This window comes from Dermacentor variabilis, chromosome 8, assembly GCF_050947875.1.
Source record: "Dermacentor variabilis isolate Ectoservices chromosome 8, ASM5094787v1, whole genome shotgun sequence".
Lineage (NCBI taxonomy): Eukaryota > Metazoa > Arthropoda > Arachnida > Ixodida > Ixodidae > Dermacentor > Dermacentor variabilis.
In genome coordinates this window covers 158,493,072-158,637,250 of record NC_134575.1, presented here as the reverse complement: position 1 = coordinate 158,637,250, position 144,179 = coordinate 158,493,072, and the positions used below count along the sequence as shown (strand labels likewise).

Below are 144,179 nucleotides of genomic sequence, written 5' to 3'. Positions count from 1 at the left end.
TACAAGACTGTGCCCCAGGTTTGCAAATTCGTAATGTATGCAGTGCACTGATGACAATGTTTCCGTCTGAGACCACTTATATTACTGATGCGGAGCGCATTGTCATGTGAATTTCTAAAGAAAAATTTGCATGTTTGGTATTCTTTTTTTTTCTCGGAAAAAAAGACCACACTTGACCTAGGTCGTTGTAATGCTGTTATCGGTCATTTATCTGCGTACTCCACAACCTTTGCATGGACACCGTGTTGGATAAGTAAGGAAACAAACATTCATTACAATTACATATTATTTGAAAAAAACTTGAGTAGCACTAACGTAAACCTATCAACATAGAGTGGGTGATGTTCACGGAAAGCTCTCATTAATTTTTTTTATTGGCCACAGTTAGTTGTCACATCCAGTACCTAATTTAATGGTGGTTTCCAAGAAACCTGTACAGGTCTCCTTCGTAGCTTCATGCTAAAGTAGGGTGGGTGAAAACTTTTCCTGTCATGAATTTTTCTTGCCTTGCAGTCTTCCGGAGAAGTGATCTGCCATAATCGAATAGTGCTCTGTAAAGTAAAATAAGGAATACCTTTTCATCATATGCCTGTATTTCACTCATCGACCTTTACCAAGCTACTCATGTAAACACGTTTTTACTGCTCCAAAACGGGCAATTCATGCTCCAGTGTGTCAAATTTTCTGCTCCCAGAGCTGCTCCAAAACTTCTTTGACTGCTTCTATCCCTGTATGAATGGCCCATATAATGTTTAATGAAATTATCACTGGCATCCCAGAAACTTCAACATTTAACATCTGTCTGCCAAAGTGCCCCCATCTCAACATTTTGGTTCGAACTGATCACTTTATTTGCTGCAGGACTGAAGCTGCCTTGATATCTACAATACATTGGACACTACGTGCAGGATTATGAATGGATACCTGAACACTGCTTGAAGCAGCAAGCTCTACAGCATCACTTATGCTCCTTTCCATGGGTTGGCAAGAGGAACCGTGGAACGCAACTCTACAGGCACCTGTGCTCTTCACTACCTTCGGAGGAGATGCATTGGTATGCTGTACATATATTTGACTGTGGGTTCCAGCTGCATCTCTTGCATTGTCATTTGATGTGCGGGTAGAGGAGTTACCTATTGGGTGCACATGTTGGTTAACGATACAAAAAGGCAGGTGCTTCTTTGAACGCTGATGACCCTGTCCTCCACTTATTTATCTTAATTTTCTTGTTACCTTATTTTCGCTGATTATACAAAGGTCGCAGACAATTAAGCCAAGAAAAGCGTTGGTGTAATTAGCTGTGGTTGAAATTGAAATGTAGAAAATATTGAAAAAATGTAATGCAAGCAGACGAAAAGACCTTGTCTCTGGTGGTGACTGAACCCAAAACCTTTGCAGTACACACGCGATGCACTACCAATTGTGCTAACTTGGGTAAGTGAAACCTCGTTATAACGAACAGTTAAAAAGTCGGAAATTAGTTCGCTATATCCATAATTCGTAGTATAAAATTTCGTAAAATATACAAGCAAGAGGAGCAAAATTCAATCAGAGAAGGCACAGCAACTCGAACGATGCTTACTTGGGTCACGTTCATTTATTAACGCAAAAAGAACTGCGTTATCGCGGCCTGCTTCTTCGTGTTGATCGTATTCCGTATCACGCCCTGTTCCACAGTTTGCAAACACTCAACAGGGCAAACCCACTGCCCTCAATAGCACTGCAGTGGCGGCGCAGTAAATCCAACGCAGCAAGTGCTTCTTGTGAAGTCGGAATGTTCTCATCGTCTACAGGGTCAGCCTGAGCTTCGTCTGCAGGATGTTCAGAGACTTCCGCAGCGGTTGTGAAATGCAGACGATTTCTTTGGCTGTCAACTCTCGATGACGACGTGGCATCTGTGGCGCTGTCAGCGCCTGCGAGGTAGTCTTGAACGTTTGCTGCGCCGCACAACACAATTGTAGTGCAACGAAGCCTGCCGCCTGCTATTAAAGTGAGGTAGGGCTTGGCGTCGCGAAGTTCGTTATATCCGTTTTATGCCAAACCGCGTTCGCTATAGGAAGTTAAAAATACATGTGTTTGACAAAAATATTTCGGAAGAGTTCGATATATTCAATAATTCCTTATATGCGTGTTCGTTATATCGAGGTTTGACTGTATTTATGTGTGGTATACGTGGGCCTGGGAGTGTTAGCCAGCACCATTTAGAGCCATGGTGGGCAGATGTGGAAAATCTTTCTTTTGCACGATGGTGTCGCGTAACACCTGAACTGAAGAGAGCAGGCATATGGCTAATAAACCCATGCATGCTACCTAAAGGCATCAAGGCTATGAGGTTTCAGACCCTCGCATGAATGAATGAGGAGAAGGAAAGCGGGCTTCATTTTTTTTAATCACGACCATATAAAGCCAGCAGGCAATGAAGCCAAGAAAAGCATAGGGGTAACTAGCTGTGGTTGAAACTGAAATGTTGAATTGGCTCTGCGGCCATCTATCAAATTTCACCGCAATGCATTATCATAACTCAATGGGCAGCACGTTTAAGAATTATAATTAAGAAGGCTGCCAGAATTTCAACAAATGAGCAGTTAGCAAGAATGAGAGTGCACGCCCTTCTAATATTCTGCGTATTTATGGCACTTATTCGTAACTTTTCCGCTGTGTTATATCAGTGTTTTAATTCGGACCAAAACCCTGCTATAATGTAGCAAAGAGGTTCCGGTCTTGTGGCGTAAATGTGCATGTTAATAAGAGGGCAAATCGTCTTGACGTTAACTGAGAGTTGTTTAAACTTGAGCAGCCTTCCGAAGTATACTTTTTTTGAAGTTGCTGCCCATTGAGTTACACTGGTACACTGTGTCATGTGAGCTACCGCAACGAGATGGCGCTATGTACACGATCATGTAAGATGCGGAACAACGCCTCTGGGAGAGCGCACCAGACCGTGTAAGCCGAGCCGGCATGTAGCCGTGCGTGTTTTGCATACACAACCTAGTAAACAATTCCCAGTTAACACTCATGTTTTGTCAATCACGTATGCTCGTCACCGGACCACGACATGGAGGCAGCGGTGGGATACTCAACAATGCTGTGAGAAACGCACCACGCAAGTAGAAGTCTACACCTGCAGCACAGTGCGGTGAATACGAAACTTTGCTACCCATGGCTTCACCTACAGTGTCCACAGCCAAGCACGCAGCTCCGCTAAACTCGTTCGTCGTCGAACTGCCGGAAAAACTTGGTTTTCAGCGACCCGAGGAGTAGAAACGGTGGTTCACGAGAAGGGAGCGCTATAGAGCTATCTCCAGGCTAAAGAAGCAAGACGACGAGACGCAGGTGAACACACTCATATATGCCCTGGGTCGTGAAGCGGAAGACGTCCGAGCCTTGCTCAGGCTCTGTGATACTGACAAACTCGACTACAACACAGTAATGCAAGTGTTTATAAAAAATTTCCTGCCACGGATGAATGTGATATACTAGTGTGCAAAGTTCAACAGCCAGAAGCAAGATCTGCATGACACAGCCGATATGTTCATCACCGAACTCTTCAGGCTAGCTGAAGCCTCTGAGTGCAGCGCCCTGAAAGAGGAACTGATCTGTGATAGACTCGTGGTCGGTCCCACAGATACGCAGGCAAGTGAGAAGCTGCAACTTAACGCTGAGCTTACTCTGGAAGCCTCTGTCAATGCTGCTCACACCATGGCAACATTCAAACAGCAGTAAAAGGACCTAGTGGCACAGCTACAGTCACTTAAAGCTGTAGACACCATGCACAGCTTCTCCAAGAGCAAAGGAAAGTCAAATAATTCTCGAAAAAAATAGTGTGACCAAACTGCGCTGACGTGCAAGTGGTATGGTTCAACAAAACATCTATGGTTCACCATCACACACTATGTGCACAGCGAACGGCAAAACATGCAGTGCCTGCAGTAAAAAGGAACACTGCTACTGTATGCTTTTCCGCTTCCAAAAAGCAGAACAAAAGCACATACCAAGCTGTTTTGCAAAAGGTCTACTTGGACAATTAACTGACCAACAGGATCCTGGGCCATGAAAAATTAATGAGATGGTCAATAGCTTGCCAATGAAGTTCAATGTAGACATTGGCGCAAATTTAACTGCCATGCCAACAAGCCACTATGACGAACAAGTCATGGGCAACCTGAAGCAAGCAAAAGAACAGCTGCTTGGACCCGGCAGGACCAAAAAAAGCAATGGTTAGACTATTCACTGCTACCCTGTGCTAAAATGGCTGGTTGTGTCAAGAAGAAATTTATGTATTAGACAAGCTGCATGACGCACTTTTTGATGTCCTGCAATCAAATCCTTCAATGTCCTACCAAGTCTCCTAGAAGTAGCAGAGTCAGCAGGCAAGGTCAGCGACCCAGCCAACATTTAAGCCACTACCGCTACCTGGCTACAGACCTGGGCCTTCGCAAGACCGATTACAAAATGTCGCTACTCCCTGATGCCAAGCGGTGTGCTATTACGTACACGAGGCGATTAACTCTACCCATGTTGCTGAGTGTCCAATGGGAGTTGAAGAGAACGGAGAGCCTGGGTGTCATCACAAAGGTCGAAGAGACCACAGAGTGGCGTGCACCTATGGTGGTTGCGAAAAATAAAGGAGGCGAGCTTCAAATCTACAGTGACTTTGGAGTGTTCAAATAGAACATTCTGTGAGAATGAGTCTTAGTGCCAATCGTTGATGATTGCCTGGCCAAATTCACCGGAGCTACCTGGTGTAGCAAACTTGATACAAGGGCCAGATATTGGTTACTGTTTACCCAAGTCCAAGAGGTACAACACTTCCTGACGCCAATTAGCCATATTAAGTTCCTCCGATTGCCCTTCGGAATTTCCACAGCAACTGAATTTTTCCCCAGGGAAATACTAAGACTGCTAGAAGGCCTGGACGGCCAAGCATGTCTGCAAGATGACATAATAGTTTATGGCCGCACGAAGGCAGAACATGATGCTCGACTGCACAAAGTACTTCAGCACCTTCAAGAAGCTGGCATCACCCTAAACACAGGAAAGTGTGTACTACTCCAGCAGTCAAATATCGGGCCCCTTGGTTAACCCCATTCTCATTCATTACACAACGAGGGTCTCGAATCTGGCAACATTGATGCCTTCAGGTACTACGTGTGGGTTTATTGACCAGTTGCCTTCACCCAAAAAGATCACACACTCGTGATGCCTGCGACAGAAAGGATGCTCTACATCCATCGCCAAGGTTTGTCAGTGGTGGCACTGGCTAACAATCCCAGGGTTAGTTCTAGTAGTAACATAAGTACCCCAGAAAATAGATGGGAAGATGGTGCTGTGGTAGCTTGATTGCTAGAGCATCACACGCGTAATGCGAAGACGTGGAATCGTTCCCCACCTGCAGGAAGTTGTTTGTTCATCCACTTTCAGTTCCATTTATTTACAATTTCTTTATTTCAATAAGGCAGTGCTAGTAATTTCCCCTGTGTTGTCCTTGGTGTCTTTGTTTGTTGGCGTCTTATGATATGGTTAATAAATATCGGGCCCCTTGGTTAACCTGCTTTCTTCTCCTTCATTACATAACAAGCGTCTCGAATCCGGCAACATTAATGCCTTCAGTTGGCATGTGGGGCTTTATTGACCAGTTGCCTTCAGCCAAAAAGTTCACATACTTGTGACACCTGCAGCAGAAAGGATGTTCCACATTCATCCCGTGTGTGCCATATTTTTTTAAGAAATCAGGAACTATTCATATAATCTCTCTGGAAGTTCATAAAAGAGGAGGAGGGAGGAAAGATTGCAAAGAAGGGAACAGGGTCAAACAAATTGAGCTGTAGCAACCTGTGTAAACCGAAAGCAAAAAACATTCATCATCATCATCATCATCATGATTTATTTTTCCTTAAGGACCCCTGTCGAGATATTACATAAGGGGGGGGGTTACAGAAGATAAGGATAGAAACAAAGATATGGTTACAATTTCTTACAAGACTCAGCCTGTGGATTCGCATTAAAACAAACAAACAACAACAACAACAACAACATAAAAGCCGAGGCACACTGAATAGAATGCAAAAGCAAATCAGCAGAACAGTCACAATGTGAGACGGCGATCGCAAAAGAATGAAGGCACAGTACGGTCATTATAAGGTTAGAGTTTCAGGTGATCAGTAAGCAGCTGCTTGAAGATAATGGGGTTGCGCTCATTGACAACTCTATCTGGTAAATTGTTCCGCTCTATAATGGCGCTAGGCAAAAACGATTGATTAAAGGAAAGTGTTGAACCATGCAAGCGCTGGATGCTTGCATGGATACTGGATGCTGGATACACATACTTGTGAGAAATAAAAAAAATTAATAATTACGCAGTCACTCCCACTCTTTGATATTAAAAGAGCTTCTGATATCAGTTGTGCATTCGTGTTTCTACTTCTGCCAAGAATATACTTCAAGTTGGGGATGACAAGTGCATGTGTTACAGTGCTCACCTACATTGGTCTTCCTTTGTTTTTAGATACTGCAAATGTTCTCTTGCCCTTTCATCAGTGCAGCATCCAGTTTGGCTTGTGTAGAGCTTACCACAAGTAAAAGGTTATTTGGTAAACCATTCCAATGGCACAATTCATGAATGGTGTTGCTCGCCTTTTGTTAAAAGCAGCTGTATTTTTACACTCAAGAGTGGGAAAAAAGCTTGGATGGTTTCTTCGGGACCAGCAGCACAAATGGGGCCCCATATTTGTCATCAATCTTCTTCAGTGAGCGCAACTGCTGTGCTCATGAGGCAGTGCTTCTGGCTGCTTCAAACTACGTGCTATTAACTTGCTGCTTTCAGCTCCGGAAGTTTTCGCAGTAGGGATTCTGAGATTCCGATGATGAGAGTAAGGGAGGCCAGCTGCCATGAACCTGCCAACGTGAGCACGAAAGCTATTGCGCATTGTGTGAATACACATTTTTAGAGCCTATTCAAGGCACATTGGGGCAATAGCGGGCTTAACATGGATGTAGGGTGATTCATACAGTAGCTAACATTTCTTTGCTCTTACTTTTGGGTCACATAAGCGCTACTTCGATGTATATTGAAGAAAGATCGGCTCCACAAAAGGGTAATTTGTGAACCATTTAACTGTGAACTTAAATCTCGTTTAAAAAATATTCTAACACGCCTCCAGCAGCACTTAAATGTACTAAACGAGATTACTTTCAGAACGAGATTTTGAATAATGGCAATAATACCAGGCGCAATCGGCAGGTCATTAACGAATTCTTAAATAATAAATGCCGTGAGCATTTAACAAAAATAAAAACTGAGACACATACATACTGCCACCCAGCTGATATCGCGAATACCTTCAGCGAGTATTTTAGCAGTATTTTATTCTCAAACAGATCCCCCATTACCGACATTGACTCGTAATCTTCATTCTTTCTACTTGCGACCTACGAATGCAAAGGAAGTTCTTCATGTTATATCTTCGCTTAGGTCTACTGGCCCTGGCCTAGACACTGTTCACCCATCACGTATCAAGTTAGTTTCTAATGAACTGTTTCCTATCATAGCCGATATTGTTAACAAAATGTTTAAAGCAGGCATATTTCCCAGTTCTCAGAAAGTTGGTAAAATAACACCTGCTTACAAAAAAGGCAATCGTGAACTTCTGAATAACTACAGGCCTATTTGTATTCTTTCATTTTTCAGTAAAATCATTGAACGACTAGTTCATACCCGTTTATCATCCCACCTAGCAAAATTTAATCTACTATCACCTAAACAGTATGGCTTCGGCAGGGTTGCTCAACTAAGCTTGAGCTTCTAACCTTCGCCGATAAAGTCAAGAAGGCAATCGACCAAGGCTTGCTGGTTGGAAGTGTATTCATAGATTTAACAAAAGCCTGTGACACCATTAATCACAAAATTCTAATACATAAACTTGAATCTTACGGCATAACTGGCCCAGCACTTCAGCTTATTTCTAGCTACCTAACTAATCGTACTCGAGTTGTTCAGATTGACGGCAAACTCTCAGCTGCTAAGAACATATATCGAGGCGTTCCTCAGGGCTCGATCCTTGGCCCGCTGCTGTTTCTGCTATTTATCAACGACCTACCTAATGTTCTAACGACTACGGACTGTATATTATATGCAGACGGCACGGCTATTCTTACTTCTGCTAACAATGTCGACGAGCTACTGCAAAATGTTAACGTTGATCTGCATAACATAACTTCGTGGCGTCAAAAGAACATGTTGTGCATCAATCCGCTAAAAACGGTTTTTACGGTTTTTCATTCCTTCCCGACACTAATTTCGAACTCTATATCGGTGCGTCTTGAAAACAACTTAATACCAATATCTGTTAGCACTAAGTTTCTTGGCGTAGTTTTAGACAGGCATCTGAAATTCAATCTTCATGCGCAGTCACTTGTCCGTAAGATATCGTTTGGAATACGTGCCATAATCAAAACCCGCTCGTATTTTCAGCCACACATTATCCATTCCCTTTATGATGCACACATTCACAGCCATTTCTCTTACTGCATATCAGCCTGGGGAAACGCATACCTCGCTCACCTCAGCCAACTTCAACGCATGCAGAATCAGGCGATTCGCCTCATGACTTTCAGCCACTTCCTATCGAATGCAACGCCACTTTATTGCAGTTTAAACATTCATCCTCTTCATCAGCTCTTTCAGTTAAAATTAACAACCGTGATCTATAAGTTCTTTCGTAATATTGCACACATAGATGGCTTTGTTATTGAAACTTTTGTAAATACTAACACTACTAGGTTCTCTGAACTCGATAATCATCTTTTACCTAAAGTGCGCAGAAACTACAGTAAGTTCACTACCACATTTGTGGGAATAAAACTATGGAATTCTATTCCACATAGCATTAAATCATCGCCCACAGAGCATATATTCAAGAATCAGGTTTAGAAATACCTTATGCAGCAACTCTCTTTATCCCAACCACTGACTTTTGTGAATGTAATCATAATTGACTTAGCTATTATACTACATGTTATATTACTCATATTTTTATTGTACATTTGCATTGCTTGTTCACTACAGAAGTCTTCTTCGCAAGTTTTTTGTCTTACTAAACAGTTTTGAATTCTTCTTTTTTCGCGCTGTTTCTTATTTAGTCTGTAATGCCACCGTAACCAATGCTTGATCTGTATCGTCTTTTTTTAATTATTTTTTCATGTATGGGAGTCCCCCTGACAGTTTGTAACTTTGGGATTCCCTGTGTAGTGTTCATTTTGCATATAATTCTTGTAAATCTGACATCGTTGATGAATAAACTTGAAACTTGAAGTTGCTAACTTCGGCAAACATGCTTTAGGGTGAACATCAAATCTTTACCTAGGATACGCAGCATATTGTCAATGGGTTAATGAAGTTGAGTCTGACGAAGTCTTGTCCGGTTAGGAAGGGTCAAGGGAAAAACAGAACTGACACCGACCAAGGTGAAAAATTATTTTAAAACACGTGGGAGCCTTGCTTACAATGCTTTCGCCATGCGTGTCTCATGTGTAAAAATTACTCCTTTTCTGTGCCCATTAAAAACCTTTCAAATGTTATTTACTCTATTCTTATGTGTCATATTAGAGTTAGGTTGTAAAAGAATTAAGATATCAATGTATCTAAAAACACTCAGAGCCACGGCGTTGTCAAATATATAGTGATGTAACGGTCACAAAGCACAGGAGCATTGTGATTATCACATCTCAAAACCCCTACTGCAAAAGCTTAAATTCCAAACGCAATGAAATTTCACTTTGGCTATGTTGGTAATAAATGAGTAGTATATACTACGGCAGTGATCTTGGCAAAGCTGCAGGGCTGGTAACAAATTTTCTTTTTGATATTCTTTTATTACTGTATTAGCAGACGACGCATGAACCTGGTGGTTAGTGGCGATGACGAGTGTCCTCATCGCCTCCAGGTTATTATCACACTGCAAGCAGCTGCAGGTGGTCCCTTATCTCGTAGGCCACACTAAGGAGCCCTGCAATCTGATTCATGCCTCACTGCCAGTTACTGGTAATAGTGGCATTCATTTCAGTCTCGGTGTCAAGAATGCTAGAATGCTGTTTTGTATTTAGACTGCTTGAATCATTTTTTATGCAGCCCTAACTTTTGTTGTAGTTGGGCTTTAAGGGCTTTTAAACAGCGAAAGCCAGCAGTGCACACACTTAAAGCAGCTGAAGCAGCTGGAAGTACTGCCTCATGAGCACCAAGTGACGCACTCACTGCAGAAGGTTGCTGACAAACATGGGCTCTGAGTTCGGCTGTTTGATATCTCGCTGCCAAGCCTGAGGGTGGATGATCAAATTGTAGGTGTGGCAGCTGCATTTTCATGGGTGTAAAATGCAAAAACGTACGTGTGCTGTGCATTGTACGCATAGTAGAGTAACCAAGAGGGTCAACATTAATCCAGGTTCCCTCGTACTTCATGCCTCATAATCATATTGTGGTTTCGGCACATAAAACTACAGAATTTCGTTCAATTTATTTGTTGGTGCCCTTTGAATTTCGAGTTCTCCAATTTTCTTGCTTGTAAAAGCTCTGTTCTTGCTATAAATGATGAATTTGTTATTACAAAAGGCTAACCTTCAATCTAACTTCACTCATTAATTTTCTTAGTGTCCCTTTTCCGGGCATAAAAAGCATGGAACACTAATACTTTTGCATTAACTTTTATTTGACTCGTGCTCAACAGCTAGATGCCATAGAAGCTGAACTACTACTGTGGGCTCCAAGTTGATTGGTTGCCGCATAAAAGCTTTTGTTTTCTGTTAGACATAACAACACCTGAGCCTAATTTTCTGTCTTTAGATAGACTACTGAGATAGGCAAACATCACTTGCATGATAGATCAGTGATTAGTTAATTGTGTGTTCATTTTTTGCCCCCGGCCCCAAAAAGGAAGTGAACTTGTGGGATCGTTCCCCACCTGTGGCTGTTGTTTTTTCATCCACTTTCATTTCGAGCTTAAGTAAATTCCCCTATGTTGTTCTTGGTGACAGTGATTGTTGGCTTCTTATGATATCACTAATAAAAATTTGGCCCCTCGGTTAACCCTATTCTCGTTCATTACATAACGAGGGTCTCGAATCCGGTAACATGGATGCCTTCAGGTAGCATCTGTGGGTTTATTGACCGGTTGCCTTCATCCAAAAAAGATAACGTTCTTGAGATGCCTGCGGCAGAAAGGATGTTCCACGTCCGCCGCCAAGGTCCGTGAGTGGTAAAGCTGGCTAACACTCCCAGGGTTCTACAGGGAAACATAAATACCCAAGAAAGTGGATGGGTAAACGGCGCCACAGTAGCTCAATTGGTAGAGCATCGCACGCAAAATGCGAAGTTTCTGGGATCGTTCCCCACCTGTAGCAAGTTGTTTCATCGACTTCCGTTAATTTATTGTTTCGTTATTTCATTTATTAAGCTCAAGTGAATTCCCCTATGTTGTCCTTGGTGTCAGTGTTTGTTGACTTCCTATGATATGACTAGTAAAAATTGGGCCCCTCGGTTAACCCTCTTCTTGTTTATTACATAACAAGGGTCTCGAATCCGGTAACATGGATGCCATCAGCTAGCACGTGTGCTTTTATTGACTGGTAGCCTTCACCCAAAAAGATCATGTTCCTGTGACGCTTGCGGCAGAAAGGATGTTCCACACCTGCCGCCAAGGTCTGTGAGTGGTAACGCTGGCTAACACTACCAGGGTTCTACAAGGAAACATAAATACCCAAGAAAGTAGGTGGGTAAACGGCGCCGCAGTAGCTCAATTGGTAGAGCATCGCACGCAAAATGCGAAGGTTGTGGGATCATTCCCCACCTGTGGCAAGTTGTTTTTTCATCCACTTTCATTTCCATTAATTTATCGTTTCATTATTTCATTCATTAAGGTCAAGTAATTTCCTCTATGTTGTCCTTGGTGTCAGTATTTGTTGGCTTCTTATGATATGACTAATAAAAATCCGGGACCTCGGTTAACCACCTTACTTCCTGTAATAACATGTTTCATGGAGGATAACAAAAGCATGCTTGACTTTCTTCCAAAAAATATGCTTCATGTAGACTGTTTCTGCGTCCTTGTCTGTTTGCAACCTAAAAACTTGAAAAACAGTTAGTAAAAGGCAGCAGAAAATTGTAATCGAACTGCTGATATTGCAGTAATGAAAACTCTACACAAAGAATTGCTAATAAAAATATTTTGGAAATTTGAGTGGTTTTCTGAAAATAAAATTGGCATGGAAAAGGTTAATCTTGTAAGGGGCACTAGGAACAGTAGCGAAAGAAATTAGTGACCTAACACAATGTGTGTAATGAATCGAGGATAAGTGCTCCATAAAAAATTACATGTTTTTGATGAGAGATGGCGATTATTTTCCCACACATGACAATCTTTGTTTGCTAATGTGGAAAACCACAATTACTTCCCTCTCAGCTCTGTCAGGGCTCTTGGCAACTAACCTCATGTACTGGAAGATAGGGAAACACCCACGGCTCATATGTTCAGCCATGTGGCTACTGTAGTTGTTCTTCGTGCGTGTTCTGGGTTCACCCACTCCCTCATTGAAACATTGGTAATGATTACGGTTACTAACACTCATTTCCATCCAGGAGCAAAATCAGCTTGTAGTTGATGCTAGTCCTGTTGATAGGTCTCTTTCCTTGTTTTTTCATGCTATCATATTCTAAGAATAAATAATCTGGCATACTATTGCTGAAAGCTGGGAGAGTTGGTTACTGGCATTAGGAAACATAGTCACTACACTATAAGATGAAACACATGAAATGCACAGGATGAGCACTGCACGTGAACTTGTTTTAGTACATGAGTGCAATTATATGCATGCATGAAAGGCTCATATATTCAGCAAAATTTTACTATACGTGACATATAAGATACATCACTCATTCTATTTTGCGTGTACCGTCATCTTTTTCAAGTAATCAATTTTTCTATTCGAGATTTCAATAGAAGGTGTGCTATTGCATTTGTTGGTTTTTCTGGGAAGGCCCATATATATCAATGTGCACTTTTAGCTTTACATTTTCTGAGTATTTTGTGCTGTTGTATTTTGCCATGTATTGACATCTTTTGCAATCTCCTGCAAGTTTTTCAGGCCTTGCTAACACGCTAACCTGCGCAGTATGCTCAGCCTGTCTTTGAGGCACCTTTGAGTGTCTTTAATGCCTTCAGCAGCAAGTGTTATACCCCAGTCACATGAGCATGCCAAAGGTCCTTTGAAGTTAAGGAGCATTGAGCTTTCAAAGGGACATTAGTTCAAGGGATATATGGTGGTGCTACATGGTGTCCAGGTAGTCTCTGTTGAAGCTTTTAACAGAAACCGTAACGTATGCTTAGCGCTGCCATCACCTCGAAACTAATAAAAAAATATGGCCCAATGCGTCAAATAATAAATTTGTCACATTTTTTTCGGCAACGTTTATTTTCTATAATAAACAAAAACATAAAAACAAAATGCACACGTGGTAAAGGCATTACTTTACCACATACAGATGTACATATTGTAATGATGGCCACAATGTGTACCGCTTCGTACACCACACATTGGCGTCGATTGTTTGTTGCCTTTGCTTCAGCTGCCTTGTTTCGTTCGTTGTGGCTAGGCAGCGGTAGGCCACGTAAACGCGGTAAAGAACTACAAAACAAAAGTGACAAGGGAAGAAGACGCGCAGAAATAAGTCAAGGAGACTGGGATGCCTAGCAGCCACTAACCAAAGAACCAAATCGCATGTGGCACCCATGTTGTGTCAATGTTGCTGCTGACGACAGGCCGTACCGGCGTTGCTGTACCGGCGCTTTCATGATGGAGATTGCGGGTGTCCCGAAAGTGTTTAGTACTTTAGTAACAGTATTCAGTACTTATAAGCTCGTTCTGAAGAGGTAAAAATAGAACTTCCATATTTTTAGAGATTATTTTTTCTGCTGTCAGACGCCCTCTAGGCTCGAGAGTATTCCCTTGAGGTTTCAAAGGATGAACGCACACTCCTTTGACTCAAAGCTCCCTTCCAGTAGGGCTCCTTTGCTGTGCCTGTGTGACAGTGCACATTCTCCGTTGAAGTAAAGGCTCTTTTGTTCAAAGAACTTTGAAAGTGCCCGTGTAACTGGGGTATTACGTAGGATAGACAAGGATTTGTGGTAATGGCAGGCTGCGGGAGCATTGTGCGCAGATGCAGGTGGTAACAGCATCTGAATATCTCACAAAACATTCCAAAAGATGCCAAACTGTGCCAACATTTGACTGTACACATGCACTTTGCAAATATATAAGGCAAGGAAGTGCAGATTTGTATACTAGGTCTTTTCCATCCAAGAAACCAATAACTGGATTAATAAACCTTCTACTGGGGTCTTGAAAAAAGAAGTTGGTTACTTGAAGAATATGGATGTATGACATGGGTGCCTCATGAATCACATAGCTTATATGTTGTGTATTGTGAAATTTCCAGCGAATGTGTCGTTTTTATGTATGTAATTGTTTAGTTAGGTCGCTTGATATCCAGCACCCATTCTCTGCATATCATGTTGGTATTTTGTTTTGTCTTAGAAATGTAATTATGTTTCATAAAACCTTACACTGCTAAAATTAGAATTTGGGGCAGTTTGCTCTTTTCATCCACATTCTTGTTTTTGTCTTTTCTCTTACCATGTAAGCATTTTTCTGGAGCACTTCCAGTATTTCGTCATGCTCTTGCATTCACAAGCCAGATGTCTGTCTGAACAGCCCAAACCACTTGTAGCGTGCAAATCTGATGCATCCTCAATAGAACTCCGCAGTGAACGTATTGCTAAAGATATTTTTCAGGGGATGAAGCACTTCTGTAACTGCCGAGTTTCCAGCAATAAAGAAGCACATTGCTTGCATCTGTGTAATCTATATATAATATATTCTTTGTATCATCTCTTATCTGACTGTCTGTCAGCATGGTAACATCGCATATTATCTTCTTTCTTAACATTCATAGGTTCCAAATAGCTCCTATATTCTTTTTGTCCTCACATTTCCTGCAATATCCTTCACCGGAAGGACAACTAGCAGTTCACCTGATTTACCACTTTTACAGGCAACAAATTAACCATAATAGTAGTCATGCCCATTGCTTAGCTCCTAAACAATTTTGCACATCTGAAAGTTCCTTGAATTCATGCAAGCAGGTGCTGTTTATATGATGGCTGGATGCTCATGTGATTAGTTTTTAGGCCAATGTGAAAGAAAAAACCAGTACCTATGCGTTGCTTCATGATGCTGACCGGTATTTATTATTATGTTGGGGAACTAAGTGCACTCTGAAGATATGCGCACTACTGCTGGTGTTTTGTACAATCTGTGTATAATAAAACAACACATTATATTATCAAGAACACATTCATTTTATTAGTTTTTGTAATGTGTTGTCATGATTTCCTTTCATGGTCAGTGCTACAAGGCATCCTAATACCTAATTAAAGAGCTTCTGCAGATATAAAGAGTTGATTCAAAATTTCAGAAACTTTTAATCAGTGCAGCTATAGGTTTTCTAATATAAGCTCTTTCTTCACTACAAGATAGGGGTCCCTAAATTGGTTATTTGCACCTATAAACCACCCTAGCTGGATGAAAACACTTTTCAGAAATTGCTCGAAGGTCTGTTATACTTAATCAAGTCAGAATAAGAAGATACTCTTTGCAGATAAAAACATTATTGGCCGATATCACATAATGAAACATTCTGGAAAGCCTTGTGGTCATTCATAGAAACACTTGTTTTAGCTTTGTCAGTGCCGTGATGTTTCAACCTTAGCCTACAAGATAACGATGCTCACAGGATGTGAAATTTCCTCGAAGTATTCTGTGTGTGCAATCTCCAACTTAAAAGGAAGAGGTCCAGACACTGACCAAAATAGTTTAAAGTAGTTATTTACGTTTTGGCTCCCCCACGGGAGCCTTGTGAACAAGGCTCCCGTGGTGGAGCCAAAACGTAAATAACTATTTTAAACCATTTTTGGTTGGTGTCTGGACCTCGTCCTTTTAGTATGCATCATCCCCACCAGACGGGCTTTTATCATACTCTCCACTTCATCCAATCTGCAACTGTACAATGGGCTGTTTTTTCCTAAAATCTGAGGTGGCCAAGATACACTTGGCGTGGTAGCATTGAATGGCCCAGCACTGTCTAATAATTCGTGATGCTATGTTTAAATATTCATGCGGCGTCAGTTTGCAATACAATAAGTACACAATCTATTTATGTATGGTTTTTCAGAATGCTCCCTATCATGCACTGCCATCTCAACAGTACCGTGGCTTTTTGTGTGGATTCCTTTTCTTTTGAAGGCCACCACTGTTTGCACAGCATCACAGCCTGCCTGCCTTGATCTTGCGGAAGAAGAAAATACAAAATGCCTATATTCTTTAAATGCATGCATGGCTCCATCCACCACCACCTGTTGTCTGAGTGTTAGGGCTTTTTGCAGAGAAAATGTTTGTAATGACGCCTTATGTGTGCCCTGGTGGCTAAGTGTTTGCCTCTTTGCCTGTGTAAAAATTTCACACTTATGGATACTGTTAAGGGTTCCCGTGTTATATTTTCTTTCACATCCTATAGAAATTTTTGTTTCATTATAAAACTAAAAATTATAATTGAATTGCTCATTTGTGCGATATGCAATATTCAGCTGAAGGTTATCAGCAGAGGTAGAACAAGTGTTATATCAGGTGGAGAAATTTTTTTGAGAAGTAAACTTCTTCGTTAGGGTAACAACCGTTTTCCTTGGCAGTATTTATATAGTTCACTTTTCTCCACTCCATGGATATACAGCAAAATGTGTGAGTGCATAGAGAGGGTGAGGTAAGTTTAAATGCTCAACATGGGGGTTTAGTTGGGATAGCAAGGTTTGTAGAAGTAGGGGAGTTTGGCAGGTTGCGTAGACCGATTTCTATGAGTGATCTTATTGTTTGTGTCTATGTCTGTTATATATTGCGAGGCATCTTCTGAGGCCAGAAATTTTGAAAAAACTCCTTATATTTGTGGAAATTCAGTACGTGCCTCTGGGGTTACTACGAGCACTCGGGGCCACTGGGTAGATGCAGCTCTTCAATGAACGTCTTTGACACAAACTTGTGTATGTACACTGTGTGTGTGCCGCTACATATGTGCCACTCTTTATTTACCTCTTTGATGCTGACTTAGGTCATGGGGCATCACAAGAACCTACGTAGTGACATCTGTGTATGCATGTAAGTGTGAGCCGGAATTGTCTGCTTGGATTTTGTTTTCCTGACGACTAGTCCCCTTGTTCAATTACCTTCAGCCTGAGATATCACCTGTTTGTCTACTGTTATCACCTTATGCCCATTTTGCTGTGAACTTGTCATGTTCTCTAGCTGGCAGGCTTGAATTTCAGGTACTGCACGGTGCTAAGGAAATTGATTCAGAGAGGGTGGTACTACCTATGCTTCTTTTTCTTTGCAGCTGCGGGTTACATGAGATAATAAGTTGTACGTAGATGTCTATTAGAAATACCATAGGTATTCAAAGGTACTTTTGTTATGTTCTAGGTTATTGGTGCTGTCTGGCCTCCTTCGCATAATTTTTTGCAGCAGGCTCGTTTACATGCAAAAACAAATGTGGCCTGTTCTAATGCATGCAAGGACTGCCCAATAGCTCTTGATGTTTTGAGCCACTCAATTTCAGTCTTGGCTGCACTTGTGGATTTTCAACTGTACTGAAGCTTGCAAAATGCTTGAATTTCCTGTCAAACTGGTTTGCTTGTTTGTATCCAGTTTATTGAATTATTTCACTTTCATTATACTAATAGTCATTGATTGTACTATCATGCTGGCACATTTGATTCTGGAACTGCAATAAATTTCCGGACATTTTATTGCTTTGTCATTATTTTTGCACTCGTCAGACACAATCTACTAAAGACACACACAAAAAGAACTCCCTTCAACCTCGTAAAATTCCCAAAAGGCGCATAATAAACTCCCAGGCCTACCTGTTAAAGCTCTAATAAAGAGCTAAAATGCACTCCCAAAACATCTGTTTAAAACTCCCTTAGTAAAACAGCTCCCTAAAGCTGTAAAAATTCACTCCCAAACATTCTCCTATATATTCGAATAAAAAGCAAAAATTGAACTCTCAAGACTATCCATAAGAGTTCCCTTAAGCAGAGTTCCCTTAAGCAGAGCTCCCAAAATATGGGAACGGTTGCTCCCAGGTTTACACCTAAGCACTCCTACAAGGAGGTAAAATAATTTCCCAAAAGTATTGTTCAAAACTTCTTTAAGAAGACAAACGTTTCCGAAAATATGTACGTACGAACTCCCATCACTTCTCCTATAAATTCCCATAAGAAGCAAAATAAAATTCTCATGTCAAATTGTAAAAGCTCCCAAAGCTCCTCATAAGAACTTCCATAGTGCTGATGTTCAAAAGAGGAATGAAAAACTCCCAACGTTCCCCATATAGACTCCTGCAGCCACTCAGGGGTTGGTGTTCAAAGGAAAATTAAAAAACTCCCATAATTCCCCATATGGACACATGCAACCACTCAGGGGTTGGTGTTCAAAGGAGAATTTCAAAACTCCCATAATTCCCCATATAGACTCCTGCAACCACTCAGGGGTTGGTGTTCAAAGGAGAAATAAAAAACTCCCATAATTCCCCATAACACCACCAAACACAAGGGTGTGAAAAAAACTCCGTTCGAATGGAGGATATTGTCAACCCTTAAGGGCTGAATTTATGCAACGAGGCCAAAACTCCCTAAAAGGGTAAACCTGTTTACAGTGTACTATCTTCAAGCTGCCGCCTCGGGTTGTGTATAGAAGAAACAAAAATTTAAGGGACTTGTTAGTCAGAGCGAGGACACAAAAGTCAAACACGCCCAAGGAATGTCGACCATGTGGGAAACCTCGTTGCAAGGTATGCCGTCACATGGCAACAACAGACACGGCTGAGGCATCGAACTCAACCTTCGTATATAAAATTAACGAAAAACTTGACTGTGATTCCAGTAACGTCGTGTACAAAGTTCGATGCGAGGTGTGTAAGCATGAATATATCGGACAACAGAGACCCCTTTCCACCTGTGGTTCAATAATCACCGCGTGCATGTGAAAAGTCACCCGAATTTACTGTTCTCCAGGCACGTTCGACTGCCAGATCACTCCTTTGAACGCGTGAGCGCTGTGATCTTGCAGTCCATTTCCAACACACTCCTGCACGCGAGCCGAGAGAATCTTTTTTGAGCCCTAAATCTGGAACGTACGCTAAAGGAATAAATGACAGTACGGGGCGGCTGACGTGCCTTCGGGATATGCCGTAGGCGTGCATGGGAAGCGCGAATACATGTTCTTAGCTCTAAAATTGAGACGCTGGCCACTGCTTGCTCCTGCCTCCGCATGCGCCTCAAGGGGGCGAGCGAAAAAACAATAAATCCAGTTTTCTCCACCCTGCCACTCAAGTGGTCATTCTGTGTGATGTATTGCCCCTTCTTGAAATCCGCCCGAGCTGACATGCTGTCAGATATCGGTTGCAGGTTCAAGAACTGGACCACAAGAAGGCTCCATAACTGGGCTCCCTAAACCTAAGCCCAGAGGCGCACTTGTTTTGCGAATCCCACGCATATATTCTTTTTAGAACTGTATATTTTTTTTCGCACCGAAGCTGGACCACAGAGTTGCCGGAACGGGCGGTGCCTTGTATATGTGTACTGTGACAATGTGTTTCTTTCCGCAAGTTGCCGCTCTTCTGTCTTCCTTCTGGGCCCCTTCTCTATTGTGCCCCCCGCCGCCAGATTTAACTTGCCCTCTCTCCCGCTACAATGGCAGCACGTGCACTGATGCTGCGCAGCGACCGTTTTCTCCCCCCTTGCCTCCTGTAAACGGGAACCTAACTGCCGCCACTTCCCGCCCCCTTCCACTCTCCGACTTATGTCTCCCTCCTCCTGTGTGCTTTTCTTTTTCTTCTTTTTCCTTTCCTTTCTTTTTTCTCTTTTTCACTGACCTCCTTAGTCTACATACATGGGACTCCGCCTTCCTCTTGCCCTGCGTTGTTGCCAGTAAGGCAGCTGCAAATCTGCGAAAGCGCCGAGAGAAAGTCAATCACTGTCACAACTGTCCCTCTCGGTTTGGTGTATCTGAGAATGACCGGGCACCCGGTCTGGTGTCTTCACTATCAGGGCCGAACTGCGATTTTTTTGTATATCCTGATGAAGATCTGTCCACCGATCGAAACTGTTGAAATTAAATACTTGTTCCCTTTACCTTGTAGAACCGCTCAAGCTCTTTACGTTTGAACGGTAGCCTGAAGGATTCCTTTTTAACCACTGCATATATATATATATATATATATATATATATATATATATATATATATATATATGCGTCCTCCGTGCAGTAAATTTGACTAGGGGACGTGACGTTCTCCGATGATGGTGGTAATGGGCATCGTGAAAGACCGCAGGCATCTTGGTGCATCCTTCCGGACTTGTATATGACATCGAAATTATATGCTTGCAATCGGAGTATCCAGCGTCCAAGGCTTCGACACAAGTTTTTAATTGTTGACAACGTACATAGGGCATGGTGGTCGGTCACAACCACGAAATGTCGACCGCAGAGATATGGACGAAATATCTGAATGGACCAGACAACAGCCAGTCACTCTTGTTCGGTTATCCAGTACTTCTTTTCCGCGGAAGTTAGGACGCGGCTTCCTTATGTAACAACCTATTTGCAAAATTTGTGGTCGCGCTGCAGCAGTACGGCGCCAATTCCTTGACCACTAGCGTCAGTATGCAGTAATGTGGGCGCCTTATCATCAAAATGACAAAAAACATGTGGGGATGCTAGTGCACGCTTGACTTCTTGGAACGCGGCTTCACACTGATCGTTCCAATGGAAGGAACTTGAACTAGTAAGGAGGTTGTGGAGTGGCGAGGCAATGCTGGTGAAGTTCCGGATAAAACGCCGAAAGTATGAGGCGAGTCCAATGAAGCTGCGCAGTTCTTTTGGACGAAATGGGCGTGGAAAGTTGAGCACTGCGGAAATTTTGTCCGGATCGGGCTGGTTGCCGTCTTTGCTAATGAGATGACCCAAGACTTTAATCGTTGTGCTAGCGAAACGGCACTTGCGCGTGTTTAGTTTAAGTCCGGCATTCGAAAGGCATGTGAGCACTTCTTCTAAGCGTTGGAGATGGCCAGTGAAACTCGAGCAGAACACGACGATGTCGTCGAGGTAACATAGACAAGTTTTCCACTTGAGGCGGTGAAAAACAGTGTCGATCATCCTTTCAAATTTGGCGGGAGCTTTGCATAGACCGAAAGGCATTACATTAATCTCGTAAAGACCATCCGTAGCAGAAAAGGTGGTCTTTTCTTTGTCCACTTCATGCATTGGAATTTGCCAATATCCGGAGCGAAGATCAAGCCTGGAAAAATATTGTGCGCCTTGCAAAAAATCGAGGACGTCATCGATACGGGGCATCGGATATACATCCTTACGGGTGATGTTGTTTAGCGGGCGGTAGTCAACACAAAATCATACCGAACTATTCGTCTGCTCTAAAACGACGGGTGATGACCAAGAACTGGCGGAGGGACGTATGATGTTTCTTTTCAGCTTATCGGAGACGTTCTCTTCGATGATTTTGCGTTCGGCCAAAGAGACTCGGTAGGGACGACGGAGTACAATTGTCTGGCCATGGGTGTCGATACGATGGAAGGCAACATAACTTTGTCCGAGTGACGAAAAATCCATATCAAAGGAGGCCTGATGCTTCGTGAGCAATTTTAGCAACGCTTCACTCTGAGCAGCAGTAACGTAAGGACTTACCAAGGAAGCAAGGGCAGATGAAGCAGATTTGCCCTGTTGAGGAAGAGCTTGTGAGGTGGCAAGAGGAAGCAGGGAGACTGGTTGGGTATCCACATAACAGGTCACTGCCGGTCCTTGAGGTAGGAGGATTGTCTCAGTGGCCGCGTTTAACGCGATGACTAATGCAGAACTTTCTTTGAACCGCACCAGGCAGGAAGTGAAGAGAATCCCACGGGCAAGACAGCGGCCGTAAGGAGTGATGAATACGTCGCCATTGGTGATGTCCGTACAAGAGAGACTTATGATTTGTTCGTGGCCAGAAGGCAGCACAGAATCGGCAGCAGTGAGAAAACGCAGTCGTGGCTCATCGGCACTCCCGCTAAAATGAATAGTCTCGGTGATATGGACTACACGTTGACGGCAAGAAATCAAAGCGGACGCTGATGAGAGAAAGTCCCAACCTAAAATTAGTTCATGAGCGGAGGGGAATGAAATTGCGAACTTAATGCGATGACGGATACTATCAATGATGCGGCGTGATGCACATTGGGCTGATGGTCGAATGATTGCTCCATTAGCCCCAATCAGGGATGATCCAATATAAGGCGTTTTCACTTTCTGCAGGCAAAAGCACAAGTCCGCCAGCATAACAGATATAGTAGCTCCCGTGTCAATAAGAGCTAACATACGCACACCCTGAAATCGAGGGTTCGACGGAAGCCCGTCTGGTCAGGATGAAGCATTGAAGAAATAAAACGAAGAACACCGACCAACAGAAGTGCTAAAAAATGAATGAATCTAAAAGACGTCCGGCTTCGCTACGGAAGCCTTGTGAACAAGGCTTCCGTAGCGAAGCCGAGACGTCTTTTAGATTCATTCATTTTTTAGCACTTCTGTTGGTCGGTGTCCTTCGTTTTATTTCTTAAACGTACACCATCCACAGACACCAATAACATGTACGAAGGACGTTCAGGAGGACTTGGAGCACTTCGCGGCGATGCAGTTTCCCCTCCAAAAACTGCACTCGTTAGTTTTCCGGTCGCTGGACATGCAGTTGGGAGACACGTCGAAGTGGCGAAACAGAACGGGGAGCGGCGTCTCGAGGCACGTGTGTTGTGTGCGGTGTTGGAGAAGTCGGCCGGAGATGGAGATTGGCGAACGGGAGGATTATCGTCGTAAGTGCGATAGACATCAGGAGGTGGCTCATCGCATTCAAAGGCAAGGTAACCACAACGGTCGTCTTTGTGGCGGCGCCAGAAAAACCGGGAGATATGTCCTCCAAAGCCGCAGTAATATCAGACAGGGCTCGACGAACGCCACGCAGAGTAGTACAGCATATATATTGTACTGAAGAAGAATTAGCAGTAGGCACTGCTTAGAGAAAGACGTCGACTACGAGTGGTTGGAAGCTTTGTGCCTGTGTTGCCGAGGCTCTGTGTCCTCTCGCTGCGGTGCTCTGCTATCTGAGTGTTTTAGCAATCGGACTAGAACGCCTCTTGACATTTGGTGGAAGTGCTGGGCCCTTCCCAAACCTGGAACTCCTCAGCCGGACGCTCCCTACCGTTTCTGCCATGCCTCAGGACGCCGCGCAGGCCGATCCTCCCCTGGCATCGCTTGTCGTCTGCTCCGGCGCTCTACGCCAACGAGATCCTCCGGTCTTCAGTGGCAACGACGACCATGACGTGGAGGATTGGCTGTCGCCATACGATCACGTGAGTGCGCATAACGAATGGGATGACAATCTAAACTGACGAACGTCATCTTCTATCTTTCTGGAGTCGCAAATCTCTGGTTCCGGAATCACGAATCCAACCTCTCCACCTGGACTGCATTTACCCATTCTTTCAAAGAAGTCTTCGGTCGCCCTGCTGTGCGCAAGATTCGCGCAGAACAACGTTTGCGTAGTCGCGCTCCGCAAAAGGGTGAAAACTTCACAAGCTACATTGAGAACGTAGTTGACCTTTGCCACCGCATTAATCCCGCCGTGCCCGACTCTGAAAAGATCAAGAATGTCATGAAGGGCATAGAGGATGACGCCTTCCAAATTCTCTTGGAGATTGACGATGTCATTCCACTGTGCCAGAGCTACGATGAGCTCAGAAAACAACTCCTTACTACGCGCCGAGCTGCCGCGCCCGACGACAAGATTTCGGCTTTAACTGATACTTCCAGTGCTGCTCCCGCCCAGTCTTCGTTCCTCGACCAAATCAAGGAATTCGTTCGCGAAGAAGACGCACGCCAAGTGCCACTGTTGCCTGCTACCCATTCATCTGAATCCTCTTTGTCGCCGGAACTCCGACGCGTCATACACGAACAAGTCAGCGACGCACTACCTCTCGCTAATGAGCCAGCTTCAGCGCCGGTTCTGCTCACATACGCTGCCGTCGTCGCCAGGCCGAGACCACCGCCTGAAGTTGCGCACTACACCCCCACAAGCGGCTTATACGCCTTGCCTTCTCCAGCTGCGAACTACTTCCCCAGAAGCGGCTTCTGCGCGCCTCCGCAGCGCCTACGCCCAGCTCAAAACAGTGCGCCGCTACCTAGGCCCCCTGTTGATAAACCGTGGCGTACCCACGACAACCGGCCGATCTGCTTCGCGTGTGGCTTTGCTGGCGACGTGGCACGGTTCTGCCACCGGCGGGGTTGGTATCCTCCCGATACTGCGAGATGTGAAGGGAATGCTCCTGACTCCCAGTTGCGCTATTCGCCACCAGTTCCACACTTCGCTCCTTCATCTCCAGTTCCCGAAAGCTTCAACAGTCGTCAGTCTCCATCTCCCCATCGACGCTCCCTGTCCCCTATTGTCCGCCGCCCTCCGGCTGTGGAGGAAAACTAAAAGGCGCAGTTCCGGAGGCAAGAACTGCGACCTCTTCGAACTGCTCAAGCCCTCGTTGATTCCCAACGAACGTAATTGAAGTTTTTGCCGAAGGTGTCGCAGTTCACGCACTTGTCGACATGGGTGCCGCAGTGTCCGTCATTGCCGACCAGCTTCGCCGTACGCTCCGAAAAGTCGCCATGCCGTTTTCTGCCATTTCGCTAGGCAAAGCAAGCGCTGATCCTATTGAGCCCTTAGGAACATGTACCGTCCGTGTCGCCATACAAGACAGTTTATACCACATTGAATTTGTTGTTCTTCCCCGCAGCTCTCACACCATCATTCTTTGATGGGACTTCCTCTCATCTCATCACGCCATTATTGATTGTGCCCGTGCAGAACTTGCGCTGACTCCATTCTGCGGCAGTCTTTCTGAAGATTTGCCTCCACATTCTGCTCGAGTGTTCGTTTCCACCACCACTGATATCCCTCCTTTCTCTTCCACCCTTGTACCCGTTTCCCGTGCTGCTTTTTACGATTACACAGATCTTTTGACGCCATCTCAACTTGCTGCATGCCGTCATCCCTTCTTGCTTCCCTTTGCCCTCGTTCCCTTTGGCCAGGGCACCAGTGCACTTTACGTTTCGAATCCGTTTTCGTGTCCATCAAGCTTACATCATGGCGAGTGCCTCGGTTTTGCTGATGAATTCGACATGAGCTCTGTATACAATGTACCTGATGACTCGACTCCCCTTCACGTTGAGGCCATGGCTCTCCCTGTCTCTGCGCCTGCGCCTGCATGTGACCGAACGTTTGCTCCATTTATTGATCGTAACCTCACTCCGAGTCAGCGCACGCAGATCGTTGACCTCCTTAACCAATTTCGAACTTCTTTCGACCTCCAGAAACAATGTTTAGGACGTACCTCCACAGTCGTTCATCACATCGACACCGGCAGCCACGCACCGCTACGCCAACGTCCATACCGTGTGTCCACGACGGAGCATAGCGTCATCGATGAGCACGTAGGAGACATGCTTCGACGCGGCGTGATAAAGCCATCACACAGTCCCTGGGCTTTCACGGTAGTGCTGGTCAAAAAGAAAGATGGGGCTATTCGTTTTTCTGTGGACTATCGGCGTCTAAATAAGATAACCTGGGAAGATGTCTACCCTCTTCCCCGTATCGACGACGCACTGGAATGCCTCCAAGGCGCTGAATTCTATTCGTCCTTAGACTTACGATTCGGTTATTGGCAGGTTCCCGTCGCTGACGTAGACCGCCCGAAAACAGCATTTGTTACGCCTGATGGCGAATGTGAATTTACATTTATGCCCTTTGGCCCCTGTAATGCGCCTGCACCATTTGAAAGAATGATGGATAACATCCTCCGGGGCCTCAAATGGAACACATGCCTTTGTTTTCTCGCTGACATTGTCATCTTTTCCCCAGACTATTCTTCTCACCTGTTCCGCCTCAAACGCGTGCTCACTTGCCTTGCCGATGCTGGACCCCAGCTCAACTTAAAGAACTGTCGCTTCGCCGCCCGGCAGCTAGTCATCCTTGGCCAAGTTGTTTCGAAGGATGGTGGGCTCCCAGATGCAACCAAACTTCAAGCCGTTGCTGAATTCCCACGACCAAAGACCCCAATAGAACTCCGCAGCTTCATCGGATTATGCTCCTATTTTCGTCGTTTCATCCGCAACTTCGCCACCATAATCGCGCCTTTGACGCAGCTTCTCGCGGGTAACCACGACCTCTTGGCCTGGCCGCCAGTTTGCGATGCCGCATTCACGACGCTGCGCCGTCTTCTAACCTCACCCCCCAAAGTCCGACATTTTGACCCAAGCACACCTACAGGAATACACACGGATGCCAGTGGCGTCGGTGTTGGCGCTGTTCTTGCACAAGGAAAGACTGGCTTCGATGAATACGTTGTTGCCTTCGCTAGCCGCGCACTCACAAAAGCGGAAGCAAACAATTCCGTTACAGAAAAAGAATGCCTAGCTATCATTTGAGCCATAACTAAATTTCGTCCTTACCTCTACGGCCGCCCGTTCGACGTCATCACGGACCACCATGCACTCTGCTGGCAGTCGTCCTTGAAAGATCCCTCAGGCCGCCTCGCTCGATGGGCGTTTCGCCTCCAAGAGTATGATATTCGAGTGCTGTACCGCTCTGGCCGTAAACACTCGGGCGCGGATGCCTTGTCTCGCTCCCCAGTGTCAGACCAGCCCAATCCCCAGAAAGTACAAATATGCGAGTCCTCCCTCACCGCCACGGATATGCTTTCGGAGCAGCAGAATTGGATTGTTGCTATGCTGGCTTTTCTGTCAGACCCATAAGGGCCCTCTACTGGACGTGCGTTGCGTCGCCAAGCACACCACTTCGCTGTTCGTGACGGGCTCCAATACCGCCGTAACTACCTCTCGGAGGGGCGCAAATGGTTACTCATGGTTCCTCGGCATCTACGTTCGGATATATGTGCTGCGTTTCACGACGACCCGCAATGCGCACATGCAGGAGTACTCAAAACAAACACGTGCCTGCGAATTCCTTATTACTGGCGCGGGATGTGCCGATTCGTCCGCCAATATGTCCTCTCCTGCCTCGCTTGCCAACGCCGCAAGAATAACCCTCGTGCCTTACTGCAACCATTGCCTTGTCCAGGACGGGCCTTTGACAGGGTCGGAGTTAATCTTTATGGGCCCCTTCCGAGTACTTCAGATGGCAACCGCTGGGTGATAGTGGCGGTTGACCATCTCATACGCTACGCCGAAACTTCGCCTCTGCAACAACGCATCTGCGCGGGATGTTGCCTGGTTCCTTCCGCGTAACATCATACTTTGCCATGGAGCCCCGAAAGAGTTGCTGAGCGACAGAGTCAGCGTCTTTCCGTCTGATGTTATAGAAGCCCTGCTCAAGGAATGCAACCTAATTCACCGTACCTCTATTGTACCACCCGCAAACCAATGGCATGACTGAGCGCTTTAACCGCACTCTTGGCGATATATTAGCCATGTAACTGGAACTAACTGTTTCCTTCGTTCACGCTGAAGCAGTAGCGCTTCGCCTGAGCACTCCTGAGCTGTCAGTTGCCATTTTTGCAGTTTATCGCCCTCCGCGCTTCAATACACGGTTGTTTCTTTCGGAGCTAGATACCGCTTTATCATCACTTTCACTAGATGAACATGTGTGCCTGATAGGCGATATAAATATAGACACACTCTGTCCTACGAAGGCACTTGTCAGTGATTATCTTGACACTATATCGAAATGGGGCTGAGAAACAACAATCCGTTGTGCCACACGCGAAGAATTTTTGGCGGATAGCCTTACGGTTTCATGTATCGACCACATAAATGTGCGGTCATGTAATCTAGTTATTAATTCCACAGTAGTTCAAACAAAACTAGCTGATCACTATATCGTATGTACTTCTTTAACACAGCCATCTGCCACTATTGCTTCTAGCGCGTCCAAGACAGAAATTTCAATAACTGATCCAAGGTTATTTGATAGACTAGTCAAACAATATGATTGGCACATATTTCTATCAACCGTGCCCCCGTCGGAAACTTGTGAAAAATTTGTTGCCCTTTTTGATGACTTCAGGAGAGAATCCACTCGAATTATAACGGTTAAACAGCGCAGCGCTAATGATGGTTGGATGTCAGCAGAAATTCTTGCTGCTATAAAGGAAAAAGATATGCTTTGGAGTCTGTGTCGCCGAGCCCCTAACTGCAAGACACTTCGGTTAAAATTTAAACTTTGCAGAAATAGGGTTAATGCAGCTATTCGCCTTGCAAAACGCAATCACTTTCGCAACAAGTTTACGAATGCCCGGTTTGATAGCCGTAAAACCTGGTCCCTAATAAATGACCTCAGAGGTGTAGGTAAAAAGCTACGCAATGATAACTACTTCCTTTCCCACTTTTCATCTGATAGCCAGAGCATAGCTAATGATTTCAACGATTTCTTTTCTAGAATATCGGGTTTTTCTAGACCACACCCGGATACATGTACATTAAAAGCAAGTAACCTGCAATCGGCTTATCTACCGTTGCTGACTGATTGTGATCTGAAAACAATTCTTTGTAGTTTTAAACTCAACAAGTCCGTAGGTGCCGATGGCATCTCTGTCATAGAGCTTCGAAGAAACTACAGCTACATCAAGGACGTTTTGATTGCAATAATTTATCACATCTTTCCATGCGGCGTTATTCCAATCAGACTGAAAACGGCAATCATTATACCACTCCATAAGAAAGGATCTCGAGGCAAAGTTGAAAACTACCGCCCCATATCAGTTCTACCTTGCATAGCACAAATTTTAGAGAAACACATGCTGTTCACTATGAATAGCTTCCTTGATACTAACAACATGTTATCACCGCAGCAATACGGCTTTATAAAAGGCAAAGGCACTCAGGCACTTTTGGATGATTTTTCTGATTTCCTTAACCTCTGTTTCGAAACTAACCAGGTAGCGTGCGCATTGTTTCTTGACGTAAGCAAGGCATTTGACAGTGTCTGCCATGACTTGTTGTTAACAAAGCTTTCTATGATGGGATTCCGTGGTTTGTTTCTGTCACTTCTTGATAATTTTCTCCGGGACCGGTTTCAGTACGTTTCAGTTCAAAATTTTCACAGCAGCCTTTCTCCAATCAAAGCCGGTGTTCCACAAGGTTCTGTATTAAGCCCTCTCCTATTTAACATTTACGTTAAGGACCTGTCTAAGGCAGTCCCCATTACGATATTTCAGTATGCAGACGATACAGTGTTAGTGTCTCATGCAAGTAAATATTCTGATGCAGATTCTCATCTACAAGAAGCAGCAACGAAGGCAATGGACTGGTTCGCCACAAATTTAATCGACATTAACGTATTAAAAACACAACTTGTCTGCTTTCGCAGTCTATTAAAGAGAGTACACTTGACTAGGGAAGTAACATTACATAATTCACATTGTAATTCATGTTCTTGCGCCCCTATCAACTACACATCATCCATAAAATATGTCCGTTTGCGTTTTGACAACGATCTGTCATGGAAATCGCATGTTTCTTATGTCTGTCAGAGGATTCGCTCAGTGCTTTGCTTACTTTATAAAATCCGTCACCTCATGCCCATATCAGTCAGGAAAACCACCGCGCATGCGTTGTGGTACAGTGTTGTCCGATACGGAATTACTGCCTATGGACATTGTGCTCTTCGTTATCAAAAAAGAATGAACGCACTAATGCGCTCCCTTTTAAAAGTTATAGGATATGACTTGTGTCTTGAAGGCAACTCCGACATTTTTAAGGCATTATCAATGCCAGATTATTCATCGGTTCTGCTGCACACAATAGCCCTGAGACATTTCTGGGACAGTCGTTATAAAGTACCATATGTAACTCCCCGTAGCCTTAGACCAAAATGGAGTTATCAAATACCTCGTTGTGCAACAAAATACCGCAAGAGAATGCGCGAATACTATGTTCCTGCGTTGTTTAATTATTTACCCCGTAACGTGCTGCAGTCAACATCAAAATACAAGCTCAAGAAAGCACTAAAGCGTGCGGATTTAAGCGGCTATAACATGTAAAGAAATAAACCTCGCCCACCTCCTCCTGCATTGCGCCCACAGAGTGGCTTTGGTACTGGCATTGGCTGGCACAGAGAAGAAAAATATGATCAGAAAGTTTGTTCCCGCACAGCTTTTACTGAAACATTTGTGGTTTTTGACTCATTTTATTATTTATAATCATCTACTTATTTTGTGCCACGCAAAGTAATTATGAGGCATGTTGCTACTTGTCTTTGTTGCCAGATGTCTTTTCAAACCTATATATGTGCATATACGTACACCTGTTATAAATGAGTACAATGTGAGTATCAGTGTATGTATATATATTTATCCCTTTCCTGTATCTCTACTTCTTTCTTTCTCTTTTCTTCTTCTCTTTATTTTTCGATATTGTGACAGTTTGTACGCTGCCTGTCACGCTCTGCCAGTCAAGCCCAATGTGGCTTTGGCAGGCCTGATGAATGTATTTGGTTTTATAGAAGTAATAAAAGAGTTTATTATTATTATTATTATTATTATTATTATCTGACGAAACTAATTGGGACCGAATTCTACCCTCCGTGACTTACGCTTATAATACTGCCACACAGACCACTACAGGATTTTCCCCGTTCTTTCTTCTTTACGGACGCGAGCCTTCCTGCACAATGGATAGCATCCTTCCGTATCGCCCTGACCCAACAGAGGCTACTACCCTGTCCGAGGCAGCTGCACACGCGGAAGAGTGCCGAAAGCTCGCCCGCACATTTATTTCGGAAGATCAGCAGCGACAGAAGCACCTTCGGGATATTCCTTCTTCTCCGGCACCCTATGCCCCTGACTCACTAGTCTGGCTTTGGGTTCCCGCTAATAGTCCTGGACTTTCACCCAAGCTTCTGTCCAAGTACCAGGGTCCCTACCGTGTCATCTGTCAAACGACTCCTGTAAACTATTTGGTAGAACCCTTGAGCTGCCTTCTGATAAGCGCTGCCGAGGGCGCGAAATCGTGCACGTTCAGCTGCTCAAGCCGTACTTTGACCCACCTGTGCTATCTTGCCCGTAGGTCGCCGAGACGCCTCCTCTTCCCCGGGGAGGCAATTGTACTGAAGAAGAATGAGCAGTAGGCACTGCTTAGAGACAGACGACGACGACGAGTGGTTGGAAGCTTTGTGCCTGTGTTGCCGAGGCTCTGTGTCCTCTCGCTGCGGTGCTCTGCTATCTAAGCGTTTTAGGAATCGAACAATAACGCCTCTTGACAATATATATATATATATATATATATATATATATATATATATATATATATATATATATATATATATATATACATACATATACATATATATGTATATATATATGGCCGCCTACGCGGGAAGCGGTAGAGCGGGCCACCTTCGTCTTTGCAGTCCATACAGAATAGGCTGCTGCCGCCGCCGCCGCCGCTGCTGCAGCCGCTGTCGCTACCGACGCCGCTTTTACTGCCGCTGCCACCACTCCTCCCTCCGTTGCTGCCGCCGCTGCTGCTGGCGCTGCCGAAACCAACGCCGCTGCTACTGCCGCTACTGCCTCTGCTGCCGCCGCTGCTGCCGCCGCCACCGCCGCTGCCACCGCTTATGCTGCCGCTGATGCCACTGCTGCCGCTGCAGCCGCTGCTGCTGCCGCTGCCACCGCCGCTGCTGCTGCCGTCGCTGCTGCTACTGCTGCCGCTGCTGCTGCCACCGCCGCCGCCGCTGCTGCCGCCGCCACCGCCGCCGCTGCTGATGCCGCTGCCGCTGCTGCTGCTGCCGCCGCCACCGCCACAGCCGCCGCTGCCTCCACTGCTGCCGCTGCTGCCGCCGCTGATGCTGCCGCTGCCGCCGCCAGCTCCGCTGCTGCTGCCGCTACTGCCGCTACCGACGCCGCTGCTGCCGCTAGTGCCGTCAAGGTCGATTCAAATAGGTCGCGAAGCTTCGGGCGAAAAGCGGTTCAGTACAGATTGTCACCGACATCAGCATGGGGGGTTATGGGAGCAGCGATTGAAGCGCTACTAGGTTTGGAGGGAACAAACATTGAGAAAGAAAAACGCGTTCTTTAATTCAAACGAGACACAGTTAGATTCATTCAACGAAAATAAAGCTCCTAGTCAATTTTATATATTCGTGACGAGTTAAGAAAATACAAGTTTAATTTTATTATTAATAATAAATGCATCTCTTTTCAGCGCCCATCGCTACAGGGGGCATTGACGCCACTATCACTCGCAATGCAATGCACGTCTTGAAATGGGCAGAAAGGCGAATTCGTATCACCTGTTGAAATACGCCCCCCTCACAGTTTCTGCTTTCTTGCTTGTCGAAGTTTGTCTGAATTTGGTGACGCGGGTAGCTTCATTGCTTCTTAATCTGTTCAGTCAAAAGTAGTGAGTTACGACCGCCAGATAATTGTGTAGTTGTTTTCGTGCGGCTGCGCTGGCCGACGGGCTTGGCATCCAGCAATAGGATCAGCACTCTACACCTAAAGCTTTCGTCGGCCTCCAAAGAAAGTATGTTCTGTGCAGGGATGCGATTTCGACAACCGTACGGCTGGCCTTTTCCTGCATCGCTTTCCACGCTGAAAGCTTGAAACGCCCATCAAGTCGAATGGCGGGGCATTTGAATATATAGCTCCAAAGGAAGAACAACAAAACAAATTTCGCGCCTTCGAAAACAAAATGACGTCACTTCTGCTTTTAACGGACATGGCGTCACATTATTTTTTCTTCCGCCGGAAGTGTTCCCACCACATACAGATGGCGCTAAGCCCCATGGACCGCCGATGGACCGCCATGTTTTGAACGTATGGGCTCCTATGGAAGCTTCGCTACCAGGTATATTTACCTTGGTGCCGTTGCCACCACCGTTGCCTCCGCTGCTGCCGCCGGTGATGCTGCCGCCGCTGCTACTGCCGCTGTTGCCACCGCCGCTGCTGCTGCTGCTGCCACCACCGCCGCTGCTGCTTACTTAAGTGTATTTTATTTTCGACCATCACGTCATACATGATGATGCAGGGGGACCGAAGTAAAAGCTGTCTTTCAACAGCTTGACAGAGCAACGGCCCCCCTTAATTGGCAGTAGCATACAAAGTCAGAAAAAAGAAAATACACAAAAAGAAGCACTGCCCACGGCGGTCAAATTACACTACAGAGCAATATATAAACATATTACATAAAGGCTGCATCTGGTACATAAATTAAAAAAAAAGAAGGCTTTTAATGGTTTACACAATGCAATGACATGGCAAAGGCACTTTAACAGAAAAAACAGAAATAACACCGAGTAACACCATACTTCTGTAAAACGATTTGGCTTTAGTTGCATAAAGAAATAACAAGAAAAGGTTTAGGAAAGAACGTAAGCCAAGAGTGTCTGAAATGTGGCATATTGAAGTGTTATATCCTGTCTCAATAGGTCATTAAGAAGTTGTGGAAGCCGGTGTTCTAACGTTTGTAGCCCATATGTTGTTCGAAATGTTTTAATTTCCCACATATCCTTATTTCTTGTGTTGTAGCTTTGTTCACGCCTTTTCAGGCCTGAAAGAGCTTGAATAGCTGCTGCTGCCACCACCGCCGCCACTGCTACTGCCGCTACTGCCGCTGCCGCTGCTGCTGTTGCTACCACCGCCGCCGCCGCCGCCGCCGTGGCCTCCGCGGCCGCCGCTGATGCTGCCGCTGACGTTGCCGCCGCCGCCGCTGTTGCTGCCGCCGCTGCTGCTGCTGCTGCTGCTGCAGCCGCTGCAGCCGCCGCTGCTGCTGCCGCTGCCGCCACTGCTGCTGCCGCTACTGCCGCGGCCGCCGTTGATGCTGCCGCCGCCGCCGCTGCTGCTGCTGCCGTTGCTGTCGCTGCCGCCGCTGCTGTTGCTGCCGCCTCTGTTGCTACCGCTACTGGCGGTACCGCTGCTGCGGCTGCTGCCGCAGCCGTCGTCGCCGCCGACGACGACCTGAAGGTCAACGAAGCAATAATAAAAATGACAGAGCTCCATGTTTTCTTGAACATCGCAATCTGTGTGCAAGCCGCCAGAAACTTTGAGCTGGCTTCGTTGTTTATTTTGTGGCGTATGCGCTCTTCGCATGTGCCCTCGAAGTATCTGGAATAAATATGAGATAGGCAAGTGACAAATGCAATGAAAGACAGCCATGGAGAAAATAATTGTGACAACCAACCTCTAATCCCAGGTTGATTCCTCTTCGCCTACTAAGCCTGGCTTGTAATTTCAGCCCCTACCACAATTAAAGCTTATCATACAAACAGATTGCACGACGCACACACTATCATTTATCCAAACCTTTGCATTCATGCTACGATATTCCTCACGGCAACGGAAATACGTTTAGTCGTAATGGTATACGAGGTCTGTTAGAAAAATATCCGTCCTTTTTTTGCGAAGACCTCATGGATGTGAAACAAGCGCGCTTGCATCAGCCGACCTTGAACCCTCTTGTCCATGCAAAAATTTTTTGCCGCCTCCAGCTGGCATTCGTCACTATGACGCAGCGTTTGAGTTAGGTAGTTGGCAGTGCTCTCGTCCATTTTTTATTCAAAGGAAAATGGCGGAGTGACTGGAGCAGCGCTACAGCATCAAATTTCGCCAGAAACTTGGCGACAGCCAAGTGCAAAGCATTCGGAAGATTCAGATGCCTTTCGGTAACAATGCTTTAGCGGCACACAAATTAAACAGTGGTACAACTTGTTTAAAGACGGACGCGCATCGGTGGAGAGCGAGCCACGCTGCGATCAGCATTCAACATGCCGAAATTACCGGGTCATTACCGAAGTGAACGTTGTGGTGATGCAGGACCGTCGTGTCACTATCCTAGAAATTGTGAAAGAGGTGGTCATGAGCAGTTCTTCTGCAGATTCCATTATGTCCGAAGGTTTGGCCATGAAGAGAGTTGTGGCGAAATTTGTGCCGAAGCTGGTCATGGTGGAGCAAAATAACTTCGTGGTCAAGTCTCACAGTGCATGCTGGATTCCACAAACAGTTACCCCGACTTCATGCACCCTATAAACACTGGTAAGGAGTCTTGGGTCTACGGGTAAGACCCGGAAACTAAATACCAGTCGTCACAGTGAATGTATTCCACGTCACCAAGACAAAATAAAGCCCGCCAAGTGCGCAGCAACGTCAAAAGAGATGCTGACTGCTTTCTTTGACTGCCGCGGTGTGGTACACTACGAGTACGCACCACAGGGTCAAACAATCACCAATCAGTACTACACGGATGTCCTCCGACGCCTACGTGATGCTGTGTGCCGCAAGAGACCGGAGTTGTGGTCAATAGGAAATTGGCGCATCCATCACGACAACGCTCCTGCACATTCCTCCCACTTGATTCAGACTGTTTTGGCGAAAGCCCAGACTTCTGTAGTTCAACAGGCTCCTTACTCTACTGATATGGCCACTTGCGACTTCTGTCTGTTTCCCAAAATGAAGAAGCCATTGATAGGAGCGTGATTTCAGACAAGAGAGCACATTATGGCTGCAATGACAACTGAGCTAAACTCCATTATGGAAGAGGCTTTCTCGTAATTCTGCCAACGATGACAGCTCCGCAGCGAAAAGTGTGTGAAGTCCCAAGGAGACTACTTTGAGGGTGATTAGGTTTCCAACGCTCCAGTTATGCCAGTTTGCGTTTCTTCGGCGAAAGGTGGGATACTTTTCCAACAAACCTCGTACATGCATGAACAGCTTTCCAGGCATGATCAGTGATGGAACAACTAAAACGTTGTTCTTATATATGCAAGAAATAGTGTCGTCATGGTAACTTATCAGCTTGGCACTGCAAAATCTCAATAAAAAAGTTATACTTTCAGTCTAACACGATGCAGAAATGAAAGCCGGCATGTTGTGTTACTGATGGAGAAGTCAAAATCAGGTGCAATGCAATGAAAATCCCAAAATTGCTACAGTCCAGTAAATCGGCATGGTGTTCATTTTCTTGAGTAATATCGTTTACACGCAATGCTGTCTGTACAATAAGGGTAAAAGACCTCGAGCACCTTAACACATGTGACTCTAACTTGTACATAAAACCTGAAAATATACTGCCTAGCCTCGCATGCTTCCTTCAGAGCATCATTACCCACTTCACACAAAATGACAGGGCATAACAGACGAAACAATACCAGGGAATGTTACCTTGGTAGTGTTACATTCGCCAGTCTTGGCGACAAGGAAGTTTTTCAGAAAAGAAGTTCAAAACTGCCAACTGTCTCACACATTCCACAGCAGTGCTAGGTTATAAAAGGCGAGGCAAATATACAAGCTGAAATCTCCAGATGGCAATACATAGACGTAATCCGTATTAGTTCAATAATTTATTAATTCCTCAAACACCCCCTTCAGAGTATTAAATATGGGGAGGGCCTCTGTTCAATTAAGACAAAAATGTCTTCTATAGTGGCCTTGAAATGGTACACAATTCGATCGCCGAGATCATTCCAGTCCCTGTGAGTCTGAATGGAGGACTTCGGGTAAAAAGAAGTACGTGCGGGCGGCAGACACAATTGTCTTCTGATTGTGGATGCACATTGGCATAGTAATTATGTACCGGAGAAATTGCAGAGATAAAGAGGAACAAGTTGAAATAAAAAAAAACTTGGAAGATTTGTGCCTTATTTCAAAGTCGTGGAAAGTTAGTCTATAAAGACATGCTACTGGAGGAAAAAGGCTCGTTATAAATCAATGCCCCTGCACTGGACTGCAGGGCTTTTGAGGGCACGAAACTGAACATAAAGCTTTCATTTTCTATCGTACTTTTTTCAAATATGCTCGTAGATTTACAGAAAGTGGTGCGAGTATCAACGAACGAGGCACCTAAACAACCTAAATGCGTCTAAAGGAACCTAAAATCACGAGAACGAGCCCCCAAAAAACTCTGCTTATCTAGCAAGGAAACTGTCGGTCCTTCTGTCCCCGGTATACAAACTTACAAGAACTACAACGACCCTGACGTATTTGCGCTACAGGAAACCAATACCTATAACATTCGACTTCAAGCATACACGCTCATGCACAAACCCAATGCGCAGCCGTACTACCCAAGAAAATTCTCACAACGCAAGCACACGAAATAGAAGTCATCCCCTTTCTGTGTGGTGCGATCTCCACACCTAGTGAAGATCGTACCAGAGACAAACGCAGCAAAGCCTCTTCACCGCCAGTATATACAGCCCTCCTCGTAATCAACTTCCGGAATTCGACCACTTTGTAAACTGAGGAAGCGCTCTATACTCCATGAAGTTGTCATAATGGGACACTTCAACGCCCGAGGTAATGCATGGGATTATCCAACGACCAGCAAGAAGGGAGCCGTAGTGCACGATACTGCCCAACAACACAGTTTGATCCTCTAGAACGACCCGCTACCGGCCACGAGAGTCGAAAACAGTGGGAAACAAATCGGGTCCTTACCTTCGCAGCGAACATCCACTGGGACGAGTATAGTCGACTCATGGAGACGCCAGGAAGTGATCCCCACTTTATGCAACTTGTCATTGCGCACAACTGGAAACCGACCAATTATGGAGTTGCCAAAATCATCATCATCATCATCATCAGCCTGGTTACGCCCACTGCAGGGCAAAGGCCTCTCCCATACTTCTCCAACAACCCCGGTCATGTACTAATTGTGGCCATGCCGTCCCTGCAAACTTCTTAATCTCATCCGCCCACCTGACTTTCTGCCGCCCCCTGCTACGCTTCCCTTCCCTTGGGATCCAGTCCGTAACCCTTAATGACCATCGGTTATCTTCCCTCCTCATTACATGTCCTGCCCATGCCCATTTCTTTTTCTTGATTTCAACTAAGATGTCATTAACTCGCGTTTGTTCCCTCACCCAATCTGCTCTTTTCTTATCCCTTAACGTTACACCTATCATTCTTCTTTCCATAGCTCGTTGTGTCGTCCTCAATTTGAGTAGAGCCCTTTTCGTAAGCCTCCAGGTTTCTGCCCCGTAGGTGAGTACTGGTAAGACACAGCTATTATATACTTTTCTCTTGAGGGATAACGGCAACCTGCTGTTCATGATTTGGGAATGCCTGCCAAACGCACTCCAGCCCATTCTTATTCTTCTGATTATTTCCGTCTCATGATCCGGATCCGCCGTCACTACCTGCCCTAAGTAGATGTATTCCCTTACGACTTCCAGTGCCTCGCTGCCTATTGTAAATTGCTGTTCCCTCCCGAGACTGTTAAGCAATACTTTAGTTTTCTGCATATTAATCTTTAGACCCACTCTTCTGCTTTGCCTCTCCAGGTCAGTGAGCATGCATTGCAATTGGTCCCCTGAGTTACTAAGCAAGGCAATATCATCAGCGAATCGCAAGTTACTAAGGTATTCTCCATTAACTTTTATCCCCAATTCTTCCCAATCCAGGTCTCTGAATACCTCCTGTAAACACGCTGTGAATAGCATTGGAGATATCGTATCTCCCTGCCTGACGCCTTTCTTTATCGGGATTTTGTTGCTTGCTTTATGGAGGACTACGGTGGCTGTGGAGCCGCTATAGATATCTTCCAGTATTTTTACATATGGCTCATCTACACCCTGATTCCGTAATGCCTCCATGACTGCTGAGGTTTCGACTGAATCAAACGCTTTCTCGTAATCAATGCAAGCTATATATAAGGGTTGGTTATATTCTGCACATTTCTCTATCACTTGATTGATAGTGTGAATATGGTCTATTGTTGAGTAGCCTTTACGGAATCCTGCCTGGTCCTTTGGTTGACAGAAGTCTAAGGTGTTCCTGATTCTATTTGCAATTACCTTAGTAAATACTTTGTAGGCAACGGACAGTAAGCTGATCGGTCTATAATTTTTCAAGTCTTTGGCGTCCCCTTTCTTATGGATTAGGATTATGTTAGCGTTCTTCCAAGATTCCGGTACGCTCGAGGTCATGAGGCATTGCGTATACAGGGTGGCCAGTTTCTCTAGAACAATCTGTCCACCATCCTTCAACAAATCTGCTGTTACCTGATCCTCCCCAGCTGCCTTCCCCCTTTGCATATCTCCTAAGGCTTTCTTTACTTCTTCCGCTGTTACCTTCGGGATTTCGAATTCCTCTAGACTATTTTGTCTTCCATTATCGTCGTGCGTGCCACTGGTACTGTATAAATCTCTATAGAACTCCTCAGCCACTTGAACTATCTCATCCATATTAGTAATGATATTGCCGGCTTTGTCTCTTAACGCATACATCTGATTCTTGCCAATTCCTAGTTTCTTCTTCACTGTTTTTAGGCTTCCTCCGCTCTTGAGAGCATGTTCAATTCTATCCATATTATACTTCCTTATGTCAGCTGTCTTACGCTTGTTGATTAACTTCGAAAGTTCAGCCAGTTCTATTCTAGCTGTAGGGTTAGATGCTTTCATACATTGGCCTTTCTTGATCAGATCTTTCGTCTCCTGCGATAGTTTGCTGGTATCCTGCCTAACGGAGTTACCACCGACTTCCATTGCACACTCCTTAATGATGCCCATAAGATTGTCGTTCATTGCTTCAACACTAAGGTCCTCTTCCTGAGTCAAAGCTGAATACCTGTTCTGTAACTTGATCTGGAATTCCTCTATTTTCCCTCTTACCGCTAACTCATTGATCGGCTTCTTATGTACCAGTTTCTTCCGTTCCCTCCTCAGGTCTAGGCTAATTCGAGTTCTTACCATCCTGTGGTCACTGCAGCGCACCTTGCCGAGCACGTCCACATCTTGTATGATGCCAGGGTTAGCGCAGAGTATGAAGTCTATTTCATTCCTAGTCTCGCCGTTCGGGCTCCTCCACGTCCACTTTCGGCTATCCCGCTTGCGGAAGAAGGTATTCATTATCCTCATATTATTCTGTTCCGCAAACTCTACTAATAACTCTCCCCTGCTATTCCTAGTGCCTATGCCATATTCCCCCACTGCCTTGTCTCCAGCCTGCTTCTTGCCTACCTTGGCATTAAAGTCGCCCATTAGTTGCCAAAATAACAGACTGGAAACCCTTCAGAGACAACCTCAGCAACAGCACAACAATGGACGCCATCCAATATTGGTTCAGGAGCTTTCTCATCACCGCAGGAATCCACACAAAGAGCACCCAATGAAGCACCAACACTCTTGCAGTCGACCCGCATCTCCTTCATCTCTGGCAGGCCAAAAGAAGCCTCCTGAAGAGATGGAAGAGACAAAAGCTGAAAAGAAAACTTAAGCACCTTATTTTTCTCCCCATCATACAGGCCCATGATTACGTGAAGCGAGTTAGCGGACAAAATTCGCACACTTTTTGTGCCAGCATACAAGGGAAACTCAGCACCAAGAAAAATTTGCATCTTTTACGCGCTATCTTAGCTACTGAAAGCACCAAGCGCAGCAGAGGCAAGATCTGTGCAGGCTAATCGGCAATCACCCTGGATCAGAACACGATCTCCTTCGTAAGCTTCAGCTAAAATTTAGCAGCGAGAAGCCCACTTCGTCAGCGAGCGGAAAGATTTACGACGGCACACCGAACCCAGATCTCGATCGACCATTCGCTCAGCAATACCTCCACCGAGCCTTAACCAAACTCAATAGAAACACTAGCAATGCCAGGATAACTAATAAGCTCCTACGCCATCTCCCGCAATACGGCACCACAACACTGCTACAGTACTACGACTGCTGGGAAAAGGGGGACCTACCAGTAGCCTGGAAGCATTTGGAGCTGACCATGATCGCCAAACCCAGCGAACCCCTTCGCATCAAAAACCTCAGTCTCATATCCCTCATATCCTCCTGCGTGGGCAAACGCCTCGAGCACATGGCGCACGACCGGACAACGCCATGCCTCGAGGAGAACGGACACTTGCCGCACACCATGTTCGGATTCCGACAGCATCTGTCCACGCAGGACGAACTCTTGCTCCTCAAAGAAGACTCACTTTACCACCTTCATCACAAGCGCAAATCATCAATCCTGGCAATCGACGAAAATACATATTCGACAACATGAGGCAAGAAGCCATCCCCCCAAACTCGAAGATACAGGCTGATGAGCCCTGATCTATAACTACACAGCAGATTTTTGAAACAGCCAGTAGTCGTCTGCAAGCGCAGCAGCGACAAATTTCGTCTACCGAGAAAACAAACGCCACAAGGATGGTGTTTCACCCGTTCTTTTTAATACCGCCGTGATCAAGCTGCCAAAAGAACTCAGCGCCATCCCAAAACTAACTCATGCTTTTTACGCCGACGGTATCACGTTCTAGAGCAAAACACCTACTGCTGCACAACAAAAAAAGCAATCTAAAAGATACCGTTGATACTATGGAGAGATACCCCCGGGACTGCGGTCTCCGATGCGCTCCCGAAAAGTCAGAGCTTCTCGTCCTGAGAGTACGGACAAGACGAAGATCACTCAGCTATATCGAACCCAATTCTAGCGTCTCCCTCAGCCGAACCAAAATCCCTACAGCCGATTCCCTTAGCGTATTCTGACTTCAGATCCACAAGACAGGATCAGGGGACACACACTTCCGCGTCTCCAACGCACACTGTCACAATTTACGCACCTCTTCAACAGGATAACAAACCAAAGAAGCGGACCCAAGGAACAGAACAGTAAGCATAGTTCAAGCACTCCTAACTAGCCATATCACCTACGAAACTCCCTATGTCATTCTTAAGCAGGCTGAAATCAAGGAATTCAGTGTTGCCAATCAAAAGGCAACCAAAGCAGCCTTTACCCTCGTACCCATGGAATTAACGGAAAATCTCCTCAAGCTCGGCGTCCACAACACGTGGGACCAGATTCTCGAGGGTCATAATATCAGCCAGCTAGGGTGGCTCAAGCTCACACCCTCCAGATGCGCAGTCTTACACTACCTCAACTAGAGTGACAGCTACATGGCAGGCACAGACTATGAAGCACGAATCCCTCGCACGAATCCCTCGCGCAATGTATCAGCGTTGCAAGTATATCGCGCCATATGCACCCAACTTATCATAAGGGGCGTTGGCCAAGCCGAATCCGCGCACTCACCAAGAAATACGCAAGATACCCTGATATGAGGTACACCGATGCTGCCCGGTATATTCAGCGAAACACCTTTGCACTAAGCGTCCCGGATCACCAAGGTAAAGAAGTCGCAGCTGTCACCACCTGACCAAGAGCCGCCGAGACTGCAATGACAACTTTCCCTCTGGCGATGACGCCCTGGCATCAACAACTTGCCTTGAAGGAGCACTAATCCTAACAGACTCCCAAGCGGTAACTGGCAACTATTAAAAAGGACTCGGATCCCCTTTTCCCCGGGGCAAAGGATCCGGGGATAAAGATACCCTTTTGCGGGGAAAAGGACCTGGGGAAAAGGGCCCCCTTTTCCCTGGACACAGCTAAGCCGCGAACGGTTAGACGCGGGAGGGTCCAACGCTCGAGTTGTCGGGTACGTCGTGTCGCAACAGGCCAAACGCTTGCTCACGCAAACGCCCATGCGGCGAAGAAGTATGGGCCCGCCAAACAGTAGCCTCCCGACCTTATAGAGTTCGGTGAGGGCCGGGCACCCTTCCCATGACCTTCGGTCACACTGGCTGCTGCCCGGCATGTCGACCTACGGAGCCACGTCCCAGGGCTGGGTCGCTAGCCAGAGCTATACTTCCTGTACCCATTTACGTTGGGTAACGTTGGACCGAAGTCCTACCATCGAGCGTGACTGCCCACCCTACTACTGTCACCTCATCGGTCGTGTTGTGGGCAACCCACGTACTCGAGTTGGCGGGGGCGATAACTCCCCGAATGCTCCCCGCGAAAGGCACCTCTGCCGGGCGCAGTAGCGTGCTAGAGATGGGTGATTCCCTTGTACACCAGACCTCTGGCTAGGAAGCGATCTCTCCCCACATTTATAAAGCGGATGGGTTGACCGCCGGCCCTTTCCCAAAAGAACCTTCCGTATCAGTGACAGGAGGCCTGAGTCCTGATAACAAGAAACCCCCGATTGTCACCTTACGGTAGTACTCCTAATCTCAAAGGCTTGGTTTCGCTTCGTCGCCCTCTTAGCCACTTTGCAGTGTTGCCCGAGGCGCCCACTTGGAGGGGGGGGCGAGGTTAGGCAGAGGCAACGCTCTCTTCCTCTTGATCACAGGTTTGGACTACACTAGAGCCTTTTCAATAGTTCTCCTGCTTATCATAAGGAGCGTCGTCCAAGCCGAATCCGCGCACACAGCAAGAAATACACGAGATGCCCTGATACGAGGTACACCGATGCTGCCCGGTAAATTAGGCGAAACGCCTTTGCCCTAAGCGTCCCGGATCACCAAGGTAATGAACTCGCTGCAGTCACCATCTGAGCAAGAGCCGCCGAGACTTTCCCTCGGGCAATGACGCTCTGGCAATTCAAGGAGCAGTAATCCTAACAGACTCCCCAGCGGCAGCTCGCAACTATTAAAAAAGACGCCATATTAGGAACTGCACTCAAAATACTTGCAAATCACATCGCGCGCGCGCAGCTCCCCGACACCCACATCTACCTGGTTCAAGGCCACTGGGGCATTCCTAATGGCAGATCCTTTAGGGCAATTGAAAAAACACAAACGTCACAAAGACACAGGGCAGCGCTGTCCTGTGTCTCTGTGACGTCCTTGTCTTCTTGAACTGCGCTGAAGGCTTTGTGATTATGAGGAAACTGTACCAACTAGCCCAAGATTCAGCCTTTTTGAACTCAATTAGGGCATGATAGCAAAGGAGGCACATAACATCATCGATCCCACATCAGCACGGCCACCAACGTTAGTGACATTCCCATAAAGTGTCCCGAGTTTCTGCAACACTACCCCCTCAGCAGAAGAACGTAACCTTCAGCACACAAGAATCTGAGCAAAGAGGAAGAAGTAATTCTGCACCACCTACAGACAAACATCTACATACACGGAATAATCATGAATTCACTGCGACGTCCCTGACCTCCTCCAACTCATGGTGCAAGATTACACACTGCGTTGCATATCCGCAGGCCCCACCTCACAAGCTCCGCAAGACAACTACAAAGAAGGCCGCACCACAGAAGCATAAGAAGAGCACCTCAACTCAACGCAGATCCATACCACCACTGAAATGTGGGAGGCCAAGCTTTCCTCTGATGACTTGGACGACGAACGCAGTCTCGTCGCCCCGGCCAAGGAGGCAGCCAAACTCCTGGAATAAGGAATCATCCAACCTAGGGTAAACCGCGTACTGTCTCGTAAATAAAGTTTAGTGCTCTCTCTATCTCGGTCGTACTTTTGTCAAATATCCTCGCAGATTTGCAAAAAGTGGTATGAGTATCAAGGAACGAGGCAAGTAATGAAGAACACAGATAGCTTCCCTGCTTATTTTACTAGCCTGCATACCTGGATTCCGCCTCTGTCAGGATGAAACCTCTTTACGCAGCCCCATGCAAAATGAAAATAATGTGGGACCGACGGTGGGATCGAGTCTCGACCGTCGAGCGCAGCAGCTAGGTGTACTAACCATTTGGACACAATCTGCTTTTTCTTTATTTCCTCGCTTGACACAGAGACAAAGCTCAAAAGAACAGAATAACACGATCATAGTACGCGGAACCATCAGCTGTTTGCTGACTCCAAGTAATAAGTATTTCGGCAGGTGCAATAACATTTCCCATCTTGGAGTCCACTCTGGTACATATTTTTCTTTGCCTGAATATGTCTGCACTTTCTGCACTTCGATAAAATGGGACACAGATTAGCAAAAATATTGGCAAAGTGGTCTAACATCGTTATCAGCATTGTGTACAACAGTCCGAGATCACCATTTACTGTGGAGACCCAAGAGCATAACCGGATCAAAAGAAACACCATGGTCGTTTCCGACCGTGAGATAACGGATTCCATGTATGAACAAACTCTTTTTCCAAATTCTCTGTAAGATGTGCCATAAAACACCCCACCCCAGCAATCTAAAAACACATGCTCAATTGTTTCTAGTTTTTTGGATAATAAACAATGAGTACCGCAAAGAACAAATAAACCCATATCTTCCAACCATGTTTTAACGGGTACGGTTCCTGTTTGCAGCTTAAAGATAGGTGTGAACCCCTGGGACAATGAGAATTTTTTTCAAAGTACGTTTTTCTTTGCCTGCAAAGTATAATTCACGGTACAATGCCACACGAAATAACAAACACACCGACAACGTCTTTGTACAGTTTTTTGTGCGACGCTTCGGTCAATTATTGCAAAGAAAAAAGCACCGATAAGAAGTGGAAAGATGGCACCGTTTCTTTTAGATATCTCCGTACTAGTAATAACTGACGCACCGAAGACACAACAAATTTTTGTAGCACTTTACCCAGCCTCAGTGCAACCATAGTTCTGAGGAAGCTCGTTTTTTTTTATACCGAACTCCAAATAAAGCCTGCCAACACTTTGCATTTTTGTACATTTAGCCTGCTGCAATGCTAAACCTACATTACATAAATTAGCTTGCTTAGAAAAAGTAAGTTTCAAGACTTGGCGCGAGCGAAAATCGACTTATCCCAACTTATCCACATTTGTGCATTTTCGCTTAACACAGTTTTTCCAATAAGGCTCGTTCTCGCTATAGTACTGCAGGGCACTCCTTAGCATTTTCTTTGTGTGTTGCCATTTAATGTTCACAAACATCCTTGGTGCGCCATTTCATTCCACATGCTAAAACCCAAGTCTTAGTGCAGCGCGCTATCACTTGCTTCACAAAAACTTTTTACAGAATTTAGAGTTAGCATTACACGTTCGTGATCAACACAGAAAACTGCATTGTCATCAGCGTAAGGAAGACGGCTTACCGTGGCATTATGTAAGTGAAATGCTCGTATCGCGTATTTCCCAATTACCCTTAGGCAAAACGTTGAATATATATATATATATATATATATATATATATATATATATATATATATATATATATATATATATATTGTCACAGCCTAGTTGGAGATGGGAAAGCCGGTGTCGAGGACGTGTACAAGCACTTTACCCGAGCAGTCAACGTGACGTCGTTGTCGTCTCGTTGTCGACTCACGCACGTCTTCAACGTCATTTTCATCGCCTGGCACATACCCGCCGCGACCATATAGGATGTGGCATTTGCCCCTGCTTTGGAAAAAAAAGGCATCGTCCCTATGCACTAACCTACGAAGGCTGTGCATAGACGGTGCAAAGTTGAGGTCATGAGGAAAAATATGGCTTCATACAAACCGCGTGCAAAACCTCGGGCAGATGCCGCCGGCGTTTGGAGCAGTTCTGGCTGTCGGGAAGAACTTCATAATTCACATCGCTGATGCGGCGCAGAACTATATACGGGCCGAAGTATCTTCGCAGGAGTTTCTCAGACAGCCTCCGCCGACGAATCGGAGTCCAGACCCACAGCTGGTCACCGACGTTGTATGTGACGGGTCTGTGCCGAAGATTGTAGTGTCGGGCATCGTATTCCTGTTGTTCTTGGATTCGGAAACGCGCAAGCTGCCTGGCTTCCTCTACGCGTTGCGTAAAGTCCTCGGCACCAGTCTCGTCGTCACCGCACTCATGTGGCAGCATTGCGTCCAACATTGTTGTCAATTCGCGTCCGTAAACAAGGTTGAAAGGCGTCACGCGTGTTGTCTCTTGGCGAGCCACGTTATACGAAAATGTAACATATGGTAAAATCTCGTCGCAGTCCTTGTGGTCCACGTCGGTGTACATACTCATCATGTCTGCCAGTCTTATTCAAGCGTTGTGTCAACCCTTTGGTTTGGGGATGATAAGGCGCGGCCTTTCGGTGAGTGGTACCACTTAGTCGCAAAACGGTGTCCAGAAGCGGTGTCCAGTGTTACAATAGAAACTTTACTGTGCTACAACGGTGAGCGTAAAGTGTTTCTAATGATTCATGATCTGCGGCGACAGCCAACGCTTGGCAATTACTGCCGCGGGCAACAGCGGTTGTGTTGTGGTAAGCCAAAGAAATAAAGGCGGTCGAGTATTGCAACAGAGCATAGTAAAAAGCCATTCAAAATAATCGGAGGTGATATGCTGAATGACTCGAAAGAGCGCGAATGAAAGCCAACAGTCCATCAGTTCGCTTCGTTCTACTTGACAAAGGTGCTTTTTATTCTCCGCAGGTTCGCTGTGGTCAAAAAAAGTTTAAGAACCTGAAGGACACATTCGCGAAGATTCGAAACCAAATACGAACAAGCATGAAGTGCGGAGCCGGTGCTACAGACATTGCCACTATCAAGTGGAAACACTTTCTGCCCATTCAAGCCGTAACGGAGCCAATTTCAGAAGAGCTAATGTGAGTGGAGCAATTTTCCAAAATCTACACGAGCATTTGTAGCCTTGCTTGTTATATGTTATCCACGCAAAAACCCAGGAGGGAACAAAACCTACACTCTCAAGTTAGCAACCTTTCAGAGTGCTCTCCTTCTGTGTAAATATATTTCTTGCAGGCTCTATTCAAGCCTTGACTTCCTTCCTGAAGAGTAAGTTCCTGAACAATGTTCTTTCTATCATGTACAGGTTGCGACTCCTGCCAGTCATGACTATATCTAAAATGAATTTATTACAGGGTTATTGCCCAAACTTAAGCCGTCAAATAATTATAGGTTTATTCATTTAATAACTGTTGCGCACTGGAAACAGAAATCTCCAGGACCAAGCTGCGCTGCCGGGAACTTCTGGCTCCTCAGTTCCGTCAAGCAGCCCAGCAACACCAGCAGTTGCTGCAAGTGAAAGGTAAACAACTTTTAATATAGGCATACAAGACTGCAATCACTGAAATGCCTTGTAATCTGTACAAACATGTCATTTACACACTCATTTTTACAGCCAACCAACAGAAGATGACTTAGACTCTGACACAGATAGGTAGGTAGAACACTGCGACTCAACCTTGTTCACTTCTCATGTAGCACACGCTACCCTCTAACCGCTTGCTACAGTGCCTCTGGAGTGAATGCATTTCGCTGCTGAGAGAGGTTTAATTTCTTCGAAGGGCTCCAAGGCGGAAAAAAGCACGGCGGTGACCAACGAAGCAACACAGGTAAATCAACAATGATTACATAATACACAACTACTAAATATGTTTCAACTTGCAGCCCATTGAAAGCCCCTCAGCATGCTGCTGTAACTGCTGCCTGTATGGAGCACCTTCAGGCGGTGCGGACTGAGAAGCAGCAGAAGCAACAACCGCAGCGGGAGCCACAAGATGTCGTGTGCCATACGTGCATGGCACTTGCAGCACAGCTGGGAATGGTTGGCCCGAGAGACCAGTCAGATGCGATATTCGAATTTCAAACATTGATGTACCACCGGCTCCAAGGAGCCATGAATGAAGAATGTTCTCAATAATTTTTTATATGCTTACTTCATCCACACACTTTTTTTCTACTTTGCTTCACCAGTGTAACACTAAACTTTTTACTTCTGTTCATCTGTTATGCATCTTGTTTCTTTTTTTCCTTACTTGATTTAGACTGTATCGTCCAGTGTTTCATGCTTTTTATCTGTAATCATGTATTCAAATGTTACTTATTTTGAGCTGAAATTCTCCCTTCTTGTATTGCGTTTACAAACGCACTGTAAAGAATAATATCCCCTTCGCACAATGCTCAGGGGCCTGTAATGTATCTTTAATAAACAAACATTTTGGATGGCATTTCTTCCTTTGGCATTTCTTGCTTGGCCCATTTTTAGATTTACTGATATATGGAATATGTCAGGAAATATGGTTTGTGCAGTACTGAAAGGGGGTGGTATTCACCTGCAACTACCAATGAAAACTATTCAAATTTTTACAACCAGCATTGTTAGAAAGCCAGCTGTTATGGTGTTAACTGCTGAAACCTTTTTCATGATCTGTGATTGCATGTGCCTTTTTGTCTGTCACAAGTGCTGCCAAATATATAGGCGCAGACACAAGTAAACAGAGCATGCTTTTCCGTTCTAATTTGCAATAAGGCCTTTCCTATTGACATGAAGAAACACTGTTTACCCACGAGGAAGAGCACTAATGTCTACCAGCAGCCTGCACATACCGCAGATGCCACTTTCAATTACTGAACACGTGAAAAATATTAGAAAGCAAAAGCGTGCTCCATTTGCTATTGTCTCCATCTATTGTCTCCATATTGTTCCAACATGTGGCAATTAACATCACTTAAACTACTAATCATAAAATCAAGCTATTTGCGGGAATAGTAACTAAGCAGCAGTCCCAGTTTTGTTCGCAGATATTTCCACAACATGATTACCTACCTCGTTGGGTGATAACCTATGGCACAGGAGTCAGTCCACCATTCTCGTCGCTTCTTGCCTCCATATTCCATCGGTTTGACGTCTCTGCCAATCTTCATAATCAGTAGTTCCTGGTGGGCAGTAAACTGCACGAGAGGAAGCTCTTGTTGTCATCAGAAAATTGTGCAAGTATACACACGCTCATGTAATGCCTCTGACGTTTTCATCTTTGGCTTTAAATGGCCGGCGCAGGATGCGCCACATTTGAGCCAGGATCCCAAAGGCATTTTCGACAATTCGTCGAGTCCTGCTCAGTCTATAGTTGAAAATTCTTTTTTCTTGTAGATGTGAAAACTGTCTTGGTGCTCCCTGAACATGTGGTTGCTGAGCTTGCCCGTCAACACAGTTTCCAAACAAAGGGGGTGGACCTGCAGAAGGAGCGCCGCTTCAGTTTCCTTATAAAGTTGTCTAAATTCGCAAGTATAAATGATCACCAAGTTCTAGCACACTACATGTTTACCGCAACAAGTGTGCTACAGATAATCACTACCTATCAGAAATAACTGCCATGGTAACATTTAGAGTAGTTTAGGTCAATGGAGGAAAGGATCTTTCCATGCTTGTATACAATCCCTCATTTGCATAAGTTGGCAGCATTGGCTGATGACAGATATATTGCGAGACCCTTAAAAGTGTGTAAAATCACTCCTCGAGGTCTAGCTAATTACTAGTACTGTAATGGCCAAGAAATGACGAAGGTAATGGTATTACTTACTCTTCCTTGCATACGGCCTCATGAGGTAGGTTTTCAGAGGAAACGCTTCGTATCCTACAAAGAAGTAGGGCGTGCTGCCAATGTCGGCCAAAAGAGAGTCTTCAGGAATCCCTTGCAGGCTTTGGTCAACTCTCTTGAAGAATGGGCTCCGGCCAAAATTACCCCCAACTTATTCGCTGCCATTGTGGCCTACTCCTGCAAACAAGAATCTAAGAGTGGAAGGGAAACAAATGTTGTTATATTTATATGATCTGGTTCAAGGAAACATAGGCACATTTAACTTGCTATGGCTGCCATGTCACTCATATAAAAACTAATCATGACAGTTCGACTGTTGCATACATCAACAGGCAGCTCAAACACCAACTAAAAGGTACAACTACAACCTTCCTCCTACGTTGAGGGGTTTAATAGGTGACAGAGCTAGAAAGGCTCTAGTCAGAATCTGAGAAGGTCTAGCCGTGCCTTACAGTGGTTAGTAAAAAGCAAAACGCGATTTTCAACTTTACTCGAAAGGTGTTTTTGTAAAATATGGTTGCATGAAGTATATCTCTATGTTTTCATTATAAGTTCTTAAGAAAGCATCTCTTACTGGCTGCTTTCTGAAATTAACACTACAGATGACTTCCTAGAGGCCGTATATGATTCTTATGCATCTACAACATGCCATCGTTCTCTCTGGGATTGATGAGACCCACAACTACACATAAAAAAGCTGGCAATTACCAAGAAAAGAAAATCAGCCAGGCACAGCATATACAACAGCTCCACGCACTTGTAGGTAAAGCAACTGTACTTGCATACCTGCAGTGTGCATCACTGATCGCAAGCATCAACTTGCTGAAAGCATTCTTATAATTTCTCTCCACACTGCCTGAATTGTTCGGGCACTCAATATTGACATGCTTTCCATCTATTGCGCCTAGGCAGTGTGGCATGTTCCAGATGCGTTCAAACTCCTCGGAGACCTGAGTTTAAGACAGAAAAAAAAACGCAATTGATATGTTAAGCACAAGCCGCGAAGATAATCTCGAGTGGGGGATGTGTAACATGTTCCATGTAGAATAGCAGTCCTAGAAGTCGTAGTAGTGATTTGTATCCTCGGCAATGACACCGAGATTATTTATTCTGACAATTATGCTTTTATGCAGAATTTTTTGTACTAGTCGATTTAGTTTCAAGGACAGTGGTCATGAAGTTGAGTGCCTGACTTACATTTTATCGATACTGTCAGTGGTTTTCGCTCTATGCAGTATGTGCAAGGAAATGAGATCAAAGAACTTACCCTCAACCATTCATCCGGAGATGATGGTGTTATAACGTATATAGAGCCAAGCACTTCCCAAATGGCCAGGCACACCTCTGAAACAAGGTTGCACGTTGTGGACCTGCCAGCCTTGTCCTATCTAATAATAGCGCTCGTACTGTGCTCCTGTTTGTCCCTGTGTCATTTTTTGCGCTATGTATCCCAATCTGTATCTATCCCACCAACACGCCCAAGCTTCTTCCATGCTAAAGAAATCAAAGGCAGACGACCGCAGGGTATCGCCAAGAGCCAGCAATCTGAAAAGAGGGAAAGAGAAGGGAGAAACAAATTATGCTACACTCGCTATGTAAGTCTTCATGTGTACTGTGGTTATAAAGCGATGGATCCAATCGCCTCCAGTTCCAGCAGTTGTTTTCACTTGTTAAAATGATAACACCAACCGTAATCCACATGAAGTTCAAGAACCAACTCATCAGGCGCCGAAATAATGAAAGGAAATGTGTTTTAAATTCCTCGCATTCTTTCAAGTTATGCTGTATCCGTTACGAGCTTCACAGTATCCCTGATATGACCAGTAGTCTGTTTTCGGAGCAAAACAAAAAGCAAAGCAATATTACAGCATATGTACAACAGGGCGTGTACAACAGCAAAAATATGTTCTCATCACCTAATAACTAGCGCCAGGCGGTGGTCTGGAGGTATAGCGTTGCGAAACCGCGTGTCTTTTTGTTGTGATGCGGGGGCCAAGGAGCTCCATCACTGTGTCACCGGAAGTGAGAAGAAAGCACATACAACGCCCTTGTGTCCCCTATGATGAGTGTTTCAACGCCAAACGTGTACCGTGAAATGCTTCTCTCGTTTAAACCGCTTCATTAAAGGCACTTAATTTGCGCAGAAATGGCATACAACAGTCTTGCGTTTTCAATACTACGTATGGGTGATGTACTTGCCTGATTCCATCAATTACTTGGAAATCGGCCCCTCTGCAGCATCGGCAACCTATAACAGTCAACTTACGCAAAGCTCATGCCGGTAGTGCCATTTGGTGCCTATACATATTGCAGCTTCAAGAGTAAATCGTTCCAGAATAGACAAAAGAAGCGTTCCTCCATCACTCCGCGCAAGAGATAGCGTAACTACTTTTCTTCGGCCATCTCAGGGTCTGTTCTGCCGAAAAGGCGGGTCATATCTTCTGCAAACATGGCAAAGCTCTTGTTTGCTTTTTGACTACGGGATTCGAGCAGGCGCTGCGCGTTGTCTCTTCTGTCGCTACTACTAGTGCATGTGTCTAGCAGCTGGGTGGGGAAGGCATCCCATGTGGTCAAACTTCTCTCCTGGTTCACAAACCACGTCCACGCACTGTCTTGAAGCGCAAAATAGACATTATCCAGCTTTTGCTGGGAGCCCCAGTCAATATAACTGGCAACACGCTCAAATTGTTCCAGCCAATCTTGGACATATTCAAAATCATCACCATGAAACGTTTCTGGTATTTTAAGATTCTGTAGCGTCACCTGCGATGAAGTTGCAGTAGCTATGGCGGAAGTAGGTAGACGCGTTCCTGTAGGGTCCTGCAAAGGGTTGAACTCGGGCGTCAGGCCAAGCAGGCGGCGACTGTACCGATGAACAGGAGTTTCGACCAACGCAGGTGATTCCGCGTTTGATGTATGGCTTCGCGAAGGGGTGCCGAGCATAAGGCAATGCTAACTCGCACCTCTACCAGTGTCACAGCCTATCAGGAGACGGGAAAGCCGGTGTCGAGGACGCGTAAAAGCACTTTATCCGAGCAGCCAACGTGACGTCGTTGTCGTCTCTGTTTTTCTACTCACGCGCTTCTTCGAAGTCGTTTTCATCGCCTGGCACATACTCGCGGCGACCATATAGGATGTGGCACTATGTATATAAAAAAGAAGCGATGATAACAGGCACCCTTGTCTGACTTAGCGCTGTACAGGCATGTACCCACCTACTGATTTGTCCATTATCAACCTCGTCGTACATCCGGTGGAAGCCATCCACACACATGCGCTGATCACATTACCTACATTCACATATTTAAGCATAGATAGAAGCAGATTGTGTGGCACGCGGCCGAATGCCTTCTCAAGTCAACTTGCAGCATGGCGACACTGAGTTGCATTGTGTCACAGGATTCAAGGATTTTTAGGTTTTTAGCGCACGAAAAGGACCGAAAGACAGAGGACGACGCTGACACACCGGTAACTCCTAACAATTGTTTTTTTTTATTCAACTAACCGGTACACATAAATATAGGGAACAGACAGCAGCGCACGCATGCACATATGTACTGGTTTTGAACAAATGAGATGGCAACGGGACATGTGCTAAAAAATCTTAAGATGATATCGAAGATGAGAAAGGCTACCCTGCATAGGTGAAAAAAAAATATTTGTAACTGCAAGATTAAAATGCTATCTCCATCATGCCACCCTCTGTGTCACGCTTAAAAATCGAATTCTTTTTAAAAAAATGGGTTTTACGCGCCAAAACCACTTTCTGGTTATGAGGCACGCCGTAGTGGAGGACTCCGGAAATTTGGACCACCTGGAGTTCTTTAACGTGCACCTAAATCTAAGTACACGGGTTTTTTTGCATTTCGCCCCCATCGAAATGCGGCCGCCGTTGCCGGAATTCTTTTTTGGAAGATCGATTGAAGGCGAGTTAACACAAGCGTTGCCCAAACTAGCGATATTCGCGGCTTCGATAATCTGACGTGTCTTTGCGTTGGGCTTCTTCCTATCACACTGCACTGATTATAACTGGGACAACACCAATCCTATCTGCAGTGAAAAGCCAGATGCCCCAGTTCGCACATTATTTACGTGTTCACGCAACCTATCATTTACGCACCTTCCTGTTTGGCCGATGTATTTTTTGCCACAGGACAGGGGTGGTGCGTATGCGACATTGTTCTCACAAAGAACATAGCCTTCCATGTGATTTTTCCGGCAACCGTGCTTCTCAGAACCACAGTAGGTGGCCTTGCACAAGTTGGACAGCCTAATTGGTGCCTAAAAGATGAAGCTTACATTTGCGTTATTGCCAATCTTCAGTCTGTGTGAGATATCGTGGATGTACGGTATTATTGCTCGTTTCTGTTTCCGTCACGCAATTTCCAGCGAAGTAAACTGCTCATCCTGTCGCCCGCGTTTTAAGATCTTAACCCATTAGGGACCGGTTTCTTTTTTTTTTTTTCTTGCTATCTTGAAATAAATCTAATATATTAACTTACCTTTGTACTAATAATTCACATGCAAAAAATTATTACTCTTGCCTAATTAGTTCTTGAAATATTGCCCGTGACCATATGGTCACACTGGGCCCTTACGCTACAGCAAAATACGCGAAGGGAAAAACATTTATTTCAAGCCATGAAACATCACAGAAAACCTGCATAGCGAATAGTCGAGCACTTATTTAGTCTGACATGGTTCAGATCATGGAATACACATGCCGTCGTCATACTTTGTGCATTGTGTGTGCACTGCACTTTTGCAATTATCTCAGGCACACCTCCACCTCTTGCCATTACGTATTGGTGCAACAAATTGGGCCACTTGGTCATACCGCATACCAGTCAGGACATCACCAGTCTTTGGGATTCTGCATTGACCAGGTCCTCTATGCTTATTCTCCCATCGCATCAGGTAGCTTTGTGCAATTTGCCTGCGGAATTCCAACAGCGTGACGTTGAACCCTGTGCTACGAATTAGCGCTCAAGCGTTGCTGGCAGATACATCACAAAGTTAAGTGAAAATCGGCCACCACTTCTTTTTGCCAGGGATTACAATCTTATGGGAGCCTACATTTGCATTCATCTGGTCTGTACCTACCATAAAACTTGTACTGAGCAACAGTGTTTTTTGAGGGCCACCTTGATTTGCTTCTTCTGAACACGCGAGTACCTGTCAGCAGATGACATTGGCTCTACGCCGTGAATGGTGCTTACGATCGTTACTACAGAATTGTCCATCCAGCGGACTACAATTATCCCATTGTCACTCAGCACGAGCTCTTCGCTTCCGCGTGGTTGGCGCTTGACGAATTGTGGTCGAGTGATAGGGCACTCTTTGGGAACACGGTTCTGCTTCACTGTGCCCGTGTCTTTGTAGCTCTGTGCCTTGAGATGCCTGAGTAGCGGCATGTCTGTGAATAAATTATCAAAATAGAAAAATAAAGGAAGGTCGTGCGTCTCTGCTGCGAGTTCATCCACCATTTGAAGAAGTGGCACCGCTGCTTTTCCGAAGTCCTTTTCATATTTTTCAGATGTTCCGGGATCCCCTGCTTGCCTTGATACACTTTGAAGTTTACAAGGTATCCGTTCTTGGCATTTAGGCACCATACTCTATACCCGAAGCGGATAGGCTTTCCGCGTATAAGCTGTTTACAGCCATGACGACCATAATACTCAATCATACTTTCGTCATAGCTCAGGTGACGCACAGGTTGAAAGTGCTCCTGAAACCTCGCTTTCAATAGTGCCGTCGATGGACGCAACTTTGCCAACCTGTCACTAAGAGTTAGGCTTGCATTTCGCACAGTGCAGGAATCGCATTATCTGTACGAAGCGATTTCTTCACATAGCATTGTACGCCATCATGTTGCGCATATCCAAGCCGCTGTCCCAATGGCACTTTTTCTCTGGCAAGCGGTTTTAGGCGGACAAAACAAGCACTCCAAGAAAACCTCATTTTTCTTTCGTAACCTCTGGATCGGGCATATTAAAAATAACGCATACTGTATTGTTGGTTCGACTAGCAGCTCCACGACGGCTTCGTCAAAAAAGATTTCGAACATTTCAACAGGTGAAAAGTCCCTGTAAGCAGCAAAGTATGGCAGGGAAATAAGCCAAGGCTTTTCTGGAGATCACCGTTCGTCCACTTACAAGCAGTGGATAATTTCGCAGGAATGGCCGCACCAAATACAGCAGAAGAAACCTCTAATGTTCTGTCACCTAGCCCGCTGGGGTCGCCATCGTCCGAGTCGGATCCACCAATGCAGCGTCCATCAGAGAAAACAGTTTCAGCGCCGGCTCATAGCTGCCGCCCGATTAGATTGTCAATGAGCCCGCCTGAGTGTTCCTCGGCCGACTCTTCACCAGAATAGGTGCTAGCCTCTCGAATGTCGATATAAATCACTTACGCGTCGTCATCGTCTTCTTCGAGTATCTTCGCTATTTATTCCAAAATCAACCTATACAGACAATAATATAAGAAATAACTACTGCGGGAACGTGCCAGCAGGCGTGTAAGAGATGAGAATGCAGTTTAAGAAAGAAATAAAAAGTTAGGTAGCCTAAAGGCCCAGCGTGACCATATGGCAACGCGCAAGATAACATGCTCATTCATCGATAAATCAAACATTAATCTTTCACAAATGCTCATCGAAGGTCACATACTGAAAGAGCAATATGTAGGTAAGGATATCCGACTATTGCTCAAACAAGTAGTGAAAAAAAAACACATCACCCCTTGAAGGGATAAATGGCGACGCTACTCGCACATCAACACTTATTACCCGCGCTTGCGAGGGGCTCCCACAAAACGACTTACACCTGCTGCCACTTGATATCCATAAAGGGAACTCTCATCTGTCTAACGGCATGTCGAAGGCGATTTTGGTGCCGTTTTGCTAATCTTAATTAAATCAAATCCACCGTGCAGACTAACGCGACCATATGGTCACGCTGGTCTTTAATGGTTTAAGGAGACCTTCGGCCACAGCTGGGATGATATACTGCGCAAAACTAGCCTGTTGCAGGCGAGCCTCTTGCGCCAGGAAATTGGACAAACACTTCTGAGTACATGAGCGGCAAAGCGCATTCATTAGGGTTGACTTTGCGATGCCCCGCCTAACCGCTCTCGGATGATGTTTTGTGAGGGACACCAGATGTGCTGGGCATATGAACTGAGGGTGGACAAGCCGCTACGGTCATTTTCTTCAGGCCACTCTGAGTGGCCCTGCTAAACGCATACTTGCTGGTAAGCTTCATAGTTCTTTTTTTCCGCTGTGAATCAATGTTTTTCCTGTACAGATATCTCAACACAGTCCTTACACATTTACTTTCTTCCTTATTCCCCAGTCGTTCTTTATTATCAATTTTACTGTGAGCTTCCCTCCCTTCAAAACTAGTGCAGTCCATATTGACACGTGTACTTGTGTTTATCGGGCGACACGTTTAACGGCCTAAAGGCCCAACCACACGCGGTGAATCGTGTGCGCCTGGCTACGCGTCAGGCGTCTGCGAGGCCGTACGCGCCTGTCCTACCCGTCTAGGGAGGGCAGACGCGCAGGAATTGCGCGCGTCAAGGAAATCTTGAGCTTGGGCGTCATTTTGAGCGTATGCGACGGACATGGCAGCGTCTGCGCCGATGTCACGTGGGCCGCATGTACGCTTCCGGCGGTTCGAAAAGGTTGTTGAAGTTTCAGAATCGTGCGGAGACACCGGGAGTCGCTGCTGGTTTCGTGTCGATAGAGCACAGAGGCTATGGAGGTGATCAACAACGAAGCGCTGATCGCCTGCGTTTAGTCTCGACCTGCGCTTTGGTAGCAGGCGAAACACAACCGCCACTAGAACAAGCACATGACGAGGTGGTCGTGGATCGTCATGCCCAACGCTGCTGAACAGGTGAGTGCTCGGAATTTCATACGGGCGTCATACCGGAGCAGTTTCAATCGTGATCGAGCCCGATCGGGGTCGGATTTTGTGATCAGGATTGCCTGTACCGCGCAATCTGCGTAGAACCGATCGTGTTCGAGAAATTTGATCGCGCTCGATCGCGATCTAAAGCCTAGCTGTGTGGCACTCGTATAAGCTGCCTCTCTCATCAGCCGACTCGCAGATGTCAAAAACGCGTTTCATCTGGGCATATGAAGTTATCACAGCGCTACAGAAGTGAGGAAGTCCCTGGGGAATACATTTCAGCGCCTGGGAAGACGTTTCAGAAAGAAAAAAGCCGCACCGTGCCAGTCGACATTCACGGCGACGTCACATGGCTATTTTTCGACCAGATGATGTTTCTGCCCTGCACGATGAAGTGTAGACCGTAAGTGATCTTGAAGTTTCCATCTTAGCCGGCGTGTTAAAAATGAAACAAGTAATTCTAGTGCTTTCCCTTTACCACGGTGACCGGCGATGCCGTATGTTTTGTATTATAGCTGGCAATGCACCGCACTTATGGGAATCGACTCAAAATTTTGCTAGCACAAGTAAGTCAACGCACAGTATGCATTATATTCAGCTTTGTCTACTTGGCGATAAAATATTTGTGCTGCATCGCTGCTCCGATTATCGCATATTTCCTTAAATGTGATCCGGTAAGGGGACATACAAGCGGTACAAGGATAGAATAAAAGCACTTCTTGTTGAGCTTGTTATTAGCTGTTCATTATAAAATATGAAGACGCCAAATAAACAGACACACACAAGTCCCGTTCTCTTCTCTTGTGTGTGTCTGTTTATTTGGCGTCTTCATATTTTATAAAGTACAAGGATAGCTTTGTATGTTTATTTATTTAGGTACCCACAAAGCCAGTCTGGCTTTGCAGTGGGGTGCAGAGAAAGCAGAAATGCAGGTACAAAATAACAAGTAAAATAGCACATAAAAACCTAACAATAAAGAATAAGACAGAAGTACAGAGCATATCACATACAAATTAGCAGGATGAATAAAAAGAAAAGGGCTTGCATGATGCACACACAAAAACAAAACAGAAAAGATGCAAGTAGTTTTTTTATTCTGTGCACTGATCCTAGAAGGCAGCGTGCAAGTCAGTGGCCAGTATTTAACCGAGTATTGCATGTTTCTATATTCACGTGTGTCTTGGGCACTGCAATGCACAGCTTTAATTTTGCATTTTGTTGCGTGCCAGCAGTGTGCAAATCGGTGCTTCATCACAGACCCTCAAATATTACCTAGCTTGCTTAGGGATTCATTCAGTGTCATCATGCCGTATGAATAAATGCACCATAGTACTGACGACATTGTCAGCTGTGTAACTGATAATTCTTCTTTTTGTGTCTGCTCAGCAGTGTCCTTACCTAATTATCAGCCTGCGGTTATTCGGCAGATCTCAGGTGCTGTGGTTACTAGTTTAAGCGAAGTTTTCACGATGTTTGTGTAGAACGTTGATCCTGCTTAGCAAAATTCTCAAGGAAAGACTACATGATCCAGTTAAACACATTCGCACTGCGCAAAAAATGATTACTGAAATTTCACATGCCAAAACCACGATCTAGTTACATTATTTTATTTGGTATTTGCGTTACGTCCGGTAGTGGTCGCTCGTACAAGACAGTAGCCAGTAGTCAGCTGGAATGACAATGGTTCAACGACTACATTAATATCAGTATGATGCATTCAGTAAGAGCTATTTGGCAAGACAGTAGGAGCAGCGGTGGAAAAGTCCAGAGAAGAGGCAAAAAACCTTCTGAAAGGACTTGCTCGCTAAGATCAGCTTTGCTGGGCCAAAACACCCTTTACAAGGCAGATGGCAAGAAGACAAACATTACTATACGTACTTTCCTAAATACAAACAACAAATGCACTGACTACTACGTACACAGCTTCACACTGTGTTTAGACGTACATTCAGGTAAGAAAAACAGTTTGGAATGAGATGAAGTTTACAAACAAGTGAAAGGAAAACAAAGTTACAGGTCAAGAATGTTTCAAGCAGAAAAACTAGAACAGGAGAGAGCCTTATGCTAAAGCAAGACCTAGCAATTCTACTACTCTATGTTTAGAAAGTGCAAGCATAGGTCTTTCAACATGAAATTTATTAAGTGACTAAGTGTAGTGGAATGCTTGCTGCTAAGTATTTCAAAACTGAAACATTCCAAATATCATGCACTGTTCTGAGTAGAAGTAATCACTAGGCATTAGGCAGGCAGATCTCATAAGAACTGCTTGAATGCATCACAAGTAAAAACAGAAAAAGATACTGAAGTAACCACGTACTCCCAAGAAGATAAACCGAGCAAAGAACGTTTATTACGGGTATCGCGGGATATATACCACACAGCAAGAAAGAGGGGAAGGTACAAATACAAAGTAAGGGAAGAAAGTGATTACAGCAGGTTAGCCCAGCTTCATAGACACGTGCGTTGCCATGACGATACAACAGTCTCCTCTTCTCTTAGGGAGAGAACCTGTCAGGCGGACGTCTCGAACCGGTTGAACTTCGTAGTTCCAGGGTTGTGGTCTCATCCATCGTATTCGCACTAGCGGTCTTGTCGACAGCTCTGTCGCCTCTGGCTGAGAGACGCGGCTGCACTTGCTCCGAGTCCTGCACCACCACACGCGGTCGCACTTAATCCAAGTGTCGTCGCATTAGTTCACCCTCCTGTCGCTAGGCAGTCACCATACGAGACCCCTCTGTTGTTTGGACACGTGCTTGAGTCCATGGGTCTCCGAGGCAACCGTAGTTTGCACCCAAATTGGTTTATCCTTCTGCAAGAAAACATTGGCAAAAGGGTAACTGTAACGCTCTGTTTCTGACGGCAACAAGTTATATTATCGGGAGCGTAGCTCACGCCCCATCAGCAGCATAGCCGACGTTTTTCCGCCCGACCGCGGCGTTCGTCGGTAGTTGTGCAAGATCCTGGCCAGCCGCGTTTTCATTGATCCTTGCCTGTTTTTCTGCAGACTGTTTTACGGTACGCACCGCTCGTTTCGCCAACCCATTCGATTGAGGATGATATGGTGCAGTGCGCATGTGCTTGATTCCATTCACCGTAGTGAAAGTCTAGAATTTCCGGCTTGCAAACTGCGGCCCATTATCGTCGAAATCCCGTAGCCAGCCTTCCTGCATCCACTTCCGCACCACAAGTAACTCCTCATCTTAGGCCGTATAGCGGGCCAGTTGTTTGGCTGACAACACTCTACTGTCCAAACAGGCGGTGACAAGTACGTACTCCCAGTCATCAGCGCCGTCCTGGTGTCCGGACACTTCCTCGGAAGGCGATGCCCGTGGCAGGCAGCTGAGTGCATCAGCCGGACCATTCGCCTTGCCGTCCTTGAACTTGACGATGTAGGAGTAGGTGCTCAACTGGAGGGCACAACGCTGTACGCGGGCGGCCGCCATGGCTGGAACTGGCTTATCTGGATTGAAAATACTGACTAATGGCTTGTGATCAGTCGGAAGTGTGAATTTCCTACCCAACAAATATGCCCGGAATTTCGCCACTCCAAACACAAATGCCAGGGCTTCCTTTTCAAGCTGCAAATACTACCGCTCTGCGTCTGTGAGTATGCGGGAGCGGAAGCCAATGTGTTGCCTGATCCCCTCAGCTGAGCCGTGAGAAAGGACGGCTCCAATGCCGACTGATGAAGCGTCACATTCCAGTACCAACGGTTGGTCTGGGTCGTAATGGGCAAGAAATTCTGTTTTACTTATCAGTGCTTTGACCTCTTGGAACGCCTGCTGCTCGGCAATGCCCCACTTCCACTCCGTCCTGACGCGCAATTATTCCTACAGAGGTGCAAGGATCGTGGCTGCCTGCGGTAGAAACTTTTGGTAATAGGTGACCAGACCAAAAATGACCTTAACACGGGCACTCCCGTGGGTGTGCCGACATCCAGAATAGGCTCAAGATTTTCCCTTTTGGCATGCACTCCCTTATCGTTGATTTTGTAACCCGAAAAATCAACCTCATTCTCACGAAATGTTGACTTCTCCCAATTCAGCAGCACCCCGAACCCGCGGAACCTTCCCAGAACTCGGGGTACGGTGGCGGCGTCAACCGGCTTATCTGCAATGATTACGTCGTCCAAATAGACTTGTACTTCGGGCAGTCCTTGCAAAATTGTTTTCATGCGTTGCTGAAATAGCGCTGGCGCAGAGGCTATTGCGAACGGAAGCCGTGTGAAGCAAAAAAAGGCCCCGTCGTGAGCAGTTGTGATTCTTCGTCTAACGCAATTTGACTGTAGGTGTTCCAGAGATCGATAGTTGTAAAAACTTCCCCGCCGTTTAACGTCGCCAAGATGTCCTCTATGCGCGGGAGAGGATACTGGATCGTATGGCAGGCTTGGTTGACAGTAGTTCGAAATGGCCGCATAAGCGATTGTTTCTGTTACGCTTTACCGCCACTACCACGGGTGCCGCCCACTCCGAGTGTGCGACCGGGGCAAGAATTCCATTTTCAGCCAACCGATCAATTTCGGCGTCCACTTTTGAGCAGAACGCTTTCAGCACCGGCCGTGCCTTACAGAACCGAGGAACAGCATCATCCCGCAATGGCAAACGGGCGGGTGGTCCCTTTATGAGCCCTAACTCGGGTCGAAACACGTCGGAAAATTCTAATAAGACTTGAACGCCACTGCCAACTTCACGAATGGCTGCACTCTCATCTTCCTGCGTTGCGCTGAGCAGCGGCTCCCCAAGAAGGTCCAGCGCTGTGATGACGTCGTGACCACACAGGTTCGGCCCGGAACTACTTAGCACCGCTAATTTGGTCTTCGAACCCAAGGAAACGTCCAGCTGTAACTGGCCACGCACCGGCAGTGGTTTAAGGAAGCATGACAGCTTGAGCGGCGATTCTTGCAGTTTCGGCTAGGCATCTGGATCCTGTACGTAGGTGGGCCAAGTGATCATAGAAACCGGCGACCCTGTGTCCAGCTGCAACTAGATCGCTATTCTATTCCAAAGTAGAGTGCACATTATCGCCTTTACGGTGTGAATGTTTCCAACGAAATTTTCTACCGTTTCAACGAGGAACAAAGCTTCTGATTCCGGATAGTTGCAGTTTCCTGCTGACGGATGCACGGCATTAATTTGCTGGTGTGGCCACGTGAACGGTTCCCTCGTTCTGCTGTCTGCTTGTCCGGGACACATCTTGCGAACGTGACAGCGCTGGTGGCACCGGTAGCACTTCGACGAACAGAACCGGCACGTTCTGGGGTCGTGCCCTGTTTTTCTACACCTGAAGCATGGTGGCCGACGTTCACGTCATGCATACACGTTTCTTAACATGTGTACGCCTTCGTCCTCAGGCGCAGTCTTCAATGTCTTCACATTTTCTTCCGCCATTTCCACTGGTAAGGTGATTTCCTCTGCTTCTCTTCTTGTTAAGGATGCCTTCGAAAGCAGTTGACGACGTACCGAGTTGTCTTGCAAACCACAAGCTATACGGTCCCGGAGCATCCTCTCAAGCGAATACCGAAGTTGCAGGTATCCGCCAATTGCCAAATGGCTACAAGAAAATCTTTGACTCGCTCTCCTGGCATCTGGTTGCGTGAGGAAAATTTGTAGGATTGGTCTATTTCATTGGGGCTGGGCGAAAAATGCTTCTGCAGTATGTCGAGGGCTTCATTGTACGACAGCTCATTCACCTTTGTTGGCGCGTAGCGTCCACTAACAAGGGCCACCGTGTGAGTGCTCAGCCCTGCTACTAGCCATGCTCGCTTCTTCTTTTCTTCCGTGATGTCGTTGCCTTCGAAGAAAGCTTCTAGCCGCACTAGATATGCCGGCCAGTGATCGGTAGCTTCCTCGAACTCCGGTGGGCTTGCGCATCCGACCATGGCTACCGGGGTGTTGCTGGTGGGGCGGCAGGCTTATCCCATCCTCGTCGCCACTGAAGTAACCACGTACTCCCAAGAAGATCAACCGAGCAAAGAACGGTTATTACGAGTATCGCGTGCAATATATAGCGCACAGCAAGAGAGAGGGGAAGGTACAAATAGAGAGTAAGGTAAGAAAGTGATTACAGCAGGTGCGCCCAGCTTCGTAGGCACGTGCGGTGCCATGACGATACTACACCAACAAGGGGGGTATGGTAGCGCGATTCAAAGACGGGACAAAAGAAGACACAAAGGGACACACACTTCTTTTGTCTTTCGTCTTCTTTTGCCCCGTCTTTGAATCGCGCTACCATACCCCCCTTGAAGATGCATTACCAACAAGCCCACATTGGAACCCTCGTGAACGATACAACAGATACAAAAGCTACACTAAGCGCATGCAGAAAATGTAAATCCTGGTTGTGTAGGCAAGCCACTTTTGTTCCTACAAAACTGACTCAGAGCTTCAGTGTTCTCTCATAAAATTACACACTAAAACAAATGTGGACGGATTTGAGTCTTCATATATTTTTGCATCCAGATTGGCCCATTATTTGCACATTGACAATATGGTGCAAACCTTATTACGCTCACATGCAGTATATCCGCCAACCTTCCACCAGTGCCCTCATCGAGTGAGGAGGAAAGTGCTGCAGGCATCTTAATAAAAAATATGCCAGTTTTCCGATCTGGCAACACTTGAAGTGCGATCACCGTCAAGTGAAGAGTCACAAGCGCCAGCATAGACTCTGTCTTCGGCGTGGCTTGAGTCTTTGGAGTCTCAGGGCATTTTGGAATCTCTTGAATCACCGATGTTTCAAGAAGTTCAGGTTCCTGAGTATTCTGAGGCACACCACAGCAGGCCGCAGTGACAAGCATCTCTGGCTTCAGCAGGCAGTCGTAGGCTCGATATGTTGGGAAGCATTGCTTCTGAAGCAACGTCAAGAGGGAAGAAAAGGAAGAAGAAAGATGAGGGTCAGCTAATATTAGAGGAATTAGGCAATGTTTCAAGTGCAAGTGCAATCAAAAGATGCAAACCACAGGACGACCTCAAACTTTTGCCGTCTCTCTGCTCAAACACAGGAGAGGTGTCAGTGAGGATAAGCATCTCGATATAAAAATTAAATTGATGGAAGTAGGAAAGTAATTCAAAGATTAATGCTTTTTAATGTATACTTTTTATAATAAAGTCAAGAGACAATGAAACAAAAGGAAATCATTGATGTATTTAATTTATATCGAAATGCAAAAATAAGGAGGAAAATGAAAGTATATGACAAGGTAACTTCCCATTTATGGGAGACGAACCCACAACCTTTCAATTATGCTTGCATTGCTTTACCAGTAGAGCTGCAGCAATGGCTATCGCTCTGCAAACTTTCTTGAGCCTGTACGTGCACGTACTAGATCTCACCCTGGTAGTGAGATCTAGTACGTGCACTGGTAGTGTGATCTAGTACGTGTAAATCTGAAATTAAAGGTGGAATAGCCTCTAGCTCAATTGGTTTTGGTTTTAGCTCCCACCAGTGGCAAATTATATTTTGTCCACTTTCATTTCCCTTCTCTTTTTGATGTTGACATTACAAATAAAACGACAGTTATTTTCCTTTATGCTTCATATACGTTTCCTTCTCTGTTGTTGTCTTGTCAAAGCCCCTCAGCTCTTCTTTTTTGTTTATTTTACATTGTGTTGTATCCATATTTTTGTGCGGTATTATTCAAGAATTTCGTAGAGTTGATATCTGTGGGCCTGGTTGGCTGGCCATTGCTGCTGTAGAGATGTGTGAACATGTTTTAGCAACACACCTACGATAAAGAAGCACTGACTTGCAACTAAGCGTTTGTTGTTGAAAGACAGATGTTTATCGCTTTCATCTGTGTTTACTCATTCAGCCTGTCTTGCAGCGATGAACCTTTTCGAGTTCACCACCTGTGCATGTAGTTCGTGCATGCATCTAGAGATGCCTGTACATGCCTGTAAATAACAAGAAATGTAATGGACCTTCAACCAGACCCCATTGAAAATTTCGGTTTTATAATGCAAATTGTAAAGCCTGTCGGGGCGTTCTAGCAGCGCAATTATTCTTCAAATTGTTTATTATTATTAGAAGAGGTAGCAGGAAGGGAAAAGTCTTGCCACCACATAGCCATGAGGCGAGGTTCACTGCCAACATAGACAACCTCTACCTCTCCTACAACTATCATACACAAGCCACACTGCTTGCATTTTTTTGTGTGTTCCGTGGCTCAGTTCTAGAGTTGGTTTTGCATGTTCTGCATTGGATGTTTGGCCAAAGTCTTTGTGCGTAATCAGTGACATTGAAGGCAGTGTGTAAATGAGACATTTATACATATGACCCTGCTTCTCTGGCAGGAAGCAGGGCTACCTGACGGGAGCTGTGAACAGCATGTGAGCTTTAAAAAAATTCTTAAGCAGAAAAAAATGTAAGGAATTTCTGCGGCTGTCGTGCTGTTCTGCAGTTGTTTAATACTTTGGAGGCACGATCGCCACCATATGACTTACACACCACTGCAGAGTCTAGCCGCCTCATTCCCCACACAGTAAGCCAAGGCAACATCTTTTATGTCTTGCCGGGATGCCAAGTAGCTTGAATGCAAGTTGAAAAAAAATTTGTGTGCATGTGTCAATTGTTTGAATACTAATTATGATGACAAGATTTTTCTCGACAATGATCTCCATGGCTGTGGGGGCCCTTTTCGGGTGACATACGATCAAAATTCATTTGTGTAGGTTAGCTACCACCTCTGTTTAATACTACATGTGCGAGCATACCTCATTGCATGTTTTACAGGTTGCGCAAGGTCAAAAGCACTGAGGTAGCTTTTGTGCGATGCCATTCGATGGCAGTTTTTTTTTAAGTTAGCCGTAACTGCTTCACTGGTGATGCAGTAAGTGAAAACTTCCAGTCTCTGCGATCATGCAATCATTTTTTTCTTGTATTTCTTGTCACGCGCCTTGTCAGTACCATCATTACTATTTCTCATTTTGTGTGAGCATTCCGTGTCCCATTTTTTATTTGTTTATGAGTTAATAAATGTTTAGTTGTGTATAATTCTGTATTCTTTAAAAAGAGAGAAATAAAGATGAATATTATCATATTACTATTATTATTATGCATTAGTAAATTTTATGCGCGCTCATTGTTAGTCATTTCCTTCTTTCTTTTGTTTTGCCTCAATGTTTTGTGACCCCTTCCTGATTTGGCTGCCAAAAGGCGCCAGGCAGTAATATGTAAATGAAATAAAATAAATGATACAATAAATGACAAAGAAACGGTGTTCTGTATGCCTTCTCAACGACTAGATGACGCTTCGCTCGGCGACTGAAAGCTATAATATTTTGGCTTGCATTGTCATTTCGGTTCGGAGTACGGTGACACACGTTGATGTCCTCCTCGCTTAGCGATACGCCAATCGTATCGGCAATTTTGCTGACTACGTTCACAAGATTTTCATTCTTTGACAACGGGATTCCCTTGATTTCTATGTTTCTATTTCTGGAGCACTGGTCCTGAGTCACGATTTGCAATGTTGTTTCATGAGCTTGTTTTGCAGAGCGTCAAGCTCACATTTTAGTGGCTCCTAAATGGCCTTCATATCTGCATTTTCTTACCTTGTGTTTTCACTCTTTCTTAAGGCTTTCCTATTCCGTGCTGACAAATTCCAAGCAGTTCTTTAACTGTCTTATTTCTTTCCGAAATTCACGTTTCAGATGAACCATCTCTCGTCTGAGGTCAGCGACGTCGCCTCCCATCACCGTAGTTGATCAGCGCCAGAGCTCGAGATATATTTAAAACGGCAAATGAGAGCATCAAAAGGCAAATGGCAAATGGCAGCAGAGGCAGCAAGAAGACTAGTAAAAAAAGAAAGGAAAAGAAAAGAAAGAATTGTTTCATGAAACCTGTGAACGTAAGTGGATTCTCAGCCACTGCTCTGCCCGCCGCCTCTGCTGCCAAGTGTCCGAAAAGGCGATTGGAGCGTAGTTTTATCGGGTCCAGCAGGTGACGTCAGCCACACGTGGTCCCGAAAGTAGGCTGTGCGTATTTCGCTGCAGTAGGCGGTGCAGATGCACTCAGCCAGCCACAGTGCGGTTCCTGAACGCTTTCCACAGTCCGCGGCTACCGGTCTACAGATGGCTTCAAGGGTCACCCAATTCTGTGAACGTAAGAAGATTCTTAACCACTGGTCTGCCCACCGCCTCTGCTGCCAAGTGTCAATAAGAGACATATAAATAGGAATCAACGCTGCTTGTGCACGAGTGACCCGCCGTTTATGGCGAAGCTCAATCCGAGGGCCAGAAAGCACAGGTTTCTCCGCAAAATATGAAACGTCCTTGAAAGCGAGCGGACGGAACAGGTTGAAGCTGTAAACAACTGGATCTCGTATATTCCTGGAAAGACGTAGGTCAGAAGATCAGGTTTGCGTCCGTTGACTGCCTATACTGCTGAACGTTTTGCCCGCCGTGTGTGGTCTAGCTCAATACGAGGAGTGAAAAGCAGAGGATTTTCAGCAGAATATGGAATGTCCTCCACAGGGAGCGGACAAAGCAGTTTGAAGAAGAAGGCGGCTGGATCTTGTAGAATCCTGGAAAGGCATAAGTCAGATGAAAAGGTTTGCGTCCCTCAGCCACCGCTGCTGAGACATGAGTGACCCACCATGTACAGCCTAGCTCACTCCGCGAGGCGGAAAGCACAGGGTTATTAGCAAAATATGGAACGTCCTTCACAAGGAGCACACAACGCAGCATGACGCTGAAGGTAGCTTGATCTCGAAGGATCCCTGAAAGACCTAAGTTCCAAGATAAGGTGTACGTTCGTCAACCACAGCTGCTTGCGGATGTTTGACCCGTCGTTTATGGCGTAGCCCAATCTGAGGGGCGGAAAGCACTCAGTTTTCAGCAGAATATAGAATGTCCATCACAGCGAGCGGACAAAACAGGTTGAAGCTCTATGCAGCTGGGCCTCGTAGAAACCTGGAAAGACACAAGTCAGAAGCTAAGGTTTGCGTTAAACCACCACTGATGGTCCACGAGTGACCTGCCATATACAGCCTAGCTCAATCGGAGGGACGCAAAGCACATGGTTCTCAGCAAAATATCGAAAGTCCATCACAGCGAGTGGACAAAACACGTTGAAGCTGTAAGCAACTCCTATATGCCTGGAAATATGTAAGTCAAAAGATAATGTTTGCGTCCGTCAACAGCCTCTACTGTGGGACGTGTGACCCGCCCTGTATGGCCTAGCTCAATAGGAGGGGTGAAAAGCAGATGATCTTTAGCAGATTATGGAATGTCCTCCACAGGGAGCTGACAAAGTAGGTTGAAGGTGAAGGCAGCTGGATGTTGTAGAATTTTGGAATGACATAAATCTGAAGATAAGGTTGGAGTCTGTCAATCAACGCTGCTTTAGCACGAGTGACCCGCCGTTTATGGCGTAGCTCAGTCCGAGGATAGAAAAGCACAAGGTTCTCAGCAGAATATGGAACGTCCTTGAAAGCGAGCGAACAAAACACGTTGAAGCTGTAAGGAGCATGATCTTCTATATTCCTCGAAAGACGGAAGTCAGAAGTTAAGGCTTGCGCGCGGTAACAATCTCTACAGCGGCACGTTTGAACCGCGGTGTAGGGTCTAACTCAATGCGAGTTGCGAAAAGCAGAGGATTCTCAGCCGAATATGTGATGTCCTTCAAAGAGAGTGGACAAAGCGGGTTGAAGTAAAAGGTGGCTGGATCTTGTAGAATCCTGGAAAGACGTAATTCAGAAAATAAGGTTTGCGTCCCTCAACCACCGCTGCTGGCACACGAGTGACCGGCCATGTATAGCCTAGCCCAATCCGAGAGGCGGAAATCACTCAGTCTTTAGAACATATGGAATGTCCATCACAGCGAGCGAACAAAAGAGGATAATGCTGAATGCAGCTTGGTCCCGTAAGAATCCTGGGAAGACATAAGTCAGAAAACAAAGTTTGTCTCCATCAACTACTGCTGCTGGCACACGTGGGACGCGCCGTGTATATCCTAGCTCAATCCGTGGAGCAGAAAGCACTGGGTTCTAAGCAATATATGGACCGTCCTTCATAGGGAGGAAACAAAGCAGAATGAAGATGAAGGCAGATGGACCTCGTAGAATCGTAGAAAAACAAAAGTCAGAAACTAATGTTTGTGAACGTGAACCACCGCTGCTGGTACTAGTTTGACCCGCCATGAATAGCTTAGCTCAATCCGAGGAGCGGAAAGCACAGGGTTCTCAGCAAAATATTGAATGTCCATCGCAGCGACCGGACAAAGCACTTTGAAGCTATAACCAACACGATCTTCTATATTCATGGACGGACGTAGAATCGTAGAATCGTAGACGGGTCTCGTAGAATCCTAGAAAGACATCAGACAGAAAACAAGGTTTGCATCCGTGAACACTGCTGCTAGCACACGTGGGACGCACCGTGTATAGCCTACCTATATCCGAGGGGGGAACAGAAAGCACAGGGTTCTCAGCAATATATGGAAAGTACTTTATAGGTAGCCGACAAAGCAGAACGAAGCCGAAGGCAAATGGACCTGGTAGAATCCTGAAAAACATAGATCAGTATAGGAAGCCGAAAGCAGCATGGTGCTCGTAGAATCCTAGAAATACGAAAGCCAGAAACTAAGGTTCGCATCCGTCAACCACCGCTCCCTGTACTTGTTTGACCAGCCAAATATAGCCTGGCTCAATCCTAGGGGCGGAAAGCACAGGGTTCTCAGCAAAAGATTGAATGTCAATCACAGCGAGCGGACATAACACGCTGAAGTTAGAAGCAACTGGATCTCCTTTATTCCTAGAAATACGTAAGTCAGAATATAAGGTTTGCGTCCGTCAACAACCTATGCAACTGGACGGCCTAGCTCAATGCGAGGGGCGAAAAGCAGAGGATTTGCAGAATATGGAATGTCCTTCACCGGGAGCGGACAAAGCAGGTTGAAGGAGAAGGCAGCCGGATCTTGTAGAATCCGGCAAAGACATAAATAAGAAGTTAGGCATGCGCCCGTCAAACGTGGCTGCTCGCCCACGTGCGAACCGCCGTGTATAGCGTAGCTCAATCCGAGGGCTGGACAAGATATGAAACGTCCTTCACAGGGAGCGGACAAAACAGGTTGAAGGAGAAGGTAGCTGGATCTTGTAGAATACTGCTAAAACAAAAAACAGAAGATAAGATATGCACCCGTCAATCACCGCTGCTCGCACACGTATGACCCGCCGTGTAAAGCCTAGCTCCATCCGAGGGGCGGAAAACGCAGGGTTCTCAGCAGAATAGGGAACGTCCTTCACAGGGTGCTGAGAAAGCCGGATGAAAGTGTGACCAACTTCATCTCGTAGAATCGCGGAATTCCATAAGTCAGAAGATAATGTTTGACTCCGAAAACCACCGCGACTGGAAAACGTGTGACTCGCCATATGTAGCGTAGCACAATCCGAGATGCGGAAAGCACAGGGTTCTCATCAGAATATGGAACGTCATCCACATGTACCAGACAAAGCAATATGAAGCTGAAGGCAGCTGGCTCTCGAAGAATCCTAGAGATTAAGAAGATAACGTTTGGGTCCGTCAACTGCATCTACTGCGGGCCGTGTGACACGCCGTGTGTGGCCTAGCTCAATACGAGGGGCGAAAAGCAGAGGATTTTCTGCAGCAACAAAGAGGTGAAGCGTGCAGACAGGACACAAAAGAAGAGAAGTGTACAACACGACCCCCGTGTGTTATCCACTTCTCTTCTCTACTCTTCTCTACTCGGCATTCGTGTTGTCACCTTCTCTACTTTTGTGTCCTGTCTGGACGCCTCACGTCTTTTTGCATTATGAATCCTTACCAACTATCTCAGCTTTATGTTGTTCTAATTTTATGAAGAATTTGGAATGTCCTTCAGAAGGAGCGGACAAAGCAGGTAGAAGGTGAAGGCTGCTGGATCTTGTAGAATTCTGGAATGACATAAATCAGAAAATAACGTTTTAGTTCGTCAATATACGCTGCTTGCGCACGAGTGACCCACCATTTATAGCGCAGCTCAGTCCGAGAGGCGGAAAGCACAGGGTTGTCAGCAAAATATAGGATGTCCTTCACAGGGAGCTGTCAAAGCAGGATGAAGATGAAACCAGCTGGATCTCGTAGCATCGTGGAATGACATAAATCAGAAGATAATTTGGGAGTCCGCCAACCACCGCTGCTGTCAAACGTGTGACCCGCCATATATAGCCTAGCTCACCCCGAGATGCGTTAAGCACAGGGTTCTCGGCAGAATATAGAACTTCCTTCCCTGGGAGCAAACAAATCAGGATGAAGCTGAACTCAGCTGGCTCTCGTAGAATCCTGGATAGTCTGAAGGTAACTTTTGCTTCCTCCGTCTGCCTAGCTCAGTAGGAGGGGCGAAAAGCAGAGGATTTTCTGCAGAATATGGAATGTCCTTCAGAAAAAGCGGACAGAGCAGGTTGAAGGTGAAGGCAGCTGGACCTTGCAGAAGTGTGGCATGACATAAATCAGAAGGTAAGGATTGACTCCGTCAATCAACGCTGCTTGCGCACTAGTGACCCGCCGTTTATGGCGTAGCTCAAGACGAGGAGCGAAAAGCAGATGATTTTCAGCAGAATATGGAATGTCCTTCACAGGGAGCGGACAAAGTAGGTTGAAGTCGAAGGCAGTTGCATTTTGTAGAATCCTGGAAATACATAAATCAGAAGATGAGGTATGCACCCGTCAACCACCGCTGCTGGCACACGTGTGACCCGCCTTGTATAGCCTAGCTCAATCCGAGGGGCGAAAAGCAGGTGATTTTCACCAGAATATCGAATGTCCTTCACAGGAAGCGGACAAAGTCTGGTTGAAGGTGAAGGCATCTGGATCTTGAAGGATCCTGGAAATACATAAATCAGAAGATAAGGTATGCGCCCGTCAACCACCGCTGATGGCACACCTGTGACCCGCCGTTTAAGGCCTAGCTCTATACGAGGGGCGAAAAGCAGAGGATTTTCAGCAGAATATGGAATGAAGGATGAAGCTAGAGGCAGCTGGATCTCGTAGAGCACAGGAAAGGCGTAAGTCAGAAGATAAGGTTTCATGTTGAGCAGCCTGTACTGCGGCACGTGTGACCCACCGTGTATGGCCTACCTCATTACGAGGGGCGAAAGCGGAGGATTTTCAGCGGAATACTGAATGGCCTGCACAGGGAGCCGACAAAGCAGGTTGAACGTGAAGGCACCTGCTTCTTGTAGAATCCTGGAATTACATAAATCAGAAGTTAAGGTTTGAGTCCCTGAATTAACACTGCCTGCCCACGAGTGACCCGCCATGTATAGCCTAGCTCACTCCGAGAAACGGAAAACACATGGTTCTCAGCAGAATATGGAACGTCCTTCACAGGGAGCAGACAAAGCAGGATGAAGCTGAAGGCAGCTGGATCTCGTAGAATCCTGGAAAGACGTATGTCAGAAGTTAAGGTTTTTGTGCGTTAACCACCACAGCTGGCACACGTGTGACCCTTCATGTATAGCCTAGCTGACTCCGAAAGGCGCAAAGCACAGGGTTTGCAGCAGAAAATGGAACGCTGAAGGCAGCTGGTTCTCGTGGAATGTTGGAAGGATGTAAGTAAAAAGATAAGGTTTGCATCCGCCAACACCCTCTAATACGGGACGTTTGACTCGCCGTGTATGGCCATGCTCACTACGAGGGGCACGAGGGGCGGAAAGCAGCGGATTTTCAGAAAAATCGGGCCCTTCGGTTAATCCCCTTTCTTCTCGTTTACTACATAACGAGGGCCTCGAATCCAGCAACATTAATGCCTTCAGGTAGCATATGTGTCTTTATTGACCAGTTGCCTTTACCCAAAAAGATCACGTTCAGGTGACGCCTGCGGCAAAAAAGGACGTTCCACGTCCGCCGCAAACGTCTGTGAGTGGTGGCGCTGGCTAACGCTCCCAGGTTTCTACTAGGACACATAAATACCCAAGCAAACTGGATGGGAAAACGACGCCGCGGTAGCTCAATTGAAAGAGCATCGCACGCGAAATGCGAAGGTTGTGGGTTCGGGTCCCACCTGCGGCAAGTTGTTTTTTCATCCACTTTAATTCCCATCAATTTATCGTTTCTTTATTGCATTTATTAAGCACAAGAAATTTCCCCTATGTTGTTCTTCATGTCAGTGTTTGTTGGCTTCTTATTATATGAATAATAAAAATCGGGTCCCTCGGTTAACCCCCTTTCTTCTCTTGGAGTGTATGGCGTAAGTCTATACGAGGGTCTCAAGCGAATAGTTCTCCGCAGAATTAGGAATGTCCATCACAGGTAGCCGACAAAGCAAAACGATGCTGATGAAAGCTGCATCTCGTAGAATCCTAGAAAGACGAAAGTCAGGAACTAAAGTTTGCGTTCGTCAACCTCCGCTTCTGGTGCTCCTGTGACCCGTCATGTATAGCCTAGCTCAATCCGAGGGGCGGGAAACACTGGGTTCTCAAAAAAAATTTTTATTTCCATCAGAGCGAGCGGACAAAACATGTTGAGGCTGTAAGCAAATGGATCTCCAATATTCCTGGAAAGAAGTAACTCAGAAGATAATGTGTGGGTCCGTCAACCACTGCTGCTGGTACACGTGTGACCCGCCGTGTACAACCTAGCTCAATTCGACGGGCGGAAAGCACAGGGTTCTCAGCAAAGTATGGAACGTCTTTCAAATGAAGCAGACAAAACAGGTTGAAGCTGAAGGCAGCTGGATCTCGTAGAATCTTGGAAAGACGTAAGTCTGAAGATAAGGTTTGCGTCTGTCAACAGCGTCTACTGCGGGACGTGTGACCCACTGTGTAAGGCCTAGCTCACTACGAGGGGCGAAAAGGAGAGTATTTTCGGCAGAATATGGAATGTACTTCACAGAGAGCGGACAACGCAGGTTATATTACAACGCAGCTGGATATTGTGTATCCTGCACAGCCAAATCAGAAGATAAGGTATTCGCCCATCAAACAGCACTGCTCGCAGACGTGTGACCCGCCGTGTAAAGCCTAGCTCACTCAGAGAGGCTCAAAGCACAGGGTTCTCAGCAGAATATGGAATGTCCTTCACAGGGAGCAGACAAACAGGATGAAGCTGAAGGCAGCTGGATCTCATGTAAACCTGGAAAGTCACAATATATGGTTTGCATCCGTCAACAGCCTATGCTGCGGGACGTGTGACCCGCCGTGTATGGCCTAGCTCACTACGAGGGGCGAAAAGGAGAAGATTTGCAGCCGGATAAGGAGTATCCTTCACATAAAGCGGACATGGCAGGTTGAAGGTGAAGGCAGTTGGATCTTGTAGAATCCAGGAAAGATGTAATTCAGAAGATAAGGTGTGCGTCCGTCAATCAACGCTGCTCACGCACGAGTGGCCCGCCATGTATAGCCTAGCTCAATACGAGGGTCGGAAAGCACAGGTTTCTCAGCAGAAATTCTACCGTCCTTCACAGGGATCAGAAAAAGCAGGATGAACCTGAAGGAAGCAGGATCTCGTAGAATCCTGCAAAAAACGTATATCAGGAATTAAGGTTTGCGTCCGTCAACCACTTCTGCTGGCAGACGTGTGACCCGCCGTGTATAGCCTAGCTCAATCCAAGGGGCGAAAAGCAGATGATTTTCAGCAGAATATGGAATGTCCTTCGTATAGAGCGGACACGGCAGATTGAAGGTGAAGGCAGCTGGATCTTGTAGAATCCAGGAAAGACGCAATTCAGAAGATAAGGTAAACGTCCGTCAAACACCGCTGCTGGGTCACGTCTGACACGCCATGTATAGCGTAGCTCACTCCGAGAAGCGGAAAGCAAAGTGTTCTCAGCAGAATATGGAAGGTCATTCACAGGGAGCGTGCAAACTAGGTTGAAGCGGAAGGCAGCTGGATATCGTATAATTCTCGATTGACAAATGTAAGAAACAAAGGTTGGCGTCCGTCAACCACAGCTGCTTGCGGATGTCTGACCCGATGTTTTTGGCGTAGCTCAATCCGAAGGGCGAAAAGCAGAGGGTTCTGAGCAATATATGGAACGTCCTTCATAGGGAGCAGACAAAGCAGAATGGAAATGAGGGCAGCTGGATCTGGTAGGCTCCTGTAAAGATGACGCTCAGAAGGTAAGCTTAGTCTCCCTCTACCACCGCTGCTGGCACACGTGCGATGCGACGTGTATTGCCTAGCTCAATCCGACAGGCGGAACACACAGGGTCCTTAGCACAATATGGGACGTCCTTCATAGGGAGCAGACAAAGCAGGATGAAGCTGCAGGCAGCTAGATCTCCTAGAATCCTGTAAAGACGTGAGACAGAAGATAAGCTTTGCGTCCATCAACTCCCGCTGCTGGTACTCGCGTCACCCGCCATGTATGGCCTAGCTCAATTGGGGTTCTCAGCAAAATATGGAATGTCCCTCACAGGGAGCGTACAAAACAGATTGAAGCTGAAAGCAGCTGGATCTCGTAGAATCCTGGATAGACATTAGTCAGAAACTAAGGTATGCGTCCGTAAACCAACGCAGCTGGCACAGGTGTCACGAGAAGTCTACGGCGTAACTCAATCCGAGGGGCGGAAAGCACATACTTTTTAGCAAGGTATGGAAGGTCCATCGCAGGCAGCGGAGAAAGCAGGTTGAAGCATAAGGCAGACGGATCTCCTGGAACCCTGGAAAGACGTGAGCCAGAAGATGAGGTTGCGTTCGTGAACAACCGTTGCTGCCGCGCGTGGTATTCGCCGTTTATGACATAGCTCTATCCAAGCGGCGGAAAACAAATGTTTTCAGCAAAATAAGGAATGTCCGTCGCAGGGAGCGGACGAAGAAGTTTGAAGCATATGGCAGCTGGATCAAGTAGAACCCTGCAATGACGCAAGTCAGAAGGCATTGTTTGCATCATTCAACCACTTCTGTTGGCGCACGTGTGCTCGCCGTGTATGGCGAAGCTCCATCCGAGAGGCGGAAAGTGCAGCGTTTTCAGCGGAACGTGAAATGCCCGCTGCAGGGAGCAGACGAAGCATTAGGCAGCTGGATCTCATAGAACCCTGGAAAGACGTAAGTCAGAAGCTAATATTTTTGTCCGCCAACCACCACTGCTGGCGCGTAAGTGGCTCGGCGTGTATGCGTAGCTCAATGCGAGGCCTTAAGCGCGAGGTTTTCAGCGGATAATGGAAAGTCTTTCACAGGGATCGGACAAAGCAGGTTGAAGCATAAGGCAGCTGGATATCGTAAAACCCTGGAGAGACTTCAGTCAGAAGGTAATGTTTGCGTCCTTCAACCACCGTTGCTGGCGCATGTGTGCCTCGCCGTGTATGGCGAGTTTGAATCCGTGGGGCCGAAAGCGCAGCGTTTTCAGCAGAACATGGAATGTCTGGTGAAGGGAGCAGACAAAGCATAAGGCAGCTGGATCACGTAGATCCCTGGAAAGACGTCAGTAAGAAGATAATGTTTGCATCCGTCAACCATCGGTGCTGGCGCACGTGCGAGTCGCCGTGTAAGGCGTAGCTAAATCCGACGGGCGGAAAACACAGTGTTTTCAGTAGAATATGGAATGTCCTTCGCAGGGAGCGGACAAAGCAGGTTGAAGCCTAACGCGAGTGGATCTCGTAGAACCCTGTAAAGACATTTGTCAGAAGATATGCTTTGCTTCCGTCATGCGCCTCTGCTGCCGCACATGTGACCCGTCGTGTATGCCGCAGCTCTATCCGAGGGGCTGAAAGCACAGGCAGTTCAGCAGATTATGGAGCGTCACTCGAAGGGAGCGGAGAAAGGTTGAAGCATAAGGCAGCTAAATCTCGTAGAAGACTGGAAAGACCTAAGTTAGCAGATCAGGTTTGCATCCCTCAACTGGCGCTTCTGTTGCACATCTATCTCGCCGTGTAGAGCATATCTAAGTATGAGGGGCTGAAAACACAAGGTTTTCAGCAGATAATCTAATGTCCTTCACATGGATCGGACAAAGCAGGTTGAAGGATAAGGCAGCTGGACAGACGTAAGACAGAAGATGATGTTGCGTCCGTGAACCACAGTTGCTGGCACACGTGTTACTCGACGTGTATGGCATAGCTCTATCCGAGCGGCGCAAAACAAAGTTTTTCAGTAAAATAACGGTTGTCCGTCGCAGGGAGCGGCCAAAGCAGGTTGAAGCATAAGGCATCTGGATCTGGTTGAACCCTGGAAAGACGCAAGTCAGAAGATAATGTTTGCATCCCTCAACCACTGGTTCTGGCGCTCGCATGCCTCGCCGTGTATGGCAAAGCTCAATTCGGGAGGGGGAAAGTGCAGCGTTTTCAGCAGATAGTGGAATGGCCGGTGCAGGGAGCAATCAAAGCATTAAGCAGCTGGATTCTGTAGAACCTTGGAAAGGCGTAATACCGAAGATAAGGTTTTCGTGCGTCAACCGCCTCTGTTTCCGCACGTGTGACCCGACTTGTATGCGTAGTTTAATCTGAGGGCTGCAACCAGAAGGCTTTCAGCAGATAAAGGAATGTCCTTCACAGGGATCGGAGAAAGCAGGTAGAAGCATCACGCAGCTGGATCCCATAGAACCCTGGAATTACGTATGTCAGAAGACAATGTTTGCGTTCGTCAAACACCGCTGCTGGCGCATGTGTGACTCTCCGCGTATGCGTAGCTCAATCCGAACGGCGCAAAGCACATTGTTTTCAGCGAAATATGGAGTGTCCGTCGTAGAGGGCGGACAAAACAGGTTGAAGCATAAGGCAGCCTGATCTCGCAGAACCCTCCAAAGACATATGTCAGAGGATAGTGTTTGCGTCTGTCAGCCACTGCTGCTTGCGCACGTGTGACTCGTCGTACATGGCGTAGCACAATCGGAGAGGCTGAAAGCACAGTATTTTCCGCATATTGTCCTTCACAGAGCGCGGACACAGCAGGCTGAAACATTAGGCAGCTGAATTACGCGGAATCCTGCAAAGAAGCGAGTATGAAGGTAATGTTTGCGTCCTTCAACCGCGACAGCTTGCACAAGTGCGAGGCGCCGTGTTTGGCGTAGCCCAATCCGAGGGGCGGAAACCGAGGGTTTTCAGCAGAACATGGAATCTCCGTCACAGGCAGCGGACAAAGCTTTTGCAGCATAAGGCAGGTGCATCTCGTAGAACCCTGGAAAGGCATGAGTCTGAACATATGGTTTCCGTCCGTCAATCGCCTGTGCTGCCGCAGATGTGACCCGCCTTGTATGGCGTAGCTCAATCCGAGGGGTGGAAATCACATGCAATTCAGCAGATTTAGGATCGTAACCTGAAGGGAGCGGACAAAGGCGGTTGAAGCCTAAGGCAGGTAAATAACGTAGAACACTGGAAAGACGTAAGTGAGAAAAGTTTTGCACCTGTCAACCGCATCTTCTGCCGCACGTGTGGATCACCGTGTAGGTCGTAGCTCAATCTGAGTGGCTGAAAACACAAGGTTTTCAGCAGATAGTGGAAGGTCCTTCAGAGGGAGGGGACAAAGAAGGTTGAAGCATATGGCAGCTGGATGTCCTAGAACCCCGGAAAGACAGAGGTCAGAAGATGAGGTTGCGTCCGTGAACGTCCACTGCTGGCGCACGTGCGACTCGCCGCGTATGGCGTAGCTAAATCCGATGGGCGGGAAGCACAGGGTTTTCTGCAGAATATGGAATGTCCTTCGCAGGGAGCGGACAAAGCAGGCTTAAGCATTAGGCAGCTGGATTTCTTAGAACTCTGGAAAGACGTAACTCAAAAGATGATGTTTTAACCTCTGTTGCTGGCGCACGCATGAGTTGCCGTGTATGGCATATGCTAGTCCGAGGGGCGGAAAGCTCAGAGTTTTCAGCAGTATATGCGATGTCCATCACGGGGAGCGGACAAAGTAGTTCGAAGCATAAGGCAGGTGGATCTGGTAGAGCACTGGAAAGACATATGTCAGAAGATAAGGTTTTTTTTTCTCTCCACCACCTCTGCTGCCACATGTGTGCCCCGCCGTGTATGGCGTAGCCGGATGGGAGATGCGGAAAGCACGGGGTTTTCAGCAGGATATGGAATGTCCGTCATAGAAGCGTAAAAAAGCAGGTTGTTTCACATAGAATATATCGAGGCTATCAATAGCGCCAAAGATATATACTTCTCCGGACTACTGATTCTATCGAGACAAATCCAAAAGCATTTTGGAGCTACCTAAGAAACACGCGGAAGGAGATTAGATGTATACCAAGTATTTTTCACAACGGAATTCAGATATGTGAAAGCAACGCTAAAGCGGACTGTTTCAACAACTACTTTAAATCAGTATTTATAAAAAAACGAAACATAGAAATACTTTTCCCAACACTACATACAGTGTGCCAAACGTAATGCCTCCAATTACTATCACATTGGAGGGTATCAGGATCTGTCTCCAGTAATGAATCCTGAGCAATAAGGACCCAATGCAATCTCTCCGAGGTTACTCACAGCCTGTTCTTTCATTATATCTCAATAGTTAAAAATAATATTCTGCAAAACCTTCGAAAGTAGCGTGCTACCTAAAGAATGGAAAAAGGCCCATATAGTTCCAAAGTTTAAAAGTGGTTCTAAGTCCTCTGTATCAAACTATAGGCCAATTTCACTTTGTTCCATATGTTGTAAAGTCTTTGAGCACATTCTTTACAGCAATATGATAAGGCACTTAGAAGGAAAAAATTTTTTCTTTCCAAATCAGCACGGGTTTCGCAAACACGTGAGCCGTACCACTCGGCTGATAGAACTATTTCATGAGCTTGCAGATACTGCTGAAAAAAGAATGCGGACAGATGCAGTTTTTCTCGATTATCGCAAAGTCTTTGACTCAGTATCAAACGACCTGGTAATACACAAAATGAGCACTCTTAATTTGGATGCGAAATTCATGAAGGTTATTGAAGATTACCTGAACGACACAATACAATGCGTAGTTATAGGAGGCAAAAATTCCTGTTTTGTCCAAGTCACTTCTAGATTGCTGCGAGACTTGGTGCTGGGGCCGCTGTTGTTTTTAATTTACATCAATGACATCGCTTCAAACATTTCCTCACAAATTAGGCTTTTCGCAGATGACTGCGTTGTTTACAGATCCATTCGCAATCAACATGACATAGACGCACTCCAGCAGGACCTCAACAGCATAGACTCCTGGTGTCAAAGCTGGGAACTTAGCCTGAATACTGATAAATGTTACCAGGTGGCATTCACTAGATCTAAAATCACTAATGAACCTACTTACAAACTTGGAGATTCCATACTCAGAAAGGTTAGCGAGATTAAATACTTAAGTGTTCATCTAACTGCTGATCTGTCCTTTACAAGCCATATTGATATGACCGTCACCAAAGCCGCGAAAATGCTTACGCTACTTATACAAACCCTTAGGACTGCCCCTCAGATTCTTAAAACAATAACATAAACGTCGCTGGCAAGGCCCCAATTAGAATATGCCACCGCCTTGTGGGATCACCACCAGCGGTACCTGATTGATAAGTTAGAAGGCATACAAAACCGCGCTGCCAGGTTATATCAAGGCAGTACTCAGAACACGCAAGCATATCAGCATTAAAGAAACACATCGGACTAGAGCCGCTACAGGTAAGACGCCAGAAAGAACGACTGAAAGTTCTGCACGCCATATACACTGACGTGACCAGCATTGACAAGCTAAAATACCTTAAGGCACCGCACTATATATCAAAGAGAGAAGATCCCAGATTCAATATACGTGAAATTTCCGGCAAAATGAACTATATAAACTTTTCTTTTTTTTCGCCGCTGTATTTCTGCATGGAATAAGTAGCCAGTTGAAGTTTCGAGTGGTCCTCGGGATGCATTTTTATGACTAATCAATGATTTGTAATTCCAATCTTCTTCCAAACCAACAACTTCAGGCTGAATGAACTTTTTTTGTACTGTTATTATTGTACTTTCTTCATGCACTTTCCTTTATCATGATGCATTGCTCCTTTCGTCATCCCTCCCTTTTGTTTGATTATAGTCTCGTGCTAGTCACTTCATGTTGTACTCACTCCCTTGCTATAATGCTTCGGCGCTGCAGGGTGTACTGTAAACAAATAAAAATAAACGAAGCATAAATCAGCTGGATCTCAAGAAACCTGGAAAGACGTAAGGCAGAAGATGAGGTAGAGGCCGTTAACCACCGTTCCTGGCGCACGTGTGCCTCGCCGTGTGTGGCGTAGCTCAATCCCAGGGGCAGAAAACAAGGTTTTCAGCAGAATATGGAATGAGCGTCGCAATGGGAGCAGACAAAGCAGGTTGAAGGCAGCTGGATCTCGTCGAACCCTGGAAGGAATAAGTCATAAGATAATGTTTGCCTCCGTCAACCGCCTCTGCTGCCACATGTGTGACCCGCCGTGTATGCGTAGGTCAATGCAACGCCTGCAACTTGAAGGTTTTCAGCAGGTAAAGGAATGTCCGTCCCAGAGAGCGGACAAAGCAGGTTGAACTATAAGGCAGCTGGATCTCGTAGAATCCTGTAAAGACGTAAGTCAGAAGATAAGGTTTGCGTAAATCAACGGCCTCTGCTGCCGCACGTGTGGCCCCACTGTATGTGTAGACTATCCGAGCGCTGTAAGCAGAAGGTTTTCAGCAGATAAAGGAATGTCCTCCACACGGATAGGAAAAAGCAGGTAGAAGCATTAGGCAGCTGAATCTCGTAGAACTCAGGAAAGACGTAAGTCAGAAGATAATATCGACGTCCGTTAACCACCTCTGCTGCCGCACGTGCGACCAGCCATGTATGCGCAGCTCCATCCGAGGGGTGGAAAGCACAGGGTTTTCAGTAGAATGTGGAATGTCCGTCGGAGGGAGCGGACAAAGCAGGCTGATGCATAAGGCAGCTGGATCGCGTAGAATCCTGGTAAGACGTAAGTCAGTATTTGACGTTGGCGTCCGTCAGCCACCTCTGCTGCCGCACGTGTGACCCGCCGTTTATGGCGTAGCTCACTCCGAAAGGCGGAACGCACAGAGCTGCCATGATTCGCGTTCGCATTTTTATGCGGCGGCAGGACCTCTCCTTGGGTGATCCTTCCCCTTGATTTGGCGATGATCTGGTTACCAAGAGTTTTTGTCAGTCCCGTTTCCTTTGTCTTTACGTGGGCTCTTGTGCATCGCCCTGGGCTGCTTTAGCACATGCTCTTATGCAACACACTGTGATAGCCTCCTCGGGTATTGAAGGATACTGCCTCAGCGAGTCACCTTGTGTTGTATGAACGCCACTGGCAGAAGTTTGCACGCATGCCTCCTACAAACGTTGCAACCCCCGAGTTGTATTGTTCTGCGGCATTGTCGTCCACGTCGTGTATTAGGCTGAATGAGTTGTCGTCCACTTCATTTATAGCTTCGAGCATTTCCTCATACACGCCCATGGTCTGCAGCTTAGGAACTTGGTTCACTTCATTTTTGGGCCGGGACAGAGCTAGGCCGAGCAGTTCTGGTGCTCGCCGAACACATGGCTTGATCCCTTTCTTACGACGGCCTCAAGTTGTCTAATTTTTTGATGCACAGAACAGTCCTGCGAACTGTCATATTTTAATCCAGAGTAGACGCCACTGCGGAGCCGCACTGCTGCGTGAAGTACGAGCACCTTTTGGTCAGATGACAGCCTTTCTGGTCTTTTTCGCTCGGCAATATCTCGGATGCAACCTGAGTGGTTCCGCAGGACGTGATTGCGGCATTCTACCTTCCGCACAATGTGGTGGCCATAAGGCGCTGCTTCTAATACACTTCTACGTGATAGAGCCTCTGTCGGCTATCAGCCTAGTGTATTTTAGGCAGTGTATATCCAGGCTGCGCCGAAAACCTTCGACAATTATGTCGCGTTCTATGCTTGTTGAGCTACCGCGCCCATTTCGGTAGCAAGTGTTGTCCCTCGGTCCTCCAATGACCATTTCCCTTGCGCAAAACGTAGAAAATTAATTTCGCCCGCCTACAAAAAGGACCTTCTTCGTTCAGAATCCGATGATGGCAGCCAGGCCAAGAAAGGAAGGGTAGTGACACTAAACCAATTTATATTGTGTCAAAAACGAATGATCCTTTAAATTTGTACATGTTAGACTGAGAGTGTAAAAAATGAAAATAAATATAAATAAAAAAATATATGCCTTATTATGGGGAACCGCTTGCATGCACGAGGTCTTCGTAGTATCCTCGACGATAGGGGCACCACCGATTATGATCATGCCAGTTTCTGGCGGCTGCAGTTCCTATCGAATTACAACCCGAAAATAAAAGCAACATTTGTTCACGATGAACTTGTGCAATAAGTGGAAACTGTGCTAAGCGAAATCAAAACATATTCATTCCGTTTCAATCCTTCACGGGGAGACGTGAAATTATGCACGAATTCGTGGCATGTTACACTGCTACAACTAATGTGCATTCCCTAGATGTTAAAATGCATTTACATCAATGCTGTTTTTGTTAGACAAAAGGAAAATGCGATGCGACACGAAAATAAACAGCACAAAAATGGCATCTGAAGTCTGTCTAGAGAAATGTCCTTTTAATAGCGATAAAACGTCAATCGAGCTACCTCGTTCTAGGAATGTGCACGTTTTTCCTTTTTTCATCATGTATGCACTAGTAGATCTTGCAAGTGAAAACAACTATGCGAAAATTTTGCGCTGTATGCGTGCACTCACCTACGCACGTTCTACGTGACTTGTGTTTTTACGAAGAAGCACGTAGTGAACGCAGTGCTCCGCAAGTACACGTGCCGACTGATGACGATGACAAGCACATCTAGGGCATTCTACCAATGACAAGCAGCTTGTGTACGAAGAAAAAAAAATTGACTATATCAACCACTCATTGATGGCGAACATAGCGTGCTCTGCAGTGAGGCGGAGTGTAAAAACAACTGAGAAAACCATGTACACTGTGCCAAACACCACGTTGCGATTGCCTTTGAATAAACCGAAGTTACGTGGACATTTATACATTCTTTTTTACTTGTTCCACTTATAACTTATTTCAAGGTTGGTACTATGCACCTTCATGGTCATATTCACCAGCGCAGTCAGTGCGAGAATGGCAGAAACCCTTATACGTAACTTTCTTCATATTCATGTTCCAAACAGTACACCTAACAACTTTCACTAACATTTACCCTTTGTAATTACAATTACATTACTGTTCACGCATTCTTTTCCTGCATTACAAGGACATAACACGTCATTCTATGGAATTAGCTATCTCACTGACTGATGAAGTGCGTCATATGCTTGAACACGTAGCACCATATACATTCTCAACCATTCTGTAATGGTCGTGCACATTGGAGGTTTCACTAAATTATTCCCCTCATCCTGTATATCTGTTTAGAGTGAAATCTTTCTGTACAGGAACACTGACATCAGAGTACAATAATACGATGAGATCTGGCCGCGTTTAGGAGGGATAAATATCAATTCACAAATGGTAACCACCGTGGTCGCTTAGAGGCGGCCGCATTTCGCCGAGGGTGAGATGTAATAAAGGCCCGTGCATTGCGCACTGACTTTACATTAAAGAGCAGGAGGCGGTCAGGACTATGCTACAGAGCACCTCATAGTGAGATCCAGGTTTTGTCACGTGAAATCCCCGACATTTAAGCAAATTTATACGCAGAAAAGGTGTACAGATTAGCAGTCGCTACCGAGTTTAGGGAGACTCATGGAAAACGGTCACAGTGCAAACAACAATGCAAAATTGACAACATGATTTGAGAGAATAAAAATTCTTGCTCATAGGAACCCGCTCCGCAGAACTGTTCGTGCAAAATGCACGGGACAATTCTAAGTGACCCGACAAGGGTACTTTTGCGATGCCATTGTTGCCTTATTTTACAACCGAATCAAACGTTGTGGGAAGCAAAATAAACCCGAACTTTGAGAACGCTGCGCTCGTACATAATGAGGAACAACGGGAATAATGTACCAAGACTGAGGTTACTGGGCGTCCATTACAGTTTTCATTCATGGACTTCACACAAACAATGGCAAAAGCGACATATGCATGTACAAACTACTTTTACGACGCTATTAGACATGCGTATACCGGCTAAGAGTATCTTTTACCGCCGCACAAGGTATTTATGTGCATGTCTTCCTTGTTGGTGAAACAGCCAATTTATATCCCTTTAATGTGTTCCATATCTTCTTCTGTTCGGCATTGCACGTGCACATGGGACGGTATACCTAAAAATTAAAGCCTTGCATACAATGAAAAAAGTCATCATCATCATCATCATCATCAGCCTGGTTACGCCCACAGCAGGGCAAAGGCCTCTCCCATACTTCTCCAACAACCCCGGTCATGTACTAATTGTGGCCATGCCATGCCTGCACACTTCTTAATCCCATCCGCCCACCTAACTTTCTCCCGCCCCCTGCTACGCTTCCTTTCCCTTGGGATCCAGTCCGTAACCCTTAATGACCATCGGTTATCTTCCCTCCTCATTACATGTCCTGCCCATGCCCATTTCTTTTTCTTGATTTCAACTAAGATGTCATTAACTCGCGTTTGTTCCCTCACCCAATCTGCTCTTTTGTTATCCCTTAACCTTACACCAATCATTCTTCTTTCCATAGCTCGTTGCGTCGTCCTCAATTTGAGTAGAACCCTTTTCTTAAGCCTCCAGGTTTCTGCCCCGTAGGTGAGTACTGGTAAGACACAGCTATTATATACTTTTCTCTTGAGGGATAATGGCAACCTGCTGTTCATCATCTGAGAATGCCTGCCAAACGCACCCCAGCCTGTTCTTATTCTTCTGATTATTTGCGTCTCATGATCCGGATCCGCCGTCACTACCTGCCCTAAGTAGATGTATTCCCTTACGACTTCCAGTGCCTCGTTGCCTATTGTAAATTGCTGTTCTCTTCCGAGACTGTTAAGCATTACTTTAGTTTTCTGCAGATTAAATTTTAGACCCAGTCTTCTGCTTTGCCTCTCCAGGTCAGTGAGCATGCATTGCAATTGGTCCCCTGAGTTACTAAGCAAGGCAATATCATCAGCGAATCGCAAGTTACTAAGGTATTCTCCATTAACTTTTATCCCCAATTCTTCCCAATCCAGCTCTCTGAATACCTCCTGTAAACACGCTGTGAATAGCATTGGAGATATCGTATCTCCCTGCCTGACGCATTTCTTTATTGGGATTTTGTTGCTTGCTTTATGGAGGACTACGGTGGCTGTGGAGCCGCTATAGATATCGTTCAGTATATTTACATACGGCTTGTCTACACCCTGATTCCGTAATGCCTCTATGACTGCTGAGGTATCGACAGAATCAAACGCTTTCTCGTAATCAATGAAAGCTATATATAAGGGTTGGTTATATTCTGCACATTTCTATATCACCTGATTGATAGTGTGAATATGATCTATTGTTGAGTAGCCTTTACGGAATCCTGCCTGGTCCTTTGCTTGACAGAAATCTAAGGTGTTCCTGATTCTATTTGCGATTACCTTAGTAAATACTTTGTAGGCAACTGACAGTAAGCTGATCGGTCTATAATTTTTCAAGTCTTTGGCGTCCCCTTTCTTATGGATTAGGAGTATGTTAGCGTTCTTCCAAGATTCCGGTACGCTCGAGGTCATGAGGCATTGCGTATACAGGGTGGCCAGTTTCTCTAGAACAATCTGTCCACCATCTTTCAACAAATCTGTTGTTACCTGATCCTCCCCAGCTGCCTTCCCCCTTTGCATATCTCCCAATGCTTTCTTTACTTCTTCCGGCGTTACCTTTGGGATTTCGAATTCCTCTGGACTAATTTCTCTTCCATTATCGTCGTGGGTGCCACTGGTACTGTATAAATCTCTATAGAGCTCCTCAGCCACATGAACTATCTCATCCATATTAGTAATGATATTGCCGGCTTTGTCCCTTAACGCCTACATCTGATTCTTGCCAATTCCTAGTTTCTTCTTCACTGTTTTTAGGCTTCCTCCGTTCCTGAGAGCATGTTCAATTCTATCCATATTATACTTCCTTTTGTCAGCTGTATTACGCTTGTTGATTAAGTTCGAAAGTTCTGCTAGTTCTGCCAGTGCTATTCTAGCTGTAGGATTAGACGCTTTCATAAATTGACGTTTCTTGATCAGATGTTTCGTGTCCTGCGATAGTTTGCTGGTATCCTGCCTCACGGAGTTACCACCGACTTCCATTGCACACTCCTTAATGATGCCCACAAGATTGTCGTTCATTGCTTCAACAATAACGTCCTCTTCCGGAGTTAAAGCCGAATACCTGTTCTGTAGCTTGATCTGGAATTCCTCTATTTTCCCTCTTACCGCTAACTCATTAATCGGCTTCTTATGTACCAGTTTCTTCCCTTCCCTCCTCAGGTCTAGGCTAATTCGAGTTCTTACCATCCTGTGGTCACTGCAGCGCACCTTGCCGAGCACGTCCACATCTTGTATGACGCCAGGGTTAGCGCAGAGTATGAGGTCTATTTCATTTCTAGTCTCGCCGTTCGGGCTCCTCCAGGTCCACTTTCGGCTATCCCGCTTGCGGAAGAAAGTATTCATTATCCTCATATTATTCTGTTCCGCAAACTCTACTAATAACTCTCCCCTGCTATTCCTAGTGCCTATGCCATATTCCCCCACTGCCTTGTCTCCAGCCTGCTTCTTGCCTACCTTGGCATTAAAGTCGCCCATTAGTATAGTGTATATAGTTTTCACTCTACCCATCGCCGATTCCACGTCTTCATAGAAGCTTTCGGCTTCCTGGTCATCATGACTGGATGTAGGGGCGTAGACCTGTACAATCTTCATTTTGTTCCTCTTATTAAGTTTCACACCAAGACCTGCCACCATCTCGTTAATGCTTTAGAATTCCTGTGTGTTACCAGCTATATTCTTAATAATCAGGAATCCAACTCCTAGTTCTCTTCTCTCCGCTAAGCCCCGGTAGCACAGGACGTGCCCGCTTTTTAGCACTGTACAGGGTTCTTTTGGCCTCCTAAGTTCACTGAGCGCTATTACATCCCATTTACTGCCGTCTAATTCCTCCAATATAGCTGCTAGACTCGCCTCACTAGATAACGTTCTAGCGTTAAACGTTGCGAGGTTCATATTCGAATGGCGGCGTGTTCGGAGCCAGTGATTCTTAGCACCCTCTGCTGCGTCGCAGGTCTGACCGCCGCCGTGGTCAGTTGCTTCGCATCTGCTGGTGACTGAGGGCCGGAGTTTGATTGTTGTGTTCATATAGGAGGTTGTGGCCAAGTACTGCACCAGGGTGGCCAATCCTGCTCTGGTGAGGGAGTGCGTTGCCGGTTCTGGTCACCGGGATCAGGCCACACTCCAGGCCTGTTTGTGAAATTTTATCAACACGCGGATTTTTTTTTAATCCGGTGGAAAATTGCCGGCACCGGGATCGAACCACGGACCTCTTGCATGCGAGGCGGGTGTTCTACCTCTACGCCACCGTTGCCTGTGATAGAAAAAGTGATCTCCCTTATAACGTCGTAAATCTGTGGACGCGCATGCGTGGTTCAATGGATTTTTGTATGTGCTTCCAGTACTGCATTGTTTTACCTTTTTTAATTCTATGACTAACAAATTCATGCTGGGAATTCTCATGCTTTTTTTTTCACTTTGTTATCAAGATTTGTCGAACAGCACGATCGCACAACGCTGCTTTACTGCAGTGCAATGTCGGAGCTTTTTGTGTGTAGTCAGTATTAGTAAAGATGGAAAAGCTCCTAATCTGCACACGTCACCAAGTACACTGACGTTCAAGTGGTTTTCATTCTTTCGACGTCCCTACTTAGAGCTGAGAATAAATAGCGCGAATAAATGAAGGACACAAGTAAACAAATACCACAGACAAGAGCTGACAGCCAACTGAAACTTTATTTGAAATTCACCAGCAATTAATATCTTTTTCAGCATAGGCATGCCTACAGCAGTCGCAAAAACATCTGTAATTCAGCAAAATCATAATCTTTCATCCAAAAGTGCTATTTCTTTTCCCGACAAGGCAAGAGAAGGAGCGCTTATACATTTATCTGCTTCCTTTCTAATGTGATAAGCCTCTATTATTTCCCTTTCCCTCTTACATTTTTCTATCCCTAATAATTTAATTGTTTTTAAATATGGGAGTGCAATGACACTTGTTACAATGTCCTACTAAACGACTCCCATAACCATTCTTTAGGTTACTGCTGCACGAACGAGCTCTTCCATTGAAACACTCTCCCGTTTGACCTATACAAGTTTTGCCACAGCTGAGCGGTGTCTGATAGGTAACGTTGCGCGTGCACTCAGAGAAACGGGATTCATGATTTGTGGTGCACAGGGGCCTTTCGTGCTTTTTCATACGATTACATATCGAGCCCAGCTTACACGGGGCACTGAAAAGCTAATTAATATTATGTCTATTGGAAACTTTCTTTGGATTGCGTGACAACTTGTGTAAGTATGGCACCACGTGCGCTTGTCTCTTGTCTGCATTCTTTTCTTTTTGTGAAGTTTCTAAACTTCTGTTCTCTTTCTGCAATATGGCTTCGTATACTGAAGTGATCACAGAACTGGGAAAGCCTGCGTTCTGTAATCGCGCTCTCTGATTTAAGCAACTTTGATCGCAATCATGCTCACACGACTTACTAAATGCTGCCTTAATGCACATGCCTCTCTTATTCAATTTAGAGCGTGCGCTGTCGTAGCGCAGCAAGGTTTTCTAAGATCTGGGATGATATCCCCAGCATACATACTCGTCCAAAGAAAAACAGAGGTTAATATCTAGAAACTGAATATGGTTAATTGACAATTCATACGTGAACTTAAGTCCTCCCGATGAGTTAATCAACAAGTCTAAAATTTATTCGACCGGTTCATGAAAATACATGCAGGTATCTTCCCTCATAACAATTAAGTAGTCGTCAGCATATCTAAACACTCGCGTTACAGGCACGTCCACCAACTTAGCAGAAATTACATTGTCAACAGAGAATAAAAACATGTCACATAAAATGGGGCTATGGCTGGTCGTATACAGATGCCAGTGCGTTGGATGTAGAATTGGCCATCATAATTAACAGCAGCTGAATGAAGATAAATATCTAAAAGCGTTAAAAATTGCCGCTGTCGACACCTATTAAATTCTGAAAATAACTTCTCCAAAATCTTCTATCCTATAGCACACAACGCACATCAAACCATCTCGCGGTACAGAATAATATGAGTCCTCTACATCTATTGAAAATGCGGTTAACGCAGGGTACCTTGTCTTCATTTATCGCCAAGATAACTTCTGGAGAGCTTCTTACCAGAAAAGGGTTATTTATCTGAAACTTCTTCAGATGGCCTTGCAAACATTTCTTAGACGACGTTGCCATGGTGTCTTCTCGTACACAATAACCCTAAAAGCTATTCAGGATTGTGGGTTTTACAAGTGAAGAAAACATCAAGGAACTCCTTCTCCCCTTTGTTCACAAGCTGCCGTAACAAGTACCGGTGCAAGTCTTTGAGTAGCTTCAGGGCGGCCTTCGTTTGCTTTTTCCAGTCGAAAGAAACAGCTTTGAAATTCTTCATAATTGTTTGCTTGGATTTTTTGATTGATAAGGTTTTTAGGCAAAACAACGAAACCGCCTTCTTTATCTGCCTTTATTACATCATGCGCATCATTCTTTAGCTTCGTTACTACTTTCTTTGTGAGAGGCACACCTGATTTCTCGCACGGTGCGTGCTTTAGGACACCGTCCACAGCTTCACTGACAACTTGTTCACAGTCTTGATCCTCAGCTCTGTCTCCTATGCTTCTACCCATGTCTAGGAGCTGTGGAGCAGTAACCTTTGGCTCAAAACTGCATTTCGGGCCTTTTTCTATGGTCCTCCTAAGTTGATCTGGAATTGTAGCCTCCCCAAGCGCATCCCTTAAGTATGCGAAGCCTACTTGCAGAAAGAGAAAAGAAGTTCCGAAACTTCCCAAAAAGAAAAGGAAGACAAAAGACAACCGCACGTCGTGCCATACTTACACAAGTTGTCACACATTCTTAAGAAAGTGTCCAATAGACATATTATTAATTTGGTTTTCCGTGCCCCTTGTAAGCTGTCCTCAATATGTAATCGTATGAAAAAGCACGAAAGGCCCCTGTGCACCACAAATCATGAATGCCGTTTCACTGAGTGCACGCGCAACGTTGCCTGTCAGACACCGCTCAGCTGTGGAAAAACTTGTATAGGTCAAACGGGACAGTGTTTCAATGAAAGAGCTCGTCAGCACAGCAGTAACTTAAAAAATGGCTATGGGAGGCATTTAGGAGGACATTGTAACAAGTGTCACTGCACTCCCATATTTGAAAAAAATAAACTAAATTCAAAGGGAAAGAAAAAGGTAAAAGGGAAAGGGAATAAAAGAGGCTTATCACTTCAGAAAGGAAGGAGATAAATGTGTAAGAGCTCCCTCTCTTGATTTGTCGGGAAAATAAATGGCATTTTTGGATGAAAGATTCTGACGTTGCTGATTTGCAGATGTTTTTGCGACTGGTGTAGGCATGCCTATGCGGAAAAAGTTTAAATGGCTGGTAATTTTCTAGTAAACTTTTAGTTGGAAGTCAGTGTTTGTTCGTGGTATTTGTTTACTTGTGTCCTTGTTTTTTTCGCACTGTTTAACCTCAGTTCTAAGAAAAGCGCATCGCAAAAATGAAAAGCACTTGAACGTCAGTATACTTGGTGACGCATGTAAATTAGTGACTACACACAAAAAAACTCCGGCATCGAACTGCAGTAAGGCAACGTTGTGTGATCGTGCTGTTCGCCAAATTTTTTAGCAAGAAGAAAACAAAAGCAAGAGAATTACCTGAATCTATTTGTTAGTCATAGAATTAATAGATGTAATAAAATGTAGTACCGGAAGCACATACAAGAATTCATTTAGCCGCGCATCTGCGTCCACAGGTAATACGACGTTATAAGGGAGATCTGTTTTTCTATTATGTGCAAGCCATTAATTTTTAGGTATAGCATCCCATGTGCACGTGCAAAACCGAACATAATTAGGTATGTAATACATTAAAGGGATATAAATTGTGTGTTTCACCAACATAGAAGCCATGCAAAGAAATACCTTGTACTGCGGAAAAAAATGTTCTTAGCCTGCATACGCATGTGTAATAGCATCGTAAAATTAGTTTGCTCAAGAAAATGTCGCTTTTGCCAGTGTTTGTGTGACGTCCATGTATAAAAACTGTAGTGCACGCCCAGTAACCTCACTCTTGGTACATTATTCTCGTCGTTTCCCATTACGTACGACCGCAGCGTTCTCAAAGTTCGTGTTTATTTCGCTCCCCACAACGTTTGGTTTGGTTGTAAAATAAGGCAACAATGACATTTGCAATGACATTTTCAGATGTTTTTCCGACTGGTTTGCGCATGCCTATGCCGAAAAAGTTTAAATGGCTGGTAAATTTCAAAGAAACTTGCAGTTGGCAGTCAGAGCTTGTCTGCGGTATTTGTTTACTAGTGTTCGTGTTTTATTCGCGCTGTTTAACTTCAGTTATAAATATGAAGTAACTAGCCCTCATCAAGATCCTACTAACGCTTTACTTACATTGTTCCAAGGTCATCAAGAGTGGCATGACCTAAATTTCCCGTCGTCTCGTCATAGATGATCTTTTGCGACTACCACAGTTCCTTGCGCTCACAACAGAACAAACTTTTGAATGTGTCGCCGAAAAGTTCGCATCAATTGCACGTTCAATATTGTTCATTAGGATTACATTGCTGTCACGAAAATTTTATCTAGAAAATGTTCACAATGACTGCGATATGTGCATTATAAGAACTTTGATCCAAAAAAGACTCGGAATGCGAAACAAGCGCGCAAAAAAGACGCTCAACTGCTGACGCCTTCACAGGAAGTGAGAATAGCAGAAACACATTTCACACGCTTCATTTCACCGTCATTTGATAGTTCGTCTTTCTGTACGTTTGATTTATTTCTTACGGTTTTCCCGCTGGAGGTTCGTATGTTGCACTTAACGCACAACCTTCTAGCCCGTCTTTCACTGCAAACTACTTTAGAACACCTTAATTTCCCTTTAGCAAATCAATTACACTTACTCGTTGTGATGGTACAAAGTCGGTTCCAGGCACAGACTAAATTTAGACAACATATTGAAAAGTTCGCTCGTAGAGATGTAACCTAAATTAATTCTTTTACGGCTTTCATACCAGCATTGCACGCCTACATTCATGTTTTTACGAAGCCAAAATTCTCAGCTTGACTAAGATGTCGTGTGGCATTATTATTATTATTGTAAGGAGGTTTATTGGACGAGTCCAACAAACGGGCGGTAGCTGGGAACAGTAGGGAGGGAGAACAAGATGGTGGTGTTTGAGCGCCGATCTCGTACCCTCCGCTCCTGATGATCATCGGGGTGCCATTCTCTTCGTCTCTTCATTACAATCGCCCCTGTCGAGAAAGGTAGAATCATCCTAGCGATCTAACAGGTGGGGACAAGAGGGTCGAAGTACAGCTTGAGGTGGTCTACGTGAACAACATCATGTCCACCTCGACGACGGTCACCGTGCAGGGTAAGAGGTTCAATGACGTAGTTTACGGGGGAACTACGCTCGAAGACGCGGTAGAGACCATGATAATTTGGGAGTAATTTTCACGACAAGCAAGGGGCGCAGGGTGGTGCAAGTAGCCAGAGCAGTGCTCTAGGAGCAAGTGCTGCCGCAGGAGAGTGGCCATCATCGCGGGCGTTTTAACGCGACAGCGTTAAGGAGCTCGTGTCGCACAAAAGGCGGTGTCGTCGGCGTTGGCCGTGAGCGATAAGTCCCGGCAGGCACTTCATGAATAAAAAGCAACTTTCAAGATGGGCTGGGTGAGAATCGAACCAGGGTCTCCGGAGTGTGAGACAGAGACGCGACCACTCAGCCACGAGTTCGGTGCTTCAAAGCGGTATAAAAGCGCCGCTAGTGAATGCTGTGTTGCCTTAGAAACGAGCTGTTTCTAAGGCTCAGGCGCGCGCCGCTTGCTCAGGCGCACGTTTCGTTGCCGCGCCGAACGCTGTGTTGCTCGACGCTCACCGCGTCCGATGCGGGGCGCCTAGCAAGTGATCGCTGCGCCGTAGCCCATTGTCTTACACCCCTTGGCGGGTCGACGGGAACGCTGTCGCGTTCCACTCTTGAAGGCGATGCTTAAGCGTCCTCCAATTTTTTTCTAGCGATGTTGGTCGGCTGTAGTAAAACTTGGCTAGTTGTCGGCAATGATCAGCGTAGCACGCGGCTTCTGACACGGGCGTGCACTCTGAGGCATCTGGTGCGTACGGCAGCAGCGCGTCGATAGTGTGCGTCGGCTGGCGACCGTACAGAAGGAAGCAGGGGGAAAACCCGGTTGTCACTTGCGCAGCGGTGTTATACACGTATGTCGCAAATGGAAGAACCAGGTTTCAGTTTCATTGATCAGACGCAACATGTGTTGCAAGCATGTCGCCCAGCGTCCGATTAAACCGCTCAGTGAGACTGTTCGTCTGAGGGTGGTAGGCAGTACACGTCCGATGTACAATGTTTCACTGGTGGAGAAGTGCTTGAACTACGTCGGCGAGAAATATGCGGCCACGGACACTGAGGATTTCGCGAGGAGGACCTTGTCGAAGCACAAAACGGTTGAGAATGAAAGACGCGACGTGCTGTACTGTCGCCGAGGGGAGAGCAGCGGTTTCGGCGTATCGTGTAAGGTGGTCGGCAACAATGATAACCCATCAGTTTCCCGCCGTGGTCAAAGGTAAAGGTCCATAAAGGTCAATTCCAACACGGTCGAATGGGCGGTCTGGGCATGAAAGGGGCTGTAATGAACCTGCGGCAGAATGCGGTGGTTTTTTCCGTCGCTGACACTCGTGGCAGCGGCGAATGAACTTGCGGACAAAGCGAAACATTCCGCGCCAGTAGTACCTTTTCCGTAAGCGTTCGTGGGTCTTGAAGACACCACCGTGAGCACTCTGCGGGTCGGAGTGAAAGGACGCGCAGATTGTAGAGCGCAGCGTTCGGGGGATAACTAGGAGCCCCTTCCGACCATCTGGCGAGTAGTTGCGCCGGTACAAGAGGCTATCACGGATGCTGAAGTGCAAAGCTTGGCGTCGCAGTGTTGAGTGGTCGAAAGGGTGGGTGCCATGGATAAAACGTCAAGAGGCGAAGTGATCCAGGGATCATGGTGCAGTGCAGAGGAGACGGTGACGACGTCAAGAGCTGACAATGGGTGGCCTATAGTGGATATGGACGCAGTTTATGTTGATAGTGGTGACCACGACAGTGCATCACCGCGGCATGCTTTCGTCCGGAACGATATATAACGTGGATGTCAAACTCCCGAAGCCGAACAGCCCAGCGGGCAAGGCGACCTGACGGATCCTTCAACGAAGACAACCAACGTAATTCTTGATGGTCCGTAACTACATCAAACGTGTGGCCATATAAGTAAGGGCGGAACTTGACAAGTGTCTAGACTATTGCCAAGCATTCTTTCTCGGTGACGCTATAGTTTGACTCAGTCTTGGTGAGCGTTCTCCTGGCGTATGCGATGACAAACTCTGCGAACCCAGGCTTTCGCTGTGCGAGAACAGCACCGAGGCCGACACCGCTATCGTCTGTGTGCACCTCAGTTGCGGCCGTATGATCGTAGTGGGCAGTATAGGTGGTGACGTCAGGAGACGGCGAAGGGTGGAGAAGGTTTGGTCAGACTCAGAAGACCATGACGAGAGGTTGCAGGCGCTGCTTAAAAGTTGGGTGAAAAGCGGAAATATAGAGGCGAAGTTGAGCAGAAACCGACGAAAGTAGGAGCACAACCCTCTGAAGCATCGTAACTGCTTTAGAGTAGTCGGTTTGGGGAAGTTGGTCACTGCACGTAGTTTAGCCGGGTCTGGAAGCACACCATCCTTTGATACGACGTGACCGAGAATTGTAAGCTTTCGCGTAGCAAAGCGGCACTTTTTGAGATTTAGTTGCCGCTGAGCGGTCTTCAGACACGTCAAGACATGGTTGGGGCGTTCGAGATGGTTTGCGAACTCTGATGTAAAGACAACAATGTCGTCGAGATAGCACAGACGCATGTGCCATTTCAAACCCCGCAGAACCGAGTCCATCATGCGCTCGAAGGTGGCAGGCGCATTGCAGGGGCCGAAGGGCATGACACTGAATTCATATAGACCGTCAGGCGTGAGGAAGGCTGTCTTTGAACAGTCGGACTTTGCTAAAGGCACCTGCCAATACCTGGAACGCAAATCTAACGACGAAAAAAACTCGCACCTTGTAGGCAATCAAGGGCATCGTAAATTCTGGTAAAGCGTACACGTCTTTTCGAGTGACCTTGTTTAGGCGCTGGTAATCCACGCAGAAGCGAATCGATAAATATTTTTAACGCAAACCACAGGGGATGCCCATGGACATTGTGAAGGGCGAATAACGTCGCGTTTAAGCATATCGTCAACCTGGTCCGTAATAACTTGACGTTCCGCGGTGGAGACACGATAAGGGCGTTGTCACACTGGCGAGTTGGAGCCGGTGTCGATGTAGGGAACAATGGTAGAAGTTCGTCCAAGTCCACGTTGGGCCACATCGAAAGAGTCGCGGAACTGGTAGAGCAGCTGGGGAAGAGCAGAGCGTTGAAATGGTGACAGTCCGTCTGCGATCGACGAATCGAATAGGTCGGCAGCTGGTGCATAAGAAGGATTAAGAGCACTGATGACGTCGAGGTCGCGTCTAGCTGAATCTTGCTGCACGGAAAAAATTTGGCCGATATCGATGGGTTGCACGCTTCCAAGGGATTCACCTTTAAACAGTTTGATGGGATACGGAAGAGGATTTGTGAGACAGAGAGTGCTTGTTCCATTCGAAATAGAGAGGGTGAAATATGGCAGAAGAAGTGGCTTCCGACTTAGGAAGAGGCGTGATGGTTCAAAGAATCCAGCTTCGTCACTTATGCTGTTGCAGAACACGGGGAGCAAAACAGCTGCTGTCGGCGGAATTTCTGTGTCTTCTGTTACGGCTAGTTTGTGTGCGGCTTGGTGAGTGGACTTGTAGGACTGGTCACACAATGAGAAGAGCTCAAGTTCAGATCTGGCACAATCAATAACAGCGTGATTATACGATAGAAAGTCCTAGCCAAGTATGGTGTCGTTCGAGCAGGATGAAAGGACGATAAACTCAACAATGTAGTGCTCTTTAGCGATAATAAGTCGAGCAGTGCAGGCAGCTATAGGCAGAACAGCGTCTCCATTCGCTGTACCTAAGGGCATCATCTCAAGAGGCGCAGTCACCTTCCGAAGCTTGCGGCAAAGTGTGGCGTCTATAACAGAAACCGCATCACCGGTATCGACAAGAGCATATGCACCGGTGCCTTCTACAAAAACTTCGACAATATTCGAGGGCAGAGGACGAGGACTTGAGTATCATTTATCACTAGCTCCCAAAGTTAGTGAAGCGCAGTTCTTGCCTCACTAACTGTGGGAGCTAGTTGCGCTCATTTTCAGGGACTGGTCGACGACGTATGGACGACAAGGAGCGGCGACGGGGTGAAGGTGAGCGACGAAAAGTGAGTTGCGGATAGTCACTTGAAGACGTGTTTGTTTGGGGACACGGACTTTCATAGCGAGAGCGGGGACGATCCATGTAGCTCAGTGAACAGGCGTGTGAGTATCCTGGCGCGCGACGGCGGCAGAATCGGGCGATATGACCAGGGCCACCCCATGCAAAACAGATCGGCCGGTTGTCGCTTGTTCGCCAGGGATTTGCAGTGATGGGAGCAGTCCATGTCATGCACGGCTGAATCGGGGCTGCAGCATACGACACACCATGGGGTGGTGAGGGCTGTTGAAGCTGCTGCCGCTTTACTACCCCAGCGTAACTAAGAGGCGCGGCGACAAGTTGCTGCTGAATGGGCATCGGCATGGCCTCGGAAATCTGCTCTTGAATGACGTGTCGAAGCACGGGCGCCAACGGGATTGGTCGCTACAGTTGCTGCTGCTGTAGGAGCTCCTGACACTGAACAAACTGCAGGAGAGACAACTGACGGGCCACCTCCTTACGCATAAGTTCTTTTATTTGTGCGAGGAGCTATGACTGGTCAGGCATTATGTCCAGTGCAGCCAGCGCTTGATTGTACGTCTGAGATGAACGTGGGGTTAGAGCCCGCTGCCTTCTTTCTCAATTCCTCATAGCTGTGGCACAGAGTTACGACTTCAGACACAGTGCCAGGAGACTTCGCAAGAAGCATTTGAAAGGCATCGTCATGGGCGCCCTTCATAATATGCTGCATTTTGGCACTTTCGCTCATTGAGGCATCGGCGCGCCTACAGAGATCGACTATGTCCTCAATATAGGCGATAAAAGTTTCATTTGGTTTCTGTGCCCATGTGCGCAGCAGTTGCTCGGCACGTAACTTCCACAGGGCAGGGCGACCGAAAACGGCAGATATTGCCTCCTTGAAAGAGCACCAGTTCTCGAATTCCGATTCGTGGTTCGTATACCACAGTTTCGCGACGACAGCCAGGTAAAAGTTCGCGGTGGTCAACTTAGCAGCGTCATCCTAGTTGTTGGGTACACTAACTTTTTCGTAGGCCGACAGCCAGTCCTCGACGTCCTGGTCCTCCGTAACCGAAAATATCGGGGGGTCTAGCTGGTGAACTGGGCCGGAGCAAACGTTTGCTGGGAGAGATGGCGGCGTTTGGGCAGCGTGAGCTGCATGGTCGATTGCAACGTGCGGGATCGGAATTCCAGGGTGCCGGCCATGTGCGTACCCCGCACCTCCACCATATGTAAGGAGGTTTATTGGACGAGTCCAACTAACTGGCTGTAGCTCGGAACAGTACGTAGGGAGAACAAGATGGGGGTGTTCGAGTGCCGATCTCGTGCCCTCCGCTCTTGGTGATCATCGGGAAGCCATTCTCTTCCTTTCTTTTTTACATTATTATTATTAGTTATGGAAACATACAAGCACACAAAGGAAACAGGGATGGAACAAGCTCACAAGGGACACCGAGATGGCCCAATGCCTGCCTACTCTTTTGGGAGAAGGCATCACCACATGTTTTACACTCGCAAGTAATTTTTGCTGTTCAAGCAGGTGTAAATGGACTGCTTTCTTTATGGTACGCTCTACCTCTTCCAAGCTTTCCAATACTTTACGACAGATATCTGAGAAAATCTGTTAGATATTTTCTGGTTTAGAATCTTAAAGGCAGTAAGTTGTCTTTCAATAGAACAAACATATCCCTCTCTTACTATTGTGAATTCAGTACTCAGTTTTGCGAAACTTGAAAAAGAAAGCGCTTTGTTCAGATGGCGCTACTGCTGTTTGCCTAATACACGTGCAAGAGATATTGTCCGCGCCATCAATGGTACGGCAAGTGGTACATAGCCGTAGAAATTCACGCCTAAAGGCGCCTGACCAATTCATATTGTCACGAAAAGACAATTAAAGATGTACCCAGCGTCGGCGAGACGGACAGTTGTCCAAGATGGCGTACGGAAAACTCAAGCCGGCGTCTTCAGCCTCTGCTTCTTCTTCAGCGCCCACCTCTTGCCGAGCGTGCGTTCCAGTCACTTCTTTTTTCAGCGCTGGCGCATGACACCTAGCGGCAATATGTACTTTTTCGTGAAAGCTATTGCGAAATCATGCCCGTGTGCTTTTTTGTACAGTGTCTGGCCGCAACACAGTAAATGAGCGACACGGTTGTAATGGTATGGTAGGTGAAGCGCAAACAAAAACACGGACTCAGCTAGGAAACAGTCAGGTCATACAGATACATCTGTATGTAGAGTCGGCGTCACATATGCGTAGATCTCGGTAACGGCAGCCTGCCGGAGACAAGCAGCGACGCCTAAAGCTAGTTGCTTGGGCCGACGTACAACGGTGGCTGCGGGGCATGTTTGGCCCTAGCAACTACCGTTAGGCGTCGCTCGGTGGCGTCTGAGTGCCCCGGAGGCCGCCATTCCCGCGGTCCACTCAAGGGTGACGCCTGCTGTACTCATTGTGCTAAAATATTCTGTTAGCGCTTAACATGGCATAGAATGTCGCCTTATTTACATTACCTCGGATAAGGGCCCTACTTCGGTGGTAATAGTTATTACGTTATTTATAAATTTCCCTTTGCCGGTTACTATTTAAATTTACCTACATGTTGCGACCGACGTAGATTACTTGTATTGTGAGGTCGAAGAAATTTATTTTCTCAAACAATGTAATCCCTCCAGAAATGGGAGTGCAGGTTATTTCGCTAGTGAACCATTCGTCTCAGCATGACATAATGTTACCTGAGAGTACTATAAAAACACGGCCAACGATACACACTTGTTCTGCGACAGGGATAGGCTCAATTATTTCATTTTTAGGTCTTTTTACGTGCATTTTTACTGTGATTGTATTACACAATATCTTTTTCCATAGTTTGCTACATGATGAAATACCCACAAAGTCTATTGGGCCTCTTTTATGCACTGGAAGGTTTAGTTTTTTTTTTATTAGGAATAAATTGACGTCTCAACACACAGTTATGCAAAAAAGATGTGTAGCGTGCAGACCTGGACACAAGAGTAGAGAAGTGGACAGCACGAACGCCGGCGTTCGTGTTGTCCATTTCTCTACTCTTGTGTCCTGTCTGCACGCTACACCTCTTTCTTGCATAATAGTGTGTTAAGATATCAATTTATAGAATAAAAGAAAATGAACAATAACCTCCGTTTTCGATCACGTTACCTAACCATTACCTACATTCCTTGATTACCTGTTATTTGTACAACACAATTACAGAAATTCCTTCACAGCGCGCCACATCAATGACGTATGGTGATGACTACTGATGCTAAGGCTGCGTTGTTCACTGCTGAAATACTTGTCTCATAAGATGTCCGACTGCGGAAGCGTAACATTCAGTAACTTGTGTTTCTATCATTCACTAAAACTCACCCTCGCATGCTTCAGAGGGAAGACGGAGCATATTCATACAAAAAATACTAACGCGTTACTAGCTAGAACTTGCGGTGCCTCAGTGGATGTAGCGTTATAGCCTTGAACGCGATATCAGGATCTATCTGCGGCAGTTGCCGTGCACTCCAATGACGAAGGATGCGCACACACCCAAGTACTTGATTTGAGGTTAACGGAAAGTACGACAGGTTATGCTACATCATTCCATCCTTCTTCTGGGACGTATATAAAAGCCCAGCTTTTATTTGGCACGTATAACAGCGGGGAAATGAGAGATGCCACTCATGCCCCACTCATGATATAAGACATACAGAATCGTACGCCATACGTCATATGAATTACAAACACTACAAGCCCGAGAAAAAACCGCAATTATTAAATACAAGTAAATCGATTAGTCTTGCAAAATCCAATGCTATACTTCGACCGAGCTGGCCTCAGTGCACTGATTGGATTAAAATGGACCTTTCCAGAATGAAAAGCGACTGGGTGGAATAGGCATTGATATTTACTTCAAGCTGTAGTGAACATATTTCTTCTCATTTATAATGCCGTGAAATGTAAGCGTCATGCCTCATGAGACGGCAGCACCTTGATGCACTCACTAAAAACAATTTGAAAGCGTCCAGTAGTTCAAAATGAGTTTGTGCATATACTTATCCTTCTATTAATATGTATGCGTGACTAAAATTACTTGATGTGCTATACCTCAAATGTCCCTTAACATCACCGGCTGACTTGTGATGCAAAGAAAGCTTGTTGGTCTCCACACGACCCGATCAACCGGTACACAATGAACAAAATAATTTCCAAATATCTACACTTTATATTGATGTGTAGTGGGGAAGAGAGTGAGGCACCATGGATAGGAGACGACCGAGTCCTGCAGCCCGGCGATGGCGAGCTAGCGACAAGTGCTCTTTTGCCAAGACTGGTGTTAAAAAATAATGGAGTTTTACGTGCGAAAACGACTCTCTGATTATGAGGCACGACGTAGTGGGGGACTCCGGAAATTTTGACCACCTGAGGTTCTTTAACGTGCACCTAAATCTAAGTACACGGACGATTTCGCATTTCACCCCATCGACAAGACTGGTGTTCTGCAGCCCTGCTAGTAAATAAACCCCCTTACAGGTGTATGATTGCTCTAAAACAATGAAAACGGAATATTACACCTATATGCTATCCTAATTAAACGATAAGCAAGACAGAATGCAATGCTGGGAACATTACAAAGGAGCTCTACGTCCTATCTCGTTGATTCTCGTGCGCGAGAACGAGCGAATATCCCAATCTTATCGCAATCATGTATTACTCTACCAGAGTATAAAATGACATGAGCACAACATGCACTTCTGTGCGAGTTCATCGTATAACATAGCGTGCAAACATTTTTTCACCTGCAGTAGCATCGAGGGGTACTTTCGTTTCTGCGCAGCACTATCGCCACTATCGCCTATGATCGCCTAAAAAAATCTTTTAACGTGTGGTGCGGCCGCTTATTTAATTATGTATGAATGTAGTATGTATGTATGTATGTATGTATGTATGTATGTATGTATGTATGTATGTATGCATGTATGTATGTATGTATGTATGTATGTGGCACGAATGTATAAACAGAGCAGCCTTTGTTTTGTAAGACACCATCCCACATACATAACGTGATTGTCCGCTGGTGCTACAGAAATATGTCACATGAACCCACAAAAACGTACATAGATAGAAAACGAAGTTACGCCAGAGTGCTGTGTAAGAGTTGCACTTTAATTTGCCAACAGTTTTGATACCCCCAATGCTTTAGTTTCCAACTATTGCGATATCCATCGGATGGGCAAGTGCGGCCGCTGTGTTCTACTAAAGCCAGGGTTGGACACTCCGTATACAACCCATTGGCCGTTTTCGAGCAGACGCTCTTTCGACGCTAGCGCCAAGGTTCCCTTCAGTTACGGCCCTAACCAATGGGCGACGCATTAAGCAAAATGGCGGCGCACATGAATGTTTACGCTGTCATGGCAACAGCAACAGCAGCCGCGCGGCACCTCCTCTCCCAAACGTTTTTCTTTCCTTTTTGTTTTTATTATGACGACCCGCTCCACTCCCTTTCTCCCTTTCCCCCTTGCCGCGCGCGCCGCTCACTTTTTTTTTGTTTTTACCCGTAAGCGGCGCGTTTCTTCTTTTTTATAGCGCGCTTGTTACCGCGCGCTACGCCGCGCATTGGCATTGCTTGCGAGCTGGCGCGTGGTGCGCCGTGGGCTATGCGTTGGCACGCACGCAGTCTTGCCCATACTTATATTATACCAGCATGTGCCGGGGCATAAAAAAAATTCCACTTTCAACACAACAGATGTTTAGTCTCGCTTTATTGACTTTGTTTCCGAAAAGAGATTTTTCTTACAACATGGTGTGATACACGCTCAAAAAATGAGCAAAAGTGAGAGGTGCATGACATATACAAGAGTACTAAAGACAAGAGTTCACAGATGGTGAAATAACAAAAGAAAGTGCTAGAAAACGCGAAGGCCATTTCATGTACACACATATAAAACAAGATTTTTATATAACGTCCTCAAGACCTAAATGTAGACGAGCTCCTGATATGTGCACTAAGATATTGCACAAAATTGGACGACGTGTATGACATAGTCATGACAACTATAAAAAGGGAAAACTCACTAGTAATGGCAAAAACAATGACACGCAAAATACCTGAAAGATAGAATAAAATTCTAACATTGTTTGATTGAGAGCCATACCAAAAGAAAGCTTACTTATAAATCTGCACGAAAGTATATGAAATGCTTGACATGCTCATTACTGCTGAACAAATTGAAAAAAAAAACATGGCAGAAAAAAATAACATTGTACTAAAAACTGAAACACACATTATCACATTATTTTGCACTTGGCCACAACTTGAGTAACGGTGGCACGGGGAAGAGAAGATAGTCGGCTTTTGCAGCAGCACACAGAAAAGCCTTTCTGCATTCGCAGAAAGGCTTATTCCTCAATCAAAGACCAGGTAAAACAGGCCAACACGACTTTTCTTTCTACCCGAATGCAATGCTTAGCAATAAAATTACGTCACTTAAGGCACTAAGTCGAACCTACTGGGCTCTCCCTTGTATAATAAACACGCACGGCAAAAATCTGCATGTAGGACACTTGCAATGCTCATGCTTTCCAGAGGAAAAAAAAGCGTATCATGCCTACACATGAAGGTTGTTCGCGCGGTTTTCCCATCGGGGGTTACTGAGATAGTACACAAACACTAACAGTAATTTTTCAGCTGTTAGTCGGTTTGTAGAACGTGATACACAGAAAAAGCACTGAGGGCGGTATGGAAAGCTGGGCAAGTTACTGAAGTTGCAGAATGAGACTTGGCACAGAAAAACACAAGTCACAGACCAGGTGAAAATGAGGAGGAACATCTATTTGTCAGCTTTCTCTACCGGGAAGAGGCAAGTGTAGCACAATCAAGGCGCAACGACGTCCGGAGCCTCATGGAGTACACAAATGGACAGGGCTGTATTCGTGTACATGCGCCTTCTGATGTCCTTGGGTCTGAGCGCTCACCTGTTGTCTTTAGGCACCCGGAACAACCTTGCAGGACTTGTTTTTCAGGTATTTGTGCACCACTGCACGATGCACGAGCGGTACGAGTCGTGAAACGGGTGAAACATCGCGGAGCACGAGCACACAGCTACCGAGGACCACAGAACTGACGAAACTAGCCACGTCGGTCAACGCACAGCAGCGCACGCATCTCGATGACAGTAGATAACAAAAATAAAGCGTTACGTAGCGGACTAAGCAGCAGCCGGGCCGGCGGGGATGGCACGGCGGCGCGGTCGCGTAGACAGTCGAAGGAGAGGGAGTTGAGAGGGTATTACGAGAGAGGGCGTAGAGAGAGGAGTCGAGCGGGAGGAAGGGCTTGGCCACCTGGATCGGCGCGCGTGCGCGCGACGATCTACGAGGCCGTGCAAGAGAAACGGATTTTTGCGTCGTCTATTACAGAGATGGCGCCACATTACTGTGCCACCGGAACCGGGGAGTGTCCCCCCCTCTGCTAAAGCGGCGTAACTAAACACGCCCACCGAAGCATCCCCCAGCCAGCCTTACATTGCTGCCCCGTTAGCGCTTCGCGCCGGTGAGTAGAGAGAGCGCTACTGTGCACATTGTTATTGCTGTTGTTGCTGCCTCAAAACATGGCTCGTATTCATTGTGTGTCTTAATTATTTTTCCTTTTGATTCTTATTCTATATTCTTGAGCCTTTTTATTGCTATTAGGCTTTTACTTTCTATTCGTCTGTAGTACCCTTTCTGATTACCACGCCTTCTCTGTTCCGTGTTTATTACCAACCGCGGTCGTGGTGTGGTGTCTTTCGCATTGCGGTGATAATCACGAGGCTGGGAGATCAAATCCAGGCTGTCGCAGGTTCACTTCGCTAGGAGCGAAATGCAAAAACGGGCTTGTCCTATGCGTTCGGGTTTTGTACGTGGTTTTGCTACGTCGAAACTGACCACTTAAATTTTCTAACCTTTGTCACCGGCTCTTTGTTGCGCGTGAACGCTTACTCTAACTCATTTTAGAGGGTGTGGAGGGTTTTCTATTGTGTACACTTGTTACCAGGGTGGGCTTGAAGCACAGAGACCAATATGTCCTGATGAAGAAAGAGACGCTAGCAGAATTGTTGGTAAATTATAGCGTAACTTTTACACAATGCACAATTGTCATTGTACCTTCGCGGTATTAACCACAGCCTGAACTATCGCGAACACTTATTGACACTGTACCTACACAGACGCATATGTATTGTCACGTGGTAGTGACGGTGAAGAAATCAAATCGGTGAATGGTGAAACTAGCGTTTTATTGGGCGACTTCTGCCCACAAAAGCAAGTTACACTCAAAGGAGAGCAATGGTGGCGAACTCGATCGGCGGTCGTCGAAACCTGATCAGCGGGTCAAGAGCGTCAGCTTTTATACATCAGTCGCCGAATGCTGCAGAGTAATTGCTGGGACCCGCGTGTCTTCCACAAAGTTCTGCATTATTCGCGCCGCGCATACATGCAATCAGATTACACAAGCTTCGGTCACAGGCAGCGGATGAAACCATCGATAACATTCCAGAAACTTCCTATACATGCAGGTGCGTCCTGCGCTGTGCGATAACATTTGTTAGGCGGTGAAACGTGGTCGCGCGATAAAGATAAAGAAGTACACGGGTCATTACCCCCCTCTTAAAAAAGCGTCGTCCCGATGCTACAAATATAAGAGAGCGAAACACAAAAGGACACTTATTAAATAAAAGTAACAAAACAACGAAAAGAAACAAACTCCTAAGGTCAGTTAAAGTCCCAAAGTTCATTAGCGCTGGTAGTACGGCTGAAGTCGCACAACGTGGACTATTTCATGTCGTGAGCTGCGCCGCTGTGATAGCGAAATGCAGTCTGGCACGACCGCATAGTCCAGTGCACCGACACGTTGGATCATCCTTTACGGTCCGAAATAGCGACGCAATAGTTTATCACTAAGACTTCATCGTCGTATAGGAGTCGAAACTCAAACACGGTCGCCGGGCTGGTACTCGACGAAACGTCGTTGGAGGTTGTAGTGTCGGCTGTCACTACGCTCCTGGTTCGTGATCCGTAGGCGGTCGAGCTGTCGGGCTTCTTCAGGGCACTGTAGATAGGTGGTGACATCAAGATTCTCTTCGTCGGTGACGTGTGGCAGGATGGAATCGAGAGTCGTCATCGGGTTCCTGCCGTAAACCAGTTTAAACGGGGCGATCTGAGTTGTTTCTTGCACTGCCGTGTTGTAAGCGAAGGTTCCGTACGGCAGGACAACATCCCACGTCTTGTGCTCGACGTCAACGTACGTTGCTAACATGTCGGCGATGGTCTTGTTCAGGCATTCCGTCAGATCATTCGTCTGCGGCTGGTAGGCAGCTGTACTCCTGTGGTTTGTCTGGCTGTACTGCAGAATGGCTTGCGCGAGCTCTGCTGTAAAGCCCGTTCTCCTGTCGGCGATGAGGACATCTGGGGTACCATGTCGCAGCAAAATGCTCTCGACGAAAAATTTTACCAATTCGGCTGCGCTACCTTTCCGCAGAGGTTTAGTTTCAGCGAAGTGGGTCAGGTTGTCCGTCGCCACGACGATCCATTTATTTCCGGATGTTGACGTCGGAAATGGTGCAACCAAGCACATCCCGATCTGGAGAAGAGGTCGGCAAGGAGGCTTGATTGACTCTAGTAATCCCGCTGGTCTTGTCGGTGGTGTCCTGCGTCGCTGACATTCTCGGCATGTATTGACGTACGGGCGACGTCGGCCGTTAGGCGCGGCCAGTAATACCTTTATTGTATACTCAATAGCGTCCAGGAGAAACCGAGATGCCCAGCGGTCGGATCGTCATGTTGGGCGTGCAGCACTTCTGGACGACGCACCGACGGAACAACAACAAGGTAGTTGGCGCGGACTGGTGAGAAGTTTATCTTCACAAGTAGGTTGTTTTGAAGCGTGAACGAATACAATCCGCGCTTAAACGGCCTAGGGACAACGTCGGTATTCCTTTCTAAATAATCGACGAGGCCTTTTAGCTCGGGGTCTGCTCGTTGTTCAACGAAGTCTTCCGCGCTTATTATTCCAAGGAAGGCGTCGTCAACCTCGTTCTCTTGCGGCGGCGGGTCAGTGAGGGCGCGTCATAGGCAATCCCCATCAGAATGTTTCCTTCCAGACTTGTATATTAGAGTGATGTCGTAGTGGCGCGACTATTCTTCTATGCAAACGATAAGGAAGATAGGGACATTCACGGACTTCATCTAGGGGGTCAGGGGGATTCGGCGAGGACAAAGAAGGCGTGTCTCTGGCCTGTTTTGTATTCGAACAAGTTCTCCTGTGGTTCTTGAACGTCTCCATGTCTACTGTCAGCGTTGTACTGCGACACTGGGGGAGGTGCGGGGTACTGACCGCGCCTGATGCTCGGGAGACCTTCCGGGAGTCGTTCCTCTAGCCCGGACGCGTTATCACCAGTTACGACACCAGTGCACCGCTTTAGTCGTCGACTGCGAGGCTTTGCCCCGGAGTTCTCCCTTCTTCAACCACCTCTCTCCAGGAGCTCCACACATCTCGCAATGGCCGAAACCAGCCCACCGCAAGCACACGAAAACAGCCGGTTTTCCAGTCCACAGCAAGTAACCGTTCTGCATCCCCTGGTTCCCGATCACTATCGTGGTGCAGTCTTCGAAGACATTGAAGACTGGCTTGACAACTATGAACGCGTCGCACAGATTAATCAGTGGACTGAGCAGCAAAAGCTCTCCCAAGTCTATTTCGCCCTTGACGACAGTGGCCGTACTCGGTACGACAACCGCGAAGCTAGCCAAACAACATGGAATGACTTTCGTCAGAAAATCACGGATACTTTTGCGAGTGCCGACCTACGCGACCGTGCCCAGCATATGATGGAGCTAAGGGTACAACAACCTAATGAGTCGGTCACAATGTTCGCCGAGGACATCGCCCGCCTCTTTCGTAGAGCGGACATGAACATGACTGAAGAAAGAAAGTCGCGCTACCTCATGCGAGGTGTAAAAGAGCAGTTATTCGCGGGACTTGTGCGGAATCGACCAGCCACCGTCGCTGACTTTATCAAAGACGCTACGGCTATTGAGCGGGCCCTTCATCAAAGATGCAGACAGTACGATCGACTGTCCACCAGCACCACAATCAATGCCGCCGCAGTGACTGGCGAGTATCAGAACCCCTTGCGGGAATCGATTAGAGAACTCGCCAGAGAACTTAAAAAAATTCTGATACCGACAGTGGATAGACCCGTAGCGTCAATCGCTGGAGTGCTGCGTGGCGAAATCAGGCAGGCGTTACCGGCAGCCGATCTTCCAAATCACCAGCGTCCCATGACCTACGCAGCCACTGTCCGATGTCCACCACCCGTTACAACCACATTGCCGTACCACCAGCCTCTAACAGTTGCTCCTTGGTCGCCGCCGGAAGAGGAAGCTTCGAGGCGCGCACCCGTTATGCCGCTGCAGTCCCACCAGCAGCCGTCGTTCGCCGCGCCTTGGTGAACGTCGCAAAACGACGCTACGGGACGGCCGCAATTTCGGCGCCTTAGTTGTGTAGATCGAGTACATGGTACACCATGCAGAACTGCAATACGGTGTCCTGAATATTTGACTGCGCGTGTTAAAAAAAATGGCGGCGGTTTAACTCAGTTATGCCTAGGTGCGCGTTGTGAGAGGTGCGGTTAATCTTATTGTTTAGCTTGATTCTCTCTACGGTTACACCTTTATTGTTTAGCTACGTACGTCTGAGTGTTTAGGTTTGGTTGTTACCTCTCATTAAGTTATGGTTTCAATAAAGACTAGACATTTTTAAAGTGTGACGCATTTATTTTCGAAGTCTTCATCTTGTTGTCTCTCAGTTGTCACAAAAACGGCCCATGGTCGATGAAGTAGCAAGCAGCCGGGTCAATGGCTCCGACACAGTACTTTGAGGCCGAGGTTTGTCTCTGGTAAATCAGGTCTATCGTTGTTCCCCATTGTGTAGTCTGCATGTTAGGGTCACTGGCCAAATCCAGGTTGAACTTATCTTTAAATGGAACGTTAAGTGAGTTAGGGGTCCACTTAAAGTCTCCTGCCGTGACACACACTTCCTCAGCAGTGCCACGCTTGGAGCCAGCCGAATCACATGGTCCGTCGCACGGCGAGCCCTCACATCCACCAACAGCGTTGTATCGGCGGCTAGGCGCGCCACTCTCCGAGCTGCGTCACTCTGCCGTCTCTGTTCGATACGCCAAGCACGTTGTTCTTCTGTGCCCGCGGCTCGTTGCCTCCTCCTGGTTCCATTCCGTTGTTGATCCCCGGGCCTGGGAGGAGATGCTGAACTACAGGTTTTCCCGCTCAATTTAATCCAAGCGCCAGTGAATTTAATCCGAACGCCCGTCGATTTAATCCAAGCGCCAGTTAACTTAATCCAAGTGCCAGTGATTATATTCCGAGCCCCACTCCACTTAATCCAAGCACCACAGAGTTTAATGCAAACGCCAGCTTAAATAATCCAAACGCCAGTGAATTTATTACAAGCATAGCGGAACTTAAGAACCTTTCAATTTCAAGACATCTGAAAATTTGCGAACATATTAGGAGTTAATACCTTGAAAATGATATAGTGAGGTGGGAGACCAGTAGCTTTCCTGCAACGTGACTAACGACTACTTTTGGAGGTTCTTATTTTATACTTATATTATTTTATATCTTATTTTTTATATTCTATTTTTACATTTTATGAGAGCGATACACATATGACAATTCTCGAAATTAATTGACAAGAAGCGTCAGCATGAGCTCGTTGAGTTAATGACATACCTGCGATTTGGTCATAGCTATTAAACGGAACGCTACAGAGTGATTCAATGATAATCAGTAACCCTCGCTGGGAGGCTTCGGTCGTTAGCGACTACGATTCACTATTCTACTGCGATATCCGCAGCATCCAACCAAGCACCTTGTCATCAATACCACTAAAACACTCATGAATAAAACTTTATTGCATAATACAGCAAACTGATATGGTCGAGTCACTAGTGAGCACAAATGAATTGCAATGTGCAGTTGAGAGTTCTGGGTGTTTTGTACAAGATAACGTCATATATATCAAATGAAATGCGATGAAACGAGTGACTCATTATGCCTACTATAAGCTCTTATGTTTAAGTCAATGATGATTATTATTCACCTACTTTACTGTCACTGAGACAGCTTTCACTCGTGAGTACCGTCAATAGTATCAATGAAGCTGTAGCTAGAGAGCACTTTTGTGTTACTACTGCTAACTGATACCGCCGAATTTTTAGTGATCCCTAGTGAGGTGTTCACTGTGATGTTCTCCAACGTTCATGCAGAATAGCGTCATAGATATAAACTGAAATGTCATTCAGGCGGCGATTCAATATCTATAATTTAATAACTATAGGAGATACAGAGCTTGAGTCACTAATGATGAATGATCACTTTGTGTAGTGCGATGATCACAGCCATCGTTCATGCACGTCATCAAAGGTATAAATAAAAGTGTCAATAAATCAGAATGTCAGTCAGTCAACATTGCGAATTGACATCAAAGAGCCATTATTAATCACTAGCGATAAGTTCTGTTTGGTGCTCTTGTAATATTATGCAGCCTAGCGTCATGCATGTCAAATGAAAACTCTTTGAAACCAGGATTGAATTATGATCACTTACGATCAGTGAGCATTTGTTCTGCTACCGTTGCTAACTGATGGTGAAGGCTAGTGACAACTAGCTTCACCAGTGACAAGCTCAGCTCTTTTTTTCTTACTTTATTAAAGCATAAAATCATGGTTATCAAATTAAAATTCAGTTAAATGGCAAATCAAGTTTATTAACTAGGAAGTGCTAGAAATTTGTCACTAGTATTCACGAGTCACTTTGGTATGAACGCGACAGCCATCAACCTTGCACGTAGTCATTGATATCTAACAAAATGTCTATAAAGTAGCATTTCTTCTGCTACCATTGCTACCTGATAGTACACTAAAAAAAGGTACACCCTTTGGGGTGTATATCTCCCACACAACATTATTTGTCATATGCCTTGCTTGCGTTTTCATTCTTGAAAACGCCGCGCCCGCTACTTTCCTGACGGGAATGCTATGTCATGCTGATAACGCGCATGTCGTTCGTTACTGGAAAGTACCGGGCTCGCCGCGTTAAAGAAAGGAAATGCGGACGAGACAGACGACGATTATTTTTGTGTGACAAAAGGGTGTAATTTTGCTTAAAAGTGTACACTCTTAAAAAGTTTGCACCCTTTGGGGTGTATAGTTGTCCCGCAACAATAATCGTCATCTTCCCTGCTTTCGTTTCCTTTCTTAAAACTCGGCGCTCGCTACTTTCCTGTCGAGAATGCTGGCATCATCATCATCATCAGCCTGGCTACGTCCACTGCAGGGCAAAGGCCTCTCCCATACTTCTCCAACTACCCCGGTCATGTTCTAATTGTGACCATGTTTTCCCTGCAAACTTCTTAATTTCATCTGCCCACCGAACTTTCTGCCGCCCCTGCTACGCTTCCCTTCCCTTGGAATCCAGTCTGTAACCCTTAATGACCATCGGTTTTCTTCCCTCCTCATTACATGTCCTACCCACGTCAATTTCTTTTTCTTGATTTCAACTAAGATATCATTACCTCGCGCTTGGTGCCTCACTCAATCTGCTGTTTTCTTATCCCTTAACGTTACGCCTGTTATTATTCTTTCCATTGCGTCGTCCTCAATTGAAGTAGAACCTATCTCGTAAACCTCTAGGTTTCTGCCCCATACGTGAATACTGGTAAGACACAGCTGTTATACACTTTTCTCTTGAGGAATAATGACAACCTGCTGTTCATGATCTGAGAATGCCTGCCAAACGCCCCCAGCCCATTCCTATTCTTCTGATTATTTCAGTCTTATGATCCGAATCAGCACTCACTACCTGTCCTCAGTAGATGTACTCCCTTACCACTTCGAGTGCCTCCTGTGTCACACTGATAACGCGAAAGCCCTTCGTGACTGACAGGTACCGGGCTCGCAGCGTTAAAGGAAGAAAATGCCGGCAAGACAGATGGCGATTATTGTCGTGGGACGATAAGCCCGAGATGGCTGTATATTTTTTAAGAGTGGAAAGAGTGATTAGTTATCACTAGTGATAAGCTAAGTTCAGCGTTCTCTTACAGTTACGGATTGTAGTGTTATGGATGTCGGATGATGATTCGAACGATGATGCAATATTTCTAATTTGGGGATGCTAGCACTCTAGGGCAGCTTGCACAAAAGTGTAGTTGTGTCTGTCGTAGGCAGCACACGCTACGCGCAGGATGTGCTGAATGGACCCTCCTGCGGTCTCAACCAACAGTGCCCGGCAATGATGTTACTTGGAAATGCCCGGTAATGCCGGAAAAAGCCGGTCGCGCCGTTCGGCAAGAAAAGCCTTCACTCACCCTTGAACTTTGAAAAAAAAACTTCTACGATTGGATTGAAGAATGGGCTATAGAGTGGAACACTTCACTGAGTGCTCATCGGTGGGCACGACAACCTCGTCAGCACGGCGATGCGCTCGCGCGTTGCACAACAAGAACACAGCTTCAGCGCCAGGTTCCTTGTGATGAATCCTCTTGGACAGATCATCGAGAAAATCGTTAAATACAGGCGAGTGGATGATGTCTACTAAAGTCCAATGCAGAACGCCATTTGCAGAGATGCAAGGCAAAACATAGGTATTCGCGCCCCTTTGTGCTCGTTGCAAGACGAATTAGCGGACCCCTCGTTTCGCTCAACCAAAACTTCTTGCGCACCTTGACGTTCAAATTCCTTTCCTCAATGTAGTACCGCATGACTGGTACCCTCGTTTTGAAGTCATTGACCGAACTTGTGGAGCTCTTCCTTGACATCAGGATCGTTACGCTCAACCAGCCTCTGAGTAACTAACCGTAGTGTATAACCTTGGCCATTAAGAAGCCTATGGATGGTCGATTTGCTGATTTGGGTATGGGAAACTTCACTGTCAAAAATATCCTGATTTTCGCAAGCGTGAAGGATGGATTCTTTTCTAGAATTCTACGCAGGGTGTCCACGACATCGCGGCCAAACTTATTTGACAAGCCACAACGTTCTTTGGCTGTTTCGCAATCTGGTTGCGGTGATTGAGCGCACAATTTTTACATTTATTCCCAGTGTTTGAACCCATTGCTTCAAGTCACCACCACGTCGGTACGCATCGATTATGCGGGATTCTGATTCGGCATCGCATTATGATTGAGCGTTGTTCTGTGCGTATTACGAATGCACGGCCGGACTTTTCTTTCAAGAGTGAAGCTGGCCTTCCTTACTTTTATTGCTTTCTCTTTCACTGACCCCCCCGCGGACTCTGAGCTGTGCGCGAGAGAAAGGACCCGCTCCCTCCGTTCGGTTCCTGGAAGCGACTAAGTGACGGCGCTGCGAGGTGTCGGGTGATGTTTCCCTGGCCTGGGGGACGGCGACGGGGGTGGAAAGCGCGGTTGGAAAAGCGCGGGACGGGCAGACCCGCTCCACCGGCCCTGGAAACAGGACCCCTTTCTGAAGGCTAAAACTGAACGTTTTGTGTATTTTTGACTTTCTTTTTTGACCTTCTTAGTGTAATTGAAGTTTGTTTTATGTCTTCAACTGCGTTGGACCCATTATCTAGCTGGACAGCGGACACTTTTATTCCGTCAAGTGCGATGCGCGAGGCCTGTATAGTAAAAAAGTGAAGTCGACTGCCATCAGCCGCAACTCGACATCCGCCGCAGTGGAATACGTCACAAGGCAAGACCTCCGGTTGGACCACGACAATCGCCTAGTGCAAGGACATGGCAGCGCCAAGAAGTTGAGCAACTGACGGCACACAGCGCAACGACAAGGTGGGCTTGTTTCAAATTTCGTCGCTCAGATTAACAGGCTTCACCACATACGACCACTTTGAATGAGATGCGTCGTGAAGCACGCACAGCAAAATGGATCAGGATAAGCTCACGCCTGAAACGTCTCAAGTTATGACGGCAGAGCATGAAGCTTCCACGGCAAACATTCGATCCCAAGGCGCAACTACGTTTTTCATGAAAGCTAAAGAAACCTAGAAAACGAGCCGCGAAGAGAACTGCCGGAGAATAGACGCGGCCTCACCGCGGCTATTAGACGCGCTAAGGAATAGACGCGGCTATTACCAAAGTGTCATGTGCGAAAGAGGAAGAGGTTTACAGCGCCGCAACGCAGGTTTGCGCAAGCTATGAGCGCTACGAGCGCGTCGGCGCCAGATACGCTACCTTCCGAGCCAAAGCGAGCACATCTGAAACCCAGCAGGAATTAGAGCTTCAGAAAACAATCGACCCAGATAGTCATGTGACTGTAAGCGAAAAATTACGTGAGGCTACAGAACCAGATCGCGACCGCTTACAAGAGATATCGCCCCGGCTCTCTGTACCGGCCCATTCAAGCATTTCTTCGAAGTCACGGTGATCGGGCTTGTCAACAATTAGCCTAGCCGTCGCGCAAGCTGAAGCCGTCCGGGCCAGAGCAGAGTTTGGTCGCAGAGAGGCCGCGATGCGTATTGAGATGGCAAGGATTGAGGCTGAATTGGATATTTTGCTTTTTAAGGCTATTAGCGCAGCTCAGGACGAGCAAAAAAGGAAAGAGGTAGGCAGCATCAAAAAGAAGCGGCAGCTGCAAATGCACAAGTGAATGCGCTCGAGACAGCCGTGGAGCAGGATCGGGCGGAGCACATGCGCACGCTCCCTTCCGTGGACCGAACGCAGCAGACTAGGAGCTATATCAATGAACAGCAAGCCCTACGCAACTCTGCGCTCGTGTTTACTGAGGAGGCTGTTACCAACTCTGGCGGCGACGTAAGCAATGCTCACAAGTCGCCGGGGGCCAACACAGCTGAGAATAATTCGGTGTGTCTGCGAGCTGATGAACGGCCACCTGACTACCGTGCTGCTCCTAACAAACTAAGTTATAAGCATGCTGGAGCTGCGAGTCGTCCTATGGACTTATGAGTTGATCCGCAGCCGCTTGTGTATGCCCGGCACACAACAGTTCAAACTCAGAGTTTGCCGGTGTCCTTACATTACTGTGCCGCAAAGACCTTGTTACAAGCGGTATTATCAAGTTTGATGATCAACTAGAGAACTTTCGTGCTTGGAAGTCATAGTTCAAAGGTGACGTCAAAAATCTAGGTCTTTCTGCCCAGGAAGAGCTCGACCTTCTGATCAAAGGGCTTCACCCTGAATCGTCGCATCATGCCCGGAGGGTGAAATCAGTGCACGTTGATCTCTTTTCAATGCGCTTGAACATCGTGTGGAAACGGCTAGACGACGTCTACGGGCGCCCTCAGGCATTCGCGGATGCATTACTGAAGCGGCTGGAAAACTTCCCGAAGATATCTTACCGGGAAAATACCAGACTCCAAAAACTTGGCGACCTCCTGCTAGAAGCCGAGGCTGTGAAAGCTGACCCGTATCTTGCCGGTCTCGGCTATTTGGACAGCGCAAGAGGGGTGAACAAAATTGTCTCGAAGTTGACATCTCGCCTTCAAGAAAATTGGATGTCGGTGGGGTAAAAATAAAAGAAAGATCACGACGCTGTATTTGCACACTTTTCGTTCTTCTGCAAATTTGTTAGAGATCAGGCGAGCATGGAGGAACGACCCGGGTTTCGTCTTGCACCCACAAAATGCCTCGTCCGAATTCATTCAAAGGATGGAAGACAATACTATTAACACAACGCGGCAAAGATCATCTGTGTCAGCGACAAAAACAGAAGTGGATCCTGCTTCCACCAATATTAATTAAGATGCCTCTACTAACGAGCAGCAACAAGAATCGAAGGAATTCAAGAGGTGGTGCCTACATGATAAAAAACCTCACCCTTTGGAAATGTGTCGCGCCTTCCATGAAAAAAGCTTAGAAGAGCGGCCATCTTTCTTAAAGAAGCAAGGGATCTGCCTGCAATGCTGCTCATCTAAGAATCACATACAGTGGCAATGGCAGGCACTTGTGATATGCCTCATATGCGATTGCGCCGACCACGCCACAGAACTTCACCCATCATCTCCAACCTCAGAGTGGTCAAGGGCTAGTGGGTCTGATAACAATACCACAGATAACTCAGAAAGAAGAGACATCAAGGCGCACTGAAGTGGTAAACGCTGGCAACGGCACAAAGTCGTGTGCTAAAATCTGCCTCGTAGAGCTGACTCGTGAGACTCAGCCTGAGAAGACAGTCAGAGCGTACGCTATTCTTGACGAGCAGAGTGATCGCTCGCTGTTTAGGTCAGAACTGCACAACGATTTCAAAGTTAAGGGAACGCCTACGCAATACATGCTCCACACTTGTTGCGGCAGTATTGAAGTGGTTGGAAGAGTCGCTCATGGCTTTTTCGTGCAGAGCGTGTCAGGCGAAGTCAAGTTCCCTCTTCCGCCTCTCCTCGAATGCAAGACTATTCCAGAAAACAGAGATGAAATTCCAACAGCTGACACTTGGGTCTCTCACCCGTGCTCTTGGGACAAACGAACGACAACACAGTAGTGCAAACAATCACAAGGGCATTTATTGCACCTTTCATAAATCAATGCCTGCTAGCCGAGTTGCTATCCACAAAACATGCCGATGAGCGCGCGACAAATCTAGAAGTCCGACTCACCGCGATCGGAAAACGAGCGAATATGTTCGCCCCATGCTGGATCCCAACGCCTGGTCGTTCGCGTGTTCGGTCACTCCAACGGTCGTGCCTTCGAAGGCGGCCACGCGAGGCGGTCTCGCAGAAGCATGGGCCGCCGCGCGCGCGGGGGACGTCCACGCCGTGCGCCGACCCGCCGGGAAAGAGCCAGCCCGTTCTCCGCTGCTCCCCCAAGTAACCCTGCCGTGAGGTGGCGTTAGCAGCGCAACACTCGTGCCATCTCTCGCACTGCGCCCCAACCACATCGACCGCCGCGGGCATCACGCAGGCCACGCGGCGAAGCCGGATTACAGGAGACGCGCCATGCGGGAAAAACATATCAGGGGACGCGCGAGAGTCGTGCATCCCCACATCCCCCCAACCTTAAATCACTACATAATCCGGCGAGACATGTGACACGGTCTAACATCAAACTGTGCTTCGCGAACAAGGTAGAACATTAAACAGTGGCCGCGCCGAGGAAATGTCCACGCTGTCCATAGCATGCGAGCCGACATTGTCCTTGGGTGCACCGCTGGCGTCCGCCGGTCACAGCGGCAGCTTTGCAGACTCGACGGTACGATGCGAGGTCAGGACTCCGGAGACGACGACGCAGTAGTCGGTACGAACAAGCGTCGCTCGCGCCGACGCGCCCTGCTGGGAAGAGCCGCCGTAGCTGTCGGTGACCGCCGGCTCTTCTGTCCGCCGCCGAGGGTTGTGAGCTGGATGCAGGAGGCCGCCGAAGTCGCTGCGCCGAACTGGCCACAGCATCACCATCGCCCGGGGTGACTCGATCGCAGTCCGGGGCAGCAGCGCAGACGATGTGCAGGTGACAGCAAGCCAGGGGTGACTCCAATCACGCTGCGTACACTCAACACACTCGGCAAACACTAAAGTAGTGCAAGGGAGAGGAATTATGCATGCGCATCGCCCACGTGGTACGATGTTCAACTCGGCTAGCAAAATAACAGGCAGCTACTCAGATGTTAAGTTCACGTGAACGAAGCTCGCTTTCTTGAGTCGAACGAGTAATTTCAATTCGTGCGAGGCTAAATAGAATGAGGGAAGCAAATTGCAACACCTCAGCGCCACGGTCCACCAGGTTGTGTCCCTCCACGTGCGACAGGCAGCTTCGTAAAGCCTTAGGCCTGAAGCGTCGCTACCCTGACAACAATCGGCATCCAAAAACAACACCCAAAATGAGCGCAAAACAGGCAGCCGCGAGGAGACGTCAGCTCTGTGAGGTGGTCCTACTCCGCTCGGTGCACACATCATCCGAGTTGACGGCGCCCACCGTCCTAGACGGTGTCGGACCGCCCGGTGCCAGGCCGCAATACCAGTCAGCCCGTAGTGGCACCCGTGGCCCGCGGCCACCCGGCTCCCAGAGCCGCGACTTCATCCGAGTCAAAGAGATAGAAGAAGCTATTTACATAAGAAATTCGGACCACCCACGAGGCTTCCGTACTCACTCGCTTCAGGCTTGCCACTGCTCCGCGGGCGCTCAGCCTCGCTCTCCCAGGATGCAGACCACGTGGCTCTCGTACTGACGAATGTCATTAAAAAGAACACTTGCGAAAAGGCTTAGCATGTTGACATGATCAAACACACTACAGCCACCATCACCTCGCTCAAGAAAGCACGCCGCCGACGCTAGCAATCAAAATTCGCGCTAGGCCTACGCTTCGGTTCAAACAAAGGTTTCGAACGAAGCAAACTGTTAAAACTATCGTCCGAAGCCCCAAGAGGTTCACGTTGGGCAGCCAGATGTGGGGTCTCTCACCCGTGCTCTTGGGACAAAGGAACGACAACACAGTAGTGCAAACAATCACAAGGGCATTTATTGCACCTTTCATAAATCAATGCCTGCTAGCCGAGTTGCTATCCACAAAACGTGCCGATGGGCGCGCGACAAATCTAGAAGTCCGACTCACCGCGACCGGAAAACGAGCGAATATGTTCGCCCCATGCTGGATCCCAACGCCTGGTCGTTCGCGTGTTCGGTCACGCCAACGGTCGTGCGTTCGAAGGCGGCCACGCGAGGCGGTCTCGCAGAAGCATGGGCTGCCGCGCGCGCGCGGGACGTCCACGCCGTGCGCCGACCCGCCGGGAAAGAGACAGCCCGTTCTCCCCTGCGCCCCCAAGTAACCCTGCCGTGAGGTGGCGTTAGCAACGCAGCACTCGCGCCATCTCTCGCACTGCGCCCCAACCACATCGATCGCCGCGGGCATCACGCAGGCCACGCGGCGAAGCCGGATTACCGGAGACGCGCCATGCGGGAAAAACATATCAGGGGACGCGCGAGAGTCGCGCATCCCCACACACAGCACGGCACTACCCTCACTCGAAGTTTGTAGCAAATCACATTCCTCCTCTTGAGGAGGCTGGAATACTGCTCCTCCTTGGCCGAGACATCCTAAGAGCTCACAAGGTTCGTCAGACAATGGACCCCACGGCGCGCCGTATGCTCAGAAGCTCGACCTCATGATCATTGTCGCGAACTTTGCGTTGGTCGTACGCGGAAAACGGGCAGTTTCAATGTGCTCGAGATCCATGTGCTGGTCAGTGGACGACCATCTCTTTCTGAGCCATGCTCAAGGCATTTCTTTGTAAGGCAGGCGCCGATTCTCTACGCTGCGGAGAAGGTCCCAAAAGATTTCCAATTGGCAACAACATTGGATGACACTCTGGCCCCGAATCTTCTCGAAACAATTGAACTTGACAACCAGCGTGCTCTCTCCATTGAAAACACGACATCCCTCATTATAATGAATAGTGAATTCACCCAAGACAAATTAAACAATTAGGTTGCCATCTCCCGTTTCGCACACGGGGAAGTCGGTTTACGAACAACAGAGAACAAGCACAGTCTCGTCTGCTCTCGTTATGGCGTACCCTGCGAAAAAATCCAGAAACAACGGTCGTGAACTTTATGAACGAGCTTTTCAGCAAGGGTAATGCAGAGGCAGCTCCACCACTTCAAGTGGACAAAGAATGCTGGTATCTGCCCAGATTCGGCGTTCACCACCCCAGAAGTCTGGTCAAATCTGAGTCGCATTCGACTTCGGGGATCAGCATGAAGGGGTATCTCTGAACAGCGCTCTCCTGACCGCCCCTGACCTGACGAACAACCTTGTGGGGATTTCGAGACGCTTCCGGCAAGAACCACTGGCGGTAACAGCGGACGTCCAGCAAATGTTCTACATTTTCATGTCTCGCGAGGGCCATCAGAACTACCGGAGGTTCCTCTGGTTTACGGGCAATGATATTATTACGATATTATCCTCGAGATGCTCAAGAGGCGAGCCGCCGCGAGAACGACGAAGTGGGTCTGTGCCCTTGGCGAGCGAGTGTCGGCCTGACTCTCTGGCTCCAGTGTAAATAGCCTGTAATTAGCTTCTTTCGTCTGTGTCTTTCCCCGCATAACACTCTGATGGAGGTTAGCGGTCCCCGTCCTCGCCACGGAACTCAGAAGCGGTCGGTACATCGAGCTTGTCACCATGGGTACCGGTGAAGAGCCAGCCTCGCTTCAGCTTCAGTCGCTCCAGTCGTCACGGCTGCCCAACATCACGATCCTGGTGTGTTCTCTGGCCTGGAGGGACAGGTTTCTGAAGAATGGACCATGCTTTATGAACATGCCTGCGCTAATACCAGGTGGGAGCCAACCATTAGGCTCGCCAATGTCATCTTTTATCTCGGCGGCACCCCACGCGTGTGGCACTAAACGCATGACGACGAGATTAGGACAGTTTCAAAGTAAAGCTCCTGGTACTGCTCGGCGACCCCATTGTACGAAAGGTTGCCGCGAGAAAGGCTCATGCGTCTCGTGTTCAGACACCTGCAGAGCCATACGTTTCAGATATACTCGACGTCTTGGCTCTATGCCGCAAAGCTTATGATGCTATGTCTGAAGCTGATAAAGTGGCGCATGTGCTAAAAGGCATCACCGACGACGCTTTCAATTTGCTTGTTTTCGGCAACTTCTCAACTATCGACGCCATCATAAAAGAATATCGTCGCGCTAAACAAGCGAAGAACCACCGTATCTCACACCACGTCACGCGGCTACCCAAAACTGCTGCGACGTCGACATGTTAGGGTCGCCCGCGTTAGGCTACCACCTGTGATGACCAAACCCTTATTGTTCGCCGTGAACTCGAGGTTGCCTGTTCGCCATCTTTCGCAGCGACGCCTCCCGATCCACCAGTAACCACGATTGCGATGATTCAGGCCGTCGTCAGAAAGGAATTTGTGAAGATTGGTCTGAACTCCGTGTGTTCCACTTCTCCACCTAGTGTTCCCCACCTCTCTAGCGGCCCTCCTCTACCCCGGCAGTCTTTTTCTGCCACATCTTGCCGAAACCCTTCCGAATGGCGTACTCCTGATGACAGGCCGATCTGCTTCCACTGCTGTCGCATAGGCCACGTCGCTCGTCACTGCCGCAAACAATGGTCACCACGTCCTCGGACATGCGCTGCCGCTCATTCCCTCACCTTTGGACCTTCTGTTCTCTATACTACCCGCCATGAACCCGCTGCCACTGATGCTCCTGCTCCGAACCTTCGCTACAGCCACTCGCACTCACCTCCACGTCATCAGTCTAGTTTGCCCTAAGCCCATCGCTTCTCTTCGCCGCCTATCGCCTCCCGGATCCAGCCGGAAAACTAGGCACTGCAGCTTCTGGAGGTGAAGCTGCGTTGTCGACCCTGCCCTCAAATCCTCTGCTCACGTTAGCTACGAACCAAAACCTTCTTGACGTTGACGTGGACGGCTATCCTGTCACGGCATGCATTGATACAGGAGCACATATTTCTAATATGAGTGCTGCATTCCGACGACGGCTGAACAAACTCCTCACCCCAGCGTCAGCACGCCTCGTCCGCGTTGCGGATGGCGGTACTGTGCCTATCATCGGAATGTGTACGGTACGCGTGAGCATCGCCGGCCGTCACACTGCTGTGCTCTTCACCGTGATTTCTCATTGACCCCACGACCTAATTCACGGCCTCGATTTCCTCTCCGCGCATTCTGCTCTTATTGACTGCTCTGCCACTACCCTTCGCCTTGAGTTACCGATTCTCGCAGTACCTTCTGACGCACTCCAGTGCCGCTTATGTTCCACCGGCTTTCTTCTCCTGCCGCCAAAGTCAATAGCCTATATTGAACTGTTGTCTTCCCCACCAGTTCCTGACAGCGAGTACCTCGTCACCCCTCTGCCCAACATTCAACTACAATTTCACGTTACCGTGCCTCAAAGTATACTTACTATTACTGCGAACCGCCCTCGCATTCCTGTGTTTAACATTGGATTGGCAAAGCAAATTCTAAAGCAAGGTAATTTGCCTTGCCATCGTTGATTGTCTCTGCGAACATCCCGTGGCAGCGTTATCGATCGATGGTTCTTGCGAGCTCATCAGGCCCCCCTTCGCCGCCTCGGGTGCCGATACCAACATAAGAAAATGCTTGCGATGGACATGTCCTATGCGCAGACTGAAGACCTTTGATAAGTATTATCGTCCTACCGAGATATTTTCCACTTCGACGATCGCCCTTTATGCCAGACGCTCACGGTCAAGCATCGGATTCTACTGGCGATGTTACACCTATTCGCTGACGACCATATCGAGTTTCTGCGTCGGAACGCCGAGTAATTCCAAGTGAAGTGAACAGAATGCTAGATAAAAACATCATTGAGCCTTCCTCGAGCGTCTGGGCATAACCTGTGGTGTTGGTTAAGAATGACAGCACGTGGCGTTTCTGCGTAGACTACCGTCATCTGAACAACTTTACCAAGAAAGGTATCTACCCGCTCCCACGTATAGACGACGCCCTTGAATGCCAGCCCGGTTCCAGCTACTTCTCTTCTATTGATCTTCGTTCTGGATACTGGCAGATTACTGTTGACGATCGGACAATGAAAAAGAACGCGTTCATCACACCTGATGGCCTCTACCAATTTAATCTAATGGCGTTTGGATTATGAAACGCCCTTGCTCCAAGGTTTCAAGTGGTCCACGTGCCTCTGCTACCTCGACGACGTCATCGTCTTCTCGCCAGCGTTCGACACTCATCTTGAGCGTCTAACAACTATACTTGAAATATTTCGAAAGGCGAAGCTGCAACTTAACTCGTCCAAATGTCGCTTTGGCCACCCCCAAACTACTCTTCTGGGCCAACTCGTTGACGCTTCTGGAGTACAGCCTGATCCCGACAAAACTTGCGCTGTCCGAGACTTTCTGGTTCCGAAGACAGCCGCAGACGTTCGACTTTTTGTGGGGCTAAGCTCGTACTTTCGTCGTTTTGTTCAAGATTTTGCGGAAATTGCTAGGCCCCTCGCTAATCTTTTGAATAAAGGCGTCAAATTATCGTCATATCCAGCTTTTCGGGACAAGTACCTACTAGCGCCCCAAGCGGCCCCTGCACGAAGCTAGCGCGTTTTCAATGGAACGAGCGGGTTTTTCGCGAATAACAAAAGCTGCAGGCCGATTATTGAAAAAGGCAGGTGACACACATGTTCTGGAAGACAATCCACACGAGCCAAATGCAGTGATCACTCTATGGCACGTAAGAATCTTGTTCCCACAGCGGTTAAAGTTTTAGCAATGGAAGCCTATGGAAACGACGAAATTTTGTGCTCCATTTTTGAGGCAAGAACGATGACTGTAATAAAACTATCCCGTCTATCGTAATACGCAGTGCAGCGTATGTAGTCCGGAGACTCAGCTTTCGATTGATGCCTATCTCGACTCTCCACATATGGCGTAAGACTGTTCCCGAAAGCGATTTTTGTAACACTGTCGGGAAAATTCACGTGGTATGTATAAAAACATGAGCGTGCCACCTGCCGAATCCTCGGTAATTGTGGCCGATTGGTAGATTAGCGAGCACCTTTCGTACCGCATCACGGTGGGCGCGGTTCGAATCCCGCATCGCAGTCTTTCTTTTAACCGCATAGGACCTAGTTTTGTAGTCTCTCACTAGATGGCAGAATCACAAAACTCAAGATTTGCTTTCGGTTCTGGTTTACCAGTGGTGCTCTTGAAATATTATGCTTTCTATTTTTCCTTCATAAAACGTAGCAGTATCGTGTTCATTGGTTAAGTCATCGCTTCTATGAAGATTTGATTCATTGGACATCATAACTAGAAGCTTGCGCATGGCTTTGTGTTATGTAAAAAAACTTTCGTGCTTTGTAGCGTGGAACCTGGGAGAACAAAATAGCCATTCTTATTGCGTTCTTCTGGAAGGTCCGTTTTCTTCGACTTTCGGCTGTCCTTAATGGCACACACTCCGAGCGAGACACGTCCACCTGTGCCATAATGTCACCCGGTGGCCAGTGCCATTCCTATGCAACATTCGTGTGGAACAAAGGGTCTGCTAGGCTGAGTCGCTACCCGAACGTTAATTATTTCGAAAGATTCATCCAAATAAGAAATGCACCAACTTGGAGAAGATGTGCAGCTTCTGGATTAATAGCTACTGTTAATGTGTTCCCTACAGCCAAGTGGTATCAATCCGTAGGTGTGGCGGTAAAAAACCATTTGAATAAATGTCCCGTGCTCTGTCTGCCCCGATCGCTCTACAGAGAAGCTAGCTTGGCTAGCCCTCAGCATTTAGGATCAACATATGGTGTCCTTCGTTCGGTGCATTTGCTTTTAATGCGCAGCATTCTTTGGCGAGTACCCCAGCAGTTTGGTAGCAAAATCGTGCAAAGTCGTGTCTGTAACGCCAAAAGCATGACGCATTTCCCATATACATATATAGGTCTTCATAAAAAGGGTAGGGGTGGCCAACTTGAAATGGAAAGTGGCATCAGCATAAATTTGGGCGTGATACAGACATGGGTCAAGCTGAATTTGGTAGTGATATGGAAGTGGCCCTACCTAAATTTGGAGTGAAATGGTAGTGAGTCAAGCTGAATTTGACGCTGATATGGGGGTGGCCCAACCTAAATTTGAGGTGATATAGGGGTGGGTAAGCCTAAGTTTGGGGGAATATGGGGGGTGGGCAAGCCTGGATTTCGGCATGATATGGGGGTGGGAGAACCTAAATTTGAGGCTGATATGGGGGGTGGGCCACCCTAACAATGGGCGTGATATGGGGCTGCGCCAAGCTGAATCGGGGGGCGGGGTAGGGGGGGCTAACCTAAATTTGGGAGTGATTTGCGGTGGGCCATCCTAAATTTGAGGTGATAGAGGGGTGGGCCAGGCTATGTTTGGGGCTGATATGGGGGTGGGTCAACCTCGATTTGCAGGTGGTATTGGAGTGGGCCAATGTAAATTTGGTGGTGTTGTGGAGGCGGGCCAATCTGTATTTGGGGGTGATATGGGGTTGGTCCTACCTAAATGTGGGGGCAATCTCGGGGTCGGCCAATCTGAACTTGGGGGCGATATGGGGGTGGGCCAACCTAAATTCAGGGGTGCGTCAACTGGAAATTTGGGGGACGATTTAAGGAATTTCGTGGGTGGACCAACTTGAAAATTAGGGGTGGCCGAAATGAAATTGGTGATTGGGCCAACTCCAAGTTTAAGGCTGGGCGAAAAGAAAATCGGGCGTGGCCGACTTTAAATTTGGGGGTGGGCCCATGTAAATTTGAGGGTGTGCCAACTTGAAATTTGGGCGTGGGCCAATTTAATGTTTGGGGGTGGGCCAATTGAAATTTGAGGGCCTGTTTACGAATAGTTAGATATCATCAGTGGTGTTTCTGCATCTTTTTCGTCATCGCAAAGTACGTATAATAATAAGTGTTACATAATAAGTGTTACTCCTCAAGGTGAGCTACCACTCGAGCCTTCCCAGCCCACTGGGCTAATAATGTCCCATAAGTACTCTCATCATGACAACTGCGACGTTCAATGTGGAAATCACAAGAACAAATCGCAGACCGAGCTTACCATTTTCACACCAATGTCATCGCTAACACTACTTGCTCGTGCTAGAGGCAACACAAGCTTACAACCTTCATAATTCAACTTTTACTCCCACGCTAGTCGACAAGCCCTGAGTGCACAATTTCGCCAATCATTGGATAGAACCTTGCTGGATGTTTTACTGTCATGTTGCGTCGTTTTTCACGAAGGCCGTCTCCCGAAAGGAGAATATATTTTTTGAGACTGACAAGGCAAGCTAGTATATAACTCATACGAAGCAAGTGTATAAACGGTTATAGTGATTTTTCAAAAATGAATATAAGTAAATAAGATTTGAGATGGTATTGTTTCAACCGGGCATGACAACGAGTTTTTCCCGCCTGTCACAGTGCTTTGACCAAAAACCTAATCATTTCGCTCAAACGTGTTGCCCCAATACTACATGTGCTAAATGTACAAAAGTGCGGTGCGTGGTCAGAGCTTCAAAGCCAGTCTATTTTGTGTACGGTTGTTGATATTGTAGTAATGTGGAGTTTTCTTCTTTATAAGAGCACAAAAAGAAAAATATAACAGATGGTAGCTAAGCGCAAATTACATTGGAAAATCTGAATCCAGCAATTATTTTTAATTTGAGGGTTGGTCTTCTCCGCCGGTAGATCACTGTCCGATCACTTCAAAGAATTTTGTTTGTGTGCAACTGCAGAAAAACGAAGCTACTACGATTTCATTGCCAGAACCTTTATGCCCTCCACACACACAAGTAGGACACCAGATAATTGGCGATATCAGTTTAAAAACTGGCATTCTTTTGCTAATTTCAGTGTGGCGTGGTGCCTGCGGACAGAGTATTTTATTAGTATCAGTCCACTGTTAGCAGTGAGAAGCCGTTCGGTCTACCATTCCCATGAGGGCATACTAGCCATTGTAGCGCTTTACTGTAGGACGAGTTAAGTGCAAAAACTTGGTGTGCCTTGTCCTTTACGCAGGTCGTCCATCGATTCTGTTATGGTGACGATCAACGGTGTGTCCGTCAGGCCTCCTCCTCATTTTTAGCTTCACCATCGCGAAAGTGGACAGAGAAAGGAAGCTTTCTTCACAATCAGCCCCAGCGGGATTCCACCACTCCTAACTGCTGCAATTTGCATTCAGTGGCTGGGCAAGCTAACCACATCCTTAGTTTCACAATGACTAGAGTGCGCAGAAAAAGTAGAGCTTTGGTCGCTATCACTACCACGAACTCATGTCAATGCAGATATAAGTACGTGCAGGGGCTGGGTATGCCAACTTCTCTGCTACCACCTGCTTCCACCACCTTAGATTTTCCAGGCATACCTGCTTCTTGTTTTCATTGCAGACGCATGCAGGATAAACGCGGATAACTAAAAAATCTCAGTGCCCTTCCACTCTGTGAAGAAACATGATTTGCAAAGCTGTGTATGTGGGCCCCTTAATGGCGAACTGCACCTCCACCGTATGTTAGCCCCGCATTGCACTGTAGTGGGGATCGGCCCACGTATGGGGAGTGCTTAACACCTGCTTCATCTCCGCCGCGGGTCTCCCCGGCATGGCGTTACATTCGGGATGAGCCCACGTATAGGGAGCGCTAAACGCATGCTTCACCACCACTGCGGGTCGGGCCGGTATTAAGCTATCTTCGGGATTTGGCTCTACACGCGGACGCGATAGTGGGGAAAGTAGCCCTTAAGAGGAAGCTTTAGCTGTGGTGGTCCTATCTAAATAAATGTAAAAGAAGAATTTCTTTTTCACAACAGCCACTGCATATATTTGACAAGGGTTGTTGCATTTAAAACAAAAACTTCAAATCTAGTGTCTGTTGGTTTCGAATTCTTGATTTAGGTCATCATTTGTTTATTCAAAAATGTCAAAAATCGCAAATTTTAAGAAAACGAAACCATCAAGTTTACAACTCTCTTTCGGCAATGAAAATTAATATCAAAATTATGTACATTGCACAGCACATCTAAAGCATACAAAATGGATATATTAGGCATGAATCTAAAAAAATTTAGTAATATGGAAATACAGCTTTTCCACAACCCTTGTTCACAACGTAACGACTTCACGTAAGATATAAATCGGCATATTGGATTTGTCCGCTTTGAATTGTCTAATGGATGCTGTTTACAGAACAGCGATCTCAGTTCTTGATATGGAGTTAATAATTTGTAAACTTCGTGCTTGTGTACTTTGCGCACTTTCGAATTTTTGAATATCTTTTGCCTAAATTCAGGCCGTAAATAGAAATTCCGCTTCCGATAGTCACTAGAATTTACCTTTCTCTCCCGAATCCAACAAATTTCATTAAAATCGGTCCAGGGGTTATCTAAGAAAAGCGTTTCGGCGTTTTACATCTATTTGAATAGGCCGAGTCGGAGCTTCCTGTTCACAATTCGCTGTAAAAAAAAGAATAAAAGAATAAAAGAAAAAAAAAAAACGCTGCAGCGATCAATATCGCCGCCTCAGATTTCGTCATGATGGCACCGTCGCTATCGGCACGGCTCCATGAGCAGCTACCATGCTGTTCACTTTCGTTATCTTCCTTACCTTGGCGGTCGCTCATTGTCTTGATGCCGGCGGCGCGCTTAATCTGCACCATCATTCCGTCCTGCATCGCTTCTGCGACCAAGCAAGCTTTCGCCGGCACACGTAGACTGCCGCATTGACACCAAAACTTTAAACTGCTGGCCTTCGAGAAAACAGCCCGAATAAAAATGGAACGCGACTATAACGCCACGGGGAACATGTTCGCGGGGCCATACTTTTGATCACAGCATGACAGAAGGCTAGATGTGGTCAAGTTGACTTTACAGGTTTGGAAGGTATGACTGACGGTCTAGTTGCTTCATTATCACATAAAGAACAGCGCTTGAAGTTGTTAGCACAGTTTATGTGTGGGTTCCTCCTTTATGTCTCGTCGTGAACTGCTGTTCTTTCTGTGGCTTTACATATGTTCCTTTTCTGCGTCAGTTACGCCTTCCAAGAGTGTTTACTTGGAAAATTTTTCTTCGCGTGGCTTTCACAGAAGCATGTTTAGTCGAAAGTCTTTCACTTGGCTGCATAATCTCGAGGACGGGCTCCAAATTGCTCATTTTCTTTAGCCACGTAAGAACCATTACTGAAAATTTAATTAACGTAGCTTTGTTAATTACGCAAACAACTTCTCAACTTACTCCGCATCTGGAGATTACCAATCTGTACACTCGAATGATAAAATGATGTTAACATTGTTTGTATCGTTTCAATAGTTTTGTTTCGTGCAGTTAAAAGCAGCCGGCATATTGATGGTGCTGTAGACTTCTTATAAAGTAAGTATGAAATCTTGGACAGGTTATCTTGGCACAAATCAACTTCATGAGCTTAAGCACATGTGCGCAACCTTGCACGACTGCCTTTATATCCGATTCTCATGCATTATACAAGAAGCACCTCAGCGCTACGGTACATCCCACAAGGTGTGCGAGAACATTGTGCGCTCCCGATTAGGTTTCTGAGCGTTGGTGGCATGAGGCTCTGTTTTCTGGCATCATAATGAATAAAAACTGCTGCCTGGAGGAAATCATTGGGTACATTTTCAGTACTTTGTAACATATGGATCAGCACGGATATGTACGTTAGAACGAAAAGTACTGAAATATTAAGATGAGGATTTCGCTGGATGTATTTTAGCGGTCTAATGATAAGATCTAAAGAAAAAATACTGTGATTTTGTGCCAATTAATGCTGACATGAAATATGAGCTCTGACACAGTACCCGTGGTGGAACTGGCCCCGGGACTACTGGGCTACATTGGACCACGATACGCTGGTTTGATAAATACCAGTAATTGGAAAGTGGTTCGCGCTTGAATCTCCTGTATGTCGGTACCGCTGTGCAGTGTTGGAGGCCCTTCTTAAACCACAAGCACTATTTTTCAGCTGATATTGAAAGCAACTGTATTCTTTTCTTTTTTTGTTGGGGGGGGGGGCTTTCTTTAGCGTCTTACCACAGTTCCATACTTATCAGTTAGCTCAAGATGCGCCTGCATGTGTTTCTAATATCCAGTATGTTGTCACGGATTCAATAGCGAAAGAGCGTTATCTTATCAGACTGCACGCGTGAAGCGAATACTGGCGTACATTCTCCATCACATTTGAGGACCCGAGATCGCGCTGCAATGTACGAGCATTTCAATCTGACGAACTGGCGCCTTGATCCGTAGATCGGAATCAGAGTAAGCACTTTGCGCGCAGCCATCGTTGCGCTTTGAGCGCTTTTTTTTCCAGCGCAAGCTGACTTTATAATGAGTTATATTCGTGACTCACTCTTTTGGAAGTGTTTTGTTCTTGACATCCCTAAAATGTGAGAGTATAGAGGCGCTCCATCTGCATTGAGTGAATACTGGGAAACGGACTAGACCTTTTCTTGCGTCCGCGTTTACACATTTACCGCACCAATTTATTTTTTAAAACCTAATTTGGAGGCTGTAAAGCACAGCAACCTTTTATTAACAGGATGTTTTAATAACACAGAAAATTTAAATGCTTTTTAGTGGGATTTCACCTCATGGTAAGGAATTTCAATAAATATAACCTTATGATAATTAAAAGCCTATCCTCTTGACAACGTTTAATCTGAGTTCCTCTTTGCATGCTGATACAGACTTGCAGGTGGTTCGTATCGGGGGCCCTCGACATGTGTCTAACCGTCAAACAAAGAGTTATTCCGAATGTTTCATTTCAGGAATTCCCGTTCGCAAACACGCATAAGACGAAAGTGCTGCATGAAGAGCGTCGTTAGTCCAAACCAACGAGCTACCGTAACTCACCTCGCTTATATCGCTGTCCATTTAGGCTTATATAGGAAATATATATATTTTAAATCGATGCATCACGAATCCAAAAAGAGCTGTCCGTGACCAGCCCAGCTAGGTTTCTTTCATTTCGTACTTCGTCGTAGCGGCTAATAGTAGTCCACGAAGCAGAGCACTGAGTGTGGATATGGCAGAGAAGGTATTCTATATACTGTCTCGTCATACACCGAAAATTGCCCACCGTGCTACTGGCCATTCCTTGAAAATTGTATATGTGATGCCCAGCCATTTGCAACACTGCAACTTTGTTTTGCGATTGGAGAGTCCAGGTGAGAGAAAGAGTGGTTATGGAGATAAAGACACGCTATTTTCTGCGGTAACTTAGGAATGCATGAATGAATGCCTTCATTTATTGAGAAAAAAGAAGAGCAAGCATCAGTGGAAGCACGTCTCAGCAGATTGGGAAAGAATCGGGGGACAAAGAGGAAAAGCTGGAGCCTCGGTGGCAGGCGAAGTCGCAGTTTAGGGGCAAGAGAATATAACGAAGAGTTGGTGAAACCAGTTGAGTTCCAGTGTATATAGATGTGTGATGTGGCGAGTAAATGATTGGAGTCACCGCCTAGCATCCGTCCTTTGCGGTAGTATAAGCACCCGCCGTTCTTGGTTACAAAGGTTTACTGAAAACCAATCTTCGCAATTAATTATTCGTCAGCCATACCTCGCCACGTATTCCTTAGTGGCAGGGTCAGTGGATTTCAACTACGCTGTCGCGACAAGTTACGACCATAACGTGACGCTTGCGGCTACGGTTGCCATACTCGTGACTCTTATTATTGCGCGAATACTATAATCATGGGTTTACTGCACAAGTTAGTGAACACACATATTATAACCGCGTTTCTCACCTTACATACGCTCAACGCAAGCACCATTGCAGCATGTTACGGTGCGCGTCCCTTCAAGACAGAGACGAAAACAAAAGAACGCGTTTGAAGACAGGGTACCGACTTTGGCCCCGTGGGAAACATATCCAAGCCAACAATATTTATTTTATTTCAGTACCCTAAAGGCCCAATGCGGGCGTTACATAGGGGGGGAGTCATCAAAGGAGACTTAACAATATAAACACAGAATGTAAACGGCTGAAGACCGGAATAAACAAGTTAATAAGCCAGGTACAAGTTAATAGGGGAAAAAATGGCTAGAAACAGGTACTGAAAAAATGCACATGTAGCGAATCCCACAAAACAAAACAAAAATCGCACCTTCAGAAGTTACAAAACATGTCATCTAACATTCCACGGAACGTTACGGCTCACATGCACACACTGAAAAAAAAAACGAAAAAAAAACGCACATCATTCTACAGTGGAATTCTCTAAGTATGACCAAAGAGCTGTTTGAAATGATGATGTTCCAGCGATAGCCGCAATGCTAGAAGGAAGCGAATTCCACTCTTCAATAGTCAGGACCAAAGGTGAATATTTGTATTGTTCTCTCCGAGCGAAAATGGGTTTAGTCTTCTTCATGTGATATACACGAGCCCATGTGTGAGGCACCGGGAGATGTCAACTTGCGAATTGGTGTGTTGCTGTGGTAGAGAGTATGGAAAAAAGATAAACGGCTGAGTTTTCTGCGCATGACCAGAGGCGAGAGATGGAGCGATATTTTCAGTGCTGTTACACTTTGATACCGAGAGTAACGGAAAAGGATGAATTGAGCAGCCTTGTTTTGTATAGATTCCAACATATAAACAAGATATGTATAATGAGGGTTTCAGATCACGGACGCGTATTCTATCACAGGCCTGATTAGCATGTTGAATGCGTGAAGTTTTGTGTCCTGGTTAGCTTGGTGTAGTCGGTGTTTAAGAAGACCAAGTTTTTTTAAGTCTTTGGTAGTAATCAGTTCAATATGAGTGCTCAAGGATAAATACGAGCTAAAATTTACACCGGGGTATTTTACCGACGCTGAAGTTTCAATGATAGTAGCATTGACTGTGTAGGCATTAGGAATCGTCTTAGCAGTGGAAGTAAACTTGAGATGTATAGTTGTGTCTGCGTTAATTACCATCTGCCCTGCCGCACCAATGAGTTAGTTCATCAAGATCAGTCTGGAGAGCAATGATGTTAACAATCATGCCGTCGTTTCTATGCAGAGACGTTATGCATTTAAACTTCTGGAGTGACAGTCCAATCCGCCACGTACGGGAGCGCTTGAAGCCGCCGGCGGCCATATTGTTAGAGGAAAAGGAGCACAGCTACAGTACGTGGCTGTGGTATAAGCGCGACGCAACTGTGCTTGCGGTTCTTCGATGAAAAATAAAATGAGATTCTTTAGAAAGTATATCAGTCCGGCACTGTGTGTCGCTGTTGTCAAAAAAAAAAATGTCATGGTGGTGAGTGCCTTGTGTTCTGTGTACAATGTGTTGCGAGAACTGAAAAAAACAGTCGTTTCCTGTTTTCTTTGTTCAATAACCTGCCGCGTGCATCGGCACTGTGATGCCCTTTCGTCGATACGTGGTGCCGGGCCGTATTGACAAAACATGACCTTGAAATATAGTATCCTTATGCCAATTCTTAAAAAAAAAATCACTATTTATGTAAATGAGCGTTTTTGCTTTAAACCTAGAAAACAAGAAAAATATTCAACGGCAGGTCTCATTTTTGTCTGGCGTTTCAGTTCTAGCTGAAAAGAGTTGGTGAAAGCAAATTTACAATAAAGCTAAGGCGACCCACAGTCTGCACGAAGCCGCAAGCCTACATGTGCTCAAATGAGGGTGACCTGACAAAGTTAAAGTCATGCGTCACTGGCGGCTCAAGCAATCTTTACTTTTTTTTTGTTTCTGCATCCGTTCTTCCTGCGTCTGCGGCAAAAACAAGAAGTGAGAAGGCAGATAAACAGAAATTTGTGGATGCAGGTGGTAGCGTAATGGTTAGACTGCCCATCTCCCAAATGCAGCATCTTGCATTTGGGAGATGGGCTCGAATCCCGGTGGTTTGTTTGGGAAGACAGCTTTTTGTGCTCTCTGGTGACTGCGACGCTCAGAATTAGGCGGCAGCCTGACGACAACGGTCGCCGTCAATGTAACAGAATAAGCGGGCGTGCAAGGTGACACTTAAAGCCGAAAGTACATTCAGAGGAAATACGCTATGCTCTTGTCGACAAAAAAAAAGTGATGAGTAACGAGCGGTGTTGTTGAGCGAAGCTGTAGCCCGATAATATCACCATAGACAGGACCACGCTCCAATCCCGGTGCTCAATGGAAATATACGTCGACAGCATGTCAACTAGCGTGTTATTGATACTTCATTAAGGTCGTTGCGTGTTTGTGTTGTGTCTAGCAGGAGTGAGTAGTATAGGAGATGACATTGTAGAGAAGGCGGTGAGTCCGCAAAAAGTAATTGAGGATAGCCATATTGAACGTCGACGCCGTGTTGAAGAAAGCCTGCGACTTCAGTTGCTCAGCCGACAGAAAGGCTTGAGTGGTAGCATACCGCTGGGCGTACTTGGTAACCACAGCGACAGACACACACTTTGCGGAAGTAAACAGAGGAAAGGGACGTAGTGAGTTGGCCGCCCTTTTTGAGCTCTGGTATAGTTTGAAAAATGAATGTGGCGAAGTATAACGCACCAAATAGTATATGTCAACCCTAATGAATCAGCGTGGTCATACTTGCGCGACATGCCATGGTGGCCTGCCACCAGGACATCATGAAGTTGCAGCGATGACTGTTTTCATTGGGTACTTGAGAATAAAAACGAGCACATCAGTGACGTCCGAGGGATGTTTCTACGGTATAAGAGCACTTCGCTCCCCCCCCCTCCCTGCCCAAATAACTAAATCACGAATATAAGCTTACGAATAGGGGCATCGTAAGATCGAGCACTAGGGCGCTTGTTTATCTTGTTCAGGACGACGTCAGCGTTTCATTCAGCGTTTATTTCTGAGAAAATGAGTTGGAGTTACGTTTATTTGCATCACAATGGCGGGCGTAATCAGGCAAACATTGACAGCATTTCATTAGAGGGTGCCTGACTACTCTGTGGAGATTACGTTTAACAATGACAACAAACACAGAACGCTTTGCTTACATCGATTAGCACATACGTGGGATCCGCATAATTTTGTGACTATCAATTTAGATGCTTCAGAATGGCGCTCATTAACGCAATATTTCCATCCACAGTGAGCAAAAGCGGCTGTCGTATCCACAGTAGAATTGATTTAAATGACTTTAATCCCGTGGACATTATATCGTCGCGAACTTCCGTGGGATTGGAGTCGTGAAAATGGGATACAGGTGACAGGGAAATCAGGAGCTTGATGAACGGCAAGAAGGCAGACGCTTGCACAAGACCTCAGGGATATAAAATGACTTTTTGAGCAGCTTGTTCAGGGGGCCACGCAATGGTTTCCACGTCTAATAAAGATCCTCTGAAATATGAACAGAGGTCGACAAAAATGCGGGCATTTTGGGAAAGGGGAAACCGCTGGAAATTTCAGGACAGCATTAGTCTAAATATAAAATATGACTTAAATATAAGAAAGCATAACGTTGACAGGGTGGCGAAATTTTGGCACAAATAAATTGTCTGTTGAAGCAGTTCGGCTGAAACGCAATGGTGCGAAATAAGGCGAGAATGTCGGTAAGAGTTGAACAAAGGTCAAGTAGGCCCTGTGGCCGACGCCAGCGCTCGGCAACTGTCAAGCGACTGCACGTATTAGCCAGATGCCTGGCCGTCAGTAGTTACAGTATGATACGGGTCTGAAATATTGGACGCGGACTCCATGACATTGAATACAGTGCATTCTATGGTGTCACTCTTTGACAGCTGGCACCGATTCTCGCGCAATGAGGATGGGAACAAATTGTCTCACGTGCCGGCTGTCACCTTCCTCGAACTGCCAACTTTCCTTGCCCTCTGTAGTTGCTTAGCTTTTATTGGGTTCGGCTGCTAATCACGAGGTCGCGGGATTGAATCCCAACTACGGCAGCCGTATTTAGGTGGGTGCGAAATGCGAAAACACCCGTATACTTAGGGTTAGGCGCACGTTAAAAAATCCCAAGTGGACTAAATTATTCTCGAATCCTCAACTACAGCGTGCCTTATAATGAAATCGTGGTTTTGGCCAGTAAAACCTCATACTGTGTTATGTAACATTCGTTAAGGATATCCTGGGCAGTCGCACAACTCCTGAATACAATTAAGTGTGAGGAGTTGTGCGCCAGGTCTTTGAGTATGTGGATAGCCTTTATGGCGTTCGATAGCTTCGAGTCAAAGTTGCGGCGGAACGATAACATGTTAGAGAATGTGGAGAACATACACATCCCGCATATATTACTGCACAATAATTTTAAATAGCGTTCTTGCTTCACGCACGTGGATAACCGTCTTTGGAGACTACTTTGGAAACTAACTGCAAGTATTGTATATGTAATACCCAAAGGTGTACCTGGCCTGGTGGCTAGTAAATGTGACGTAATATTGCGAGCAGCTTCGGCCATAGCGTGCTAACGGATGACGACACAGACTGAAGTGACTAGCGCAAGAGTGGACAGGGGACACTAAAAAGGCTAGAAGGACAAGCGCCCAGTTGGAAGTTTGCGCTTACCCTTGTCGCCTCTTTAGTTTCCCGTGTCCACTCTTGCGCAAGTCACTGCAGCATGGAATACCAACTAGCCCAGTCTCACACTCTGCGACGACACACGGACAGTCTGCTGAATTATTGGGTCGTGACTTTTGTGTCGAAATGAAAAACCAACATATCCATGTATATGTCTTAATACTTAAGCACATCTAGATGTGCAGCTGCGGCGGTAGCCCATGAGTGCGCATTGCAAACTCGCTAGTGAAATAATTGTGTGCACCTCAACGAATTCGATAGGTGAAAATCAAAATCCGTCCACGACGACGTCTCCAGTAAACGCTGTGCGATGTTCGGACGTTAACAATGCGTGCCGACTGACGAAAGGCTGCCACAAAGAGCTTCTGACGGTTGGCCTAGCTTCTTTACTACATTGAATCAAAAGAAAAAGAAAAAATAACAACAAGAAAAAAAAAGAACCGTATGAAAAGCCCAGAATCAACCATTGCTCGTCGCGACTAAAAGCTCTTAGGATGACGAGTAATTTCCAGGCGACGAGCGGCTACGCTTTATCAAGAACACTGATAACGCCGGCGGGACAAGCATTGTGGCGCAGTTCAATGCGCAGGGGAAGCTTTTAATCATTTTATTTTTGTTTTGTTAACGTCATCACGCGTCACCGCGGGAAGTTTGAAAAGCTTAAGGTCAGTACGCCACGTGGTGACACTCACGCGAACTAAACCCCTGCGTCCAGAAAAGCTGGATATGGGGGTACTTCGGAAGCCGCCGCATTCTCAGGTCTCGTCACTCTTCTAACCTCACCACCCATTCTCGGCCACTTCTACCCTGATGCCCCTACAGAATTGCGTACAGATGTCAGCGGTCATGGCGTAGGCGCCGTCTTAGCCCAGCGTCAGCGTGGCCAAGATCGCGTGATTGCTTATGCGAGCCGTCTCCTCACACCTTCGGAGCGCAACTATTCAATTACGGAACGCGCATGCCTTGCTGTTGTATGGGCGGTTGCGAATTTCCGTCCTTAAGTTTACGGTAGCCCTTTTTCCGTAGTCACTGGCAATCATGCTCTCATTACTGGCTCGTCACTAAAAGATCCTACAGGCCGCATTGGTCGATGGGTATCAGGCTACAAGAATTTTCTTATTCCGTGGTGTACAAGTCTGGCCGCCTCACCAATACGCTGACAGCTGGTCGCGTTACCCTGTTGACAAATCTGACTCCTCCAATATTACCAGTACCGCTTGAGTATTCTCTGAATCACAACTGCTTCATTTCGCCGACGAGCAACGTCGTGATGCCTGCATCAGAGCACTCATTGACCGTTTTGAACACTCTCCGGCCGGTGTTACTCTGCGCCTCTCCGTCCTCCGCGACGGTACCGTGTACCGTCGTAACCTTCATCCGGACGGCTCTGAGTTCTTACTTGTAATACCTAAACACCTCAGCTCCACCGATCTAGAAGAGCTTCACGACGCGCGAACGGCAGGCCACAGCTGCATATCTCGAACTTATAACCGTGTACGTCGCCGTTTTTTCTGGCTGGCATTGCCCGTTCCGTACGACGTTACGTCGCCGCTTGTGAACTTTGCCAACGACCCGAGAAGCCTTGCAAACTCAAGAGAAATCATAGAGTGCATAATCGAGGTCCACGTTTTCGGCAATAGCCCATCGCCAGCTGTTTCAGCGTATGGCCTTCGACGTACTGCCCAACAAGCTGCCCCAGGATTCAGATTCACATTCAGATTCAGATTTATTGGTTCCAAAAAAGAAGTATTTACATGACAAATATACAGACGAGGGTCCCAAAGTGAAAGAACTGTCGTGGGACCCTCGGTTAATAATAATATTGATGGTGGTATTAATAGTCAGCAAATTACCGTATTATAAACAACATCTACAGATAAAATACATCATAAGACATGTAATTTACAATCAAACACGAAAAAGCACGTTATAAAAGAAAGTCGGAAGAAAGCATGGATGAAATACAAGAAATGACATTTAAGATAAAAGTCAAAGGTACACCGCCAGGTCGTAGTTAAGCTATCGCAGGAAATGATGCTCAAGGTGATTTTTAAAAATTGCAAGAGGAGTACAGGATTTTATGGTTGATGGTAATTCATTCCAAAGAGAAATTGCACCGAATCAAGATGTTTTTGCCGTAATTGGTATGAAGCATGGGTAACAAGAAGTTGTTAGCCGCAAATTTGGTAATATTCTTATTCTGCAAAAGGTCAGTTGCAATGAACGGAAACGTAAAGTTATTATGAAGCAACTTGTGGAGTAAGACGAGTATGTTAAACTGGAACAAATTATTAATAGGCAAGATATTATACGCGCGAAGTAACAAAGAGGCATCGGATTGCATTGAGCTCGAAGTGATAATGCGTATTAATTGATTTTGGATATGTTAAATTGATGATAAGTGACAAGCGTACGTGTTGTCCCATGAAACAATGCCGTAATTAATGTTACTATGAATGAACGCATAATACAACGCTAGCAGAGCCTCATGAGAAAAAAAAGGGCGACCTTTGATTAACGCACGTATACGAAACGCAGTCTTGTGCTTGAGATGTTGGAAGTGAGAGCGAAATGTAAGGTTAGGGTCAAGATGTATGCCAAGAAAAGTGACATCGGTGCTAACGGGAATTGAATGAATTCCAAGCCTTACTTCAGGAATAGAAGTCAAGGCCCTTTGAGCAGTTTTGAATAACATAAATTTAGTTTTTAAAGTATTAAGAACTAAGTAATTGTTCCTACACCATTTTATGATGTCACTTAATGCAATATTTAATTTAGAAGTAAGAGTAGTCACAGATTTGTCAGATGAAGATATGGTTGTGTCATCTGCGTATAAAATGCAATGAGCGTAGTTGGTGGAGTTAAGAGAATCCGGAAGATCATTAATATATAAAAGGGAAAGCAAAGGGCCCAGAACTGATCCCTGCGGTACACCTTGGTCAATACATTTTGTTACTGAGAAAGCATTTGCTGCATGTACTGTGTATGGCCGGTCAAGTAAATAATTTTTTATGAATGTTAGCGCAGGACCGGTTATACCATAACAATCAAGTTTATTAAACAGGACTTGATGGTTAACCGTGTCATAAGCTTTACTGAAGTCTAAAAATACAGATCCGACTAAGTTTCCCGAATCAATATATTGTTTTATGTAGTCACTTAGACATAGAACAGCTAGATTCGTAGAACTTCCTGGGCGGAAACCAAATTAATTGCCCTTTAGCAATTTAAACTTTAAGTAGTTATTAAGACGGTTAACAAATAATTTCTCAATGAGTTTACCAAGGCAGGAAAGAATTGCAATTGGTCGGTAATTATTAGCTGTGTGTTTGTCGCCTTTGTTAAAAACAGGAATAATCTTGGCATTTTTTACAAATGAAGGGAATGCACCTTCCTTGAACGTAAGGTTGATAATATTACAGAGCGTGTCGCAAACTAAATGCGCAACCAGTTTTAAATGCCTGACACAAATATTGTCTAAGCCAGGCCCTGTATTTTTAAGGTTAGCAATCGTGGAGCACACTTCAATTGGTGTAGCTGGTAACAAGAAGAATGACTGTGTCGTCCGGCTCAAATTATTATACAACTGCGCGTGTATTTTGTTACTAGTGTAAACGGAAGAAATGTAGTCCGGAAAAGCATTAGCGATTTCGTTGGGCTCAGAAAGAGTGAGACCACTGTAATTTATTTTGGTTATAGAGGTATCAACAGACGATTTGTTAAGAAAAGAGTTCAATAACTGCCATTGCTTTTTGGCGTTGTCCTTATTCTGATCAAATTTATTTTCGTAGTACTTTTTTTTGCCTGTTTAAGTAAAACATTCAGTAATTTACAGAACCAACTATGGCGCCTAGCTAGTCCAGTATTAAAGGGCTGACGCTTAGTTTTCTTGTACATGTTTTCCTTCTTTCTTAATGTTTCTAGAAGACCGTCCGTCATCCAAAGGTTGCGCGGATATTTATACTTTTTCCCACATTTTACAGTGCGTGTGTTAGTCGAAACGGCCAATAAAAATGAAGTGCAGTATTTGTTTAGGGCTTCTTCGGGATCAGACATAGACATAATTGGCGACCAATCAGTTTCACTGATGGCTTCAATAAAGGTATCTGCTCTAAATACGGAAGTAAAGTAGCTATTATCGTTCTCATGTATTTCATTGTGAAATGTAAGAAAAACAGGAAAATGATCGGTTATGTCAGTATTATTAACCACGGAGCAAGGCGATGGTGATATGTTAGATAACACGTGATCAATAAGCGTACTGCTCCCACGAGAGGCTACCCTAGTTGGACAGTCAATGAGTGATTCAAAACCGAATCCAGCAAAACAATCTGTGTAAGTTGTGTACGAGGTAGCTTCAGTGTCAAGTAAGTTAATATTAATATCACCTACAATCACCACATATTTAATTTCAAAAGCTAGCTTGGACAATACTGCATCAAGATAAAGCAAGAAATCGTTAAGGGAATAAGACGGTGAGCGATAAATGCAACCAAGGATCAAGTACTTATTGTTATTAAGGAATGACCGGTATACTTCTATCCACACTGACTTACAATGATTCACGTTAACTGCCAGATCAAAACTGCGAGCGTAGGTAACAGCTTGTGAAACAAAAATCTGATTTGGTGAAGGTGCCAGGAAGTTCACTGAAAGAGATTTCTACGTCGATGATGCGCTTAAGTCTCTTCCAGATTCCACAATTTTAACTACGGCGACACTTTTATCCCAAGAACAGGGAAGCCAATCTATAACAACTTGGCAATTACACACAAGCAACCTCTACAAACGACATTGGCGTCTGGTGCAAAACCTGGCTGACGAATTCTGGAGACGCTGGCGCACAACATTTGTCACTACTTTGCAGGAACGCCGAAAATGGCAAGCAGCGAAGCCTGACCTGAAAGAACGCGACGTCCTTCTACTCAGGTATAGTGAATGACACCGCAACGACTGGCCCGTCGGGGTGATTACACGAAGCCTGCCCAGCACGGATGGAAGGCTGCGCAAGTTCGAGCTGAAAACAGCTAAAGACGTGGTCGTGAAAACATTCTTCCGACCAACAACATAAGTTGTGCGTTTGATGTCGCCGTGATATACGGGTCGCGTTTTAACAACGAAGACACCAGCCTGGTGCTCATCGCGAATGAACGGCTGGACTTTTCGTTCAGGAAGGAAGCGATCCTTCCTAACTTTTATTGCTTTCTCCCTCACTGACCACCCACGGACTCCAATCTGCGCGCGAGAGAAAGGACCCGCTCCCTCCGTTCGGTTCCTGGAAGTAACCCAGTGACGACGCTGCTGGGTGTCGGGTGATGTTTCCCGGGCCTGGGGCACGGCGACGGAGATGGAAACAGCAGTTGGAAAAGCGCAGAACGGGCAGACTCGCTCCACCGGTCCTAGAGACGGGACCACTTTTTTCAGAACTAAAACTGAACGTATTGTGTATTTTTGACTTGCTTTTGTTACCTTCTTAGTGTAATTCAAGTTTGTTTTAAATGTTCAACTGCGTTCGACCAGTTATCTAGCTGGACAGCGGACGCTTTGATCCCGTTAAGTGCGATCCGCGAGGCCTGTATAAGCGTACTTGGTCTTTTCTTCATCAGCCAATTTTCTTGGTAGTCCAGCAGCTCGCATCTTGCCTACTTCCACAACACAAATTCTCAAAATATTCACTTCACATACAAGCTGAGGCACGCCTCTCAAGACGATCACACAAAGCTCGACGTTGGTCATCTGCTTGTCGTCAGTCCGGAAGTGCCGCGCCCCTGACAGTATCAGCAGTACGTCGTCTGCTTAACTTAGATAGTAGTCTTTCCTCTTGAACTTCAAGAATTTATGTTTTGTGCAAAGCGGCCATAATTTCCTGACGCAAGTTTTTACGGTCTTTATTTCACGATAAAGAGAAATGTCTCATTTACGATATCCAGACAATCGCAATAACACCCCACAGAAGACTTCAGCTCCATTCATCGTCTGCTCGCGCCTGCAAGAAATGGCTTGCGCTATCTTGAACCTTCTGCGAAATTTTCGCGAGACCCATTCGACAAATATCAGTTATGCTTCATTTCTCCTTCTTGCATTCACTGGTCCAAATTGACGCGTTAACATACATTATTAGGCTGATGAAAAAAATCACATTAAACTTTTGCTCTACGACATCAAATCTCTTTGATGCTCTGAAGCCTAGCTTTTCCAAAACCCGCCTGGCTTCTTGTGAGCCCACAGTATATAGGCATGTTCCTACATTTCCATGTCAGTAGCATATGGCGAAGTCTGGAAGCGAAACTGTGATACTCAAACGGGAAAATTCATTGTGACCATTCGAAGGGCTTCTTAAAGTCGAAACACAGAAGTGGCAGGCTGATGGCGGTTGCGAGAGTTAGCTTTCCCGCAGTTCAAGATTCGTCACTCTTGTCAGCCTTTGACGAAGCTCAGCAACGCCGGGCATTTGCAACACAAGCGTGCATCAAACAGACGCATACAGCAAACAAAATAGCGCAGGAATATTGGAAAGAACAGAGCATCCACTGTGATGGACCTGACTGATGTCCAGAAACAACAACTGAGATAAATGATGATAGGCAATATTTACAAATAAATTAGGCTCTCCCTGAAATAAATAAAGTACGCAAAACGCGTCAAAGCAAA

The 144,179-nt window shown here is 46.3% G+C and overlaps 1 long non-coding RNA gene and 1 other non-coding gene across 2 annotated transcripts; one reads left to right on the top strand and one right to left on the bottom strand.

Moving 5' to 3' along the window:
- Positions 1-11,772: 11,772 nt before the first annotated feature.
- TRNAL-CAA (transfer RNA leucine (anticodon CAA)) lies at positions 11,773-11,845 on the top strand. The gene has a single exon. It is a non-coding gene; the product is annotated as a tRNA-Leu (tRNA).
- Positions 11,846-47,770: 35,925 nt separating this feature from the next.
- LOC142590694 (uncharacterized) lies at positions 47,771-105,817 on the bottom strand. The gene is made up of 5 exons (XR_012830220.1): positions 105,544-105,817; positions 51,478-51,755; positions 50,193-50,401; positions 49,439-49,845; positions 47,771-47,904 (listed from the first exon to the last, which is right to left on the bottom strand). It is a non-coding gene; the product is annotated as an uncharacterized LOC142590694 (long non-coding RNA).
- Between the last annotated feature and the right edge of the window lie 38,362 nt (positions 105,818-144,179).